Raw genomic sequence first — 144179 nt, forward strand, 5'->3', positions numbered from 1 at the left:
TTTGCGATAAACAAGCTTTGGAAGTCAAACAGCAAAAATGACAAAATACAATTCGAATCAAAATATGAAATAACAAATGAGTTAAGAACACAAATATATATATATATACACAAAGTGTGTTAAAAATTGAAAAATGAGAAAACTTGAAGAAAAACATACCAAGAGTAAGACTCTTTTTAAAGCGTGCCGCCTGAATTGACTATTAGAAGTGCGTGGGTGAGATTTTGAAACCCAGAAAAGAAGATGGAAATCCGTTGCCACTCAAGATATTTCAAAAATTCAGAATATGCTTCTAAAAAATCCTTAGCATTATTAAGTTTTTTTAATTCTTGAAAATTGTCCAAAAAATATATTTTTCAAAATTCTAATACTAATATTAGAATTGAAATTAGTCAGAAAATTGACTTTAAATTGAAATTCTTTCCTTTTGTCGAAAATACCGATAAAAGCTATGTTATTAGATAAGCAAATTTTAAGATCCAGGAAGTCCGTAGATAGGGGGTTGTGATTGGTTTTCTTGAGTGTCAAATCCGTAGGGTAAATTTCACCGCTAAGATCAAGAAAATTCTCAAAATTAAAAATAGTGAGATCATCGATATATCTAAAGACCATGATCTTATGTTTAGTGAAAATTTTAGTTTCATGGAAATGTAGAAAAATATTTGTAAAAGCACTAGAGAAGCAAGTGCCCATGGGTATACCTTTGATCTGATTAAATATATCGATGCCATTACGTAAGTAATTTTCGAAAATGCAAAACTTTACTAGATTATTCCAGGAGTTTTTTTCCAAGTTAATAATGTTTTGGTATTTCACAAATAAATTATCACAGACATTCATGATGGTTTTATGAGGAATATTAGTAAATAAGTTTTCAAAATCAAAAGTTTCAATTCTCTCAATTTTTGCAATTTTTTAAAAAAATGTATCACTTTTTGATTATTTTTTATAATATAAATGTGTCTTCATCCATCTCTATTTTAACAAGAATATTTTTTAGGATATTGAAAAAGGTTTTACCGCAATCACTATTATAGCAGTTGGTCCCACATGTGACAAATCGAAATTTAATAGGTTTTTTGTGAAAATTATTATGCTGAGAAATAGATAAGGGTAACGGGATATGAAATTATTTATTTTAAGTTTTTTGAGAAAAGCACAATTTCTGTTGTTTATTTCTTTGAAAGGTCTTTCTATTTTTGTGTAAGTACAGGTGTTGTTATATTCATTAAGCAGTAAGTTCTTGTAATATAACTTGCAAATAATAGCAAAGTTATTGGCTGCTTTATCAACCACTGTGATAACAAATTTATATATCTTGAATAGTTTAATTTCTTCAAATAACTTTTTAAAGTTGCCGAAAAATTTATTCTTGAATTCTGGCTGATAATGCGGTATACAAAGATTGTTCTTGATGTCATTAAAAATATTAAATTTCCATTCTTAAAAATCTTCAATTGGCCAAGAATATTTTCGTTGAAATCTGTTTTTGAAATTTTTCATTTGAAAGCGTTTATATATATATATATTATATATATATATATATATATATATAGAAGATCGAGATCATATAGACTCAATTTTATTCAAAATCCAATTTTAAAATTGAACAATTTTTATTCAATTTAATTGATGTCATGTTAGATGATTGATGTCAAGTGTTAGAAATATGTAAAATTTTGTACTGGCATACGATAGCATCACAATCAAATACACAGTTATGTTGTAAAAAGTATTAATAAATCAATAGATAAATGTAGTATTTTTATTAAAATTTCTACTTGGGAAAGTTTGTTACCATGTTAAGAGGTGGGAGACTCCTTAAATCTATCTCAAGTTTTTCGAGGAACAAGTTTCCTCTGAATTTTTTCGTCATTGATATTGACATCCGTCCTTCCACAGTCTAAAGAACACTTGTTACCATCCTTTTTACCCTGTTGCCATTGAAGACGCGTGTCTGTGTGTATGCGTACATGACAGATGAACATTCCGGGTGGTAGTTTGTTTAAAACAGCGAATTAAATTTTTCTTCCCTCGAGGATTAAAAATGTCAGCGAGAGATAACACAACAGTTGATGGGAGAACTTGGCCAAACACACACAAACACGAGAATTTTCGTAGGGTTGAAACAACGTGTCGGTGTCTTGCCTACACATACCTACCATACGCAACTCGCTTTCATCTCTTTAATTACTGAGACCTCTAAGGGGAAATGAGAGAGTGAGGAAGTATATCCGAAAATTTTCGCGGTATAACTCCTCTACGGCATTTATTCCCAGAGGCACAAAAGAGGCCATTCATTTTCAAGACGTGCTTCTACAACGTCTCCTACAACAATGACTGCACGAAAACACTGAAGGGATGGATACTCAACAACAGAGAAACACAAAAATAAAATAATAATCCTGAAATAATAATAAAAAAACCCCCGCTATCATAAATCAAACTCGTGGAACAAAATATGGGAACTATTTTTTTTCTTATTATTATTCTTTAAAAAAAATAAAGAAAAAGGATCATAATTATTTTCTTTTGAAAAATTGCTCTCTTCTCGAGGAATTTTTCATCTACTTCACATTTATACACAATACGATACGCAGAAATACACACACGCGTGTGTGTGAACATGTATACGCTTCTCTAAGATTTTTCTTCCAAATATTGACTTTGTGGAAAATCAAATTGATCTCAATACGATAAATATTATTTTTTTAAAAAAAATCTCACTATATTTCAACACGTGTTACGTTTTGGATGTCGGAAAAGAAATTTAGGACCTTGCCTGGAATGTATCGTAAATACCCAAATACGTGGCATTTTCGTGTGATAAAATATGTATTTGAAGAATTTATGTAGGATACTTAATATTTATGAAGGAACAGAAACGGGGAAAATGGTATTAAACGATATTATTGTATATTATTTATATTAAAGACTTTTTTCTTTAATACTCGACTTTGAAGATGCATAGTAAAAAATTCTCTGAAAGATTAATTCACATAAAAATTTTCTTTTTAAAAGATTTAAAATCATTAAAGTGAGAAGTTTTTTTGACTGAAATATGTACATGTATTTAATTTAAGTTATTTAAGAAAAATAAATTGCATAAACAAAAATTTACGTGTCCATTTTCATGTTTTCAAATATTAAGAAGAAAATATTAATAGTTATAAGATAATTATAAGAAATCTAAAAAAAATAATGAAAGTTATTTATATAAAATTCCGATTTCAGATGATTTATATGTGGATAAATATTAAGTATGCCGGAATAAGAAGTTTACATGCCCATGAATGAGCATTTTCAGTGCACCACATTCTTCAAATAAACACTCATTTGAGTAAATTAATAAATACAAATACAAATACAACGCCAAAACAGGTAAAATGCCCAACGAGTTGGATGAGAAAAAGATGCCCATAACAAAAATGGATCTCATATATTTCAAAAATATAGCAACCCAATTAAAAACACAATCACAAAAATTAGAAACAATATATACACATGATAAAATATTATACAATGCCCATGAAGAATACTTATGGTTGTCTTATTCTAAGTATGAATAGCTTCTCGATTTACCCCAACATGCTTTTATCATACTTCTTTTTAAACGTGCCAATTGTGTTACAATTGACTACCTCCGGGGTACTATTCCATTTATTAACAACCCTATTGGAGAAAAATTCCCTGCGACACCATAACCTCGTATTGTCCCATACCAATCGATATTGGTGTCAAAGAAAACTCCAAAACAATGACATGAAAGATATTGTCTGTTTTAAGTGTTTGTCCCGAAAGTTCAGAGTGCTTTTTTCATATGCATATATGAGAAACAGGCTCCGAACTTTCTGGACGCGAAACCTTAAAACATACGACATATATCTTTAACCCTTTAAGCCGCTTTTAAAATTTTCCTGACCCACGTTATAACTGCCATAGTGGAAATCATTGAACCTTCTATAAATTGTCACCTATTTTCAAGAAGGGCATTTTTTTTTACCAATTGAGAATGAGCTGATAAATGTTTTCCCTCCAACACAAAATAATGATTAAAAAAACAAACCAAGGAAGAGAAAAACCTATCGTTTTCTGTTGTTTATATTTTCACCTCGAAGAAAAAATTTTCTTTCTCTCCCCTCCCCCCCTTCTGTTATCGGATTTTAAACAAAAAGCTCACTCCACCACTCACTCCACGCCCACCCACTGGCGATTGATTGACAGGACAAATGGGGGGGGGGAGAAAAATATATTATCAGGAGAAGAAAACTTGACGAAAGTATTTGGGCTCGTCAATGATCAATGGCGAAATAAGAGGTTCTAAGAATCCGAGGTATTTCGGGATTGACAAAATAAAGTGGATCAAGTTAGACGAGATATCTCGGGATTTCCGCTGTAAGGATTAATATGTCCCCGTAACTACCGAACAAAAGTTCGCTTATATATCGTTGATTGATATAATCAAAGTTTCTCTGCTTAAAGCTGTCAACAGTTATAGCTACCCATTAGAACACAATGAAAATTTAGGAACGTGTCATTCAAGAAATGGGGAGAATTTTCAAACTCTCCTTTATATGTTGAAATCTCCGCATAGTATTTGGCGCGGAATCACCGTGTTCGTGAGATAGTTTTTCCAGCTAAACATGTTCTTATAAAGCAAAAGTTTTATCTTTAGTGGAGAAATAGGAATGGAAATGGGCCACTACTGAAGATGTTTAGATATACTACTACCACCATTAAACCATACGTGCACTCGTCTCAGCGGAACCTCTAACGAATTGGTTCATGTTATAATGTGCGTGTACATGTTATGAACCTGACGGGAAGTTTGTTTCTGTATAATGTTACGTGTAGTGCTATACTCTGCCATAAATTTTTCTATCTATGAGTGAAGTGAAATGACAAGTATTGCATCATTGCAGGCTTGATGCTCTCTGTGGCGAGACTTTTTAACTGGGAAATCGGCTCGCATTTGCGCCTCGAAGTTGGAAACCACAAAAAAAAAGACTTCAGTCGACCAGTTTAGATATACTGCTAAAAACCTTGAGCAGTTTGGCCACACATTTGTAAAAAATTGGCATGTGCACTATATTTTTGCGTGAAAATTACCGTCCAGTGGTTCGCGTAAGAATCAATTTATTTCACCCTTAATTCCTCCCCCATTCCTAAAAGTTTGGTAGCTTCCTGACAAATAATTACCGCTGTAGACAACCGAGAAAACGCCAACTTTAATTACACTATGTGATTGTGACGAAAAAAAAAACCTTTTTCCTGGGTAAAAATTGTTATTTCTGTGTTTTCTTCGCTCGGACAGTGATGAAAGTAATTATTAATCTCAAATTTTGCTTTCTTGTGGTAAGGGAACCAATATTTGAGAATTTACCATTTAACATTGACTGACTAGAATACTAATATTGTATTAGGAAAAAGAACTTTTCGCATAATAAAAACATAAAACATAACGTAAGTAATCATTTAAAATTTTTTTCTTTCTTTCTAATTGAGCACAATTCAGGTCTATTGCCATCTATGGGCAATTTACTACCTACCGATTTGTTCCGGAAGTGTAAGTGTGTGTATGTACTTAACAGTCTGAGTGCGTATCTATTGTTGTGTCTGATTTTTCAGTGCTGCCATCTGTATTTCAGAAGTGAAGTGCAATGATTGAATATTTGTACTGTTTGAAAGCCTGTTGCTCTCTGTGGCGAAAAGGTTTAACGGGGAGATCGGCTCGTATTAGCACCTCGAAGTTGGATTACACAGAAAACCAACTTCAGCGCACCACAACTGTGGCGACGGTGGGGCCCCCAAACCGGGACAACGTGATGCGAGTCCGTCACTATGACCATTCGATCACCACAGCGGCTCATTTTAAAAACTGCAAAGTTATTTGCAGTTTCTGGGAAAAAATACCATTTTCTGTAAAATGTTTTCGTGATGCTTCCTTAAAACTAACATGATCCCGTTTTCCAGGCATTTCCCTCAAAAATAGCATAACTGCACTCTCCAGAGTTCAAAGCATAAAATTGTTATTTTTCTGCCGTTTTTAGTCACAAGTCACATGGAAAATGCGGCTAGTTATCCACGAACAACAATCGTGAAACAAAGTGCTATAGACAGACACCCTGTATTCAACCGAAGATTAAATAAATATTGTAGAAATTAAAGAAATTTCTAATGAATAATTTCAAAAATTTCAAAATTTTGGGTAGTGGTTTGAGAGTAAGGGGTGTAGTTCTTTCAGATTCTTCTATGCACGTGCTGCCTAGTTGTTTTGTTTTTGTGTCATATATAGTGGTTTTGAGATGTATCTTCAGAACTGTTCGTATATGCTGAAAAGATAGGGAGAAGCGAACTTTAATATAATATTTTCACGCGATATAAATTGCAAACTGGAAAAAAGGAGGCATGGATACATAGTTGCAAATGATGAGCAAATTACGGAAATAAATTAGAAATGCATAGCACGTATCTTAACAGGAAACGAAGTAGAAGAAAAAGTATATACTTTAGTAACAACGACGTGGCAACACTTCATTAGGAGAGGCATCAAAAGCGGCTGCGTGACTTCATAACATTGTCAAGACTTGTTTTTTTTATGCGAAATGTTTTTTTGTAGCGTTTTTTACTGATTATCCTTCTTTCTTCTTGAGAACGATCTCCATCTCTATGAAATTTTGTAATAACAATTTTTATTGAATCGGATACAAAAATCAAATTAAATTCAATTTCATTTTCTCATTGAGACGTTGTATTAAAAAAAAAATCATCCTCACATTACATTTGTTCTTTTTCATCGTATTGACCAATACCGAGTGATGTCAAAGTCAATAAAGATAATTATGAAAAATCCATATTTCACGGAATAATGAATTTACAGCTAGAATAGGTATGTAGACAAGAAGGCGAAATTTTTGGTTCATTACGGGAGAAAAGTGATGTACGGTCACAGACTCGGTTATAACGACATTGAAGATCCCGCGAAAATTTTTCGTTGTAATCGAAACGTCGTTACATCCGAGAGGTTGACGTTTACGAGTTTTTTTTTACCAAAAATTATAATCAGAGGCAATCAAATATTTCGGAAGTGAAGATTTTGTTATGATCGGTGTGACCATATTTGATGAAGAAAAGTGCGGGAAATTGGAACTTCACCTGTATTTCCTATTCTATCCTATGAGGCTTTTCGAATCGACGTCATAATCATTATCAGCATCACTTCTGAGGGACATACACAGGATGATCCCCACACAGAGATCAATGTAAAACTGCCGATTTTAGCGTAGAAATGCGGAAATTTATTGGGGGTTTTTCGCCACATCAATAATTTTAAAAATTGAACTGAATCTTTGGTTTTCGAAATGTTGAGCTCGCTTAGACATACGAAGCCTAGAAAACTAAGTATAAAATAATGAGCCAGACCCACTTTTGAGGTGGATATCCATGCAATAACATTAATTTCAGCTTTTTATTTATATCTTTTCAAGTGCGGAAATGAAAATTAATGTGTCCGTATTGTCTTATATTATCCAATTGCATCAATCCATATTGTTTAGGATGTTTTGAATTAATTATGGGTCCCATATAAATTACATTGAAGAAATTCCGCAGCTTTAATTAAGCATTTTTTGAAGCAAGAACAGGCAGAACAATGACTCGAAGTTAAAAAAAAATCTAAATTTCTAGCTCCCATTAAAAAGAAGAAAAAACGATTAATTTCTATGTTTCTTTAATTTAGATTTGTTTCTTTCATGAATCGCACAGGAAGTCGCCATATTGGTTACCTTTGTATGCCCCTAAAAAAAAAAGAAGAAATATCACGTGATCCAAAAAGCCTCATACATACGTGGTGAAACGTAGTAGGTAGCGAGGGATGCAAATGACTTAGGATATTTTATTCCATAGATACAAAGGTGTATGAACCCAAGAACCAGGTGGTAGTCAGTTTTTTGAGAAAATGTCTTTTGAGAAGGGAATTTCCATACTTATGTTACTCGTATATATCATTAAATAAGAGTTTCCTAACTTTTATAGTGTTCCGGAAAATGTCTCACAAGTTCTTGAAATGATCAGGTGAAAAAAATTTTCAGGACGTCACATATTTTATACACCGAAAACAGCCATTTACAATTATTCACAATCCTCCCATTAAGGATAAAGTCTGAACAACACCGACTCCTCTCTCTATTCCTCGCATCATTTTTAAAGACACATCGAATTTTCAGAAATTCTACCGTAGAACCAGTCTGGCGGCGCCAACGTATGGAGGTCAAAGAAGACCTCGATCTTTTCACACGATTCGAATTTTTTTCTTTACACTTTCGGTTTGGCAACAGATTACTATCCCGAGAGGTTCTCCATAATTGTCGCTACCGATATTTTTCGTAACACTGCCCCTCCTTTAAATTTGTTCGCTCCGACAATTCAGTCCTCAAGTCAGTGGGTCACACTTCGTCACTCATCGTGGTAGGGCGCCAGTCTGTTCAGATGGACCACCTTGCATTTTGACGATGGTGTCTTTTGAACCCGAACCACAGCATCGTTCAATGTCTTCACTACTCTGTAGGGTCCTTCCCATGAAGTCTCGAGTTTCGGGCAAAGTCCTTTCCGGTGTTTCGGGTTCCAGAGCCAGATGAGGTCTCCTTCCTCGAAGTCGCGAGACTCGAGCGGTCGTAGCGGTTCTTCATCTTCTCGGAGCCTATGTTGATCCAGTCTTTGGCGATTCGACGAACTCGTCCCATAAGAACCTGCGATAGAGAGAATTCAGCGCTCTCGTGGAAGGTTTTCGGTAACGGTCCCAAGACGTCCCTGGCGATTCCCTCGAACGGCGTTCCAACGTTGTGGTGTTGAAGACGGGCCCGGGTGAGCTTCGGAGGATTTTTGAGAGCTGCCATCGCAATTCGTGCACCACTCTTGCACATCGGACTTGGATTTGTCTCAACAGAATCCTTCACGGACCTTCTGGACAGTCCTAATGCTGCCGAAATGTCGGGATTCCGTGCATTCAAAGAAGAAGAAACAAGTGTAATTCTTTTAACACTTCTTTCACACGACACCTTGGAAGGACGAATTGCCACCGGAAAGTCTCATTAAAAACAGCTTGTGTGCATGATGAAACAGCATAAATAGCATTACATCAATGTAACTGAATAAAAATTCATTCAATAAAGGAAACTGTTCAGTTCATGAAATGAAGCAAAAGGTTTAGATTTTATTCACTCAATCTTATTTAAAATTAAATTTTAAAACTTAAATTAAAAATTTCAAAACTTTTATGCATATATCTCTATTAAAAAAATACATAATTTTAATACATCTCTATTCACCAAGGACGAGAAGGGGTTAGGATACGTCACATCACGTAACGTGAGATGATTCTACTTTCGTCAGATATAGTGGTCAAAGAACCAGTTTTATGACAGCGGATCAAATCTTCCCCTTTTGGCGACAAATTGTCCTTTTGGCATCCTATAAGATTGTCAGAACGACAATGAGGACCGGGTGGAAACTACTCCGAGACAAGAAACCAATATGTAACTGGCCATCAAATGTTTTTTCTTCCCGTAAGCAGATTCTCTTTCTGATGAGCGTTTCGAAGCACAATCTGGTTTGTGGAGAACCTACAGGGTGGCCATAAAATAATCTTGCTGATGCACAAGCTCCTGGCGGTCACAAAGATAAACGAATGCGAATGAAATTCGAAATACAGGTCTGTCAGAGTATACCCTCGAGAAGGAAAAGAGAAACAAAACCTTAGTTCGTGGTTATGGTCACATCAATGGAATTTAAAAAATTCAAATAGCAACATCCACTTTTATGCATTACAATGATCGGCGCTTCGAAAACCATAAACAACATTGGAACGACACCGGTACCACCAAGAACTCTGGCGCTAGGCGCACACACAGAAACGTGAAAGCAAACAACGCAGATTACATTTCTGCTGCTGGAAGTTCCCTCTCCTAGGGGTTAGCGCACCAACCTCGTTGGTGAGATTTTCCTATGTCTGCGAAATGTGCGGGCGTCTATGGTGCTACAAGTATCATTCCAAATATCGTTCATGGTTTTCACTGCGCCAAGCATTTAGCAATGCATACTAGTGAGTGCAGGCGTTTGAAGTTTTCAAAGTTTTGTTATGACCGTAAATTCGAGAGCTAAAATTTGTATTTCTCGTGAATGAAATATCTCTCCGAAATAAATTTATATTGAATTTAATTTGTATTGGTCGATTTTTGCGGCCGCTAGGGGCTCGTGTATCGGCAAAGTTATTTTATGACCACCCTGTATACTTCCACACAACCGAATGATTGATGAAATTTCTGATAGCCAACTGAAAACACGAGGCTTCATCTTGAATGGGAAAAAAAAATAAAAGTTGATAAATTTGTTTTAAATATTAATTGAAAATTTCAAAACATCAGAGTTTCCCTTTAGAGTTGATAGAGAGAGAGAGTACGTATGTGCACACACATGTACGTAGTAGAAAATAAATTCAATATCATAGTTGGCTGAAGGCTGAAATTTAAATTATCTTATGAATAAAAGCGCCACAACTGTCGTGATAAGTTTCACTCAATGTTGAGGCGTAATGATCTGAGAGAGATCGGTATTATATATCCCACGAAGGTGGTTAAAGCGTTAGGAAAAAATATAGGAAGAGAGAATATCGGTTCCCCCTTGCACACAAAGCACCGATGCCAAGAGCACGAACGGTGCTCGTTTCGCGAGATTTAAGTATTAGCGCCATAAGGTCATTTTGTGTGGCAGTGCCGTGACGTGTTCTCCATTATAAATGCCCTCAAGGGGCGAGAGCCTTTTCTAGCGCAGCTCATATTCCGGTGAAGGCCTATCACCGGTTAATGACTACGGTGTTCGTGTGTGTGTGTGTGCTCCTCTTCAACAACACGCATATCCTTCTGGTCAGCATCTTCGAAGAGCATTTCGCATTCAACTTGGAAATGTATGCTGGCCCTTCCATCTTGGGAGAACCATCCCGTTAACGGACCGCATAATGATGGCACATCTAGAGCTATCTCCGAACTTACGGAAAATTTTATTAATGACAGCGCAGGTGTCGGTGGTTTCGCCCGTTAATGTTCGGTTCGTTTCTGCCATTGATGACTCCATCAGTGGTAAAGTGTTGAGCAGTCGGAACCATGCTTTTTAGGTGAAAGTTTCTGTTCTTCAAAATACAGTCGATGCCACTTAATTTGATCACATTGAGACTCAGGGGTTTTCGATTACAATAACCGATTGATTACTATATCTGAAATAAATCCCGGTCATCTTACCTGAGGCCGGAAAATGGGATGACTCCGTTTTTTTCTCTACATAACTCGTTGCAAAATGTTCATTGTGTTGTTCCGTTTTTATCTCCCCTTTAAGCTAAAATCCTGAATTTTTTTTGTTCAGTCACTGTGAAGAGTTAGAATATAACTGTCTGATGTGCATACTAATAATTCCGATACTTTTTACAATGCTCGGTACGTTCCATAGATCTCGAGAAAGTCTTTCAGGTGAAAACTGTGAATTTGGACAACTGAAAGAAGCGACCACAAAACTGAAGGAAAGGGCATTTTTTCCTCTAAAAATCATACATTCCCTTCACTAGGACGGCAATCGCAAATGCAGCTTCACAGTATATGGACCATAATGAATACTACGGAAATATTTATCAAAAAGGAGAGGAGAGAACACTTTCTAGCTTCAACAGGGCCGCGATAGTCCAGGTCGATAACATAGTCGCACCCTCTGTTTCTTTCTCTTATATGCAGTTATATATGGTAGAAAGACACATTATGTATGTGGGCGGAGTCACAGAACAAAACTATAAAAAAAAATTAAGAGGGAAATTATCATTCGTTTATATGATCACAAAGAAACTTCAAAAGAAGTAAAAAAAACAGGGAGAGCTGGAATGAATTTCTTCCACTTGCATTTGAACGAGATATCTCGTCCGTGAACGTTGAGGGGTTAATTGATTCAAGAAAACTATCTCAAGCCGAAAGTTTCAGTTAATAGAAGGAAGTTGAGTAATAGGACTAATTCAGAGACTCCACGAACAAATTCCACGTGAAAAAAAATACAGTAGACAAAAATGAAAAATACAGGGTGTCCCATAAATTCGTAAATAATTTAAAAATTCATGAAAAATTGAAGGAATCGGTACACATGAATGCGGTTTTCGAAAAATTATCCTCGTGAAAGGGGGTATTTTTGTACAGAAAAAAAATTAGTTCAGATTTTTGTCGATAGAGGGCTCAGCACTGAAAAAAGTAACTGAAACTATTAAAATCACAGTCATATAAAAATGCGGGCTGTACGATTAACACCTCATTTTTTAATTGTCATTGTTGTTGTGGACATTGGTGGATAAGCACTGTTGATGGAGTTGTTTCACCTCAGCCACGAATTGTCTGCTGAAGGTTTACGAGCGTTGCGGAAACAGACGAGATCGAAGGACTATGATTTGCATATTTCTATTGGTTTGCTTTCATTCAGAGCCCTCTATCGACAAAAAATTCAATTACATTTTTTTTCTGAACTAAATTCCCTGTCGTGAGGAAAAACATTTTCGAAAACGCATTCAAATATACTAATCAAATAAATTTATTCCTTCAATTTTTCACGAATATTTTAACTATTTATGAATTTCTGGGACACCCTGTATCTTTAAAAAACATTTCCCCTCCACCATCGTTCCTGTTGTGACCTTTGATTTTGTTTCTGTATTAATTCAATTTATTTTTTTTCGATATAGATTTTCAATTGTTAAGGTTATTGAGAGTCAGAAAAGATTGTTTTAATAAATTCGAAAAATGTAGAGAATATCAGTAATAGCTGATTTTAACTCTTAGTAATAGCGGGATTTTTTTTTAAATTGATGAATTGATTTAAATGAAATTGACTTTATTTAATGAAAATCAATGAACTAATTTTTTTAAACAAAATCAACGCGTAACTTGTTTCACTCGATATCAATGAGTACAGATATCATCTCAATGCGTGAATAATTTTTGGACTCAACAACAATGAGTAAATTTTTAAACTCGATTTGTATATTTCTGAGCTCAATAAAAACCAGAAGTAAATTTTTGACTGTTTAAAAATAATAAGTAATTTTTATAAATTCAATATCAATGAGTACATTTTTAATTTCGATATGAATGTGTAATTCTTTTTAACTGAATATCAATAAGTAAATTTTTCAACTGAATATCAATAAGTAACTTTTTCAACTGAATAAATAAATTTTTTGAACTCGAAGAGGGAATTTTTTGCTAAATAACAATGAGAATAAAAATTTTTGAGCTCAATAATAATGAGTAAAGTTTTTGAATTCAATATCATCAAGTGAAGCTTCAAATGCAATGAATAATGTTTTTAACTCAATGAGTAAATGTTTTGACTTCATATGAATAAGTAAAATTTTGGATCCCATATCGCAATGCGTGAAATTCCAACTTAACGAGTAAATTGTTCACCTAAATGAGTGAATTTCTCACTTCAATATTAGTCAGTAAATTTTGAACCCACCAATGATGAGAAGAAATTTTTGAACTCAATAATAAAGACAAGGACATTTTTGAAATCAAAATCAATGTCTGAGTTCAACCGAATTATATATTTTCAAACATCGGTGATCAGAAGTTTATTTTCCCGTTCACTTATTCCTTATAAAATATTCCATAAATATAATCGAATAGGAAAATATGGTGTAAATATGAACATATTTCCGCGAAATCTCAATAATACCATATAAACTGAATTTTTTCTCATCGGAAAACGCTATGTTACGAATATAATGCTGAATTTCATTCTCGTCCATGGCGAGATGCGATAAATTTAATTAATTTCTATCACAAATTTTCCATTTCTATCCATCCGAGCGAATAATTTGTATCCGACCTTTTTAATTAATGAAAATTAAATAAAATGTTATATTACTACAACTCGGCTCGAAAATTAGAGACAATCAGCTTGAGATTTTTTTTGTGGGCCAATTATTTGAGCGCTACTAATTGAATAAGTTCATTGAATTATGCTCAATTCAAACTGAGAGAAAATCAACACGGAAAATTGAGATGAATTCTGAAGCAAATCTTTTTCTCTTGATATTTTTCTCGTCAATGCAAAATATACAGTCAACAGCGAAAGTGAAAACGCGAAAGTATTGATTTGTGTACTTTTAATGGATTAATTGGCGAGTAAACAACACGATTATATATATTTTTTGTTTAGTTTGATGATATTGATATAAGATTTCAATTTCGACTTGAGTGCTCTTGATGTTCGAATGAGCCAGAAGAAGATGGTAACTATGGAAGAAGATAGAGGATTGCGGCAAAAATGAAGACATTTTAAGGCCCGTATGTAGGGCCATATTCACCGACATGGTTTAAACTGTAGTAACAATTTTTGGATAAGAGATCAACATAGATTGTTTAAAAACCTGAATTTAACCAAACCGTGTCGATCTCTTATCAAAAAATTGTGGCGATAGGTTTAACCAGTGGTTCTCAACCGGTACTCCGCGGAGTGTTTGGGGCTCCTTGTGCACTCTCCAGGGGCTCCGCGGCCGCTCGAGGAAAAAAAAAAACAATAACATTTAGAAAAATAGTTACAAATATTTGTAAATAGTGAAAATAAATCAGTAACTTGGATGAATAATTTAAAAATTGGTCTACGGGGCTCCGACATAGAATTTTTTTACTTGAATGGGCTCCGTGCGCGAGTCAAAAAGGTTGAGAACCGCTAGTTTAAACCATTGTCGGTGAATACCGCCCAAAATCTCACACCTTTCTAATGACTGGTTTCACCTGTAGGCTACTTTAAAACAGGGTCTTTTAACTATGGACGCCCTGTATATCATATATATTTTATTGTATTATTTATGACATTATTATTGTATTGTATTACTGATTGAACACCGTTTTTATTAGTCATTTTTATGTGAATGAATAATTGTGGAACGAATTATCCGAATTTTTTTTATTTCCTATGTGAAAGTTTGATTCGAATAACGTACTATTCGGATAACGAGTACGTTGGTGGAACGAATTAAGTTCGTTAACTTAAGTTCCACTGTGCGAATTTGTTTTTGGTATATTATGTGTTTTTTCCGCAACTGTAATTTGGATTTCCTGTAGTTGTGTACACTCAAATAAACAATCAGACAAGCCGTGAATTATAAATTGCCATAAGAGGGATTGAAGGATAAATTATTAGAGAAAAAAGGTCAAAACCAAAATTCTCAAAAAAGAAAAATTAATATCTTAATTCTTAAAAAAGTGCAAAAAAGATGGTCGTTGTCAGAATTAAATAAATTCACTCAGCAGAAGAGAGAAATAAATGTGCAAACAGAAAATGATTTTCGATTGTCTGTTTCCGTTATTGAGTTACCATTAGTCGCCAGAAAGCCCTTGAAGTTGCTCTTCATCATCACGTGGGAAGATTCGACTTTTCCAAATAGTTCTAGTGGAAAAAGAACAGAAGAATAAGAGAAGCAAATTGATCTCAACCACCAAGTCATTAATCATTCAGGAAATGACTTTAACACCTCCATCAGCTTCGATGCGTAACACGAGTTTCGGTTCGTGGGCGACGCCTTTTAACACGTGCAAACTCCATTTCTCACTATCCGACAATTACAATGTCGCCGCCACCGCCAAGCAATACATATTGCGATATTATTCGAGCGTGTCTCTACATGCCTACTTCGTGTCATCCTCAGCACAAAAAAAAAAGACTTTCAACATATACATGAATTATATGCATGATCTTTTCGCACGATTGTGAGAGCGGTCTTATGAGCAATATTCTAAATGAAAAATGATAATAACGCACTCTTTACTTAATCCATCAAATATGCACTTTTTTCGCTATTTTAAATACGAATTTTCACGCTGAACGGATTACATGCAGAATATACATATATGCAGTAAAACTTCCGGACGACGGCCATGAATGGGACAGTGAAAATCTGGCCGATATTCGGAAGTGGCCGTTATTGGGAATGGCCGTTTTATTTCTGAACAAAAAACAAAAAACTAAAATTTGCGATCTATATAACATGTAAAATGCTAATCCATTCTGTAATTAATTGCGATAATTATAAAATTTATTATATTATAAAGTATGATTATACTGACACTATTATAATAATTGATATTAATCGACAGTCGCAATTAGAGAGAATAGGGCATGTCTGGTGCTTCTGACACCGCACCAGAGGGGGCGCAAATTTCATCCTTCAAACTCTCCTTCTCAACATTACAAAAGGACGCCAAAATGCGTGCTTGCCTCGGCTGAACAAACATCGAGTTGCGGCCCTGTTAATCAATCTACAGAGCAAATTGGTATCCTAAAATTTAAAATTTAGGCTTGCAGTGCAGAAGTCGAACATAACACAAACGCCTTGACGAGAAAAACTGATATGGACAAAGAAAGAAGTTGTGCCGGCAATCGGCGATCCCTGAATAGTATGCCTATAATAATATTTATTCCCACCCACGTTCAACTACACCATGCATGCCCAACCAATGACACACACGCACGCACACGCACACGCACACACACACACCACATCCGTGACCCGCAACACTTACAGATCACTTGAGTGACCTGGGGTGCTGCTCCAAATCATTTAAAAGGAATCAGTGGCACATGTACAGATTACTCGATCCCCATTGCATTTAAAGATCGCTTAAGTGGCCCACGGCCCAACTATATATCATCTATGTGGTTCTTTTTCCGTCTCCACTGCCATCAGTGCCCATTTAGCATACCCAGTAAAAGAAAGCTTACACAACCCCACCGGATAGAGTTCGGATTGGTGGAGAAACTGCCTTGAAAATCAGCTTGAAAATGATTTTTCTCATAGCGATATGCGCATCCCCCCCCGACTCCATGTCCAGAATGGCCGTTGTTCGGAGGGGGCCGTTACAGAAGGTTTTTTATTTACTGTACATCATATCCATATTTCAGCACATTATATATATCGATTATTGCCATATAGTTCTTTTTAGCCTATTCTGTTTAGTGTCTCATACTTCAATACTTTCACAAAGAAAAGGGACACACTTCCATACAAATAATAATAATAATAAAATAAAAATGAAATATTGTGATTTTTCTTAAATCATAAAGTCACGTGTATATTTTGGCTCTTTCTGAATATAAGACAATATTGATTAAAACTATAAAAATATACGTATCTTTGGCTTTTTTTGATAATATTTTTCAAAACAAAAATTCTCTTGACATTTCAAAGCATAATTTTTTTCCCCATTCTGTCGAATATATTAAAAGAAAACAATTTATCGTTTAGCATATTATCCAAATTTTGCTGCGGTCACGCATTGATAAATTACATGGAAATAGGCTTTCATTGATAGATCGATTGCACTGTCAATTAATCGATCTCGTGCAGTGATTTATAATAATTTGGAATTGAATGGACTGCAATGACACTAGAAAAGCCAAAGGCCATCCTTCGTGTTGGAAAAGTGTGTCGAAAAAGCGTGAGTATGTGCGGATAAAGTGACTCTTCTAAATGTTTGAAAAAAATTACTTTTTTCTGTTTTGTGAACGTATTTATCTAAATATGTAGTTTATCGCGTACCAAAATGTTGTAAATACAGTCGAACCCGACTAAAATGAATATCATTACTATTTCTGGTTCAGGATGTGCAGATTAAAATTTCGGGGTCCGGTGGAAATGTCAGAAATAATTTAAAGTTAAGGAGAAATTATAAATAAATTGGAGAAATAATTTGAGATTCGACAAAAAAATAAATTTGAAAAAGAACGTATAAAGATGAGAAAAAATGAAAAAATGAGGAGAAATAACACTTAGAGATCTTAATAAAATAAATAAACGGGAGAGAAAAATTTAAGGTCTGGAAAAAATAAATAAATTGGAGAAATGTTTTGCGGACCGGTAAGGCTTGAATGGGCGGGATAAGTCACAGATGTGGCGATCGTGATTCACGAGTTACATATAATATAAAAGAACTGCTGACGACTGAGGCAGAAATAAACACAAATGTTGTACGGTATAACATGATAGATATTAGACAGTATAAAACTTTTAATAAATCTAAAAATATGTAGTGGCTACACGAATCGTCCGAAATGCGCTTCAAGACCGACAGTAAATTCTCAAGAACCGGCACCGGCCCGTGGTCCAGCGATTGAAGAACACCGCTATAGACCATTCGTAGCACCCTTTCCAGAACTATTGTTGTCACTCCAGGAACTTCGGATTTTATCACATTTGTTAATGTCCCAGGACTGCACAAAGCCATTATTGTGTATATACATACATCAATACAATACATACAAGGTGGCTACATTAATGTGATCTAACTGTGCATTATACTATATGCAACTTCGAAACCAGTTTGAATACTTAACCAGCAAGAACGTATAGAGATATACGGCTTATAACAATCATAATCTCGAACATATAGTACTTAAATATTGATACATCTTATCAGTTCTATAATTATGAATCGTAACACTCGAACATTATCGCGTGAGAATATTTTAGTTAGAGCGTGCGTATATATTATTGCAAACAATATTGTACATTATTACCCGCTATTACTTCACGTGAATCCATTTACCATTTCGATCCGAAGCTAGAAAAATATACACACAGTTCCGATTTCTTTTAAACTCCTGTAATCTAGGTATTTTTTATGCTGTGTATACATCGGTGGAATGGCAATAATAATAATAATAATAAAAAATAGAAGTTGGTGTGGGGGACGGGGACGGTGAGAAAGAGTGATATCGATCGAGAATTCCAGGTGATTATGAGGCCCTTGCACAGATGATAAGCATACTAATCATCGGAAATCATCTTCTTGCATGTAAGCACGGTCTCCATCCAGTCCGAACGTGTTACAATAATTTTAGCTGTTGGAACCCGATGATCATCATGATAACGAATGGTAATTGCACTTCTAATAGGAACAATAACCATTTTCCGAGAGCTGGAAAATCATTTCCATTTCCCGTGAGTTCCGACTCGCTCTCTGTTGACTGAGATTTTGTACAGAGACATCGTCGATATACTTACTTATTCCCGCTGCCATTTGCTGCTACTGCGTTTGCAGTTAATTCCGCTGCCATCTGACGCATCTCCGATATCTGACTGTCTGATGCCTTTTCTCAATAGAGGTGATTCGTCTCGCATAAAAGAGGGGGGGGGGGACAAATAAGTACCGGGACTCGTAAAAGACTGACAAGGGGCTGGATTATTTCCCCGTGTGTGCTAAGGGTTAGATCGATTTCTACGTATCACTTTTATTTGGTTTACGGAAATATCTCCTCCGACATTTTGCTCCTGACACGTTTCATCCCCACTACATTTCGCTCCCGGAAATATTACCCCCCTGGAAATTTCGCTCCTGGAAATTTCACTCCTGACAGTTCACCCCGGCCATTTCGCCCGAGTTGACCGTATGAGGGACCAAGTGAGTGTCTGAGTGACCAGGTATGTGACTGTCTGAGTGACCAGGTATGTGACTGTCTGAGTGACCAGGTATGTGACTGTCTGAGTGACCAAGTGAGTGTCTAAGTGATCAAGTGAATGTGTGCGTGACATTATGAGACCGTATGAGAGGCCAAGTGAGAGTGGTCACTCATACGTTCACAAACTTGATCACCCATACTATCACTAACTTGTTCACTGATGCTGTCACTCACTCACTTAATCTTTCATACAGCCAATTACTCACTCATACATACGGTTGATCACACAATTACTTCATCACTTACTCACTCACTTTCTCATATGGTCAGTTTCTTACTCAAACGGTTACTTTTTCACTCAAACGGTTACTTTTTCACTCAAACGGTTACTTTTTCACTCAAACGGTCACTTTTTCACTCAAACGGTCACTTTTTCACTCATATAGTAACTTTCTCACTCATACAGTCACTCACCCACTTATAGAAGTCACTCATACGGTCCCGCCTAATAACTCGGTCACTCACACAGTCACTCACTCACTCATATGATCACTTACTCACTCATACGGTCCCTCACCCGCTTATATGGTCACCCGTCTAATTACTTGGTCACTCATATGGTCAGGGTAGGCACAATGTCAGGTGCGAAATTTCCGGATCCCCCTGATCTTACAGAAAATACAGTCGACGTTGGCTAATTCTAAGTCTAAAGTGACTCTCTGGAAAAAAAAATGGAATTATACAAAATATTAGCTAATATCTAATTAGCTAATTAATCTATCCTGGATTAACCGAAATCCGTGGTCATAGAATGACAACAATATTTCTATGAGCAGGTATTTTAATTGTTTAGTAACTTTTTTGGCTTATTATGTTTAGGTAGCTGCATTTAGTCCTACGACACACAACCATTATCTTATGGGCGTTTTTTCTAGCACTATTTCTTTTTAGTTTCTCATTTTTCCAGGCCAACTTGTTGGGCGATTTGCTTTTTGTGGTTCTAATTTTGTATTTGTATCTGTAAAAATGACTACAAATTGCAACTTAATCATCTAAGTTCACATAGGATCATAATTAACTATTACAATTTTATCATTAGTTACTAAATAGTTTTAATAATTTATAATTATAATGTATATATACAGGGTACATAGCAAACAGGGTATGACATTTTACTGATGAACCATTGATTCTATGGTCATACTTCCAATTACATAGAATTTCCATACGTGTAGTACTCAGTTATGTCATTCGTGTTTTAAGGGATTATTGGATTATTAAAAGAAAAAATTGACTTTTTATACAGTCCCCGTGTGCCCCAAAACCAGATTAGAATGTTTGCTACCCTGTCTCTCCTGATACCAAAAAAATCAATGTTTCTCAGCGCAATATTCACTGAAATATTAAAATTTTAAAAGAATGGACATTTTTGGGGAAAAAACAGCTTTAAATGCGAAAAAACCATTTCACCCTCATTTAATGCTGTTTTTTCCCAAACTTCCTCCTTTTTTGGAATTTGAATATATCAGCGAATATTGCACTTAGAAACATGGAATTTTTTTTTGTTGGCATCAGGAGAAACATAGAAACCAATCTCTTGTGTTTTGAGGCACATGGGAACTGAACAAAAGAGTTAATTTTTTATTTTAATAATTCAATAACCCCTTGAAAACATGAATGATATATCTGAGTACTACACGTTATTTGGAAATTTTTTCTAATTGGAAGTATGCCTCTGGGATCACCGGTTCGCCAGTAAAATGTCATACCCCCTCATTTGCTAGACACCATGTATGTACATAATTGATCTTAGCTGCTACTTTATTTTACTGTTATGTAATCAGCGTTTCTGCAGAATTTCTTGACGATATTCAAAGCCCTGATTTATGGAAGCAGTTCACGATTATCAGTTACGAAACTGTCGCTAAAAGTTTCCTTATCATTCTTATACTATCAAGAAAATATACTTTCACTAACGCAATTACGATCTGAACTTTCCGATATTTCCATACACTTAATGACGACAAAAAGATTCAGATTTTGAATGTTGCACCTTGTTTCTATAGATTGGAAAGCATAATCGGTATTAAGTGATGCACAGTCTTGATGCACTCTAGCAGAACAATGTTAAAATGGGTACTAAATTACCAAAAAAAGACAAAGAGTATAGACAAACAACATTTTCAAACTTTTATTTGTCTCGACCAAGTTGTTAAACAAGAAGTTTTTGGAAAACAGCAAAAAGTCTGACTTCTCTCTCTCTCTCTCTTGTAAAATTTTTCCGAACTAAATTTGCTCGTACAAAAATCATGATTTTTTCCCTCAACTTCGGATTATCCAAAAAAAAAAAAAAAAATCGGAAAAGTTAGAATTAAACAAGGAATTTAAATATTGAATTAGATGTAAAACACAAAGGGAGTTCGTAAACAGTTCGAATTATCCGAAATTCGAATTAACCAAGTTCTACGCCGATCTATTGGCGCTTTAAGCAGTCGACCGTGAGTGGGGTTTCCGAGCGGGGATTTTCGACGATTTCCCGTTGTCGTATTCCCGAAAATCTGATCGGGAAATCGGGAAAATCCATTTTCGAACCTAATTACCCCATAATGTGAAATTAAAAAAAAATACTTGCAGTTATTTTGTCTGAAAATTTTGGAATTTTCTCCCCCAGACCCTATTTCTCGACTATCTCATCTTTTTTGTTTCTTTCCTAACTTGTTTAGTTTTTTCTTTTGCTCTACCAAGAACGCGAGACTTATTCTACAGAATTTCAGTTTGAATGGGACGAGGCAGCCGTAAAGTGTAGGATATAACAGGCCCGTAAGACAACCCTAGTCCTATAAGGGGTAACTGCCGTAATAAAATACTCCACTCCTTTTTCTGTACTTGTGAATGTATCTCACGAAATGGAAACCTTTCTCGATCTCGGGGCTCGCTTCGAAAGGGGGAAGGAGCGAGTTTAACATTTTCTTCCTGTGGTGGACAATCACAGTGTCCATAAATGGCCCATGTAAGAGAAAGGGCGGTCGATAACTATCAGTATTTCAGCGTCGTTCAGTATCGACCCCCCCCCCTTCCTTTGGAATATCTCTCATCTCTTCCAATTAAAAAGAAATAACGCATAATGGAGGTGCGGAAGCACTAAAAAATGCTTTTGAATTCATAAGAACAAGTCGAAGTCACGCTATCGACATTATGCTTCTTAAAACATAAAATATAAATGTAAATATTAAGCATATAACTTGATGCAAGAGAAAAAAATTGTCAGTTTCTTCAAGTTATGTATAAGAACTCTTCCAACCATAGTTATTCAAGATTGAAAGCACAGTGTTTTACGTAAGTCCTTTCTTATTGTTTTCGATTTTATGTGCAAATGTAAAGGCATAAAAGCTAACATTTAAAGCATCTAAGAATAAAACTAAGAATTTAGCAAATACAGTTTAGAATTTAGCAAATACAGTTTAGAATTTAGCACTATAATTTAGCAGATTAATTTTTCTGTTTGCAAAAAGTGAATGACTTTATCATGAAAGAAGAAAAAAAAAGAAAAAGACAATCAAAAATCACTGCATTTTTTGACAGAAAATGATCTTGTATATATTTTCTTTTTGTTTATACGAGTATCATATGAGGTGTTCAGAGCTAAAGTGGATAAGTCCAGTAAATTCTGATTTAAAACTGAATTGCCACCTTAATTCAGTTTTTGAATTTTCAAATTATGACCCATATTTAAGTTAGTCTTCATATTACAACAATAAAAAGAAAATTATCCTCTAAATCACTTCAGGATTCAACTAGTGTTAATAAACTTCAACCTTGATTATCTCAAAACTATAATTTATGGACTTGATCCACTTTAGCTCTGAACGTCTCATATATGCGTCTGTTTCCCCTAGGGTACTACACTACGTATACCTAGTTGATTTATTAATATTTCTCAATGTAATTAAGCTAGAAAATAATTTTTTTTCCCGAATTCCTTCATCCCCAGTAGTTTGACATGTTTTACTAATACGGTATTCGTAAATAGTTCTCTTATGTAATAAGTATTTTATTTTCTCTTTCTGAAATCGGATTTTCCGATAAGCCGAACTAACAATAATTCGATGTTTTTTGCCCCTGCTGCATATTCGACTTACCGAGATTTGACTGTATTTTACGAAAGGTGAACTTAGTTCAATTTTTAGAAAAAAGAGTGAACGCAGTGATACGAAGTCCGGTTGTATCAAATAAAATTAGATATTACGAATAAAATAATTACATATAACTCCATTTTCATTTACCATCGTTTTAATCCAGCATTCACCACACTGCTTAAAATTTACATAATCAACGCGAGGTGGCAAGTAGTGAGAGAGGGAGGAGTCAGTAATTAACTTACCGCCGCCAGGCAGAGGGGTCCGCACTCTTTACTGTTTCTTGTCACTCTGTCTGTGTTACTGCTTCTTCCTGAAGGTCTCATTCTATGTCGCCAAACACCTTGTGCGCCAACCGACACCCTCTTGTGCGCCAAACAGCGTAGTATTCCCACATTATCACTTGCGGTTACGGTTAAATTGAGCAGGGAAATTATCACAAATTATTTCTACTTATCAAGAGCTATTAAAGGCATATTGAATTGAACTGCCCATAGAATTAGCACTTGGAGCTTTAAACAATAGAGAAGAAATAGTGTTGTAAGAAATAGAATATCCAAGTTCATATCTTGCGATGAAGAAGAAAATAAGTAATTTGGAGGAAAATAAAATTAGGATAGAGACTAAAGGTATATATAAAACTTAGGTAATGTATTTCTCGCATTGAAGTGATTGAGCAACTGGAGAAATTTCTCGGTTGTCTCATTACAACTTCACTGTAAATTGATATTCCCTGAATTACTATGCTTTCCCTCCACCAGTCACTCGCAAAAGAGAAGAGAATGGAACTTCAAACATAGAGAATAAAAACTTTCTTTCTCTTAAAACACCATTTTCTAGAAAATAAACATATTGAGCAATCATTCTGATCTAAAGACCCGTTTTAGGGGACGGTGTAAGATTGAAGGCTTTCGCGACTGGTGTCACGGACGATACCAATTGAGATGGTGCTTATGGAAGCCATGGAGATCCACAAATATCATATCGATTTCAACTGAAAAAAATACAAAACCAAAAGCAAAAATTCGCACCAAAAAGCAAAATAAACTCAATTATCTTCTATTTGAATTTCTCTTGTCGAATCTCTTGCTTAACCCACCCGATTACGAGCCTGTTGCGATCTAAACTTATCCTCTCCATAAATACCAACATTGAGATGTATCACCGCGAAATATGTTCGCCGGAATGTGAGTGGAACACCTGAAAGTTCGAATTCAAGTGAATTCCGACTTCCCGCCTCAGAACTATATACTGAAATATCGAAACGGATTGTGGGAGCGGAGGAAGTGTTACAGGAGATGCAATTGTGAGGTACTTATGCCAGCTTTTACATTTATCAGGCCCACCTTACTATGAACACTCATAGCCGGTTGGAAAACACTCAGAGACGATTCGCTAAGTACTTATTTGCCTTGCTTAAACGATCGTTCACATTGTAAACGTCTGCAGATTTTGGGTGAACATTATTTGGAATGGCGACGTCTCGTTATTGACTTGAGCACCATGTAGAAAATAATTCATGGTCTCACATAAACTTCATATTTTCTCTGAGACATTGAAACTCACAAACTCTTTCACTAGAAGCGGTCCATTGTGTATACGCATACCTCTTTTGCAAGAAAAAACTGCCTGACTTATGTCGACCTGGTAGAGTTTGGAATAACCTACCGTCAGACTTGGTCATGTCCTCTGCATGTTATGTGTCGTGCTTTTGGCGGTAAGTATTTTTAATCTTTCTACATTTGGCAAATAACCTTTCCTGACAAGGTATCCGTCCTGATTATTGTTCTATGTATATATTGTAATTATTTACAGATTTTTTTCCGTTTATATAGTACTAAGATTTTTGTCATCGTTCTTTCCCGCTTACGCTTTGGCCGTGCAAGCATTTTTTGTGTCGTGAATATGTGTTTTTGTGTCGCGTTGTATGTGTTTACATTTTGAGTATGGATATCTGTGTCACGATATGAGTGTAACATTATGAGTTACCTTTCGTGATTTAATTATATAAAATAAAATAAAAATAAATTATTGAGATATAACCAGGGTGTACCGCAATGATCTCATATCCATTGAGAAACAACATTACAGAGGCATAAGTTTATAGTAGTGGCATCTTAGATGTTTAGGAAATGTTGACATCTGTCTTCCAGTTCTTCAGAGAAAATTGAAGGCAGATGGCAGTACTACACATAGCAAGAATCACACAGTAACGAACTTTACGTTAGGTCCTTAACGCGTACACGCACATTCCAACATATGCCAATTCGTTATAAATTCCGCAGAGGAATGTGAACGACGTGCATGTGTAGTTTAGTGGCAGTAGTTCTTCAGAGATGAATCGGGGAGTGAGAAATGCAAACAATGAAAAATGTAAGAACATAAAAAGCACGAAATTTTCCCACTCATTGCACTAAAAGGGGGGGGGGAGAAACAAGAAACCTGAACTAGGCAACTCTTCGATTTGGCACATGATTCCGCAGTCTGAGGCGTTTCAACCAATTAAGGCACGTTGCCACCATCAACAACAACCCAAACTCTTCCATCCGTCCACCAAACTTTCCTCCCACAAGTCCGAAAACAACAACAACAACAACAATAACTAAACTTATTGCTCCTCGAAATTTTGAACAACTTCAACATCGATCGTATTATTATCAAAAATATTACTTTCGATTCCTTATAGCTTATGATATAACTATAAAGGAAAAAAAAAAAAGACATCTTTACTCATTCCTATAACGATTTTGTTTGTTATGAGACTGGAAAAGTATTTTCCATAGTCAAAGTCTCAATCATCGCAACCGCTCGCTCGCTCACGAGTGCTCTTACATATTTGGAGCAAAAATAAAATCAATAATAAATAAAACAACATAAAATTGTACGTACGCCGAAAATATCCCCTTCCTCTTCCCAAAAATCAGCATCAAAGCACTTTTTCGACTAAAATTCAGTGGAACGAACGGTTTTTCTCGGTGCCGGTACTTAAGATAACGTCGCTGAGGGACGTTTCCTAACATTTCCAACAACCGGGAGATCTTATACACGGGGACTTTGAGAGAATGCACTAAGGAAAATCGAAAAAGGGGGAGAGAGAAAAGTTTTATCTGGAAATTTTAAATTTTTGTAGAAAGAGAGAGAGTGAATGTGTGTGTCTGTGTCGGCATCATAACGCATTTTATAAGGCAATATCTAGCCGTGACAACGCTAGTACCCGAAGAGAAAAGAGAGAGACTGACTCTCTCTCTGAGAGGTGTAAGAAGAGGAGAAAAGATGCGGATGAAATTTTTCTCAGAGATTTTCGTGACTAGATGTATCTTTCATAACGCGAACAAACTTTTTTTTCTTTTCTTGTTGTTGCTGAAGCTCCCTCTTGGTTCGCTATTTTTCGATAAAGTTTGATATATTCAGGAAGCAGGCAGAAGCTGATAACGATGAAACATTCCTTGACGAAGTTGATCGATCTCTATAAATATATAGGCATGAAAACGCAAAGCAAAAGAAATAAGAAGAAATGTGTGTATAAAAATCGATGGTTGAGATGACGTTACCTAGGCCACAGAAACAGATTATATGAACCAACGTTATCGTGAAAAATGCCGCGTCTCATAGAATTCATCATAATGGTTTGGGTCTGATTTTTTTCCCAATAGAGAGGATCCGAAACATCTCCGCTGGTGACAACCGATCGCGAGTGTGAGTATTTTAAAAAGGGTATTGTCTCAACAATGTAAAAATACATACCGTAATGATTTTTGTCTCTACACCTAAAGATTTAAAGCGGGACATTTGTTATGTAAGAAATGAATAATCAATAATTCGTGTTGGATTTTAACTTTTATTGTACAATTTTATAATTATACTTTTTTTATGATTGTAGTTAACCACGTTGGCAAGATAATTAGTTCTTCGCGGACAAATGCTCTGTGTCTTTTTTTCATGCATGGTGGTACCTTGACTATCGAAGTTGATTCATTCCAAAATTATGTTCGTTAGCCGAAACGTGATTTCCCATAAGTTTCTACGTAAAACCGTTTAATTCGTTCTGGATGCCAACAAAAATTTTAAGATAAGTTTTATAAAACAGTAAGAACATTATACTTACGAGTGGAATAGAATTATTATTCCGGATGCAACCAGGATCACCGATCTCGTTGTTCTTATTGACGAGCGGCTTAGGTTTTCTGAACACTGTTCAGCGGTGGTCAAAAAAGCGAGAGAATGCTCGGTCTCATTTTTAAAAAGGTCTCTTCACGTTCTTCTTAAGTCATTCTACCAATTTTCGTAGGTTTAGTTCACCCTGGACTGGAGCATGTCGTAAGGTTTTGGAGACCTTACCTACGGAGGGACATAGACCTGGTCGAGGAGGTTGCAGAGAAGACCTACATGCGAGGGCTCTTGATGGCACTCGGGGCTTAAGCTATGAAGAGAGACTTGATTTTTTCGGGAATGTTCATACAGCATTAGAAGAACGCAGGTTTAGGAGGTGACATGATTAAAGTGTTTAAATTTTTCACTGGGATGGGTAGGATGGACCATGAGTTATTAATACATTGTCAATCAACTGCTTCAATGCTGTGAGGGCTATGGGTCCGAATACTTCCATCACCGATTTGTAAACACAAGTTTTCTTGTTACTGATGGAAAAGTCTATCTACTGGAATGATTAGACTGATCAATTCGATGATAAAAGCCTTGTCCCGTGAAATAAAAACTCGTCTGAATTTTTTTTAAAAACAATCATGTTTTCTATAGTGCACTTACTCATTTCATATGAAATGGCCCAGAAGCTGTCTGGAAGAAAAATATACGTTTCCCGTTTGACACTTTGCGGTCAGAACGTAATTATAATAGGTCGCGAATGACACTAATTTCGAAAAACTCGCAAGAAATTTTGTCGTGTTTGCGCGCATTAACAGAATCGAATCTGTATTCGAGCCTGAAAAATCGTGACAAAAATCTTCGTTATCCGAATTGGTAATAGTTATCCGAATTGGTAATAGTTATCCGAATTGGTAATAGTTATCCGAATTGGTAATAGTTATCCGAATTGGTAATAGTTATCCGAATTGGTAATAGTTATCCGAATTGGTAATAGTTATCCGAATTGGTAATAGTTATCCGAATTGGTAATAATTATCCGAGGCAGAGAAAATACCCGAAAAAAAATTCTTCGTTAGCAGAAAAATTCGTTAGTCGAGGTATCACTGCATATTACTGAGCGAAGAAGCAAACGTTTATGACTCCATCCCAATTTTATGAAATATACAGGGTGTTTCATAAATTCGTAAATAGTTAAAAATCCACAAAAAATAGAAAGGATTGATGTATTTGAATACGGTTTGCGAAAAATTATTGTCACAAAAAGGGATTTTTTTGGAACAGAAAAAAAATTAGTTGACCTTTTTGTCGACAGAGGGTCAGGGAAACCAGTCCGGCAGGAGTGATTGGACCTGAATATTTCTTCAATGTCATATGTGTCTGAAACGTTCGTAAAGCTTCCGCGGTGATTTGTGGCTGATGTAAAACAACTTGACGAATGGTGATTCATCCACCAATGTCAACATCAACCGCAACCAATTTTCACCAATTATAAGCGCATTTTTACCGTTAAGGAATGAAGTCCGTCATTTCGTAGACTTATATCTTGGTTAATTCACGAAGGAAAAATGGTTAGTTAAAGTGTGTAATATGAACTAATAAATCCACACTTTAACTAGTTATTCCAGATAATAACTGAACTATACACATCAACGGTAACGTACATATGAAATTGCAAATAACAGAGAAAAGAAAATCTACTGGAAAAACAGGAATAAAATATTAGCATAAAAATTCATGTTCACCTACGTATGCAATTTAATGCAATAATATTAAATGAACAACAAAAATTTTATACCACGATTATTAAACAAATTAGTTAGGTTCTCTGGCGTTAATAATTATGATTCTAAATTCCCAAGAAAAGATGTGCATGGAGATTATTCAAATAAAAATTTTGTAAGTAAATTAAATATTTAAGGTGCGAAAAATGCAGAATAAAGTGATTAAAATGGAGATTTATTTCGTTTTAGTCTTACTGTAGTATAGTATGACGTGTAAATTGCATTTCAGACTTGCATAGATTTAGTTTGAAATGGCAATTTCTTTTATGAAATATTTTCAAACATTTATGTACCTGCGAATGTCCCAAAGGAAGTGTTTTTAGCTGTCTGAAAAGTGCAAATGCATGTGTATTTTATTCAGAATGAGACGAATAAAGGACTTCTGTGCGACGAAAAGTGGGAAAAGATTGCAAAAGTATGCCCCACCCGCAACATGTTACACCTAAAAGTTTTAAAACTGATTAGAGACATTTATTCCTGATGAAACAAAATTTTCTGATGTTGCGATTCAGTTACACATTCAAAAAAAAGAAACATTTGCTTCCCATGAAAGTTTTGAATCCTGAACCGGGACTACACTATAAACGTTTTGTAAAAGTTTTTTTTTGTAAAACTGGTTTTCATTCATTCAAAATCATGGAAAATACCAGAACGAAATACAACGTTGTAGAATTAAGAATAGAATCAGCAGCTAATTCCAGATAAAATTAATTCCCTGACGTTTCTTCAAAATAAAATCCAACTGCCGAAAGTTTATTCACAGCTGAATTTACTCGAGTTTTCACAGTACATATTTATAAAGCACTAAACATACAACAAAACAACAAAATCCATCCTTTCTACCAATAACTAAAAGACAAGGTTTATATGTTTGATATTCAAAGTTTCCTGCAAAACATCGAGACAATATAACGTAAAGAGGGAAAAAAAGATGGTCTTTTTTTATTGTTAAACATTCGCATATTTTATTCGAATGATATGGGAATCAATTTGCCGTCTCGTATCCAGTTGCCTGTTTTTGAGAATTTTGCTGGCGGTCAATGGCAAATCTATGCATACAAAATGCCCTCATCCTTTCGCAGTAACAAAAATAAATTTGATAAAAACTTGAGCTAACTGCAAAAAAAGGGATTTTTTTTTCTTTATTCCTCAGTACATTCTTTTGCTGTTTTTCTTCTCCCGTGGAATAAATTAGATTTCCGTAAAAGGAAAATGTCTACAAATAAAGAAGAAAATTCAAACAATGACGTGCGTTAGAAGGAAATTTTCGGATAAACTACAGGCCATATGATTATACTGAAAAAGAATTTTAAAACGGGTAAAGTCTGATGTAGAACCTTCATTATACCGTTTTTTTTATGCCTATAGTTTTGTAAAGAAGAGAAGAATGGTTTCGATAGTTTCTCTGTTATATATATAAAGCTCGCGGAGTCATTGCTTTATGTGTAATGCAGAACAAAAATTTGTGGTGCAGAATAAATAGAAAGATTTGGTTTCAAACTGTGATTTCAAAACTATAAAAAATAAAAGTTTAAAGGATTTGAAAGACCGTTTTTTCCATTTCGGAATCGCACATGGGAATCGTGTCTCTTGGCATTAACCTTTAGCAGGCTACGCTGGAATATATTCGAGCGGCATTATTAAGGTGCAATTAAGAGGAGATGATGGCTAAAGTAACCAAAAACAAAGGTCCAGTCACATTCTCGTCAAATTGTAGCTTGAGTTGGGGGATAATTCTGGTAGAAAGGAAAAAACCAGTACTGCCAAAATTGATAATTGCACATTCGTCATATTCATTTTATCTTTTAAACTCAGTCGCGGTTATAAGAAAAGAGAATTTGATCTATTTGTTTGATAGTTTGATGTAATTTTTGTTATTCATTCAATACTGAATGAACAACAAAAATTACATCAAACAAATAGATCAAACTCTCTTTTCTTATAACCATGACTAAATTTATAAGATAAGATGAATACGCTCTTTTCATACGGTGCCATTTTTTTTCGCCATACCATTTTTTTTGCATTATTTATGGTTGTCACTCATTTTTAAATTATTACAAGTGAATTTCGCGCGTTTCATATTTTTCCTCTATTACTTTACTATTTGTACTAGCATATATAGTCGAATTCGGTTATAACATACCCCCTAGGTGATACGAGAAGTGTATGTTATATAAGCGAGGTCTTGAAATTAGCTTACATAGCAATATCATATATGCATAAAACTCATCATTGAGATTGTCGCGGACAAAATAAGCTTATGCAGCACATAACTGAAATGTAACATAGCATGAATATAATTTTTGATTGATATCTGAAGAGTTTTGAAAATCTATTAGAAAACAAGATGCAACAACATGCAGATCATAAGCCACTGATGTTTAATTTTATTTTGAATGGCGGAACGAGAGGATCTCCGCTGACTATAAGCTCAGCTGATAGCCTCTTGATCATATCTATGCCGATTCGTAAACATTAGTGTGCAAAGCAAATGACTTATATACATTTTATATTCACACACGTCACCAAACATTTGAATTAGCATAGCTTTCCAACAGTGGATTTGGAACAATTGTTCTTTTATCTCCGCCTTCTATAAAGCGATCACTCACTAACCAAAAACAGTAAAAACTCAATAATTATAAAAGCATAGACGCGCGATGCAGTTCGCACGGAAAGACAGGATTTTATTAAATGTCAAAAAGTTTATTGTCATAATAGTTACATTTATTACCGACAGCTAGCGCTAAAGTTTAAAAAAAATGATAAGTGTCATCTGTTGATCAGAAATGTAACTATTTTGGAAATGTAATTTCCCGTTTATTGAAGAAATTTACATCTTTTTGTGGGAAAACTTCAAGAGATATCACCCGAATACAACGAATGTTATACAAAAAAAGTCTGCTTTTGACTATATTTTTCTAGTTTTTTTTTGCAGTACGTTATATCTGAATTATTCTCTTGGTTAAGACAATTCTTTTGGTATGTTATATCCACAGTGTATGTTATAACAGAGGTAAAAATACTGTATATAGACATGAATGGGAAAAATTTCAAGGACTACGCAACCGTATGTTATATCCGGAGCATGTTATAAGTGTACTCGACTGAACAGAGAGCTTATTTTTCGGGCTTACAAGTGCCAGCTAAGCTCCGAAACGTTTTGTATTTGATAAAAAATAATTATCTTATTAATTTTATTAATTTTATTCTAAAATGAGCATCTTATCTTTAAAAATATATAAGATCCATCAAATGAAACCCCTACGCGTAGATTTCTCGCGACCGATGTAATGGTATATCTAGCGGTTTGACAGATTTAAACAGAGCAATCTATAAGGAAGCTAGAACACTATTCTGTTCTCTAGAAAAGGTAACGATAGGCGTTTAGACAAACACTCAATTGCTTCAGAAGGAAGTGAATACCCTCCTTGAAAAAGGTCTTGAGTTAGCTCAATTCAGTAAGCATTGGGAAAGCTGCACAGAGCCATCGAAAATATGCGAACCACAATGATTTTGTTTGGGGTGGATTTTGTTATCCTACAATGACTTTTTCTAACGAACACAAGCATATTCTAGCTTAATTAAAAATTGCATTGCTCAATTCCGCCACATCATCGGATGTACAGTTTCGTTCGTCTTAATAAACTTACTTGTACGAATTTCATTTGATCGACCCTTATATATCGGATAATTCAACGATGATATCTGAATGCATCGATAGTCTTTTAGTAGAATGCACCTATTCTTCCATGAAGATCGAAATCCTTTTTATATAAGTCTTCGCCAATATATATACGGTATATGCCTACAATTCAAGATGAAACTGTAGCAGCTGCGGAACTCTTCGACTTTTCGGCACATATCACCGGTGTGCTAGAAGAAGAATAATAACAAAAAAAAAGGGTTCCGAAAGTAAGGAATTTCTATACAGGCAGTCTTTTATCCTTTCATGATTCTTAGAAAAGATACAAAATAAAAGCAAAAAGAAGCATCATCTAAACAAGAAGAATCACAGCGGAGTTCCTCAATTCTTTTGGGAGACTCCGACAAGAAATAAGAACGAAGGTGAGAATGGAAAACGAAAAGATGAAAAGATAAGACAAAAAAGAAATAAATAGAAATAAAAGAGGAAAAAAAAAGATTAATTCCTTAGAGATTTCAAGGAAAAGAGAATTGACGCAGTTGACACCTGAACGTGAGGTTTTTCTCGTGGGAACTTTAGCAGGTTTCAACGCGATTTTATTCAAAGAGACGGAAAAAACTTTCTCTCTTATAACGTTTTCTTGTCTTAAAAGAACACGAGTCCCGCGTCTTTCAAAGATCAGACGAAAGACGAAAGCCGAGATAATTAGAGACAGAGGAAAGAGAATCCAGAGAGGGAAACTTAACATTACATCTCTTTCTCTTCTATATACACTGTATCTTTTCTATTTTCTCTCGGTATAAAAGACGACTTCATCTCAGATTATCTCCGAGAGAGAGATAAGAAAGCGCGCTTGTTGCTCAATGCTCCTGGAAAATTGAATTGGCACAATCTCCGCAATAGTTGGATTGATAGATAGATAGATGGATAGATGTAGCTGAAACCGTAAAAAGAAAAGCGGGGATTTCTCACATGAGACACAAATCGTTAAGCATTTGTCTCCCCCGAATTTCACTCCATCGCTTTTCTTAGGCATTACTTAGGATAGGCTTCTATATTCAATTATTGTGTATAGAATGAGTATACATGATAGCGAGATTTTTCCATAGAATAATTACGCTGTGATCTTGCATCATTTTTGTATTACTAATTGAATTCTCAGTTAGAGCACAAAAGAAATGTAACCTTTAGTAATTAATAGGAACGTAAGTATTACAATGTATGCAAAACTCTTTGTATGAGTTCGTAGTGTATATATATACATACATCTTAGCTTTTGTGTAATTAATTATAAATGTTATATGCTCATACTCTTCGTCAACCTACTGATATAATTGCGATAATCCAATTCTTGCCAAACACACTACAATAGGGGGGTGTGCAACTTTTGCTGGCTCTCCAAGGGGTTTCCTTCGGCCCGCGAAAGCTGTTCTGGTAGAAAACCGTCAAAACACACAACACGATAAAGGCCTAGACTGACCATATTGCCTTCGTTAAAATACAGGGAAGTAGGATCCAAACGGGATATCACTAATTATCAGAAAAAGATTGTTAAATACAAGTAAAATTGGAATTACAGTTAAAGGAAAATTGGAATTACAGTCAAAGGAAAATTGGAATTACAGTCAAAGGAAAATTGGAATTACAGTCAAAGGAAAATTGGAATTACAGTCAAAGGAAAATTGGAATTACAGTCAAATACAAGTAAAGTTGCCTATTACAAACAAAAACAAGTTCTCGGCGGTAAGTAAAGTTGAGAATTACAACCAAAAAATCGTCGAAGGCACGTAAATTTGTCATATATAGCTAAAATTGCTGAAAAATTGTGATGACGAGAAATAAAGGGCTTCAACAATTCGCAGTGGGTAAAATACAATTCTCCGAAAGAACGTGCGTTTGACAAATATGGGAGATGAATATATTTATATGACTATAATATATTAGATGTGACATGTAATTATAATGAAATGATTATAATTATTAATTATTTCTATTAAACTAAGATTTATTTCTATTAAACCTTGCATAATAACCTTAAACTGAGATAATTGGAAAATTGTGTATTCAAGTTCAAAGACCGTCGTCTGTTTGAGTTAGTCCTCAACGTTTCCCCAACACTATTGGTTGGCATCTTCAGGAGAACTGGTAAAACTGGAACATAAAAGTCAACATTTGACTTTTTGTTGTGACAAAAGTTGACTTTGTGTTTCCGTTTTACCAATTCTCCTGAAGATGCCAACTAAAAGTTTTGGAGAAACGTTGAGGATTAACTCAAACGAACGACGCCTTCGAACCCGAATAGACAGTTTTCATCAAATGATGGCAGCGAATAACCTTATCAACGTGATTAGAAAGTGAATTTATTAGAAATTTACATTAAAAAACATGAAAAATAAACATGAAAAGAAAAACATGATAAATTGATGTTCAATTTTTGTGAACGTTAGAAATATATTTTATAAGTACCCAGTCTCATATATAAAAAAACTGTGTGATTTGGTTGTGAAATGTAAGAGCCGTCAAAAATGGGTTAACATAGACAAATATAAACATAAAGGCCACAACAGGCAAAGTGCCCAACAAGGTGGCTGAAAAAAGAGGCCCATAAAACATGAGAAACATGTTGAACAACAGTTACCTCAATGTTTGGTGAAGTACACATTCACCTTTTGTGTTTTGCTGTTAAACTTCATAAGTGAATACCGTCTTTAATATTTGTTGTGCGGCAGATATATATGAAACTTGGTTTATTTTACATATTTCAGAAACGATAACTTTTGAAGGCAGAGGCTCCACTTCCCCGTTTTGCCAGTCGGCGTATGTTATTCCGAAAGGAAGCCAATATGGCTGTTGGAGCCAACAATACTTCACAATGTCCTTCCAGTAAGATACGGAGATACGGGATAATTTTCGCTTCTTCAGATGTTTTTTGAAGGAAGAAGACAAATGAGAGGAAGAAGAAAAATGATTTAAAAACATTTGTCTTCTGAAATGAGGGCGGGTGCTCCAGTACTTCTCAGTATCGCCCGAGTGGCGTTGTGGTAAGATGCTCGTCTGCCACCGTGAAGGTTGGTTCCAGGTTCAAACTCGTATCGAACTTGGGGCTACCACCGATATAGATGTCACCTTCATTTCCCTCCCAACTCAACTGGTTGGAAATTGCCGTTCGGCGATATATGAGCGGAGTTGGTGTGCAGGAAAGTACTTCTCGGCGTAATTTCTCGAGGTGTCATTAGTGCTTGACAATTGTTTTTTAATTTAGTACGATGCAGAAGGTGTAATGCCTTACGGGGATGACTTCTCGACTGTTGACAGTGACTCCGTGTTTCAAGGATTCCAATCATCTCCACGGCGATCTTCGGTCATCAAACAAGATGGTTGATATGATCTTCTCGGCTTTCAGTACAGCTTCGAGTTTCGACCCTGGTTTTGTGTGTGATTATTTGAGAAGTTATAATTAAAAATTAATTTACATTTCTCTCTCACTTGACACACATTATCTTCCCAAGCAGATGGTTTCTATACATCAAGGGGTTCTGTAACTTTTCCACCCGTGGCACCCCATGCCATAATCAACGCTTAGCCGCGACTCCCCAGAGCTGTTTCAAAAAAGTCTATTCGGAAAACCGCAGAGCGTCGGCAACCCTGACAAAGGTTGGTGGCGCACAGTTTGAGAACCCTTGCTATACATCATACATGCTCACCTGATAAAACGCGGGTCAAATGTGGACCTCTGAGGCATCTGATGGGGCCCGTGACATAAATGTATAACTTAATGTTATAAAAATGAACTGAACGGTACATAAACGAATCACTTAAATGACCCGGCAGTGGTGCAGTTCCGCATCACTGGAGTGGACCGCGGTACATTCAAACATCACTTGAGTAACATGCGGAACAGTACCAGAACACTTAAGATCGGTTAAGTGAGCCGTGGTGCATTTCCAGGTCAACTAAGTGACCTTTGATGCTATTCCAGATCACTTGAGTGATCTGCGCTGCAGTTCCATAACACTCAAGTGGTCCGCAGCACATTTCCGAATTACTTGAATTTACTTCATTTCTTTCTGAATTCAATCCAATCACCGCGGCACGTTTACGGATCACTTAAGAGACTCGTGGCACAGTTCTAGATCGCTCAAAAACGTACCTTTCTTTGTTTCTTTCAAACCAAGCACATTTCCAGTCGATTTCCATGGGATTATTGAATTTACTACCAAATCAGTTGTGCCGCAAGTGTGATGTGCGTACCTAACAGTCTAGGTGCGTATATAGTGTTGTGTTTGATTTTTCGGTGCTGCTATCTACATTTCAGAAGGAAGTGGGTGGTACCGTTGTAGGCCTGTTGCTCTCTGTGATTGATGGGGATAATCTCTCTGACATTTAATGGGAAGAACTGAAACGCACTTCGGTACATTTCCAGATCACACACACACATGACCTACTGCGAACACTTCATTTAGGGGTCATTCAAGTATTACGTCAGCATCGAGAGGGGGGAAGGGAGTTTCGGATTTGCTGACTTTTGATGACAAGGGGGGTTTTGAAGGTTGCTTACGTCATCAACCACCCCTTTTTGAAGATATGAAATATTCTAAGCTGCTGGCGAAATTTTGCTGACGGGGAGTCGGTGTTTTGCTGACTTTTGCTGACAAGGGGGGGGAGGGGGGTAAAAAAATGGCTGAAAATCTGCTTACGCAATACCTTAATGGGCCCCTTACCAGCAGGAATATTTGCAGATCACTTGAGTGGCTCACGGCACAATCTCAGAGCGCTTAAGCCGCCCGCTGCATATTTTCAGCCCACTTAAATGACTGTCGCCTCAATTACAGATCATTTAAGTGACCGATAATGCTGTTGCAGATCACTGAACATATTTCAGACCCACACACGCAGACATTGAATGACCAGCTAGATGTTTTCAAACCAATGCAGTGGAGGTTGATCGCAGCTGTGGTGTCCGAGTGGTCATAGTGACAGACTCGAATTGCGAGGTCCCGGATTCCAACCCCACTGTCGCTGCAGTGGTGGTCGGCTGAAGTTGGTTTTCTGTGGTTCCCAAATTCGAGGTGCCAATACAATCTCCCCATTAAAAAGTCTCACCGCAGAGAGCAACAGGCCTAAACGGGCTAACACGTGTGCTTCGATTTTTCACACCTTCTTGACTCTTCTGCCCCTATCATACTCTTTTTTCCGCGGCGGTGACCTATCTGTTAGAAATTCTTCGGAATACGGACTGGTTCGCCGTTTCGGTTAGTTAGTAAGTAAGCAACAGGCCTACAACGGTAAAATCATCAAAAAAACATTACACTTTACTCATAGTTCAAAAAATACGTGGTAGATGGCAGCACTTTAACAATCATTGCACAGAAACAAGCTTCACCATAGGTTCACAACACGGACACGCACATTCCAATATGTACCAATTTGTTGGAAGTTCCGCAGAGGGATGTGGATGAGTCACGTGTGTGGTTTAGTAGTGGAGGTTGAAAGCACCCTTCCTATATATTATGTATTCAGAAAAATAATAATTTCATGTAAGCGATACAGAAAAACTGATACAGGATTTTTCATCCCTTTTTAAGGATTCTGCGGGAAACAAAAATGATTTTAAATTTTAGCCATCGGAACAAACAACTTTCTTTGTCTACTGAAATCGAACCAATGGCGTTGTTTCGACGGAATATTGGAATATCCAAGAAAACACATACCGTCTGTATCTGTTTTATTCATGCACATATATATCCGCATATTTCATTCTGAATGATACATCGGAATGAATTCGACATATTCCACTTCATCTCCTCTCTCTCTCTCTTCATGTGGTCCCTCTCTCTTTTAACTTTTCCTACCTTAAAAGATCCTTAGCCTCAGGTCACGAGGAAATCCATGCATACGGAATGTTCTGCCAAACAACAAACTTGATAAGATCGAACCACAACAAACACACACACGGAGACACACACACAAACGAGAAGTAGAATACTGTACACACACAAATGCTAGTCTCTCGCTTTACCAACACTTTCCATTCCTCCCTTATAATAAATTAGATTTCTAGGCCGCTGTTCACAAATTGCGTCACAAACACGAACGTGCCTTCCGAACTTTCCAGATAAACTACGGGATTAGGTCCTTGCTACAAGTTTCGAACGGGTGGGGGGAGTAAAGTACTTGGGGAGAGTATTTTCTCCTTGCAACAGAAAGTGACGTTCAAGTGAATGGTGATGGCGTCTATGCAAATAGCACTGTTTGATGATTTTGTATTCTTCACAATTAAGTTGAAGAAGTGAATTGTACGGAAGCGATTTCATCTGGAATAGTTGAATGATCATTAGATATACTTGCTAAAGATTCAATATTTCGCAGAATGCTTTGTTTGTGGTAAAACATTACTGGAAAACAAAAGATGCATCTAAGCAAAGTATTTAATGTAGAATATAAAGATAATTAATATAATTATATAATTAGATTTTCACACAAAGAGTTCATTTACCGTTTGTTCATCGTGACATATATAGTCCTCAAAGTTCTTTTAAAACTTACATCGGCAGTGATGAGATATCTCACCTAACTTTATGCCTTCATTTCGGCAATGCCGAGGTATGTCGCGTCATTAAAACAGTCTTATTCCGACAATTCCGAGTACAGATACCACTGTAGGTTTTCTTCTCCTGATATAACATATTTTCCGTCTCCCAAGCAGTGGCCGGAGTCAGCTTTTGTTCAAATCTGGACAACACTTCCACGTCTGACACACACACACGCGCACAAACAAACAAACAAACAAACAAACGAACGAACGAGAAGTAGGACATACTACACACACACGCTAGTATATCTCTTTTTACCAACACTTTCTTTTCTCCTCCCATTCCCCGATATATTAATTTAGATTTCTAGGCTGCTGCTCACAAATTGCGCTGCAAACACGAACGTGCTTCCCGAACTTTCCACATAAGCTATGGGTTTAAGTTCTTGGTGAAACTTTTGAACGGGCGGGAGAGTAAAGTACTGCTGAATCTAATGCTAAGTGGTGACAGTAGCGCAATTGACTCCGTATGAATGAGACGTAGTTGTAGATAAATTATCTTTAATTATGATGCTATATAGAAGATATTATTTACATGGTACATATATTAAGAGAGATAAAGACGACGTTGGTGCATCTCGTGTGAGAGCTGGAGCTGAACTGATGTTCTCACACACATGGCCCTTCGGACCCTCCGAAGGGGCATCCGGTCACGTGATCATCTCGTGTTTCAGTACAGAATGTACTGAGATTCTTTCACGTGACCAGAGCGTGCTTGTTAAGAAAGAGAGCCAATGTGCAAAGTATAATAATAATAATAATAATAATAATACATATAAGAATATATATTGAGGCTCTACAGTACCTTGAGAATATTTTCCCTGTGCAACAAAATTGACGCTCAAGAGAATAGTGGTGATGTGTCCATGCAAATAGCACTGTTTTTGTGATGACCGTGTATATATACTTCACAAATAAGTTGAATAAGTGAATGCTCGGAAGCAATTTCATTGGTGATATTTGGATGATCATGAAACATACTTATTAAAGATTCAATACTTAACTGGGGGCATTGCTTGTGGTGCAAAAAAATATAAGGAAAAGAAGTATTCAAGCAATCGGGATTTGAAAGTAGCTCATAAGGTATTGATTAATGAGATCTTCAACATTTTCGATTGTGAGCAGCTCAGTGTAGAAAATAGAGTAATCCATATTTCTCATTTCTTCTAACTCTTTAGGAGATAGAAAATTTTCCTCCCTGTCACCAGGCCCGTTGTTTAAACTTTCTCCCGTTCTCCTCTCCGGGACGGGGGAGGGGGTGGGTGGCAAAGAACATGTACTCAATATGTGTATATACAGTAGATCCCGCTTATAACGCTTTTCAAAGAAAATTTTGAACCCCCCCCCAGCATAAATGGGGGGGGGGGGGTAAAAAGCGTTGGGAGAGACAGGGCAACAAATTTCTCATTCTTTTTTTAACACGGGGTGTCCGTTAATGTTTTTGTTTTAATAACTATACTACCCCTTACAACATTAATGATGCATCTGAGTTCCACACGTTATTTGGATACTTTTTCTAATTATAAGTATGCCTGTAGGATCAACAATTCGACAGTACTTTGCAGTGCGTGATGTTAGCTATGCATCCTGTGTGTATAAAAGTATATGAAACTTCAGGAAACACCATTATATAACCTAATGATCAATAAATACAACCTTCAAATTTATATTTATTCATCAAAACTCACCGATATGGCTTCATGTCTGAGAAAAGGATTAATTTTATTGAAACCTAGAATTTTATCCATGATACCTTGGAATCATGAATGAATGATACATAATTTGTATTTATTTTTCATGGTTTTGAAATTCATATAACAATAAAAAAAAAAAAATCCAAAAAACAAGAAAAGGCTTAACAATTTCTGGGATAGAAAATCTCTTGTAAACCCATCATTAACCAGACTTGAGCCTCGAGTTCACAACTTCGATAAAAGTGTATTTTATTATCTTAAAGGTTAGGGGCCAATTTAATCCTCATCGCGACAAAGAGGCAATTAAATTAGCATTACTTGAGTATAGAAAACCTTTCCACTATGCTGTTAATTGGAATGGTTTTAATGCCCGGCTTGAGTAAAAGCAATGCTCCTGACATTATTATATTATTTCTTTTCCTTTCTTTTTTTTTTGCGCGAATGTCGTCTAGTTAAATGCAATTTAAAAAAAAAAAACCTGAAAATTTTAGATTTGATAATTAGGCAGAATAAGAGGAAAGAGATTACAACGCTAAGTTTCGAGTTACAAGGAAAGAAAAGATTAAAGAAGAATTCAATTCTTAAAATACATTTGATAGTTTAATTTTTTCTGCCTCCATTGTATTAATTAGATTCAATTCTAATGAGATGCTTTATTTTCCCCCAAGATCTAAAATTTTATCCTTTAATTTCTTTTCCTTATCTAGTATTTCAGGACATGAAGTTAATGATACGTTTGTTTAGTAATTAGAAGCTATGTTTTAATGAACATAATGCTACTAGTTAATGAAATTAGTAACATCGGCTTATATGAGTACTTCGTATTGATGTATATTGAAATTCCGTTTGATTCATAATTTAAGATTATGTATTTTTCTTAATTTAATTACAAGGAAGCTCTAATTTTAATAAAGAAATTGTCTTCTTTTTTTTCAGACAGATTTTTGTTTTGTGTGCGATATAATCGGAAATGTTTTCTGAGATAAAACTTCAATTGAAAAATTAATTTTATTTTACTGAAAAAACGATATACACACTGTATTTTTCAACACTTTGATGCGATAAAAATTCATTTTTGTTAATGGATCGATGTGGAAAAAAAATTATTGAACGTTGCGCTTCTAAAGAACTTGGTTTAGTTTTCCAAGCTAAAACTGATCAATTTTTTTATACGTAAAAGTGATTGTTTTACTAATTAAAAGTGATTGCTTTCACTAATTAAAAGTGATTGCTTTCACTAATTAAAAGTGGTTGTTTTTACTAATTAAATGTTTTACTAATTAAATGTTTTACTAATTAAATGTTTTACTAATTAAATGTTTTACTAATTAAATGTTTTACTAATTAAAAGTGATTGTTTTTACTAATTAAAAGTGATAATTTCCTTCAATAAAATTAGTTTTTTCAAATAAAAAATTATACTTTTTTTAAGCTGAAATATATTTTCTAAACTGAAGTAATTAATGAGCATAATTCAACTACTTAATATTAGTAGCATCGGCTTATATGAACACTTCGTACCGGTGTATACTGAAATTCCATTTGATTCATAATTTAATATCATGTATATTTTCTCAATTTAATTACAGGAAATATATAATTTTTTTGATGAAGGAATTGTTTTTTCAGATGCATTTGTGTTTTGCGTGCGTAATAAGCGGAGGTGTTGTTTGAGATTAAACTTTAATTGAAAAATTAATTTATTGCTATTGGCTGGAATTATATACGACTCTTTATATTTTATTGAAAAAGAAGAAACACTTTAATGCGATAATATTTTATTTCTGCGAGTGAATATATATGAAAGAAAATAAATTACAAAATTACCGATCATTGCACTAAAATATGATACTTCTAGAAGATTTTTTAAAAAGAAAAATTTCTTTGCAGTGTCAGTTTATTTTTTTTTCATTCACTGTACGTAAAAAAAATTGAAAAATTTAGTTCCAAAATTGATTTTAAAGAATTTGGTTTGAATACGTTTTCAAGCTGAAAATGATAATTATTTATTTAAATCTGAAAGTGGTTGAAAATTTTTTAAAATCTAAAGGGGGGTGATTGGAGCTCTAAATGACTAGTTCTTTCCCAAATGAGTTTATTGATGTATATATAGTCGCACTATGATATAACAAACTTGCATCTAATGTCAGCAAATCGTGATTTGCTGATTTAAATTTCATTGTATCGAAAAATTTGATAAATGGAAGTCCTTTATATTAGGGTAAGATGGTAAAATTCTCTAAATGAGGAATCATTATATCGGGGTATGATCGTAAAATTTGTTTTATGGAAGTTCTTTATATGGAGGCCCGATTTCAGAAATCATCAAACAGGAGTTATTTCGGGGATCTACGGAAAAATTCGTTAAATCAGTGTACATTGCATCCGAATTAGAGCCATGGCTCACAGGTACGGTCAACTAAACAGTACATTTTATTATGGCAATGGGATCAATTTATCATATTTACCAATACGAACTTGGTACGATTTACCATATCTACCAACGATGTTTGGGTAATACGCATAATAGCCGGTAAAAATGTGATAATGTTTTGGTTATTTATTATTATTAACAACACTTGAGTGTTACGCATAATCGTCCTAAACATTTATAACTTTAGGAAAATTTATCACACTTATCAAGATGGTTGACGGATAATGCATAATAACCAGATTTATCATATTTCTGTGACACATACATCCGACTATATCTGCATAGGTATGCATTTTACAAACATTGTGATCAGAACTGCACGTAGAAAAAAAAAAGAAACAAGCTCTGAGTTTTTATTATAATTTAATTTATTAGCGATATTTATTCCTTTGAGAAATAACGTCGAACACACTGCCGCAATCTCTGTGCAAATGCAACAGTTCAGTATTTTGTGATACAAATCCGATCTGTCTTCGTAAATATGTAATTCATATTACACAGAAGTACACCGAAGTAATATACATAATCACAAGTAAGTAAAAAAAAATTGTATTTTGAAATAAATGAATAAAGATATACATAGAGAAATCAGCGGAAAACTCAAAATATTTATAATATTTATGGTTGCCATGAATATGAAGTTATATATGAATAATTTATCACTTGTAAATTTTTTTTTTAGCAATTCATGTTGGGTTCGACATCTTATTTTGGCAACACTCTAGTGGAGAAAAAAAATGGGCTGCCATTTTTTTTCGAAGTTTTCCCTTATATCCTTGTATTTTTCGTTGGAAATATGAATATTAAATTTGTGTTAGAAGATCAAAAATATTTTTTCGAGAGTTACTTCCATTGATTTATGCGCCGCGTTATTACACGGTACTTGGAATCGTATTAATTTTGTTCATTTTGTGATGAGTTCCGAACTGTTTGATTTTATAAACCAAAGTAGAGTTTTACACATGCGTTGCATCAATTTGGTTAACTGTAGTTACTCTTAAGTAACAACTTTGAAAATAAAAATTCAGTCGGTCTATATAGAAATTACAGAATAGAATTGAATAATTAGAATGGCTATTTCAAAGCTCCCGCTAAAGAAAAGTGTGTTCTCCCCATGACTCCCGTGCGTATTTGTTTCAACCTTATTTTATACAGGGTGTTGCCTTGAACTGGCGACAAACTTAGGCAACAACAGAGGAACAAAAATTGCCTTACACGTAAGGGCTCAGCTTCATTCTGACCACGACGTTTGACTTGAGCAGAGGTCTTTTTCCGCTTAGCAACCGAGCGTTAAGTTTTGGTATCAAACCCAAGTGGGATCCCCGGTCAGCGTGGATAGTGCTAAAAATATATTTATCCTCTGAAAACGGCACCCATAGCGTGTCCGAATTTCGTAATTTTTTTTTTTTTTGGTTTACTTGCCTTTTTTTTCGTTGGATTGTGATGACACATATATTAGGAAAATAATTATTTACTCTTGTACAGGGCGTTGTCGTGAAGTGGCGACAAACTCAGAGGGAAGATATTAGGCATCAAGAGGAAGAAAAATTGCCATAGAACATGATATCGCAAACCATGTTCAGAAGATGAAAATCGTAAAAATACTTAGGAAGGAGGTGACATCGAGTGGGACAAAAAGGCCAATAATAAATAGAAAAAAAAATATTTATTTGACAGCACATGATTACAATACAGCCTGTGGTGTACAAAGTAAAGAACAATAATAAGTACAAAAAATTAAAACAAATAAGCAAAACAACCATTTACTTGATAACATGATTACAATACAGCCTGTGTAGCACAGTTCAGTGTCAGAAAGTAGACGAAGAGAAATGATTACAGGAGTTGTTGACACCACAGACTGTGTTGTTATCATGCTATCAAAGGAATGTTTTTCTATTGATCATTGGCCTTTTTCTCCCACTCGACGTCATACCCTTTATAAGTATTTTTACGATTTCCACCTTCTGAACGTGAATCTTCGCTTGTGGTTTGCGATACCATGTTCTATGGCAATTTTTGTTCCTCTTGATGCCTAATATCACCCCTCTGAGTTTGTCGCCACTTCACGGCGACGCCCTGTACAAGAGTAAATAATTATTTTCCTGATATGATCACACACCAGGAGCAACGAAAAAAAAAAAGAAAATACAAAATTCCTAATGCATTTGGACACGCATTATTGGATAAATATGCTTTTAGCACTATCCACGTTGACCAGGAATCCCACTTGGGTTTGACACCAAATCTCCGGTTGCTCAGCGGAAAAAGACGTCTGCTCAAGTCAAACGTTGTGGTCAGAATACAGCTGATCCCCTGTGTGTAAGTCTAATGTGACACTTTCTTATTAGTTGCTTGCAAGATTGAGCAAGATTGGTCTATTCGAATTTTCTATGAAGGTATTTATATTCGTGCCTAAACATACATTAGTAAACACCATCAATCGCAATTCACCGATTGCAGCGCCATGACGTAGGATAATTACGAGCGGGAATTGGAAGAAAATTAAAATAGACCAGTTTAATAGAAACTCAATTTCGCAAGCAACCAATCAGAACAATGCATTAGACGCACGCATCCGCTCAGCTTCATTCTGACCACACGTTTGACTTGAGCAGGCGTCCTATTTTCCGCTGAGCAACCGGGAGTTAAAATTTGGTATCCAACCCGAATGTGATCCCTGGTCAGCGTGGACACAGTCAGTGGTTATGGTATATTTATCTTCTGAAGACGGCACCCATATTGTGTTGAAATGCGTTAGGATTTTCGTATTTTTCTGTGCATTTACCTTTTTTCGTTGCTTTTGTTTTGTAATAATTTTAATTTATCCATTGAAGCTAATAGCTGACCTCGGAGAGAGCAGAGCCTTTCCAATGTGATCAAATTCACCGTCACAAAGTCATGAAGATTGTTACTGAATCTCTCAAATTAATGAAATTTTTAATTTTTCAAAATATTGAATCTTGAAATTTAGAAGTAGACAATCTACTGGGATTTTTTCTGTCTTATTATTCATTACTTAAGGAAAACTTGATGATTCAATGCCTTTTGTCAATATTTTTTTACAATGAATATTTTCATTGTCTTAGGTATCCTCTGATGGAGCGCATCCTAACACCTCTTAGTCAAATTTTTATATCTTATGTCTGATATAAGCTATCAGAATACTAACGTTTATTCAAGATAGAGAGGTACGAAACTTTCAGGACTGAGAATATTATTTCGAGATCTCGATGACACTGATCTGCGAATAATTCCAAGAATTTCTATATGCTTTTTCAACTGTTTTCGACGTCTTTTAAAATCCTCTGAAGCTCTTCGCTACAGAAACACTTCGGTTAGAGACAGCCCTGATGTGTTAAGGTTATAGTTGGAACGATGGATGTTATGCTCAAGTAAACGCAGGTTGTGCACATAATTCAAGTTCCTTTATTTTCAGATGTCTACAGCTGTAACTACTCATTAATTTTTTTTTAAAACACGATTTTAATGGAAAAATCAGTTTTTCCTCTTTACTTGTTTACGCGTTTCGACTCTTCAATGGAGAGAGCCGTCTTCAGAACCTCGTGGTCATTTGATGAGGTACTCAGAAACCACACCGAAGTAAAACCGTTTTGAAGGTTCATAGACCTTGGCCGAAACAGGAGTTTAACACTTTGCAACAGTTGGAGTCCCGATTCGCATTCAGAGACCACTCAAGCTCAGCTAATACAAAGGCAAATTCTCCAGACGCCCAAAAGTAAACATCACTCCTCTCTTCAATTGTTTTACTTGTGTGTGGTTTCTGCCCACGAGGTTCTGAAGATGGCTCTCTCTCCACTGAAGAGACGAATCCAGAAAAATATTTGTCTTAAAACGTGTTAAAAAAAATTCTGTGAATTATAAAACCAGGCAAAGTTTCTGATTTTTGGATAATATTCATTAGCAAATTATGAGAGTAATTTTAATAATTTAATTCACTAATGTATTCAAATCAAAAATATATGCATCGTGTTTTGATACAGAATCACCACATGTTCGTGGAAGAGTTTCACCAGCAAAGCGCGGTCTTATTAACCCCTTAACAATCAGGGACGAGATATCTCGTCCTAACGTAAATGGAAAAAATCCATTACAGCTCTCCTGTAATTTTACTTTTTTTTTGTATCAACGCGGAGCCTTTATGTAACCTTGTGCACGGATGTTGTCTTCCCCCCCCCCCGTTCTTTTTATACTTCTTTTTCATGATTTTCAACAACATATAATGTAATCTCCTTATGTATATATGTGAAAGAGGACGAGAACACAGGTGAGAAAGAGAGGTTGAGAGTTAATGAGAAATCTACTGCAGTCATCTATTTCTAACATGCGAACAAAGAAATAATTTTTTTTATATTTATCACCGATACTTCACATATAGATCGTCCAAATTTGTTGCCATAAACTTGTAAATGACGGAGTTGATTCACAACATTACTCTGCTGTGAAGAAATAGCAACAGTTCTGCTGGAGATGTTTAGATACCCAAGAATGTGAATAAGATACAAAAGAATGTGAATAAGATACAAAAGAATGTGAATAAGATACAAAAGCATGTGAATAAGATACAAAAGAATGTGAATAAGATACAAAAGCATGTGAATAAGATACAAAAGAATGTGAATAAGATACAAAAGAATGTGAATAAGATACCCAAGATGCTAGAAGCTTGAGCAGTTTGGCCACGCGTTGGCAAAAACATTAGCAACAGCTGCACAAGGGAAAAACCCTTCTGGTGCTAAATTTCGGAACTGGTTTTTTTTTTTTGTCAAATTTCATTCATATACCTTCATTAAGACATTCCTAAAATTTTTTAGCCTTCTGATGAATAGTGACGGCTGTAGACAGCTCAGAAATGACCAACTTTAATTGCCGCAACTTGTAAAACAAAACTTATAGAACTTCATAATTCATGCACTTCCCTGTTCATGATTCTTGCTCATCTAGATCAGTTTTCAATCAAAAATCCTCATTGTGCGATTATTCACGGTACTCCTCAGTTTTACATGCTCACAATTCTGGTAATAATGCCATAATTATACATTGATGAAGATCATCGATGATAAGGTAACCCATTAATTAATGTTGATGAATGTTGTTAATGATTCACATTAATCCTAACCTGTTGGTTTTCGTTCTTTAACCATAACTCATTTGAGTTTAGCACTTTTTCTTAATCTAGTCCAATAAGGCTAGAATGTTCGCATCGGTTTTCGAGTTTTTCTGTATCGTATTATTTATGAATACCAGGGAATAATCCAATAATAAATGTTTTTATGTGGAACCCATTTTCATTTAAGCAGTTTGCCTTTCTCATTATAACGTAATGAGATTATTATTTTATTTTTCCTCTCAATATTTAATAAAAATTATTAAAAATTAATCTTTTTGAATTCTTAAGTTAATTCCACCACAGCAATTTTAGCTATAATTAGCGTTAAAAATTGCATTTTTGACTTCTACAGTATTGGCAATCGACATTTTCCGCATTTCTCTCGATGAAAGATGGTTATCCCAATAACGAAAGTCTAATTTTCCATTTCAGCCCATAACGCACGCTACCAATATCAATCGCAATAATTGAGTAATTTTTCACCCAATTAGAACTAAATTATCAACTCTGCGTAACGGATCACCTTTCCCATCGTCGCGGACCATAGATTGAGAAACGTTGGTCTAGTGAAATTCGAAATTTTTGACATTTTCTCTTCAGTATAGACGGAAAAACTGAGTAATCTCTTTATGTATCTGAAGACGACTTATGAGAGCCAAATGAGATTATAGAGACACCAACGAAAGTCTGAAAGTTAAAATTTCACTAGGTTCACGGTTCTTCAGTCGAAAAACTATCTTTTCTCTCTCTCTCTCACCATGAAAACCTGAATTATTCTGGTCGACGTATATTCTCTCTCAGTTTCAGATACGAAGTTTATCAGTTATTAAGTATTGTTATGATACAGCCATGCAGAAATCTGATACAAAATATTCACATCGAAAACCACACCGAATATAGTCAGTGTGCAGAATGTGATTTCAGAACAAATTTCAGTTCGGAAAAGTGAGAAAAAATGAATCATTCAGGAATAAATAGTGATGAAGCCTCGGGTGCAAAAATACTTTCTCATGATAAATCCATTACCGGCATAAAGTCTTTTTTTTTAAATCATTCCTTAGCACTAAAAATTGGACACACTTTCTGTTTTTTCTTAAATATGTTTCCGCACACGATTATAACACGTAGTATCATTACTGCGTTGTTTTCTTCACGCCACTTGTTGGTGACGCCTTTGGGCCTCTCTTCAGCTGGAAACATTGCTTTATTTGGTTTCTTTTCAAGTGTTCATCACCTCCATATACGAGTCATTATGAAATGAAACGACAAAAGTCCGTAAAACGTTGCTGAATGGCATTTGTGATCTGAAACCAGATAAGTCAAAAGAAAAAAATTAATAAACGTGACGTGAGAGAGCAAATATGATTTCGACTGATTTTAAGCATAGAATAAAGATATACAGTATAGACAACGTAGATATACCCAATATATATCGTTATACAATGGCTATTTCCTGAACCGATGGTTTTACAGACAACTTTCAATTAGAAAAAAAATGTTTCAAATCATGTTACCTATCATCTTAAATGCCATCCAAATGTAAAAAAGAGAAAAGAAAAAGTTACAAAATTTGAATTTTCATACGGTCTCCCGTCCTCTAACTTCCAGTTACAAAGTTGTTGTCGTGTATTTCCTTGGGGCCAACAAAACATTTCCATGTTTCTAAATGCAGTGCACGCTAAGATATTTGAATTCAAAAAATCAGAGAAAAAACGAAAAAAAAAAAAGCATAATTAATCAGCAACGCTTCCTTCCCTCATTTATGCTGGACGATGAAGTCTCTAACTAATGCTCATTAGGTATTAGCTGGCATGCCACTTCTCCACATATTTGTGGAATATGAGGCAAACAAAGGAGCTCTCTTCAAGAATGGAAGAGGTATTTATCTCCAGAATGGGTTATTATGGGCCATCGACAAATACAATCAAAAATCACGGGTTGGTCTTCTCATCCATCTGAGTACCCAAATGCCTATCAAATATCCACTATAGAGTCTTCAGCGGATTCAGATGAGCATACAGTATATACAGATGGACTCATTATTCTTCCTCCTTTTTTCTCCGATTTTTTTGAAATAAAATATCTCAGCAAATATTGCATTTAGAAACAGAAAAAAATTTGTTGGGCTCACTGGAGACAGGACAACAACTTTGTAATTGGAAGTTAGAGGACAAAAATGTAAATTTTGTAACTTTTTAATTAATATTTTTTCACTTGAACGATATTTAAGGTGATGGGCGACATCATTTGAAACATTTTTTTCTTATTGAAAGTTGTCTCTACATACATCGGTGCAGGAAATAGCCATTCGACAACGATAAGAGTGGACACCCTGCATATATGGTGCGAATGACAGCTATATGCGTTTAGGAACGATATGAAGTTCCCTCTTCAGCAGCTAAAAAAGGAAAAAAGAAAAAAAAAGGATAAAAAAAAATAATCTCATATAGCGGAGTGTTGATCGTTTGTCAAGACGCCAAGTCAGAATTGGTTTTTGATTTGACGACTTTTTTGATTTTCACTTTGTTGTGAAGAAGTGCCATTCCCGCCAGCAAACCCTCGCCAAGAGGCAGGTTTGGTGCAAAGAAAACCTGTTCTTGAGCAACAAGAACAAGCGAGGAAAAACTAACCTTTCCCCCTTCTTCTGGTTTGATGAAGGTTTCTCGTGAGGTAGTCGCTGCAGTCTATATAATGTTGGGTGTCCTTAAACGTAATTGAGCCCCCTTTTATTCAGAATGTACGAATTATTTTTCATATCCGATTTTATCCTGTAATTCGATATTTCGACCATTTAAAGCAACTCCTTCTGTAGGTAATTATTATTCAGTTTTTAATGAATTTGTGTTAATTTGTATCTCCTTATACGATCACTGCCCTCCCTTCCTAATTGGAAGGCTAAAAAAATTCCACAACAATAACTTTTTTCTTCGACAACTTGATGACTTTGGATTTTAACTTGGGGTCTTGAGGAGCGAGCATCCTCCGCTATGCCAGGAAGGTTATATGGTTATTTTTGGGGATTTTTTTTCGCCTTTTGCTACTGAAGAAGAACTTCAGACAGTTCCGAAACGCGTATATAATTGTCATTCTCACCATATTTTTGGTGTGTCTACGTTGTCTACACATCTCTATTCGTTCAGGGTTGTGGGGGGGGGGGGGACAAGCTCGATTACGGAATTATAGCTTGATTATTAATGATAATAAATGATAATAAATAATAACAAATAATAAAAATTCAAATAATTAAATTAAAATAAATAACAAATAACATTTATAATAGTTTGTTTTGAGGGTCAAGGTCATCCCGTCAAAGGGTTCAATATCAACGAATATGGCACCGTGGCTTATTAAGTGATTATAAGAATATTGGTCATTAGGGTCTCAACAGGTATTACTCATCAGTGTATTCTGATATCCTGACAGGTTATCGGCACATCGCCAACATGTCAATGACAAGTTTAATGGAAGAACGCATTTTTTGGCGAAAAAACGCAGGCTCATGTTCCAGTTAAAACGTAAGTACCCTTTATTCTTGCTTCCAAAAAGGTCATCTATTTTTTTTTTTTCAAGCATTTTTTTTAAAAGCAGGAAACGTGTTTTTTTCTTGGTGACACGTACCTGAAGCAGCATCTGGTGACACATGGTATAGCTCGGAGCTCTGCTGGTTTCCACCGAAAACTGTTTTGACTGAGCTGAGCTCTATTATCTTTGAGAGTGTCGAAGTACATTTGAGTCTCATCTCTTCGAGGATAAAGTGATCGGGTTTTACGAGAAACCGAAGACCCAACCTCGAAGAATACCTTCCATCCGCGTAACTGATTGTCTTGTAGTGTCTGACAAGGAATTCCGGTTTCACCTAAAACAGCAGGAGAAAAAACAAAAACATGTCATGTTTTATATCGAATCATTAGTAGATCAATCGATCGATCATCATATCGAACGTGTAGACATAAGTAGAGAAACCATTGATCTCCAAGGTATACTGTCTGTATGTGCTATAAGTAGAGATGCTAATATTTTGGAAAGCAAAACTGATCTCTGCATCCACAGGGACTCCACGCCCTTTCAAATACAAATACAACACCACTACAGGTAAAATGCCCAACGTGGTGCCAAACAGGATTGCAGAATGGACAAAGGAATGGAGCATGACGTTTAGCGTTGATAAGTGCATGGTCGCTCATTTTGGTTCGAACAACCCACGGTTCTCTTACGAGTTGAATGGTGTCACAATCCCGGATACAACAAGGGTCACCGATTTGGGAATTCTCATTGACGAGCGACTTAAGTTTTCTGAACATTGTTCAGCGGTGGTCAAAAAATCGAATAGAATGCTTGGTCTCATTTTCAAAAAAGGTCTCTTCGCGTTCTCCTAAAGTCATTCTTCCGCTTTTTCGAGGCTGAGTTCGCCCTGGACTGGAGTATGCTGTAAGGTTTTGGAGACCATACCTACAGAGGGACATAGACTTGGTTGAAGGGGTACGCGTGTCCTTATTGGCACACGGGGCTTGAGTTATGAAGGGAGACTTCATTTTTTGAATATGCTTACATTGGATGAACGCAGGTATCGAGGAGATATGATCGAAGTGTTCAAAATTTTCAATGGGATAGATAGGATGGACCATGGACTTTTAGTACACCGCCAATCGACTGCTTTTACAAGGGGACACCAGTATGGATTGGTGAGGGACAATGCAAGGTTTTGGTGTCGCAGGGAATTTTTCTCTAATAGGGTTGTTAATAAATGGAATAGCTTACCCTCGGAGGTAGTAAATTGTAACACAATTGACACGTTTAAAAAGAAATACGATAAACATGTTGATGTAAATCGAGAAGCTATCCATACTTAGAATCAGACAACCATAAGTATCCTTTATGGGCATTATATAATATTTTATCACGTGTATATATTGTTTATATCTTTTATTAATTGCATTTTTAATTGAGTTGCTGTATTTTTGAAATATATGACATTCATATTTTTATGGGCATCTTTTTCTCAGCCACCTCGATGGACATTTGCCTGTTGTGTCGTTGTATTTGTATTTGTCCCTTACCAATCGATACTGGTGTCCCCTTGTAAAAGCAGTCGGTTGACGGTGTGCTAATAATTTATGGTCCATCCTATCCATCCCGCGCGTTGACAATTTTGAACACTTCGATCATATCTCTCCGACACCTGCGTTCATCCAATGTGAACATATTAAAAAAGAAAGAAGTCTCTCTTCATAACTCAAGATCTACACAACTTTGAGGAGAATCCTTTATCGGACGGTCGCCCAGAGAATTTTGGTATATGGTGCGACTACATGGGGCTTTAGACTGAATAAGGAACATGCAAAAAGGCTGGATTTCATTCAACGCGGATGTCTTCTTTATATCTTAAAGGCCTATTCAACATCTCTAACTAATGCTCTTCAAGTGGTGGTGGCTGACGTGCTACTTCTCCACATATTTGTGGAATATCAGGCAAACAAAGGAGCTCACTTCAAGAATGGAAGGGTTATTTATCTCCAGAATGGGCTATTGTGGGCCATCGACAAATACAACGAAAAATCACGGGATGGTCTCCCCATCCATCTGAGTACACAAATGCCCATCAAATATGGACTATAGTCTTCAGCGGATTCGGATGAGCATACAGTATATACAGATAGATCTAAGACTGAAGATGAAGTAGCAGCTGCGTTTATCATTCTCAAAAGTGAAATGATATTATATAAATGGTATTGTAGACTAAATGACAATAACTCTATATTCCAGGTAGAATTATTTGTAATATATATATGGCCATTAAGAAAGCAGAGGAAATACAGGAAATTTGCTCCGTATTCTCAGACTCATCGATTCACGCAATTAAAGATGAATTATCTACATATCTCCTCGCACATTAGATCAACTTTATGTTCTAACCCCCTGATCAATTTATCATGGGTAAACGCACGTAAAGATACCCGTGGCAATGAACTTGCTGATCAATTGGCAAAAGCAGCAACTAGGAAAGAGACACCAGACTTTTCAGTACTTTTCCCAAAAATATTCCATTTCCAACATATTTGGCAAGGTTCCATCGACAAACTGACAGATGCAAATGCGGAGAAGAAGGCACTCCCGTTCATTATGCCAATTCCATATTCGTGAAATGTCTGAAAATACTCAGGCCTGCAAAGTCATTGTCATCAAGAACACAAATCTTCACGTTAAAATTAAAAGATTAGTTAGTTTTATCCAAAAACATCAAGGTAAAATTATCATTCCTAGCTACAGGGGGACTTAGATTACTGACGAAGAGAATTTTCAGTCGGACTCGGACTCTGATTTCGAACTACAAGTCTATATTGCATGGAATCTATAGCTAGATCTATTATATTGTACGGAAACGTATGATTCATTTCTTATATAATACTGTATTGTGAATAATATTATTTTTGTATTATCATTATTTCCATATCTATATCACCAGAAATTTTTGTATGTTATAATCATCCATATATATTTTATTGATATCTTGATATACTATCCCGTGAATTATAATTACATATCTGGTATCATGCATGTTTCATATATATTCATCTTGTTTTGTCTAGTTTTTGTCTGTGAACCAATGGAATTTCAAATATCGAACTGAGTTGCATACAGGATTGAACTTTGATTTCCATGGACTACAGGAAACCCATTATGGAAATTGGAATATGTATATATACATTGATGTTATCGCGCAGTCCCCCATTCAGAAATGTATTGTTTGGCAAAGTCCGTTTATACTTGATTGTTGTTAATTCCCACTCCTAACCCCCCCCCCCCCCAGTAAACTTTCCCCCGACTTGTTATCGGTCGTAGGCCCTCGGCTGTACTTCCACTACGATTCCAGGACGAAATAACTGGATTCTAGACTCCCAAAAGAAGAAAACAACACTTTATTTAATTTATTGTCCAACACCACCAACGGAACCGTCCTGTCTCTTCGGTACAAACTTTCACACTCTCTCTTTTACGAATGTCTCAAATCGTTCTCGTTTCTCTCTCTCGCGACTCCTCTTTCTCCTCGGCCTTTTTCTAACCTCTTTTCTCCTGAACCTTACACCCCCTCCCCCCCAACATTTTTTATTCTATGCAGTGCTGTGCTCTCTTTTCTTATCTTTATAAGTAGACGACACAACAGTTCGATGTGGAAAGGTTCTAGAATAGGATTAAACTGGTCACTTGACCAGTTTTTAGGGATTTAGATGATAACGGTTCAGTATGTGCCACTGGATGAGGAGCGGACGTTTGGTTCTCTTCTGTTGAGCCTATGGATGGGGAGTGCCGGATGGTGGCATCTTGGGCCACCGGGGTATTTTTGTTGGTCCTTTCCGCGTGTCGGAGGTCCGGTGGCACAATGCCATCCTGCGTTTATCCCGTGGTCTTGGTGGCTGGAGAGGCTTTCCTTTTTCCAGCATCGCCCAGCCGTGAGGTGATCTACTTATATCCCGCAAGGGACAGAACGTGGGACATGCTTGGTGTTTGCATAGCTTAAGCCCGGCACACACAGCTGGACTTACAGATTACTGCCGAAGAGAATTTTCCATTGGACTAGGACTCTGATTTTGAGTCCGAGGTATAAATTAGATGAGAAACCCTTGTGAATCTCTGAGGCTCTATCTTGCTGGTCTCTCTTGCTGGGAGTACAGCTAGATCTTTATATTTCACAGAAACGTGGACGATGCAACAGCTCGATGTGGAGAGATTCTAGAATAGGATTAGACCGGAGGTCCGGTGCCACGATGCCGGCCGGCGTTCGGCCCGTGGTCTTGGTGGCTGTTCTGGGATAACCCAGAAACAAAAGGTAGGCAAATACATATTGTACTGCCAAAAGTAAGCTTTAAAGCAGCAGGTTGGTCGAGAGAGACCACAATTTTCTTCTCTCATCATGGACCCTTCCCTAATTATTTAGAAAGATTTAAAAAATCCAATAATTCCAATTGCAAGTGTGGGGACACAGGTACTCCCATTAATTATGCTACTAGATGTCCCTACTCACAAGAATTTCATATTGTTACGCCTAGAAGTGAACTTATAAAAGAATGGTATAGAAGAATTCTTAAAGTTCCAAATTGGCTTTTTAAAATTACCAATTTAATTCACTTTTTAGAAGCTAATCTTGAAAAAGTACATGATAAACAGCCTCCAGTAATCTCAAGGAACTTGGATAATATTGGACCTTCTGATAGAGTTCTCAGATCCATGGTGAGGGAGAGAATTAGGGCTCCGAACATTGACCCACGATATGATTCTGATTTTGAAGAATGTATATCAAATAATAGTGTAGACTTGGATTCAGAATACTACCCGAGTGAGTAGTAATAAAATATCCAAGTTTTTGTACATATTCATTTTTATTATTGTTGTCACTGTTATTATTTTTATTATTTTTGCTCTGTAACTGTAAAAAGATTTGTTGTAATTAACTTACTTTTGTTTTAAAAGAGGCTATAATGCCCAAAAAAAGAGGATTGCCCAAAAAAGAGTTTGTCTACATTTTAGACATAAAAACCACAAAAGAGGCAATAGCCCAATAAAAGAGGCAATCCCAAGGTAGAAGTGATTTGGTAATAAATAATATTTAAAGGAGGAGGAGAAGAAGAAGAAGAAGAAGAAGAAGAAGAAAAAAAAAAAATTTCATCTTATTTGATATAATAATGGAAACCCGCTGGTGCCTGGCGCTGGGAGGCCCACCAGCCTGAGAACTTCCTTTGTTGCTCCTGGAGGATTCCCGCTGGTGCCTGGCGCTTGGTGGCCCATCAGCGTGAGAATTTCTATATCTTTCTGGGCGATACCCGCTGGTGCCTGGCACTAGGTAGCCCACCAGCGTGAGAATTTCTTTGGCTCTCAAGGAATACCCGCTGGTGCCTGGCGCTAAGGCCCACCATCGTGAGAATTAAAGCTTTCTAAGTTCTCTGTTGTACATTTTTGATTTTGAATATTTGCTATGCTACTGTTAAGACAATGTTCCACCGAGGACTGTTGTCGCGAGACATTGATCTAAAGCATGGATAAGTTAATATATATATATATGTATTTTTTTTTGGATATGGGGATCGGGTTGCGCTATGGCGGCCGCAGCGTTGTCGGTGCGAGAGGCGGGAGCGTTGTGAGAGATTGGGAGGGACGTCTGGCTCTCGGAAAGGCTGTGATGTTGAGGCTCATTTTTCCGCTATAGCTCACCCAATTGGGTAAAGGGCAGCAAATCACTTCATTGTGGTAGGCCAGAGCTATAGTCGGTTTCAGATAAAGATAAAGGTCTTGGTGGCTGGCGGGGCTTTCCTTTTTCCAGCATGACTCAGCGCTAAGGTGATCCCGCAAGGGACAGAGCCCTGCCATGTTTGGTATTTGCATAACTCAAGCTTCGTGTGCCAATAAGAACACGCGTGGCTCTTCTCTCAGCCCCCTTAAACCAAGTCTATGTCTCTCTGTAGGTATGGTCTCCAAAACCTTACAGCAGACTCCAGTCCAGGACGAACTAAGCCTCGGAAAAGCAAAAGAATGACTTTAGGACACCGTGAAGAACCTTTTTGAAAATGAGACCGATTATTCTATTCGATTTCTTAATTACTACTACTACTAGTTAACCGTATATACACCTCGCACACATTCCTCTTTGGAATTTTTTAACCACCACTGAACAATGTTCAATGACAATTCCCAAATCGGTCAACCTAGTTGCATCCGGTATACTACAACCACTACACCACACATTCCATATTCCTCTGCGGCATTTCTAACGAATTGGTTCATGTTGGGATGTGCATGTCTGTGTTATGAACATAACGTGAAGTTTGTTTCTGTGTAATGCTTGTTATAATGCTGCCATCTATCACATATTTTTGAACTATGAGTGAAGTGTAATGTCCCGGGATAGTGACAGAATATCAATATAATTACAGAATTACCAAAATAAGTAATTAAAGAATCATTTGAAGGGATTTTGGATCGAAATTAATCAGAATTAATGAAATTGATTATTATTTGGTCAGGAAGTTTTCAGAATTTGTGAAAAAAATTTATTTCTGAATTGATGATGAACAAAATAAATAATTTCAGAATAAAAATAAAAACCTCCAATTATTTTTGTCCCTCTTCAACTCGCGACACCGACTCTATTAAGATGCACTATAAATTAGATGAGGAAACCCTTGTGAATCTGGGGCTCTATCTTACAGTTATAAATACCTCAGTATCAGTTGGTGGTCCGCGGACTTCGTGGACAGTTTCAGTTTGTCCCACGATGTTTGGAAGGTTGAAGAACCCCTGCCATAAACAAAATCTCCCCACTATAAACAAGAATGCATGCGTATACAATTTCCACGCGGGCAAAATCCTTCGAACCGGGCGATTTCAGAGCCAATCAACTCTCACTAAACAATTTGGATCTCTCAGAGTAGAATAAATTGCACAAAGAGAGAGAGAGAGAGATGACGATTTGCGCTGGTTGGGTCGTCAGCAGCAGTAGCAGGTGAACGCCCAAAGGCAAGGAATACTTAACAGAGATTGCCGAGCCTTTATCGCAGATAAATCACAGTTAATTAACTTGATTGACACGATAGATTTGCCGCTGACTCTTCGGCGGGGTTACACTTTGTAACACTCGGCCTCGAGCTGAAACACTACTACTCGCAGCGACGAACACGCAATTACACACACAACACACATACATATATATTCAAGGTGAAGAGGGAGAGGAATGTTGGACACGTGACCCGTCCGTCGCCCGAGGTGACTGCTGCTTGACGACAATAATTATGCGATAAAACGGAGGAAGCGTTAAGTGAATAATAATAGTAGTTAGAGCGGGCTTGAGGTTCTCTGTATTTCAGAAGCGTCATACAACGACAGGCTCATCTCACTGGAGATATATATGTATCCGAACGAATATATCTTTTGCGTTATCTGTTCCGATCCAAAGGTGAAAGTATTCCTTTCAAAAAAGAAATGTTATATTATTAAATACCTTCAATCTCACCAACTCATTCTTCGTTCACAAAAAATGACTATATATGCCTTTTATGAATTTCAATTTAAAATCGAATAATCAATATGAAGAGCTGCATTATGATAAATCCAATGCATAGTATAATTCCGACACATCACTCACAGTAATTCATGAACAAACACGATCCTAAAACTGACAAATAATTAATAGCTTAGGTTCCAGGAGATCGGTATCCCGACATAAGAGCAACCTGGAACCTCGATACCACCGAATTCCCAACAGCTAAGAATCCCGACATTACCGAATTCAGGACAGCTTAGAATACCGACATTATCGAATTTCTAACACGTCAGAATACCGATATTATCAAATTCCAAACTTGTGAGAATCCCGACATTATCGCATTAAAAACACCTTACAATCTTGACGTTCTCAACAGCTCAGAATCCTGAAATTTTGGGGCAAACATGAAAACTAGTGACTGGTGTTTTATGGAACAGGAAATTTACACCTGTGTGAAGAATAAAAACTAACAATTTCTTGCATCAAACCAAAAGTATTTCGTTTCGATGCTTCACACCGGTTTTGAATCAACAACAAATTTCACTTTTAGAATTACGAAAGATAGTTTTGTTTTTAGTATATCGATAGGTAGCAGCAGCAAGTACCGGTGCAACTGTTTTAAGCATTTCAGACCCTGGTGCCAAAAATATGTGGGTTACTTTTTCCTCACAGTAGAATTTTTTTCTTTTGAGCTCAGGGAGTTAATCCCTGACTTACAGGATTGCGTAAGTTTTGACTTAGAAATATGGCGAACATGAACTTTGGGGGATTTCATCAGACGGCATCACTTGAAGTAGAAATGTCAGGAGGTTTTTAAGATGACTTCCTGGAGAAAGTGCCTCAGCAAAAAGGGTGAAATATTACATAAAATTTAGCGATAAAATTCTGGAAAAACGTGTACGTGAAGATGAATATAACCTGCATAATCTTGGCTATAAAATTTGAACGAAGTGAAATATTTCTTCAGAAAAAAAAGAAATGAAAATTAAAACACAAATTGAGAAATATTTGTGTTGTTAATGCTAAACTATAGTTGTTAAACTATAAAAAATGCAAAAACATTTTGAAAATTTGGAAAAAAAATGAAGGCATAGGTCTTTCAGGGTTAACTCATTTGCATCATAAGCTCATATATGCGCGGAATTTTCCTGGCCATTATCACCAAAGCGCATACATGCGCGCTAGTTTTTTATGCATAAGAACAAAACACTAGAGCAGTGGTTCTCAACCGGGGCGATATGACCTCCTAGTGGTACTGGGATACTTCAAGAGGGCCACAGAAGAAAATGGAGAAAGTGGCTATGACAGGTGGTTTGGAGGGCTGCAGAGAACTGAGAAGAAATATTAAAGTGTGAAGAAATAAAGCTTTTATGTTAGTGGCCATACACTTACAGAATCCAACAAAACCACCCGTAAAACCAGTGCCGTCTTAGGGCATGGACCCACCCGGGCCTCGCCGCCTACATTTTGCAGCAGGTTCCCTAGGATAAGGTTTTTCGCAGGCCCGCGGCTACATTTTTCACTGACCCCTCCGCTATATTAAATTTATAGTGGGAAAACCAAAAAAAAAGAAAAAAGATGAAAACCATATCAGGCCCCGGGCTGCAGCTCTGTCAGTCCCACTCTCGTGAGGGGTCATGTCAGGTTGTCTCATGTCCATAAGTGACCCAACCTTATGATATTTTGTATAGTACAAAAAATTTTGAAAATAAGTTGGGAATGTGTAGGCTGTTTATTTCCAGCTAAGTATGGGGCTACCATAGCATCACTTTGCACAAGGCGTCCATGATGTTGAGACGGCCCTGAATAGAACTCGGACTAGCGGGCAGCGCTAGTCCATGTACTCCATGGCATAGCAATTAGATAAAATTTCACACGATAAAGGCTGTTTCATATCCTTGCGGTTTGAGTTTGAGTTTACATTCACGTTTATTCAGAGACCATTTTGTGATCGGAAGAATATGGTGCTTTTGACCTCAGACATGTTTTTTGACTACGGGTAGATACGATGCCGTGCCCCAAAATTATGGCCTGTCCCACTAATCTGTAGATAATGTTAATATCCCACGGATAATTGGAACATGTGTCTGTCGCGAAAAGGGAAAACATGACCATTGATTCAAGATGGGTAGCATAGCTATGATGTTTCGGAACATAGATCAAAGATTTTGCATTCACATAAAATGTTTATTTTAGCAATAAACGGCACGATACAAATAGTAGGGAAGGCGAAATACAAAACAGTTAGCGGTAAGTTGCTTGCTGCCGCATCAGCCTCATGGCCAAAGAAACTATACAGTTCATTTGCCTCACAGGGGCTAAATTCTAGGCCAGTGGTCTGGAGGCCAATCTTATTTGCAAAATTTCCGTTCAGTATACATTCACTGAAAAAATCAATTCAATACGTATAAAGGATTTTTCTTCTAGATGAGGGTCGTAAACGCTGGGTAAGACAGGGGAGCCACGAGAAAAAAATATGGTCCAAAGGGGGCCACGGGCAATGAAAGGTTAAGAAACACTGCACTAGATTACTATCATACTGTATATAAAACTATTAAATTTAATTTTGAAATTATTTTCATTGTATATCTTCATTGAACTAAATAAAATTATAAATTCTTTGTGTACTGCATTTTGTTTTTCGCTTTTTTTCATTTTGGAATATTTCTAACTTTACACAATGAAAAAAGTTTGGTGATATGGGTCAATTTTCCCCTTTTTCGAATGATGCAAATTGGTTAATAGCACTGGAACCATTGTAGTCATCCGAAAAATGAAACATAAAAACATAGTAACCGCCATCATATACCTCACGAAATTTACAGCATAAAATTAAAAATTCCGTGTCATTTTCATATATTGTTCATTTCGATGCTTCACACCGGTTTAAATCAAAAACTAATTTCAAAAGTCAAAGCTCAACGATTTCTATCGCATGTTAATTAATAATAATAGTCATAATATCAAGTCAGATGGTTTGGAAATTTTCCTCTCATTATTTTCGCCGGTTCACAAATTATTTCTCACATTTACACGATTCCTCGAAACTGTTGACATAAATATAACCGGTATTGAAGAACTATGCTACAATACATGCTTAAAATGCATTCACGTGACTTACCTCTTCATCGTTAATGTACCAGGTAAGCTCTGCTGGATGCGCTGATCTTGCCGACGTGCAGTTGACGTCTACGATGTCTCCCGCGTCGTAGGTGGATTTTCCTCCGGATATTGTGGGCCCTTCTTGTCCCGGAGCAACTTGAGCTACTGCAGGAAGAATTTAGCTACATTCAGTGCGAGGTACCTTGGATTTTATATTAATTGGAAAATGTCGTATTTTCGGTTATACAAACTGAATAGGAAAATAACAACGAACTTCTCGAATCGTTTTTTTTTTAGTTCGAAACAGAACGGAAAACGATGCTCACGTTTCTGGAATTCAATGCCGGATGTACCATCACCAACTAAGAGCTCTTCGCTGCTTTTCGAGTACACTTGCGACAATGATGCCGTGCACTGAATACTCAGGAAACCCTGCCATAAATGGCTCGGATCCACAACAAATCGCAGTCTTGACTCAGCGCTCATAACGCTATCCTCGTATTTGTGATGAACGTGATCCGTCACGTATGATCGAGGAGCCTGGTTAGAAATAATTATGCAAGCATACATATTTAAATCAAAATATACAAAATGGGCCAAAATTTTAAAAATTGATTAAAAAGGAGGAAATTCTGATAAAGAATTGCCCCATACCCATTGGCTGCTTCCTATCCTGGTTTTTTTTCATCGATCAGACGTCACTTTGAACAGGAAACTGATTTTAAAGATCCAAGATAGATGGCGAGGCCGCCATTCATTATAGGTGCCTTATTCAGAACAAGATCTCGATGCGCTACCTCTGAATATTCCCAGATCACTTGACGGACCCATTGCATATTCACAGATCACTTAAGTGGCCTGCGATGTAGTTGCACATCATTTATGTGGCCTGTGATGCAGGTGCAGATCAGTTAAGTGGTTCACGGCACACTACAGATCACTTAAGTTACCTGCGGTGCAGTTTCAAAGCATTTAAGCGGCTCACGATGCAGTTCCACATCACTTAAATTATCCGCTGCGCATTTCCAGATCACGTCACTTAAGTGAACTCTCCTAAAGGATTGAGCAAAGTTTCCTCTACTTCTTACGCAGGCTGCATGATCGTCAGTAGCACCAGTTATCGAATAGAGGGACATCTGCCCCATTTCCATAACCCGGATATGACTATGTTTCATGTTTCCGTCGAAAATAATGAAGAAGGACGGAATAGATATATAGAAATATTTTTTTTTGGACAATTTGATAGCAACCAGGGATGGGCAATTCTATTGCCCGACATGCCTGGGGCACGTACAAATTCGACGGGACATGCATTTTTAATGCTCGATGCGGGCACATAAAGTTTTTAAATTAATTTTTTTTTTCAAATTTTCTCATCGACGATAATGCAAGTGTTCCTGCGCACATGCGTGAAATCCCATAGAAATGCTCTCTTTGGCAGCCATGACACATATGTGTTTATGGGCCCTCACACACCGCAACTGGTCCCACAATGGAATCATATACTGAAGCAGAGCTGTTCTGGAAAACGGGAAACCTCACTTCCAGGGAAATAGTATATCCTAATGCTATTATTGATAGAAGAAAGGAAAGACTTCTTAGTTTTTGCATAAAACGTGAAGATATATTTTTCAAGGAAATTATGCATCATATGGCCCTGTCCTACAGTATATGATTTGTCCGAAAGGGAGAAAAAAAATTTTGAATGCTCTAAAATGGTAGAAAATATATTTATGCGCATTTTTCTGCCTCACAAAAATCGGAAAATATATCCATCACGAAAATATGAGACTTCTACTGCCACCTATCAAACAGAAACTAAATTATATGTTTTTATTTTTTAAGTGAAGTCAGTTTGTTTCAAACCAGTATGCAGCATGAAAACGAACAAAATGTGTTACAATAGCATTTAAATCAGGCCACTACATTGGTCCGCTCGTTAAGTGCAGCAGAGTTGCCAAGATGCAACGTTACCGCCGAAATAGGCTCCATTCAGGTCAGGTCAGGTCAGGTCAAAATAGCATGTATTATTTTTTTATGCTGCATATTGCATATTAATGTAAAAAATCAAAATACCAGTTGCTATATTTTTTTGCTTGCTGCCAAATTAATTTTCAGAACATAGTAACCGGTGCTTTGGCGCATGAAATAATCACCAGTATGTAGCATAAAAAAGAAAAAGATATGTATAGTTTCATGCCACATGTTTTCCATTTCCATTCTGCCCATTCGTTCAAAACCAACAACTATTTTCAAGAATTATAATGAGAAGTTTTTGTTTTTATTCAATAGGTGGAAGCAGCGCTCTCAACGCGGTTTCTCGTGTTTATAATAACAGTATAAATACAAAAAGGTTATAAATACAGAAGGTTGGACCAGGATTACACCATAATATTTTGCTCAAAGTTTGTTATTTTATAAAACTTGAAAAATGTGACCAGTAAGCGTATCGTTTACATTCGATGGAATATAATAATAAGCTTATTCAAGGTATGCAGAAGACTGGATGTTGTGAAGATATTTATTATTTGAGATGTTAATTTTTTAAGGAAGGAAAAAACTCATCTCTGCCTCTACCGGGAGGCAGAGATGCCCTTTTCCTTTTTTTTTCCTTCCTTAAAAAATTAATATCTCAAATAATAAATATCTTCACAACATCCAATCTTCTGCATATCTTGTATTTACAAGTGGAGAGCGGCATTCATGTCAATAAGCTTATTGGTTGTTTTTCTGAAGTTTTGTAAAATACATTTTATCAAACTTTTATAGTGTAACTCTGGCCTCAGGAAATTTTTAGGCATATGAAATATTCATTTGAGTATCTATTATTTTAAGTTACATGCCTGGTTAGGCATGCAAATTTTCGGAGATTTGCCCAATCCTCATATCTACTAGGAGTGGTTTTTAGAGGTCATCGATATTAGGGATCAGCGCTTTTTAGGGGAAATCGATATTAGAAGATCAGTTGTTTTGGACGGTCATAGAAATCATACTAAGATACAATAAAGTTTTCTACCGATATTACTTAATGCACAAGCAAAAATAGAAGCGTTTAAATTGCACCAAATATACGGCTCTTCCTACATTGGAAATTATGCGGCAAAGAGAAAGCGTGTGGATCTTTTATCTGTTCAGCATCAGCTTCGATTAAGTCAATGCTCATTCGGAAGAAAAGTATTTGCGAACGAACAATCACAAAAAAAAAAAGAAATCGGCGTTATATACGAAAACATCACGTGACTCACATTACGTCCATTAATAAACCATTTCAGCTTAGCGGGTGGCTTAGAAGGACCGTAGAAACACGTGACATTAATCTCGTCTCCTATGGGATATTTGCGCATCACTCCTTCAATTACTGGGTCTGAATCCGGCATCACTACACGAAAAGAAGAGATAATAAGAAAATATATAATGCATCTCTCCGCGACAAAACACTATCTGTTTCTATGAATATTTATTCGCATAATAAAACGAGATATAAGCGGTGATACATATCCCTTCGCAGAATAAGAAAATATGATGAAATTGCATTTACATAATTGGAATCAAATACACATGTAGAGACTTCTCTATATTAATTGATTATCCGTGAACATACCACGTCCTTTAATTGCAAAACTTTGCTAGGAAAAATGCCTTTCACATACTGATATGCAGTTCGATTCTCCTCGCGGAAATACTCTTCGCTAATATTTTGTCGGTGATATTGGAAATCTCTTCAAGTTCAGATTCATCTCATGAATGGAACCAGATCTTCTGACCTAACTAATCGTGGCTTGGGTATATTCTATGTACATGTGTGTCTCAATGAAAGTGGTGGACAAAATATCATACCGTAGTCCTCTGTTTTTAATTGATCGTATCTTAGTTTATAATGATTGAACAATTATATCCTTCTGGACCTGTTGCTGTCTGTGGCGAGACTTCTTTACAGGGATATCAGCCAGCATTTGCGCCCCGAAGTTGAGAACCACAGAAAACCAACCAACTTCAGCCGACAACCACTGTGGAGAAGGTGGGGTTCGAACCCGGAGTCAGTCGATGCTGCATTTCATTCATAGTTAGAAAAAACTAATCGCAGATGGCGAAAAACTACGCACAACAAGCATTATACAGAAACAAACTTCACGTCCCGTTTGAAACACGTACAAAATGTACCAATTAGTTAGAAGTTCCGTTTACGTGGACGAGGTATATATATGGTTCAGTAGTAGTATATACAGGGTGGATGATACCGGCCGCCCAATAATTATACACGTGATTCATTGTGAAAAAACTGATATGGAAAAGTGTTTTCTGTTTTAGGATCGGATGAATATTAATTAAGGGAGTTGTAATGTTTGATATTGCGTGACATGCCTGTCTTTTAACGGCCAGTTACGCGCCAAACACACAACGAAAAAAAAAAATTCCACGCAGCGGGTTTCTGCTAATTCAAAATGAACTGAAAATATATTCAATTTTATTCGAAGCGAAGTTCAGTTATTTTCTTTCACGATTGGCGCTTTTTCCTTTTCGTGTAGAGTGATGTTGTTATTACGTGTTACCTTTGCCTCCTCATATTGGAAAATTTCTGACTAGATTTGTAAAGTGTTAGCCAAAAGAAATCTATTGGAAGTTCCCCGTCCCCCCACAAAACAAAATAAACACTTATTTTGCCAAAATTCGGTAATTTTATTCCCGTCACTGTTAAATAAAATTTTTTGAGGGCAAGGGGAAAAAACTGCTTTTTTAACAGCTTTAGCTTTCTTGATTACACTCAGGGTTTTAGCATTAGCTTAGAAACGCCAAGTCATTCGTTCGGTGCACGTTCAGTGAATTTGGCAGGGTTTGAAAGTGGCACCATAAATTTTAATGCGTTATAACTCCGTAATTATTGGTCAAATCAAAAAACTGAAAACACTTTTCCAAATCCGTTTCGCAAGAAATCATGTATGTAATTGGGCAACCGATAGTATCCCCCCTGTATAACCACTGCATAAGCACAAAATAACTTAGCCAGTTCAGAGTATCCCGCAGCATAAATAGATTTTCTAAATCGATACCAAAACTTTTTACACATACAAAATGTACACGCATTATCAAAAGGAATCACTCCATGGCATTGCAATTAGATAAAATTTCACACGATAAAGGCTGTTTCATATCCCTGCGGTTTGAGTTTGCATTCATGTTTATCCAGAGACCATTTTGTGATCGAAAGAATATGGTGCTTTTGACCTCAGACATGTTTTTTGACTACGGCTAGATACGATGCCGTGCCCCAAAATTATGGCCTGTCCCACTAATCTGTAGATAATGTTAATATCCCACGGATAATTGGAACATGTGTCTGTCGCGAAAAGGGAAAACATGACCATTGATTCAAGATGGGTAGCATAGCTATGATGTTTCGGAACATAGATCAAAGATTTTGCATTCACATAAAATGTTTATTTTAGCAATAAACGGCACGATACAAACAGTAGGGAAGGTGAAATACAAAACAGCCAGCGGTAAGTTGCTTGCTGCCGCATCAGCCTCATGGCCAAAGAATCTACCACTGGATTACACAGGTCATTTGCCTCACAGGGGCTAAAGCCTGCTTTTTACAAAAATAGCTATAGGGTCTCCACAAGTCTGTATTTTTTACAGAATTACTTTTATGACACAACCTGGTGTTTTTCGAACATTTCTTTTGAAAAAAAACCTAGTCTATTTTCCTATATTAAATATTTTGTATATCACACCTATATGTCATTATATTACTAGTCTATTTTCCTTCCTATTGGAACTTCCAATCAATTTTAGTTCAACCTGTATGAGGAAGATTAGTATTAGAGGCAAGGAAGGTAAGAGTACCTATGTAATTTTTAGCTGTTGGCAGCAGGGCAAGTAAAAGTGACTGTGACCACATTAACACGTTATGTTTTGAAGTGTCTCAAGAATCCAACATTATTGTTAACAACCTTCGATGCCACCAGGTAAAATGCGATTTTGTCATGCTATTATCCAATTTTTCTATAGGTTGAAGATTAAATTTTCCTTTTCTATAGAGGGATTCTATAGGAGATTAATGAAATTTTTCAAGTTATCTGAAGAACATTCTCGGCCAGTGATGACTCTAGAATACAAGTTTATCACACAGTGTTACTATCTATGAGCAATTCTCAAAAGAGAGAGAGCAATACATCAGCGGTTAAGATTACGCACACAACTGTATAGTGAGTTTTCTTTCTTTTTAAAAGAAAGGATATTGGGAGAGGAAGAAAGCAATGGCTGGCCGAGGCCTTTCGAAGTTAGAAAGTCTGATAAATACAGAAAAATTTATAATCTTTATTATCTTAATGAAACCAATACATTTGCTTCACCCGTACATGATATACGGGCACCACAAATATTTTGCAATAAAAATTGAATGAATTTAAAATAAGTGCGAAAAGGTTAAAAACATTGATAACAACGTTATCAGGCTTGTAATATTGATTTTCTTCACACGTATCAAAAAATAAAACCAACATTACCATTCGAATTCCGCATCGTGGACTATAGCTATGTTCAATTAATTAAATAATTAATATTGACGATTTATCACATTTACCAATACGGGCTTGAACGTAATCTTAGTTAAACATGATAAATTCTCGGTTTATGACCGAAAATGAATTAGTTAGAGTTTGCCTTACTAGCAACTATCGAGAGTGTCCTCTAACTGGGAGTGAGATAGATTAAAGCCCCATTCCAAGGGACCGGGATCAGAAAAGTGTTCGTTAGGGGAAGTTCCACTGTAGTGAATTTTTGATAATAAAAGTAAAACTTTTACCCTGTAAGCGGCAATAAGAAATCACTAACCCCCTCAAATTGATATATATTTTTTAATGAAGTAGGCCTTTTTTCGATTTTGAGCAGGATTTGAAAAGTAAAGGTATAGGAGAAGTTTTCCATTGAGAAATAAACCATTTTCACAAACTCTCTGGGCTTGTCAATGATGAAGAGGCTTTTATGGGAGCGACATATCTCGCCATTGCCGCTTAAAGGGTGAAGAGTCTACAAAATTTCACAGAACATAGTTTTATTATGCAAAAAGAGCTTAGTTATTAACTTTAGTAACTTTTCATTATCCAAAAACACAGTTTATTAAATTAGGAGTAAAGATACGAAAAAATAAGCAAAAAAATAATGAATAAGTAACAAATTCTTTAACCCTTTGCGGTCCTTAAGTTTTTCGGTACTCTGTTGATATTTAACCAGTTCGTGATTTAAGCGGCCCCGGGATGCTAGTTTTTGCGTTTTTTGAATAGCTTATGCGCTTTGCTAACAAGTTAAGCTTACATGGTCTGCATGCAATAGTAAGGGGCCATTATAACAATGAAGCACCGTTTCATCATGATTTTTATTCCACCTCGACACAAGACTGCAAAGGGTTAAAAAAGGGCAAATGTGTGCTCTTTTCTGCCCCATCGGTTAAGAGTGTGCAAGACTGTTTGCCAAGAATACGCACCCAAAACATTTAACATTAGTCCAAAACAGATGACCTCATAACTTAAGCATTCTATTCCTCAAGCTACCAAACTCCTTGCAAATTCTAAATTTAATTCTATCTTCATCATAGGATTGTTCATAGGCTGGAACAAATTCCACATTTAATGTAATATTCATCATAGGATTGTCCAGAGCCTGGGCAGATGGAAAAGCGGCTTTCGATAGAGTTTTGAACTTTATTTGCCTGTGACGTTGGAGCTTGTAAATACTTCCTAAAAATCATTTCTCAATGGAAAAAGTTTTCCTATACCCTTAATTTTCACGTGCTGAAAATCGGAAAAAGCCTACTTCGTTAAAAAAGATGTGGCATTTTAAAGAGGGGTTAGTGATTTCTTATGGCCACTTACAGGGTAAAAGTTTTACTTTTATTATCAAAATTCCACTGCAGTTAAACCTCTTCCAATGGACAGTTTTCTGATCTTGGTCCCGTGGAATGGGGCTTTAATCTATCTCACTTCCAGTTAGCGGACACTATCGATAATTGCCATGAATGAATGAACGCCAGAACTTTGCCACTGGACTTATCCCGTTGCCGAGATTTTTTCCAGCCCAGCTTCGCGGCAGAGTCTCGAACACTTTATTGTCTCGATGGTTGACAGTAAGGCAAACTCTAATTAATTTTCGGTCATTTAGAATACAGAATTTATCATGTTCAATCAAGATTATGTTCAAGCCCATATTGGTAAATATGATTAATCGCCAATTAATTATTTAATTAATTGAACGTAACTATGGTCCACGATGCGGAATTCGAATGGTAATGTTGGTTTTGTTTTTCGATACGTGTGAAGAAAGCCAATATTACAAGCCTGATAACATTGTTATGAATGTTTTTAACCTTTTCACACTTATTTTAATTTCATTCAATTTTTATTGCAAAATATTTGTGGTGCACGTATATCATGTACGGGTGAAACAAATGTATTGGTTTCATTAAAATAATAAAGATTATAAATTTTTCTATAATTATCAGACTTTCTAACTTTATTTGAGAATTATTCATATTGTCCGGTAAAAGTGATAAATGTAGTGGAATTTAATGAAACTTTCTTTATCGAGACGATTAGTGTTATGCATAACATGGTGTATCACTTTATACACAGTAACATATAAATTCTAGCATTAAAATGCATAGGAACCAATTTTAACCGAAGCTAAACATCGTATAAATTTGAAAGTCGTATAAACGAGGTGTCTTTTGTATATCGTATCTCCCCCTTAGCGGACAAAATTGTCCTTCCTATGGGTGTCTGTCATGAAGAGGTTCTATGCTGCAGATGCGTACTCTTACCCTCCCCCAATAAAGGAACGCATATTTTACACAGATTGCAATCCGAAGAATATGTAAAAAGAAGAGGGAGATATACTCAAAACATTCGATATCAAATACCAACCATACACTCTAAGCTCTTTTTCTGCTCTGACGGTTCTAAAGGATGGAGCATCTGTGGATACCTCGCAGGCATAACTACCTTCCGTATCCAGATCCGTCGACTTCAAATACACGTGCGTAGCGTTCGAGCGCCAAATCTGGAAAAAAAAAGATAAACCATCAAAACAAGTTTGAGACTTTGTTTTTGATTGCTGTCATGAAATACCATCCGAAAATCACATCAAAATACCAAAAGCATTTTTAAATCCGAATCACGTTATCAATACTCACATCTAGGTAGACACCTTTTAGATTTAAAGCCTGTGACGGCGGATGGTCACTCGGTAAGTATCGATAAAACTCGTAATTGTCTTTGTACCACTTAACGGAGTACAACTCATCTTCTTGCAAATCGTAGCCGCAATCCAACCAGACCGAATCACCCCGAAGTACTGAACCAGGAACACCCAAATAATCGAAACGCACAGAAAGACAACCTGGAAGAAATGGAATCAATGCCACAAGTAAAAAATATTAATATTCACATGGAGTACGAAATACAGGGTGTGTAGTAGTGATATCCAAGAGAGTGTTTTCTCAGATTTTATTTAGCCGTATTATCTGACATACGACCAGAAAACTTTACACTTACATTTTAAACTTACAAAATTATTTTTTGTCATTCCTCGGGTGTTAGATTTGTGTCCTTTGAGTGATCTTACATAATATTTTGTATTAGCGGATATCAGAAGCCACTAAGAGTACGTTACTTATATTTAGTTACTTATATATTTAACTTAAGTTCTCAGTTGTCCGGAGGATCTTGTTGAACATGTTTCGGTGGGAGACTAGTTTACTTATATTCATCATCGTGTCCTAAGTTTTCTCTGTAACTTTTCTTGGGGTACAGTTGATAAGGGAAGAATGGTTCTTTTTTTTTTTTCGAAGAACCAGCTTTGACCTTTTTGCAGATCGGTACTTCAATGGGAACAGTTTAAGGCAAAACTATCCTCGGTTTTGCATGACGCCATACCGTTTGTTCGTGAAAAGCGCATTTGATGGTCGCACCTCCTCTGGTTCTCGGAACAAGTGCGTAATCTTGATCTCGAAAAGAAAAAAAAAGCATTTACAAAGTATAAAAGTGGAACAGGTGACCAGTCATCATTTACTGAAAAAAGGGCTTTCAAGAAAGGGTAAGGAATACTAAAAAGTAAGTTGAACCAAGGTTGACAGATGTTATTGGAGCTGAAACAAACTCATTTTCCACGTATGTCAATAAGATACCGGCCTCTCTCTAACTTATCGGCTCCCTCGCGATAGAAGAATCTAGGATAAAGAGCAACTTGCGCATGTGTGGTGCTTACAATAAATTTTCCGCATCGATGTTTTATAGGGAAGATAATATTTAAAGTGCAAGTGTATCATGGGGTGATAAAGTCCTCAACGATATCCAAGTGGAAGGTGTAGAAGTCCTAAAACTTATAAAAAATGTATGTGCGAGCAGAGCACCAGCACCAGATGATATTTATACAAGGGTCCTCGGGGAATGTGCTAATGAATTGTTGCGTCCAGTTGCACAGATTTACGGAAGTAGTGTTGCCGAGGGTATATTGGGATAAATCGGGAAGTTGTCCATGCTTAGATAAGACAACCATAATATTTTTATGGGCAGTGTACTATATAGCATTAGTTTATTAGACACACAAATCACATAACCCTACATAGGAAAAATGACCAGGTTGGTAAGGGTTTAATTGAGATGGCCGCGTTTACCTTGATTGCGAAATGCGGAAAAAATATCTGATGTTCCAGTGAAATTCCAGTCAGGCGAGTCTGGACTTGGATCTGTCTTCAGCTGCGATGCTAATATAGTCTTCAGATGCGATAAGTCTTCAGCTTACTCACAAAATCTCGTATTTGATCAATTTAATTAGTTTTCTTCATTTCGAATTCCCCTCTTGCACATAAACTTCTTTTTTATTATTTTTTTAAATACTTTTTCGCACATCATATTTAATTTCAAATGTCATACATTGTTACATTTCTCAATGAAACGACAAGAATTCAATTTAAAAAATAGAGGTTTCGGATCATCTTTTGCATTGGAATAATCATGAAAATAAAAATTATATTTTGCAACCCCCACACTTTTCTTATGGACGTTCAAAGAATTTCGTTACATTTATTTAAGCCAACTTTTTAGAGATGCACCCGGTTTGATGAGAAAGATTATTTAAAAAAAGCGTATTTTCACACACCAGGGCTGGACGAATCTCCAAAACAATACATGTCTGGTCGGGCATGTAACTTAAAATAATAGATACCCGAATCACAATACTTTACATGCAGGGAAAATATTATCACTGGATTTACCAACTTAAGAAAATGTTATAAACAAATCCATTTATTTGTATAAAAAATATCGAAATATATAATTTAAATAAACGAAATTTTGAACTAAATACAAAAACATAATGTGTTCGCGAATTAAAAATCTAAATTATTCATACCGCTAATAACAATTATCCGCTCTGTTGGCGTCGGAAAAAAAGTCACCAAGTTACAATTCATCCCGGTTATAGAATCATAGCCGATTTATGGTACGGGACCGGACATGGGCAGGCGCCGGAACTATGATAAAGTGGTCAGATCATGCGACTGAGAAACTGAGACAAACCCTAATAAAAAAACCGAGACATCATAAAAAAAGAAATCGGAGGGCATTATAGTCTCGAATTGCGAGACAATGTATAAAATTACCCAACGGCACCAAAAGCCTGGGCTTGTATGGCTTAGTTCAATGTTCCTCATAACTTTTTTTCATCATAGACCACGAAAATTAAGTGAATGTTTTCGTGAACTGGCATAAGTGGCAAAAAAAATTCAAGAAGGTGAAAAGAAATTGGAGGAGAATTTCCAACTTTCTGACTTAATATATTTCGTATTTTTATACTTGACTATTATAAGTACGAGAAACCGCGCAAACAAGGACTTTGCAGAATACAAATAAAAAAAATGTAATGTAAAACTTTAATTTTTTTTATGCTTCTCATAGGTGTAAATTTCATACGACAAAATACCGGTTACTATATTCACAAAATGAATTTAGTGGCAATCATAAAAAAACATATTAACTGATATTTTGGAGCATAAAATTTACACTGCTATGCAGCATAAAGGAAAACAATATATATTATAGTATATTTTGTTCGTTTTCACTTTACATACCAGTTTGAAACTAACAACTAACTTCACTTAAAAATTACACAAGATAGTTTACTTTTTTATAGGTGGCAGCAGATTAACCATATTTTTGTAATGTGGATATTTTTGTCTGATATTTTTGTGTAGAAAATAAGTGCTGCATTACTAGTTCTACAGTTTTTATCCTTTTCGGACATTTTATATACTATATAATACGGCTTTATATACTGTATGAATTACTAGATTTTTTTTTTTTTAGTCTTAAGTGCAAACTACGAAGTCTTCTCTTCTGACATGATCATTACAGTCTCTGGAAGTAAGGTTTTCAGTTTTCCAAAAAGCAGCTCGTCGCAGTATATAATTTCGTTTTGAGTCCAGTTGTAGTATATGATTCCATTTTGAGTCCAGTTGCAGTATATGATTACATTTTGAGTCCGGTTGCAATATATGATTCCATTTTTTGTTCAGTTGCAGTATATGAGGGCCCATGACCGGGCCTCTAAATATTAATAACCCGAAAATATATCAAAATACGTTGACTACACATTTGCATCATGGCTGCCAAAGGAAACATTTCTGTGGAATTTCACGCATGTGTTGTGTAGGAGCGCTTGCATCATCAAACACTTGCATTTAAAAAAAAAACCGAAAGTAATCAGTAACACAACACACGCTTTACAGGCAGACGTTTCATTCACTACTGCCGTGAAGATGACGATGTTCACCTCAGGAGTAGACAAAACTCAGCAACGACATATCGATCCTGAAAGATCTAATAGGTAGTTTCTTTCATCTTCTCTGGCCGTGGAACATTATAGATATATCCCTGTGAGCTGTTTTTAAAATTTCACTGATCCGCATTATGGTTTCCACAGTGGAAATCACTAAACTCACTCTTCTGGAAAATGTCACGTATTTTGTCCGAGAAGAACACTTTTTGCCCGACTTTGTGCAGGAGATGAGTACTTTCTCCCTCCTCCAACACCGAGAACAATAATAAAAAGAACCAAGACAGAGAAATACTCTTCCTTTTTCTATTATTTATACTGTAGGCCACCCTTCTTCTGTTATTGAACTTTGAACAAAAGCTGACTCCCACTATCATGCGATCTGACATGTTGGGGGGGGGGGAATAGAAAACACATGTTCGCGAACAAACCTACTTCAGGGACATCTTTAGGCTTTATCATTGTCGAAACAAGAGGGTCTCGAAGAGGCAAGGTATCTCGTAATTGCCGAAATATGAGCATCAAGTTAGACGAGATATCTTGTAATTGCTGAAGTAAAAGGCATAAAGTTATACTAAATGTTAAACCGTTGTTACAGAAACGGTTCAAGTGAGACGAGATATCACGTAATTGCCGAAATAGAAGGCATCTCGTTAGGTGAGATACCGTTGTTGTCGAAATAAAACGCATCAATTTAGGTGACATATTTCATATTTGCCGAACTAAAAGGCATCAAGATAGGCAAGATATCTCGCAAATGCCGAAATGAAAATCATCAAGTTAGGCGAAATATCACGTACATGCCAAAATTAAAGAATCAAATTAGGTGAATTAACTCGTAATTGCCAAAATAAAAAAAAACCATCTAGTTAGGTGAGCTATCTTGTAATTGCCGAAATAAAAGGCAGCAAGCTAGACGAGATATTTCGTCATTGCAGCTCTAAGGATTGACGATAATTTAATAAATATTCGCAAAACAGCGATTCGCACGGAAAACAAGACATTTAGATCGAGTTTCTTTTTCTTTATGAATGTTGAATTAAACTTCTGTGACGCACGATGTGTTTTACGCGGATATTCATTCCGTCATGAATATTTCATGAGTTTCATGGCGTACCAGCGATTTTAAGCGCAAGTAGGATATGAATATATATATCAATAAAGAAAGAATGCGAGAGATTTGTGCTCGGCGTATTTGTGACTGTCGTTTGCATCGCCACAAGAGAATCCAAATGAAATATGCGAACGAGGGTCTGCAGCTGAAGCTGAATATTGAATTAGAAAGCGTCCATCTCTCTCTCTCGGAGAAGAATATGTATATATAGCCTCAGAGTGAAAGTCATGAAATTTGAAGACGCTGTTTTGTGGTCTCGTGAAAGACGAGAGAAATATCTCGAATAAAAAATGTATTGCAAAAATTCGCATTTTTCCGACTCGATTCATTCATTCTATCTTATATTTACTTCGAGGCCACAAAACTCTCGAAAAATAACTCTTATCCCTGAGACTTTATGAGTAGCTCGTGCATATATTTTATAAAGAATAAAAAATACACGCACTTTATCCATCGGAATATCATATGACATACGGGATTAAATCACTTCACTTGAAACATGGAACTCTCATTCTATTCGTAGATCATTTGGAAAATAAATTGCCGAGGTTGCAAATGCGCGTTTTAGCGGCTTCAAGACCAATGGAAGTAAATTCAATTCAATTCTAGGAAATAGCAGAAAAAGTTCTATAACGTGACACCATTTTCATCAGAATATCCGGAATTAATTGCGAGAGACAAGCGCAGAAAGATGGACAATATTCAAAATCAAATTGTCGCCAAAATTTTTAACGGACAATCCTGCAAATATCCTACCCGAGTGGTCATATTTACCAAACATTTATCCAATTCACCAGCTTTCGAAGGAGCCTAGAAAAAACCATGTCGGTGTTCTAGTTCAGAAGAAATTTAGCCTTTTGTTTGCAACACATCACTGAAATCGACGTACATCGAAGTAGAATCTCGAAATTTTCAATAATAGATATTGGCTACAGTTTAACTTTTCACAGAAAATCCAAGGTGACGCTACATATCCATCCACAAGATATCTTGATTAAATGGTGAGATACATGCGCTGAGATATTATAGAAGTGTATAATCGAATAATTGTCGCCAATATCTACTAAAAGAAGGTGTTTGCGAAATTGGTGATCGAAAATGTTGGCGAAAATTCGATTTTGAACTTGGTCAATCTCTCAGTGCTTGTGTAGCTCGCCTGTAAATCCGGATATTATGATGAAAATGAGATGTCACCGTAAAGAATTTATTCTGTTCTTTCCAAATATGTGCTTAGTTTGCTTGAAGTATTTCAGAAATTTCACAAATTTGGTTTCTTTTCGAATTGACACTTTTTTTTCATAATCGCTTTATCCACCATAACTCGAAAACGGTTCGAAATACGACAGGGTTAGTAGGGTGTTTTATGCTCCACTTGGGTTCGTCTATCACTCCCTTTTGTTTGGCAGAACAGGTCACGTTCACCCTGTGTAATTCTCTATAAGTTTATTTGGCATTACATTATAGATTATTCTTCACTATTATTTCACTCATCATTATTTGGTTATTTTTCCATTATATTATATAGCTCTTCCCGACAAGATATTACGCTTGAGAATTAATTTCGTATTTTGTATTTTTCTATTTCATACGTTTCCTTCTACGTCACTGATTTATGCATGGCGCTCTAGAATCTAAAAGCTCAGTTGAAGAAAAGGGAATTAAATTCAGGAGAGCGCGTCGGAAATGCTTTAGATTCGTGGGCGCTGGCGCTCAGCTGGAGCTTCATGCAAAAATATCAGATATTTTAATAAATTCTATTGTGCTCACCATGTTTCCACTTTTGGTGAATCTTTGCATAAGGAAGGAAAAAATTCATTTCATTGAAAGAAGGAGCGAGGAAAAAACCACTGGAAGGGTTTGACTTATAAATTGTAAATGGGTATTTTTTAGTTTTTTTTGTTGTCTTTAATCCTTTGCTTGCGCGAATAGTCGAAATTATGCCTTATGCATTGTAGAGAAAAAAAACCTCTTCCTCTCCCTTGTATCACGAATCATCGAAAGCAACTGAACAGGCTTATAGCGTTTATCATCTATAGACGACGGTAGCAGTCTAAGGGTTAACTAGCGTGAAAAGATTCAGGAAAACAGGTTTGCTAGCTGTAGTTTCCAAACTCTAGCGAATGTTAATTTTTGTGTAGACGCTATATATCTTTCTCGAATGGAAGTCTCATAAAACAAAGATGGGGAAGAGGCAATTTTTAACATCTGGTGATACCACTTCAGGTTCTATCGTAGCTTTTCAGTGGAAACTTGAAATGCCGTAATGTACTTGACGAGAATCCCAGCCGTATTAAGAAACCCACACACCACACAAGGCTTATATCCCGGATGGGACAGAGCCTGGATCGTGTCAGGTCTGACAGCCGTATTAAGAAGTCGTTGTACGGTAGTGTCTGTATTGTGATGGATTCACGTCGCAAATATCTGGGTTCAAAAGCTGATGCGATCAAATGGTGGCTGTCTGAAGTTTGTTTACTGTCGTATTTTACAGCTTTGAAAACCAAATGCACACAGGTCGATACATGTATACGATACAAGTGGAGTTCCTCAAGGAAGTGTCCTTGGCCCCATACTTTTTTCACTTTTTATCGACAAACTCGATCAGGGTATCGATGGAATTACTAGCAAATTCGCAGATGATGTGAAGCTAATGGGGGTAATCGGGAATCAAAGCGATAGGGAGTTGCTTCAGATCAAATTAAACTGGATTGCAGCATGGGCAAATGAATGGAGCATGACGTTTAGCGTTGATAAGTGCATGGTCGCTCATTTTGGTTCGAACAACCCGAGTTGAATGGTGTCACTATCCCGGATGCAACTAGAGTCTCCGATTTGGGAATTCTCATTGACGAGCGACTTAAGTTTTCTGAACATTGTTCAGCGGTTGTCAAAAAAGCGAATAGAATGCTTGGTCTCATTTTCAAAAAGGTCTCTTCGCGTTCTCCTAAAGTCATTCTTCCGCTTTTTCGAGGCTTAGTTCGTCCTGGACTGGAGTATGCGGTAAGGTTTTGGAGACCATACCTACAGAGGGACATAGACTTGATTGAAGGGGTGCAGAGAAGAGCTACGCGTGTCCTTATTGGCACACAGGGCTTGAGTTATGAAGAGAGACTTCATTTTTTGAATATGTTTACATTGGATGAACGCAGGTGTCGAGGAGATATGATCGAAGTGTTCAAAATTTTCAATGGGATGGATAGGATGGACCATGAACTTTTAGTACACCGCCAATCAACTGCTTTTACAAGGGGACACCAGTATCGATTGGTGAGGGACAATGCAAGGTTATGGTGTCGCAGGGAATTTTTCTCTAATAGGGTTGTTAATAAATGGAATAGCTTACCCCCGGAGGTAGTAAATTGTAACACAATTGACACGTTTAAAAAGAAATACGATAAACATGTTGGGGTAAATCGAGAAGCAATCCATTCTTAGAATAAGACAACCATAAGTATTCTTTATGGGCATTGTATAATATTTTATCATGTGTATATATTGTTTATAATTTGTGTTAATTGCATTTTTAATGGGGTTGCTGTATTTTTGAAACATATGACATCCATATTTTTATGGGCATCTTTTTATCAGCCACCTCGTTGGGCATTTTGCCTGTTGTGGCGTTGTATTTGTATTTGTAGTATTTGTATAAAGCTGACCAGAGGGCAAACGGCAAAGCCACAACATTAAAATCACAACAAAAATATTCGCTCTATCCAGGGCTATATAGTAAAGATTGTCTCTTCTCTTTGAAGTTGATCTTGTCACCTTGACTCAATGGACATGATCTCGGATCAGGTGCGTCAAGTCACTGCTCTAGTACTTTTCAACTACCTGAATCTACCTGAACATCTTTGCCATTCCAGGAGATTGTACTACTACGTTCAAAAAGTTACGAGACTTACTTCATTGCGGAAGGATGACTGCAGATAGAAACTGTTTATTTGGTGTTTCCTTCGAAGTTACTACCCTATGCAATTATGCATTTTTGCCATTGTTCATACAAAGAATGTAAATGACGATTGGAAGCTTTTTATTTGTCACATTCTCCAGTGCCTTCGTCGCTGCACTTCTTCGGAACCTGAGAATTGTTGCCCCTTAAGCAGATTCTTTATCCGAGTAAAAAAGGAAAAAGTCACATGCGGCAAGATCGGGGGGAATAAGAAATACCGGAATGTGATGTTTTGACAGGCAATCTGACACCAGAATGGACCTACGAGTCCTTAAACGTCTGCGTGATTCATTGAGACGCAAGTGACCAGATCTCTGGAAGACCGAGTGTGATGACACCATCACGACAATGCGCCGGTTCACAAGTCCCTTCTGGTGTCTGATTACCTGTCAAACATCACATTCCGATACTTTCACAGTCAGCTTATTCCTTTAATCTTGCCTCATGTGACTTTTCCCCTTTTACTCGGATGAAGAATCTGCTTGAGCAACAACGATTCTCAGGTTCCGAAGAAGTGCAGCGACGAAGACACTGGAGGGCGTGACATAAAAAGGCTTGCAATCATCATTTACATCTTTGTATGAACAATGGCAAAAATGTATAGTCACAGGTTAGTTACTTCGAAAGATAAATCAAATAAACAGGTTCTATCTGTTTCATTCTTCCGTAATAAAATAAGTCTCAGAACTGTTTTTGAACGTTCGAATGTAGATCATTCAAACTTATATGTCTGATCTTAGTAGTATGTTTCATCTGTAAAGAAGACACCTATCATCAAACTTTATTATTAAGGTCTTGTAACCAATGGCTCTTACATGGGTGGGCTCCAGCCCAGGCATTCGGGACGATTCTTATTTTTATTTTCGGTTTTTAACAAAACACTACAATAGGGCCCGTAAAAAATCAGATTAGGAGCCCCCAAAGATCCTAGTTTAGTATGTAGAGGGCCTTGTTCGGAGCGGCAGTGAAAACGTATTTTAGAGCAAAAAGCAACTTGCCCGGAAAGGCTGTGCTTCTGTTGGGCATCCATCCCGTTCGGAAGATGATTCGGAGAAAGAATTTAATAAATTGAATTTATTTGAACTTTATGAAAATAAAGTTTCCTCTTTCGCGTGTTACATCTCTTTTGCAACTTATGAACCAACAGGTCATATCAAAACTTAAGAAAATGTATATAAAATACACATATATCTAAAGATGTTTCGATGCCACGCACCAATCTCGCTTTAAGGGAATTATGGAAGGATCGTTTTATACATAATATCCTTCGTGAAATTTCAGTAATTTCCATGGTATGGGACAAAGTTGTCGGTTAAGACAATGCCGTTTGTAAACAACTATAGCCAGACTGTTGCTAGCTAAGAACTGCTTTTTCCAGTGTTCAAGATGCCACTGAAGAACTTGCTGCTGAACATACTGACATTGTAGGTAGGATAATCAGTTTTCTTAGGCAAGGCATTACAATTGGATGTAATTAAAAGGAAGTAGAATGAACTTGAAGAGGCTGAAAAAACCTGACAATAAAAGATCCGAAAGTGGGAAAAATAAACTAGAGATAAAAAAAAGCGAGAAAGAAGATGAAGACTGTTCATCCTACGAGAGAAGAAAGCAGCAAAAAAAGCCAAAAGGTGACATAATAAAAAAATTTTACACTATACATACAGTGTCTTACGATCAACTGACGATTTTCAAAATGTTGTAGCAAGAAAACGGTGACAAGACATTAAAGTCATGCTTGTGGAATATGAATGTGCAAAGTCAGGAATTTCATCTGCTGTGTCATTCATGTTGCAAGGAGTTGTACAGTTGTCAAAATTAAAAAAAACAAACAAAAAAAACCTTTTTATATGGACACTCTGTGCCCAAAAGTCAGTTAAAAACTTGTTGCCCTGTCTCTCCTGATACCAAAAGAAAATCCACGTTTCAAAATGCAATATTCGCAGAATAATCTGAATTCAAAATTTGTAGAAAAGTTGCGAAAGACGCGTTGTCCATTAATTTTTGTTCTTTCTCAAGGTTTCCCGAGTTTTTGAATTCAAATATCTCAACGAAAATTACACTTTGAAACGTGGAATTTTTTTTTCACTTACGTACTATTTCACCAACTCCGGCCATATCGCTATATTGTAATTTAAAGCCATTAGAGAGTCGGGTTGAAAATGAAGCCGCAATCTATCTGTGGTCGCCTCAAGCTCGTTAGAGATAATCTCTTGTTATGTATATTCTTTCACCGGGATCGAACCTGGGTTCTAACGATTCGATTCCCGGTGGAGACCAGATTGGGAATAATGTTTGGTTTGGTGGTGGAGACCAGGTGACTTTTCTTTCCGAGTTTACTTCGGCGTAATATCCAGAAAACATCAATTTCCTTTAATAATAACAAAAGTTTCATGTATCGCATTGTTTCACTTTATCCAATCGATGGCATCCAAAACGTCGATCATTTCAGCCGATTCCGTGATAGACCTGACTTCGTCCATATTACGGATGAGATGCTTAGCCGACAGTACTGGACTTTGAATGATTTTATAATGCAGAGAGAGATCCAACGGCTGACATTTCGAGTTTGTGTGTTTCGGGGAACGAAAATTATATCAATTCTCAAGAGGAATATTTGTGTAATACGAGATTTACTGTTGCCCATACATTTTTTAACACAACACCCCCCCCCCCCCCCAATTCACATATATTAAAATTTGTGCTGTCATCTATTGAGCATGATTAGAACTAAAATCGCAACTATTAGTGTCTGTACAGCGGTCCAATGGATGAAAATAGTGCCTGTGACCGCATCTAAGGGTGACCATTAAGGAGGGGTTCGAACTACGTTATATAAGTAGGCTTTTTGCTGGGGAATTTTTATTTGGCCGTAAAACGCGGGGGCGGTGGGGGGGGGGGTTTACTGAAATAATAGCCGTAGGGTGAAGAACGAATATAATCACTAAGTGCGTAAGTCCGTCTTATCATCAAAGAGGTAATTTATTATCATTTCACACATTCGAACAGGTGGCTGTGTCGGAATTGTTCATCGGTTCATTGAGGCGCCTATAATTGGAATAATTTTGGTAAAATTTTGCATCTTTGATAACCACTTGTATAATTGCATCGATGCTTTTAAATAAATTAAGGCTACACACCCATGAGTTCATGCTTTTCCAGTGCTTTTGCGAATATTTTGTGAAACAAACTCGCTAAACATCAAGTTATGGGTTTCAGATACATCGATGACCTCATTACCTTTAACTGCGAATATTTCCTTTAACTAAGTGGTCCCTACGGACTGGACACCTAAGAGAACCAATCATGGACCCGCTGCTGATTTCCTTCACTTAAATATTTGTCTGTATAATTGTCTTGTAAATATCGGAATTTTTGACAAAACAAAGCTATTTAAATTTAAAGTTAACTTTCTATCCAATTTTAATTCTAATATTAGTATTGGAATTTAAAAAAAAAAAAATTGTGGTAAATGTTCAAGAATTAAAAAAACATACAATAGAAATGATTTTCTTAAATCCTTTTTTGATTTTACCAATATATCGAGTGAAAATGGTATTCCCTTCTCCTTCATGGGGTTCAAACTTCACCCACGTTTTTCGACCTAATCATCCTGAATGCCTCACGCTTTTGTGACTTCCATACATACAAAATTAATTTCAGGTAGGATCATTTGATCATTTTTATCGCACCACGGTCATTTTCTGCACACGAAGGCTAATTAGACACAAGGACCTACAAATTATTGCCGATTCCGAACGGCAGGCGTGTTCTTTTGGTGCACTAACCCCTCGATGGGTGACTCCCTGCGGTAGGAATTTTTTCTGCGGTCACGTTGCCGTTTCTGTTGTACCTCAGTGGCAGGAAAGTTTTCCGACAATGACGAACCGGGTATCGAACTCGCGACACCTGTAAACATCCTTTGGTACTTCAGGCGAGTATCTTATCGACCTCGGCTACCGCGCCCTTCAGATAGGGTATTTAATGTCTTATTCTTTTAACTTTTAATGAAACACATTTCATATGGTCAAAATATTGTGTAACTGATGTATTTTACGTGGTTTTTCTAGTGGTTTTCCGAGTTTTTTTTTGTGTATTTCTCAATTTTTCTATTTTTAATTTTTTCATGTTTTTGGACTTGTTTTGCGAAAAAAGAAGGTCGAGGGAACGGATTGTAAAATAGTGCCCATTTCGGCTTACATTTATTAGAATTTTTTTTCCTTTTGGGACAATGAGGGGAGGGGGCCCCAACCCTAAGAAAGACCTCCTTATTGTTCATCTCTGTTCTAATTTGACACTTGTAAATATACGTATATAAATTATACTTATCTCACATAATTGCCATGTTCAACTTTTTTCCGTGAGCTTTATTTCAATTTACTGCGAGTTCCAGGAGTTCTTCATTTTCCATTCATTTTTATTTTTCAGACATTTCAGCAACAATTGGTGATTTTTCCAACTTGTGGCAATGTATAAAAAAACAATTGAAAATATACCGTATTTTGCCATACACATCAGATCAGTTTCCCGCATTTTCTTCAATGAAAATGGTTCCCAGTCGTGAAGAATGTTTTTTTCAATGAAGTACATTTTAGTTTACTGCTAATTACTACAATCCTTGATTTCCCCACTCTTCAGCAATTTTACCAATAAATCAGCAAATTTGTCTTCAATTTCTTCCATATTTAGAATTGCGATTCAAAAAATTTTCCCCGATTAGATATAGTATGAAAGCCTAATTTTTATTTCAACCCATAATAAAACTACTAATATTAATAAAAACATTTTTGATTTAGTCAGAATTAAAATTCTCACTTCTGCTTGTGGATCACCTGTACCATCGTCGTGTACCCCATTGGATATTCATAGAGGATGTAACCATAGAGGAAATTCTCACTGTTTTACTGAAAGGGAGATGAGCTGTGTTGTATGAAACGTAATATTCCATGTATGGGTATGTCAAAAGTTATTTTAAAACCTTAAAAATATTAATTGCACAAATTTTTGACAAATGATGATAAAAAATTATGGCGTGCACGGATGAGATTAGAGGGACAGGGCCACTGTGTGGTCCATCGTTATGTTAGCCATAGTTCAGGCACACTGATACTACATAGGTGCTTCTAGTATAATGATGGGCATGCACGAATGTTCTTGACTCAAAAAAATGGAAGACCACCCCGTACCCATGTTTGAGACATCAATATACGGATGGGTGCGGGCGGAATGGATGAAATTGAACTGGTATTAATCGCTTGTGTGTATGTGTGTTAGGATGAAACGGGGAAGGATGAATCGGGGCATTACTTTGTGGTCATAGACGGACTCTCATCGCGAGGACGCGGATTGGAACTCTGTCGGTGGCGCAGCTGGTGGTCGGTTGAGGTTGGTTTTCTGCGGTTCCCAACTTCGAGGCACGAATGCGAGCCTTAAAAAAAGCATTAAAATGTCTCGCCGCAGAAAACAACAATCATACAACGGTACAAATGTCCAATTGAACATCATACATAGTTTGAAAAATAGATGGCAACACTAAAAATTCCCACCCAACACTAGACACACGCTCAAAGTGTTAGGTGCACATGCGCACTTCCGGCACAACTCATCCGGTAGTAAATTGTCCCATGGCGATAGACTGCAGTTATGTTCGGTTTGAAAGAAAAAGAATGAAGAAGGAAGAAGGAAGAGATATATAGGAAATTTTCTTATTGAATTAACCCTTTGAGTGGTTTTAAAATTTTCTTGATCCGCATTATAACTGCCACATTGGAAAGCCCTAAACCTTTTAGAAATTGCCACCTATTTTCAAGATTTTTTTTTGATTGCGCGAGCTGATAAACGCTGCTGCCCCCCCCCCCCAACAATTTTAGAACCCGAGATATGTGGGGTTAATTATTATCAATTACTACATTGTATTATAGTATTTATTAATCGTCTCTTAGTGGTTTTCAGAACTTTCCTAAAAACAGTCGGTGGGGGCCCCGTTCAAAAGCTCCAAAGGTGATATTTTGTCAGCGGGCCATGCGTTGAGGATCCCTGCTTTAAGTGGTGCTTAAAGGCACATTATCAAGTCTTGAATAACATTATAATGCTATAGGAAACAACGAGGTTTTCCAAAAAGTGATTTGGTAAGCGGTGTGACGCATTATCCGGGGGACTTGCTGACGAGATTTCACTGTGTTATGCACCGAAATGCCGCTGTATATTTTCTGAAACGAAAGTGAGAAACTGGCATCTGAGTGAATATTTTTATATCTCTAATCATGGCTCTTTAAAGTATTACATAGCAGTGCACTCTAATTCTAAACATTGTGAGTCTGCATGTAATGAGGAAGAATCTTCTTTATTATTGTAATATTAGAACCTTCGTGAACATTTTTTTTTCTAGTTGTGAATCTGCTTCTCATTTTTCTCATTTTATATATATTTGGCTTTTTCTGATTTCCGGGAACTGCTTTTGATCGCGTTTGATTATCGTCCAGTAATTTTGATGGGCTCCCTCTCGAAAATTAAGAAAATTATTATCAAAAGAAAATGAGTGAAGTGGATAGGTGAGAATAACGTATTATTGGAAAGCCACCATCGGTTCAGGGAGGGAAAAGTCATGTGTGACTAACCACCACCAAACCAACCGTGACCCATGCTCTGTCCCCCTGGGGAATATAAGCTGGTCCGTCTCAGGAGAATTACATCTTCTACGATCACGTGACTAAGGCTTCGAGAAATGGCAAAAACGTCGATGTTGTTTATCCTGATTTCCGAAAGGCATTTGATCAGGTCCAACATAGTAAACTCTTCTCTTGAAATGTTCACAAAAGACTAGGAATAATGCATTTTGCCGAATTGGATGGAATCGTTTTTAAGAAATAGGTCACAACTGGTTATGGTAAACGGGGAATTCTGATTGGACAGGCGTCACAAGTGGAGTTACTCAAGGAAGTATCCTGGGCGCATATTTCTTTCACTTTTTGTCGATAAATTCGATCAGGGTGTCGATGGGATTGTTAGCTAATTCGCAGATGACGTGAAGGTAATGGGGGGTAGTCGGGAATCAAAGCAATATGGAGATTCTCCAGACGAACTTGAATATGCTTGCAGTATGGGCTAATGAATTTAGCATGACGTTTAGTGTTGAAAACTACACGGTCTCTCATTGTGATTCGAACAACCCACGGTTCGCTTACGCGTTGAATGGTGTCCTTATCTTGGATGCAACTAGGGCGACCGATTTGGGAATTCTCATTGACGAGCGGCTTAGGTTTTCTGAACATTGTTCAGCGGTGGTAAAAAAACGAATAGAATGCTCGGTTTCATTCTCAAAAAGGTCTCTTCGCGTTCGCCGAAAGTGATTCTTCCGCTTTTACGGGGCTGAGTTCGTCCTGGACTGGAGTATACCGTAAGGTTTTGGAGACCACACCTACTGAGGGACATATACTTGATTATGGAGGTGCAGAGGAAAACCTACGTGTACTCTTGTTGACACATAAGGCTTGAGCTATGAAGGAAGACTTGATTTGTTGAATATGTTTACATTGGAAAAACGCAGGTGTCGGGGGATATGATCGAAGAGTTTAGTAATTTTAACGGGTTGGATAGAAGATGAAGCATGGGTTAAGAATATGCCGTCAGTCGGCTGCTTCAACAAGGGGACGACGTACCGTATAGTAAAGGACGATTCCAATTTGTGGTGTTGCAGGGAGTTTTTCTCTAATAGGGTTGTCAATAAATGGAATTGTTTACCTCCAGGGGTCGTGAATTCTAACACTATTGACACGTTTAAAAAAAAGTACAGTAAACATAGTGGGGTAAGAAAACATATTATTTTTTTATGGACAATGAATTATATATTATTAATTAATATTTTTCATGATATATACTTTTATATTGAGTACATTGGGTATTTTTGGTTGTTTATTCGACATCCATATTTTTTACGAGCATCTTTTGTTTAGCCACCTCGTTGGACAATTTTCCTGTTGTGGCTTTTGTATCTGTAACACATTATTTCACTAATGGAATATCGGAACATCACGCAACACCCTTTCATCAATAAAGATGAAACAAACAATCATGTCGGTGGGTTAACACGAAGAGAAAAATGTGTACGTCTCAGGAAGTACTTGGATATGTGTAAGGGATTTTCTCATAAGCAACGTCACTGAAAAGTTATAAAGCCTGCAATGTACTGATACAGCATATTTCTTCAGTCAGCAGCAGCACGAAATTGCTTTCAAGCTGTCACGAGTCATTTCTTAGGCTCAACGGGACAGAAACACGTTTCTTTGGCAAAACACACTCAATAAATCTCGCAGCCGCCACCGTACCTAAATTTTTCTGCATGCGTAAGAGAGTTACGACGGAACAACTCCATATCTTATTTCTACCTGATATCAATACGTACTGGGTGTTTCGCGAAGATTGTCGAAAAAGAATAGAACTCATACTGTTCATCTGAAAATATATATATGTTACGGTGAATGTGATAAATCGGTTATATATATCATGCATAATTGCTAAACTTCTCGGTAATTTTGATCAATTTATCACTTTTAACGGTGATTATACATAACACCAAAACTTCGTTAGTAAATTTGATAAATGCAGAAAAAATAATGCGTGAAGTTAATTTGATAAAATAATACGTAATACCGGGGTATAATCGTGAAATTTGTTAAATAAGAGATCATTATATCGGGTGCAATTGTAGAATTCGCAAAATATGGGGTTAATTATATCGGGTCTGACTGTAGAATTAGTTAAATAGGAGTTTGTTGTATAAAGTAAAAGTCCTTTATAATGAGTATGTCTTATAACGAGAATCACGATGCAACGAGTGATTTCCAGGTGATTGTCAAAGAGCTAACGTCACGAAAACAAAACCATTCGCTTGTATGGAGAAGTCCATTAATACGACAATTTTTCTCACGATTGTGAGCTGTCGTTATTACGGACTTTTACTGTATATAGTCGCGATTGTAGACGGACAAAAACTTAGCTATACTGGGATAAAAGAGTTTGTTATATTGGGGTTTGGTTACATAACTACAGAAATTTGTAAAAATTCGTTGAATCAAAGAATTGTTTGAATGAGAGTTCGCTATATCGGGATGTGGTCGTAAAATTTGTTGAACAGGAGCTCGTTATGTATCAAGGTCCGGTTTCAGAATTCACTAAATTGGTTTTTTTGGGAATGTTCTGAAAAATTCGTTAAATCAGAGTTCATTATATCCAGTTCAGACTTTGGCTCCACGAGAACAGTCATCTAAATAATAAATCTTATCACGGCAATGGAGCCGATTTATTATACACGACAATGTATTATGCGTAATAACCGGTAAATGTGATGAATTTTGTACGGTTTGTCATGTTCACCAACGACGTTTGGATATAATGCAAAATCGCCAGTAGATGTAATTGCCGCTGTGGTTGTCGAGTGGTCATAGTGGGCCCGGGTTCGAACGCCACAGTGGTGGTCGACTGAAGTTGGTTTCTTGTTGTTCTCAACATCGAGGCGCGAATCTGAGCCGATCTCCCATTCGAAAAGTCTCGCCACAGAGAGCAACAGGTCTACAACGGTACAATCTTCACTCCGTATACTTCCACCATAGTTAGAAAACGTGATGACAGATGGCAGCACACTACACGTAGCAAGCATTGTACAGAAATGAACTTTACGTCAAGTTCACAACATGGACACGCACATTCCAACATGGACACGCACATTCCAACATGGACACGCACATTCCAACATGCACCAATTCGTTAGAAGTTCCGCAGAGGAATATGGACGAGGGAGGTGCATGTGCGGTTTAGTAGTTGTAGATGGGATAAACTTAAGAAAATCTATTAAACTTACCAAAATGGTCGGTGATTATGTAAAATAACCGAATTTATCTCATTTACCGTAATACCAGAGAAATAATGAGCTGACTGGAAAAATCCAGCAGCGATGACAGCACTTCTATAAGTAATCATTTGGAGAAAAAATTTAATTACGCACTCAGTAGACAAAATGTTTAAATAATTTATATTGAAAGTTAAATTAATTCCCAAGATCGTGGGATTAATTCCACGTACGATCAAGAAGTAGAAAACAATGTCAGTCAGTAACTTTGTGCTTCTTTTTGCAAGAAAATTTAACACGGATCGTGTTTGAACTAAAATTTACCGAAACTTCGTGGATTGAAATTCGTGATGTTTAACAATTTCGCGATTTTTTGAATTTTTTTAAAATTTTGATGCGAACTCACAGCGTGACAAAAATCCGAAATTTTAATCGCAGGTATCCGGTAAATTTTAATAGACGCATCAAGGAGCGTAAATTGTGTTATAATAAGATATTAAAAAACATTACCTTTTTTTTCCATTTTGGGCCGTATAATATTTAATTCTTATATTGTTATACTATTTTAATATATGGTTATATATATATATAATACAAACACACACTATTTATATATTCCCTAAAAATCATATCACAAATTATATACAATTATATCACTGTGTTAGACGAATTACTTACTCATAGCTGAAAATTGTTTATCTTTCGATATCAACAGCGTAGAATTTCTGTTCTTTCGTGCAAAAGACACCTTGTTTATGCAGTCGAATGGCGTTTTAACGAATACCGTTACAGCGAAAATCCCGTTCTAACGAACACTTTTCTAATCCCTCCGGAAAAGTTTACGTAGGAACAATAAAAAAAAAAGCCGGAATTGCTATATAACGAAATTTCATTATAACGAAGGGATTTCTCCGACCACTTGGAGTTCGTTATAACGGGATTCGACTGTACTACAGCAATGAATGAATGAACGCCAGAACTTTGCCACTGGGCTTATCCCGTTGCCGAGATCTCTTCCAGCCCAGCTTCGTGACTGTACTACAGCAGCCAGCTTCAACCTGTCGCTCGCGAGCACGAAATTGGATACGAGCATGCTCGTGCCTGATCAACGCTTCAATTAAACAATCTGTAAAAACTGCATTCGGAGGATTACAATTATGCAGATTTCAGATCTACGTATGCCAAGGTTATTGTAAGGGGGTGCTGTTCGTCTCATGGCGGATATAGGCAGCTCACGAGAGTAGAGAAAGGTTGAAGACCCCTGAACTGCATCATATATACGTACAAGTGCAACGCAAAGCTACCTGGAATATTTAGACATTCATTAAATGCAAAAATCACTTTTTCTTTTTATGTAGCGTCAGACTTTTAATTGAATATTTTTTTTGTTGTTGCAAAAAAGGAGTAATTCTATTACACGCAATTCCAATATAATTCATGATAAAATTCATAGAACTGCATAGTATTCTACATATTCACTATTTCTTCAGCAGCTTTTTAACGTAAACCTCATATTCTTTCTCATCACATCAGTTTGAATAGTTCAGGGATGGCCAATCCATTTCGAATCAGTTTCACAATCAAGATTATTTTCGATCCAAGTGCCACTCCACGAATTTTAACACGTAGATCATATGTATCTTTTTACGGGACACGAACATTCCCTCTGTTCCTACGAAATATTGTTTGGTTGCTCCTTTATTTTCGGAAAAAAAATTCAGCTTTTTACTGTTTCGAGTTCCAAATTGTTTTTATTTTAAAACGGCGTAAATACCGGAAACTGAGGACTCAGGGTTCTTGCCCCCTCCCGAATAAACTTTCCCCCCCAAAGAATTCACCCAGAAAAAAACCCCCAAAGAATTCACGGATACACAATGTAATTGTGTTATACAATGCACGTGCTCCCTGCGGACTATCCTTAATCTTAAACTTATGCGACGTCCTTCATCTATACCCCAAAGATGGGAACTAAACAGAAACGCATCAAATAGAAAGTCATCATAAAATTATTATTTTAAAAGGGCCTACATTACTAAATATAGGTTTTTCAGCCGGAACAGAATTGTTTAAAAGTGCAGGTAATTTCTTTGATTGAGTGTTCGCGTGCCATTCTTGATATTACGACATGCCACTTGTGGCTGCGGGTTTACCACCGCTTGAAATAGGCTAAACTCTTACTTTTGGAAACTGATCGGTGTGAATGATTGTCCATATATATTCGTCATGCCACGAACAACTGGAATATTGTTTATTGATTCTTGAACAACGTCGGTGATATTCTACGAGCTGCCGCAACGTCACGAGAATGGGCACAGGTGGCGTGAGTTAAACACTTAAATGCAAGCTTTGGATACCCGCAAAGGCTCCTTTAAACCTTTTCTGGCCGCAGAAATTAACTTAAACGTTCATTTCTGCAGCCAGTTTGAAGATAAAAATTCGGAATCGCCTTTGCACATCAGGCGAGATCATATTCTTCCCATTTTATTCTTTGACATTCTTGGTAGATGCCTCAATTTACAACGGAAAGGCTTCGTTTGTTGCTGAGCACGTGCACCTGAATTTGTAAAACGTTTTGTTAGCATTTTTTATTTTGTCTTGAAGTTTGCTACTCGAATTTTTTTCCTCACTATAGTTCGAATCACAAAGGAGGCAGTTATATGTATTTTGAAAATAATATAACTTCAACACATTCAATTTTTGTGCGATTTTTGAGGTTTTGCATGTCTTTAATAAAGCTCTGCATGAGAAGTACAGTTGTGGAAATAGGTTTTTGTCAAATGATTTTTTCCGGCTTCCATAACGTGTCATCAACCATGAAAAAAATTATCAGCTCGATAAAAAAATCGTGCGTTTAACAGGTGAAACTGAACGCGGAAAGTTTGAGGATCACGCGTCTTCCGAATCATAAGGACGCGAAATAAAAAACCAAACTATATCAAAATTAATTAAATTACTTATATTGGCATAAATAATTCAATGAAACTTATTTATGACTTCAAATAATTTATTACCAACTTGTAAATAAATTTATAAATTATTGCTATTTATTGTTGTTCAATATATATATTAATTGAATATTTATTTATATTTTCATTTGCCGTAGATTGTAATTGCCGTGATATTGTAATCAGTCGGAGAGACTCTTGCCCCATTTGTAATGTGCAATATATTCAAAACCCTGATACACGTTTTAAGATCATTACAGAAAAAAAAAATACCCCAACAGTGTATTCAAAAAAGCGTCAATCACAAATTTTTCGTCTTTAAAAGAAGTGCAAAAAAACCTTTTTCACTTCTTTGACCGGTAATCAGTTAATACCAGATTAGTGGTAATTTATATATCCAATACAGTAGAGAATCTATTATCCGAATACCGATCAACCGAAACATCGGTTAACCGAAAGCGTTCTAGTTGGAAAATTCATTTTGCTCGCCATGTAGAAATTCCGCTAGTGCTTTTAGTCAAGCAAAATAAAATTTGGGGCTTCTTTTTCTAAACTGTAGGCCTACTTTAATGGCTATTTTGTACTTGTCAAACTAGGCTAGCCAGTTCTCAGTGTTATTTGTAAGACCCGTGTGATGTAAAATATACACAGTTTTGTGTTTAATATCACTGTTTTTTTGTTTCATATTGATACTGGTACAATTTTTTCCGCAAATGATCGGGTATCCGAAAAATCAGTTATCCGAACATTCCCAGCCCCTAATTGTTTCGGATAATCGATGATATAGTGTATTTAAAAATTTTTAAACGGTGTATCACATCTTGGATAAGAAAATTTGATCCGATTTTTTATGAGATATTGTTCTATGCGGAAATTTTGGTTTTCTTTATAATTACAAATTACATATTTTAATACATGCTGAAATTCTCAATGAGTTTTTTTTTTAATTTTGTTTATTTCTTTGTTGAGCACATTGGATTTCATGACTTTAGTTTCATATTTAAAACGACATATCTGTGTATTAATTATACTGACATAACTTTGCCAAAGGGATAAAGTTAAATTGAATTGAAAATTTTATGGCGAGACAAATTTGAAATATGAATGAAAATGCACGAAGAAACGAAACCAAATGAATGGATGTGAAATGAGTTCACCGTCGATTAACTTTGGAAATTATATGAATTGTAAATATAACTGCAAACATGTACATCGAATAGGGTATTCTATAACAGTTCGCTAATGACGAGAGCTTTAATTTTACAGTTTTATCGTAAAAATCTCCCTCGATCAGCTAAAATAAATTAAGCTACATACGGCTTAAACTAGAAAAGTCAACTTGCTAAAACAACAAAGATTCTGTGGAGTAAAATCTATTTAAATCATAAGAAAATCATCCAAAGTATGAAATTTAAATACTTGCGAGTATTTCGGTATTTATGAAGTTAGCACAATGTGTAATTGATTATAAATTTATCTCAAAATCAAATTACTGTATATAACAGCGGGATGTATAAATACTAATTTTAATTTTAAAATGGTTCAACCTCACGCCATGAGATTTTATTTCAAGCAGAATAATCATGTGGAGAAAAATACTGTTAAAACGATAAACTTTTCTACTCACCCCTCAATACTGTCAGTATCATTATAAAGTAGTATAAACTGTGTAACATTTTTTCCCTCCGATAATAAGTCAGCTCAAAAATAATTTGAAGCAGCAGCGATGATAACAACAAAAATATTCCATGGAATTGTTAGACAACACTCATCGGAGGTTGTTGCACACAAAACAGCGTTGAGTTAGGAGTCGCCCGCTCAAGTTGGCTTTCCAACATCGCGCGCGCCGATAAACTGTTATCTGACTTGAAAAAGCGCGCAAGACACTGCCATTATAGAGTTTAGCCACCCGAGGGCGCTGCATTCCGAGTACACACCTCTTCTTTTCTTACCAAAAATAAAAACATTTTGATACCTTTTTATTTCGAAAAGTTGCGAATATTTTTTAGAAGTTCATGGATCGGCTTAATGAAGCTCTCTATTTTTCCAGAAACGTTATGATTCCCAATTTAATGAAATCATTAGCTTGAATATATTTTAAAGGAGAGATATTTAGTTATAGTGCCAGTCGATTTTATTAATTTACCCGTGAATATATAATAAATGCAACTGTTAATCAAGTCAATGCCTTTGAAATTTAATATTAAAGTGTTTTAATCTGCAGGTTGTCCCGAAATTCGTAAATAGTATGAACATTCATGAAAATTGAAGGAATCGGCATATTTCAGTGCGGTTTGAGAAAAGGTTATTCTCACACGAAGAGAGATTCGTTTTGACACAGGAAAAAAAAGTAGTTCACATACAGTAAATACAGGGCACTGCACGGAAGCAAATCACTGGAAATATGCAAAGCATAGTCATATAAAGTGCAGGGTTTGCGATTTACAGCTCCTTTCTGAAATGTTCTGTTACTGGCGCTATTTAGGATTTTCATTGTTATGTTAACATTGGTTGACAAAGCACTATTGGTGAAGTTGTTTTCACGAACCACCTCAGTCACACGATTCACCAGCTTAATCTTATGGACGTTTCAGACGCAGAAAAGTTTGAAGAAAGATTTTAAATTGAAACTCTGTGATTTGCTTTCGAGCAGTGTCCTCTATCGACGAAAATTTGAACTAAATTTTTCCTGCACCAAAAAAAAAAAAAAAAAAAAAACCCCCTTTCGTGAGAATATTTTTTCGCAACCGCATTCAAATATACATTTTTTTTCATTTTTTATGATTATTTTAACTACATATTTATGAATTTATGGGACACCCTGTGTGCTATTTAATCCGCAACAGAGGTTTCCAAACAGTGGTCCGCACCCACTTGGGGAAACAAAAAGTTTCTTAGAGAAGCGTGGGACCCTATGAACTATCAAAAGCACTCAATGAGCAACTTATTATAAGTGTTTCTTCAGTAATAAAGAGAGAATACAGTGTTTGAAACACTCAGGGAAAAGTTTTGAAGCATATCGGAGGGTTTTGTATAATAATTTACCATCCCCTTGAGCACTTGTTAGCTAAATTTATTCGAGAGTTCATTAAAATTTGTTTGGAATTCTATATTTTCAATATTAATAAATTACTTTAAATGAAGTCAGTGAAGAATTGAAATGTAAAAATATGCGATTCAATTTTTTTCTAATATTTAAACTCGCAAAACAGGTTTATTACACGTTGTGTTCACGTAAAATAAATTGACATTTCAGTGATGAAAAATTTTACATACTAATCATTCGATTTGAAGTGTGATATTTCAATTTGCTCAGTTACCTCCTCCCCACTTCCACTCCTCAGAAAATTTCCGAAGGAGTTTCTATCATACATTACGAAGTCAGGATTGAGAAGCAGCTAACCCATACTCCTATAGGGCTTGCAGAACCAGGACCCTGACTGGTCCGACGGGATTAAGCAGCATAAATGTGAACAAATTATGTTGTTTTGCTGAAAAATCATTTCGGGATAATGGCGATTACGAGGGTTTTAACAGTTGGCTGATGCGAAGATGAATTTGGGAAAGGGAGAAAATTTTTGGTGGGAACCGAACCCACATCCTCTCACTTGCCGGGTGAGCAAAGGCAGTTGAATATTCCTTCTTACCTAAATTCATCTTCGCATCAACCAGCTGTCAAAAACCTTCATATGCATAGTGGAGAGTGACACCATACTTAGATAATGGCAATTAAAATGAAATTTCCTGAGGCCATTTTTTAAGCAACTGCGTCGTCACACAGTTATTCGGCAATTTCGGAAATTTTCGAGCTCTGACAAACATTTTAAAGGATTCTGTTTAATATCTGAAGGGGGGTGGGGCACAGAATTAATGATAATTTTCCATCTGCTCTCACTCAAGTGATTATCCTGTGCATCATTCTGCTGAGCAGCGTCCATAAGGAAAAGGCTATGGAGATAGGGTGATTTTTTGTGTGTGTCAAAACCCGTCTATTTTCTGAAAAATAATGAGCGCGTTTGCCTAAGTTCTATTTCTTCTGTGACAGGGGTATTGAACGCATGACCCGTGGGACAAATGTGGCCCTTGGAGCTTTTTCCTTGGCCGCTGATAATATCGGGGAATAGCTACTTTTCATTGAAATGAGATTAAATTAAAAAAATCGTTAAAGCAGCCAGCTGACTACTCAGGATTGTACAATTTGCACATGCTTTTAATACGTTGGAACCGCAGTCTTAACGGATTCGGGGGGAGGGGAGGGGAGGGGGTGCTCGAGGCTGAAAAATTTTGGAAATTTGCAATTTTATACATATTTCAGGAGGAAAAATTCAGCATCCGAAAATCCTACACAATCACAAAACTCCCGAACAACACCTTAATGAAAGAAACAATTTTAGAAGTATTTTCAAAACATTTCTGATATGATTATTGAAAGAAATAAGAATCATCGAAGGAAATGATTTCATTGCAAAAAATATATATATATATTGAAAAAAAATAATTTCATAATTCTTAGAGATAATTTCAGACTTTATCAGAAGAACAATTTCATAATTCGTGAAAGTAATTTTAGAATTACGTAATAAAAGAAGAAAATAAAAAATGAAATAATTCCAAAATTATTAAAAAATCATATTTAATGATAGAAATACTTTCAGACGAAAACGAATTCAATAATTTGGGGGGGGGGGGTGTCCTTATTTAACTCGGAGGCCATTGATTCATTCGTTAAGACATTCCTGCATATCAATCTACCGCATGACGCTTCTAAATTCCCCATTATGATTGGGACAGTGACCAGCGAGCTTCATGGGAAATTTTAATTCTTTCTCGCAGTGTCTGAAAGGTTGAGGAATCCTGTTCTAGGGAAATCCTGCAAGAGACATGGCCACATTGTTTTGAGAGGCCTTCAAAGAAAACCTTTCGAGTCTTTTTGCTAAATGAATCGGAGGGTATTCATGTACATCGAACAAGCTCCAACACACGAACAGAATACTTACTGTTCCTTTCCAGAAAAAAAAAAAACCACATTACTTCAGTAACCTCTCCTATACGAGAAACACGGCGTAGAACAATCGAATTATATATTATATATATGTTACGGTAAATGCGATAAATGCGGTTATTATGTATGCTTATTACAAATTACAAATACCACGCCACAACAGGCAAACTGCCCAACGAGGCGGCCGACTTAAGAACATCATGGATCCCCGCGCCATTTTTTGGAGGCCCTACCTACTACTGCTACACCACACATGCACCCCCCCCCCCCGCGGAACCCCCCAACGAACCCCCAACGAATCTGTACATGTGGGAATGTGCATGTACGTGTAGTGCAACCTGACGTAAAGTTTGTTTCTGTGTAATGCTTGTTATGTGTAGTGCTGTCATCTGCCCCCAGTTTTTCTAACTGTGAGTGAAGTGTTATGGTTGAATGATTTACCGTTGTAGGACTGTTGCTCTCTGTGGCGAGACTTTTTAACGGGGAGATCGGCTCGCATTTGCGCCTTGAAGTTGGGAACCACAGAAAACCAACTTCAGCCGACCACCACTGTGGGGTTCGAACCCGGATCCTCGCATCACGAGTCCGGCACTATAACCACTCGACCACCACAGCGGCTTATCAAGGATTTTGGTAAATATGGTAAATTTTTCCCTAAATTTATCACTTTTATCGGTGATTATGTATAGTACCTAAGCATCGCGTCGCTGGTAAACATGATAAATCGTACTATATGATATACTATATACATGTGTTGTATCGTTATATCGGGGTACGATCGTAAAATTTGTTACCATTATATCAGGGTGATACATACTATGTAATCATACATACTAGACTCATTTGTTATTTTTTTCAAATTCATCAATTACACTTGAGTATTTATTACGCATAACCATAGATAAAGGCGATAAATTTCAAGTGTTTATCAAATTTACCAATTTACCAATGACACTTGGTTATTAAGCATAATCGCCAGTAAAATTTATCAATTTATCAAACTTACCAAGACGATTGGTGAATATGCATAATAACCGGTTACTATGTGTAATTACCGATTTTTCATATTTACCGCAACATATACATACATTTATTTCCAAGTTTTTACACATATTTTTGATTATATATGCTATCTTATCTCAGTATAAAAGTTTATATATCTCTAATACTCAGTTTATTACAAATTTTCAAAAACATCATTAAAAATATGTTGTGAGCATACAATGACATCAATGTAGTTGAATAAAAATCAATTCAAAATATACGAATGAAAGTGTCCAGTTCATAAAATGGAGCAAAAGTGGAGATTTCATTGATTCAAACTTTATTTAAAACTAAAATTGCAAATTTCAAAAGATTTTAAATTAAAAATTTAATTTTTAATGAGATGGAGTCAATGAAATCTGAAATTTTTTGTTTCATTTTATGTGTGAACAGAACAGTTTCACTTTATATATATATTTTTTTAATTAATTTTTATTCAATTACATTGTGTCATGATATTTTTTATATCTCAGCATAGGAGATAGCACATACAATCCAGAACACGTGTAAAAAATTTGAAACGAACCAATGGTTAATTAGTATGTTTAATGACATTTCTATTAGAGCAAAGTTTTTCACCATATTAAAAGGTATGAGACCCCCTCAAGGCAGCCCAGAGGGATGACGATGACGCTAAGTCTGATTTTTTCGAAAGGAATCTGAAATTTCACTGATATCAGATTAACACACTTTTACAGGATGGCATTAAAACGGATGTTCCCGGAAAATGGAATTAGCATTCTCCGTACAACAACTCATAATGAAGAATGCAAAGCAAAAAAAGAAGTAAGGAAAAACAATCAGCTTATATTTTTATTGTCGTTAATCAGCATAATCATTTTTGCGTGGCATCCACACAAAATATGAGAGAAAAGCCGAATTTATTACTCGCAGAAGGGAAAGGCATGTTTGTGAAACTGATTAAAAATGCAAATCTCTATGTCGGGATGTCACATTGCGACGGAGCCGAACCGAATTAATTTGCTGTTGGCCAAGTTTCGTGCATGCAAAAATGTAAATATCTTTGTTCTTTCAATTTTTCGGGATTATCTTTTACCTCATGAATTTTGATGCGCCTTTTCCCGGAGAGTTAAAACTATATTTGCTTCCCGATAAAAATGTGTATTAAATTAAGTAAAAATTGTTTAATTTGGTTCGGAACATATTCCTACGACAACAATTTTCTTTTTAACCATTTTAATGAAAAAATATTGAGAAAATATTCGAAGGAAGAAACGGTTTCGTAATTATTAGTGGGGAGAATTTTTGAATGGATATCTGAATTTCAATAAAGATAAATATATATTTTTTCCTATGTATATATTCATTGGATAAAGCACAGATTAATTTCAAGTTTTGACATGCTCATTAGCATGAATCGAAATGAAAAGATTTATTAATTTTTAAGGAATTTTTGAATGGATATGAAATTTATAGGGGGTAGGAATTTTGTATTTTTTAAAACTTAATTTTAGTTATTGGAGTTAATAAAATTTGAATCAACCTTGAGTTTTTTGTGTTTTACGTTATAATTAAAGGAACAAAAACATATTTCTTCCATTTTTCGTGGAAATTGCACGACATTTAATGTCGAAATGCGTCTTGTAGAACGCTATCCTAACGCTAACTCCTATTATATAAACTAAAATCTCTCGTTTCACATTTTATATTTTTAAACGTTCCCCCCGATTCAAGTATATGCAATATTTAGGGCAGCAAAATCAGAATTATATAGAACTAAATTTTTATTTACAGACAGACAGAATTAAATTTTTCTCGTCGCTGTCCAGCCCAAAGGGGCTGCCTGGCGACTTACAGACTGCTCTTGCTAGCTATGAAGAGGGTTATAGACAAGTTTGTGCGTGTTTATGTGAAGTGCTTGTAAGTTAATAGAATTGAAAAAAAACACAAACACGTACAGTCCGATAAATGCTACCATCAGAACAGTAAAATACACAAAGATCAGCCAAACTTCATCAAAATGTTATTCTATGCAATAGAGTTGATCAGACAAATCAATAGTAGTAAAAAAAAAATATTATGCGATAAATATACAAGTATTATAATAGACACAAAAATGAAATCACTTATGTACAATTCACCAAAATGCTACATAATGCATTAATGAGAAAATAATAATAAAAAATAAATCTAACATACAAAAGAAGTAATAGAAAACAAGTGTGTTAGCCGAAATTATACAAATTGGTGCAGTGCAAGATCAGTAATGTACGTTTAACCACAATCTTACTCTATGCAATAGAGTTCACGATAATTTCGATAGCAAGATAAAAGTACAAAAATCTTATGATAGATAGACAAAGATTATAAAGCTCAGTAATTCAGACCCTAACGCACCGACCATGGCACATGCAGCACGTTTTTAGGCCTGAGAAATTTTAGTGTTTGACGTGGGTTGTAATCGACCAGCTCTCTCAGATGCTCGTATTCTGAGTTCCTCATCCTTTCAAAGTGATCCTCTGAGATTTGTTGCATGTAGCTGAGGATGGTTGGAATCTTCAGGTCTTTTGTGGCTTTTGTGGGCTCACAAGCTTGCTTAGCCCCTAAATGTTTTGTAACTGAGTTTAAAAATCTTAAATAAAGGAAATTTGAATTTGAATTTTCTAATGTCAGCTCCTCTGATGTACTTTGGGGCGCGCACAAGGGTTCTCAGTATTTTATTCTGTTGACTTTGCAGACGCTGCATGTTGGTTTTTGAAACATGAGCCCATACTGGGGCGGCGTAGGTCATGATAGGTCTAATGATTGATTTAAACAATATGACTTTGTTTTTAAGAGTTAGCCTTGCACTTGGAAATGTAATGCGTGACATCATTCCCATGATTTGGGTAGCCTTAGTTCTTACGTGATTTATTTGAGGAACGAAGGATAGTGATTGGTGTAGAATACATCACAAATATTTCACTTCCTTCACAGGTCTTATGGCTTATCTGCCCAGGTAGATTGGTGCTCTAGTGAATTTAGTTCTTCTTGTAAGCCAGATGACTGACACTTGGCATTAAGCTCGACAGCATTATCCTCACACCAGTCTTCAACCTCCTCCAGAGTCACCTGAAGATTTTCTCTGCATTTATCAGAATTTCTGTTGTTGGTGATAATAATTGCATCATCCGCAAAGAGTCCCAGTATGCCCATTTGGGGGGGGGGGGGGTAGAAGTCATTGATGAAGATGGAGAAGAGCTGAGGCCCAAGAACTCATCCTTGGGGAACCGGGTCTCTTTATGTAAAATGGAAAGAAAAGTCGATTTAAAAATATACTCTAAAGATAAAGTGATATAAAGATTTATCGCAGAAGCTACTGCCATCTAACTTCTAAATCACAAGTATAAAACGTAAATTGAGTAAATAAGGGGGTCTTTAACGTATATTCCGCGGATCACATGTGTCCCTCAGAGCTTTTCACCGTGACCCGCCGACCATTTTTAGACAATCGCTAAAAACATTAAAAGACGATCAAATTAAAAATGATAATTTCACTGATCCCTCATACCATTGAGAGTTATATTGCGGTAATATTGAAATAAATAGTCTCAAGGTTTATTGTAAGAAATGATTTCAAGACTTTTTGGAAGAAATAATTTTAAAGATTTATTCAAAGAAACAATTTAGAGATTATTGTATGAAATAATTTGGAAACTTAATGTATGAAATAATTTAAAGATTTATTGAAATAAGTAATTTGAAGGTTTAAAACTGTATGAACTATTGTATGAAATAATTCCAAAATTTATTGTATGAATAATTTGAAGATTTATTTAAGAAATGGAAATAATTTCAAAATAGGAATAATTTTAGAATTAATGAAATGGATAATTTTAGAATTAATGAAATGGATAATTTTAGAATTAATGAAATGGATAATTTTAGAATTATCGAAATAAATAATTACAAAATCATTTAAAGTGATTTCAGATTAAAAGAGGTAATTAATCAGAAACTTTTTCGGTGGAAAAAAATGATTTCGGAACTAAAAATAAAAATGTATAATTAATCAAAGAAATAATTTCAGAATAAATAAAAGTCTTCAATTATTTTTTTCTCTGTTCGATTCGGCACTTTATTGGCCATCTATGTATTAAGATATCACAATACATTAGATGAGAAGTCCTTCAAATTAGGGGATCCTTCTTATAATTATAAATACCTCAGTGCGAGTTGGGAGCACGCTTGCTTCATGGAAAGTTCCAATTTGGCCCGCGATGTTTGGAAGGGTGAACACCCCCGGAACAAATATTTTTCTGAGGAACACTTTCTAACATTGTGGGTCTGCTCTACTCACTGTTTCCAGTCTACTTCCCGGCTCACGTTCGGACCCTCAAAATTCAAAGACAATAGGAGAAATATTTCATTTCACTGCAGTAACTGCGTAAAAAACTTAAAAGTGACTTACTATAGTTTTAAGTCCGAAAAGAGATGACTGTTCACTACTATCATTCTGACTGTGTGTCAGAATGATAGTTTTTGTTGAAGCTAACCGAGGAAGTATGTTAAGTGCAGGGCCGTCCTTATCAGACGCGGGGCTCGGTGCGAAATTGAAATAGCAGGGCATGCGTTGTCCTAACAATTTCGGGGGGGGGGGGGAAGGACTCCGTTAGCCCCGATTTCATATATTCTCCTGGGGGAAGGGAATCGGGTTACAAAATTTCATACATTATTACAGAATTTACAGAGACTCTGAAATGTAGGTCCTATCCATACAAGAATAAACATTTTTAAATAAATGTAAATTTACACAAAAAGTAATGAAAATTTCGAACTTAAAAATTAATGGCTGAAGGAAATAATTCCAAAACGAAGAAAAATTCGGTCGTAATAAAAGAAATTATCTAATTATCTTAAAATTTGGAATGGATGAATAAAAATAAGAAAAACTATTGTAAGAAATAATTATAGCACCAACGATAATTCAGAATTTATGAAACAAATAATATTCGAGGATAAATGAAATTTTTTTTTCCTGAATTAATGAAAAAAAAAGTAATACCATATAGTTGAATATCAGACACCTTGTTTGCCACAAAAATCTCTATGGGTGGCTTTGCGTAAGTGTACAGGAAGCTAAGTATTCACAAGAGGTTCTTTACCTTTCTTTCTTTCTTTCAAACTGAGCACAACTCCGGTCTATCGCCATGTGCAATTTACCGAGTGAGTTGTGTCGGAAGTGTGAGTGTGTATACCTAACAGTCCGAGTGCATTATAGTGTTGTAGCTGATTTTTCAGTGCCACCATTTATATTTCAGAGGTGTAGTATAATGATTGAATATTTTTGTACCGTTATGGGCTTGTTGATCTCTGTGACGAGACATTTTAACTTCATAAGGCCATATAACATTCATAACGTGCTGCCATCTACCTGTTGAAAGCTTAACTGACAATGAATGTTCTTAATGTGTGCAATTTAAAAGTTGTAGTCTTTATCGCTGTGGTGAGATTTTGAGACGAGATTTTTTTGCGCGTTTGCATCCGAATTGAAATAGCGACAGAAGACACCTTTCACTGATAGAAACGACTAGATAGAGCCTACTGTTCAGACCTGCTTCCGAGTGATTTTTAATCTGATTACGGGGTCTCGAATCCAGAATTTTTGAACCAAAGTATGGTAGGCCGATAATTTACTACACACCACAACACGTTTCGGCTAGTCAATTTAAAATATTCGTTAGAAAATGAAGTGCAACCATCTTCGCTCAAAGTGCACCAGACAGCTTTTCAAGGCAAATATAGCTGCATTCGTCAGTTTAAATGACCTGTTATAGCGCAGGCCACTCACTGAAAGAAAGCATGTGGTCGTGCGATCGAAAGGGGAAGCGTGATAGTAATGATTAGAGCCAGGAAGTTTAGGCACTAAAAATATATTTTTCATATTGAATCATCACTAAAAAATGACCCTAAAAAATCTTGGTCTTTCTGCACTATCAAAAATAGAAATGTTCCTTTAAATATGAAATGTAATAATAATTTTTTGTCGACTACTTCTGATACTGAAACTGCATTTGAGAATTTTTTCAAGTCTATCTACATCACCAGTGCTACAAATGATATCTATATCTCCGATACGGCTTTTCCTAATTCTTCTAATGTTACCATTGATAATGTTTCTGTGGATGATATTGTTCATAGTATAAAGAAACTTAAAGGCTCTTCTCCAGGTATGGATGGTGTTCCTTCTTATATAGTTAAAGCTTGTGATATAATTTTAGTTTTTCCGTTGCTAATTATTTTCAATTTATCAATTAGTACCAAAATTTTTCCTGCCGAGTGGAAGAGAGCAAAAGTTGTTCCCATCTTCAAAAAAGGTGACAAATCTTGTATCGAGAACTATAGACCTGGTGTTATTTTATCTCCGGTCGCTAAAATCTTCGAATCGATACTACACAAAAAAATTTCAATCAGATCAAGTCCTGTATTTCCGCGAATCAACATGGTTTTGTCAATGGTCTGTCACTAATCCCCTGAGTCTTAATGCCTGTATTATCGACGCCATACATAAAAAACGACAACTTGATGTAATATATACTGATTTTTCAAAAGCTTTTGATCATATCGATCATGGAATTCTTATCAGCAAAATTAGTAAAATCGGTTTTAACTCTGACTTAGTGAATTGGTTCATTTCCTACTTATCCAACAGAATGTTGTATGTTTCCTATAAATCCAATTTAAGCCAAGGTTTTGTTGCTAGTTCTGGTGTCCCTCAGGGATCTGTGCTAGGCCCGTTGTTATTTATCATTTTTATCAATGATCTATCCGCACTTTTAAAAAATTGTCTACTCTTTGCTGATGATTTGAAGATTTTTAAAAGTACTGATTGTATTGATGTATGTTATAGCCTTCAAAACGAGCTGTCTTTACTTCACGAATGGTGTTTACTTAATAGACTTAATCTCAATATTGATAAATGTTTTGTTCTTTCATTCACTCACAAAAAGAATCCAATCTTTTTTACGTATAACATTAATAATAGCCAATTGCTTAGAAGAACCTCTGCGACCGATTTGGGAGTTATTTATAGTACCAATTTTAACTTTGCTGATCACATTAAAAATCTTTGCTCTGTGTCATATGAAAAACTTGGTTTGCTTAAAAGAATGTCGAGAGATTTCAAGGATAGTAATACGTTAATATCCCTTTTTAATACGCTTATAAGATCTAAACTTGAATATGCTTCAATTATCTGGAACCCATTTCACGCTTGCCATATTATGAGTCTTGAAATTATTCAAAACAATTTTCTAAGGTATTTTTTATTTCAAAAAATATGGTCCTTATAACAATATTCTATCTGCCACTCATCTACGAAACAGTTTCAATGTCAATAGCTTACAAAAACGCAGAGAGTACTTGCTCGTTATTTTTTTCAAGAAACTGTTGACTAACCAAATTGATTGCATACCCATTCTTAACGAAATCTGTTTCAATATTAAGTGTCACAATACAAGATCTAATTGTTTATTTGCCATCAAATCATATAATACTAATATTAATAATTTCTGTGCTATAAACAGATTTTCCGAATTTTATAATGCGCTTCCTCAACATCTGGATATTTTTCATTCGTCTGTTACCGACTTTAGAAGATTTTTGCTGTGATTGCGTTGTATATATCTTTGTATAGAATTTTTGTATTTTGCGTAATTCTTTGTTACTTTTTATTTGTCTTTTGTGCACTTTATCATGTCGCTTTTTCTATTCTGTGCAAATTTTTATTTTTACTGCAAGCTGTAATTGGGTTTAAACCTGTAGCTTTGTTTTAGAAATAAATAAATAAAAATAAATAAATAAATATCTAAGTTTGCATATTATGGCCTATGAAACGCACCAATAAACTTAAAACTATGTAAAAATGGTCATTTATGGCAGAAAAAAAAAGGAATAATAAATAATTTAAAAAAAAAGGCATTTTTTTTCAGAAAAACTTGAAAGTAGGCCAAAACATATAGGAACTTATGGGCATTTTGCCTGAACTTCCAGCCTCTAGTAATGATTATGGCAGAGGAAGAGATAGTGGTGATGATGAAACGATTACGATTATTAGACGGTGGTGGTTGTATCGATGGTGGAGTAGCAGAGAAGGGCAAGTTCAAGTATCGAACCCAATTATTTCTCCAGCACTCCATATTCATATTTCTCCAATACTTAAACTTGCCTTTCTCTGCCACTCAATGATCGATACGCTCCGTCTCATAATCGTAATCGTTTCATCGTGATCACATTATCTCTTCTTCTGCCATCATTACAACTATCACGTGTCCGGTTTCGAACCAACCACGTGTTCTTATTTCAGTGGGCGGCCGGCGCTGTAACAGGCTATTTCCACTAACGAATGAGCTAGCTATATTAGCCTTGAAATAGCTATCAGGTGTTTACTTTTTGTGTTTTGAGCAAATAACATTGGATTTCATCTTTCTACACTGCGCTCAAAAGATATTTCCATTATGTCCGGTAGAAATTGTTCTCCCAGAAATTCAAAACCCACAGATGATATCCATAAATAAATAATTTTCCGCATTAGAAATATATTTTTCAATTCTACATCAATTTAGCAACTGCATTAGTAAATATTTTATATGCAATTTTAGAAGAGATTTGAAAGAAATGTTTTGGAATTAGAATAAGATTTTTTTCTTGGTATTACATATACACACACACGCGCAATGATATGAATTATTAAATATTCTTTTAGTTTTGCAAAATAAAGTTTCAACACAAAAAATATCTCAAGCTGGGATAATTTACATTGAAGAAATTCATTTATATACGTGGAATATCTTATGATTATTGGGATATGAACTGGATGTTTATTAACGATTCTTGGGAAGGGTTTCCGCTGAGCGAGATGATTTTTAGAGCGCACGGTGTTAATCTTAATGCATTTCTCTCTGATAATAATAATAATATAAATAATAATAAAAATGTACTTTCTATGAGAAAAATTTCTCTTAAATAATGAAATATCTTATTTATGTCATCGCATGACGGAATCCCTAATGCGCAAATCCATCCGGAATCCCCTGGAGATGAAACTGGCCATTTTCTGCCACTCTCTTACAGTATATGTTAATTAATATAAACAAAGCGAAAAGAAAAATATTATTTTGCACTTTAAAGCATCCAGTGGAGCATTTAAATGTTTTCAAGGAAAAATATCGTCTCGATCGTAAAATTTATGAGTAAATTCCCAAAAGAATATTTTTTCTCTTATATTCAGCACATTTAGTTTGAATGAGATGAAGTAATTTTTGGAGTATTACTTAAAAAATAATTTAGAATTCGGATTTATATTTATGATTTTGAAATGCACGAAATTTATATTTGCATGTCATTGGTGATTTTTACTATATTCATGCCATATTTAATGATAAAATAAAATGATTTCTCTTTGAATGTAGAATGTAAATTGGATACTAATATTAAGAGCCATTTCTCACACTTTATTAATTTGAAAATGAACTTAGAGACTAAACAATGTTGCCAATATGCTTGAAGAAAGCGCACGTGTCGGTTTTAAACGTGCATACATGAGCCTTAAAGCGAACTGTTATATTCCTAGATATGCAATCTATAACACATGTACGCTACTGCTATAGAGAAAATTTATCGCGTGTTTCCATATTACCTTTTTTAGAAGTGTCAAATAATTTCTTGCAATTATATATTTAATTTAAAACATATATGAAAGCTGGAATGATGAATATTACATTTGCCACTTTTAAATTTTTTGGACATATTTTTGTGTATGAATATTGTACTGACAGCCTATTTTCGACGTAAATTTGTTTCAGGCACATGCGAGACATTTTACATATGCAACTAACCTTTCGGACACTCTGAGCGTGTAGAATTTCTGAGTATCATGAGAACATCTTAATACACAATACAAATGCCACAGCAGACAAAATGTCCAACGAGGTGGATGAAAAAAGATTCCCATAAAAATATGGATGTCGATTATATATCTAAACTAGTGGTTCTTGACCGTTTTTCCTTCTCGCACCCCAGTGCAGTGCGAATTACTTTCTTGAACTGCCTTGGATAATGCGTTCATATTAGAAAATTGTTTTTTTTTCTCTGTTACTAATTATACTTATCCATTAATCAATTATTGAATTCTTCTACTTATTATTTAATGCCCTTTTTGGCTAATATTGATGTTTTTTAAAATTATTCATAAATGAAATTTAAAAAGTTACTTTTTTAACACTTTTTTGAGATTTGGAAAAAAATTCATTGAATAGTTCTTCAATAATTGATCCCAGCCGCAACAATTATAAATCAGTGTTTCTTTGATACTTGACTAAATTTTTTGACGCTTTTCCTGAGCCATGTTCAAGGCAGTATCAAAATCTAAGCGCCGCATGCTAATAACACAGGTGGCAATGTAATAAAACTGCGAAATAGTTTAGGAAATCATATGTTTTCTCAACGTAAATGATCGTTAATCGAAAAAGAAACTTTTACTACGCAAATTTTGCGTGACATTCTTCTGCAAGCGAAAGCCAAGTGATGATGTGTTGAAATATTGGGGTGTGATTCATATCTTCTTAAGAACTAAAAAATTTAATTTTTATCATCATTTCAATTCTCCCGAATAATCAGTTAACATATTGCAATTTTTTTCCCACCTCGCATCCCCCAAAAATGCACTCTCACACCCCACCCCCAATTAAGAACCACTCATCTAAAGTATATCTCAAGTTTGTGCAATAAGAGCAAAGAAAAACCAATAATTATGATAAAATATAAATATACTACCGATTAAAAAAAATTATGGTTGTCTCCTCTAAGTATGGATAGCTTCTTAATTTATCCCAATATGTTTATCGTATTTCTTTTTAAACGTGTCAATTGTGTTAGAATTCACGACCCTCGGATGTAAGCTATTCCATTTATTAACATCCCTATCAGAGAAAAACTCCGTGGGACGCCACAACCTAGAATTGTCCCTTACCAACCAAAACTGGTGTCTCTTAGAAGACGTAGTTGATTGACGGTGTATAAATAACTCATGGTCCATCCTATCCAGCCCGTTGAAAATTTTGAACACTTCGATCATATCTCCCGTCACCTGCGTTCATCCAATGTAAACACATTCAAAAAATGATGTCTCTCTTCATTATTCAAGCCCCGTGTGCCAACAAGAACATGCGTGGCTCTTCTCTGTAACCCCCTCTAAAAAATCAATGTCCCTCTGTAAGTATGGTCTCCAAAACCTAACGGCCATGCTCACATCCAGGACGACCTAAAGTGGAAGGATGATTTTGAGAGAATGCGAAGAGAACTTTTTGAGAATGAAACCAAGCATTTTGTACGCTTTTCTTTTCTGTATACGATTTTTGCCAATATCTTGTAAGCATCATGGTTAAGTTTAAACACCTAATTTTTTTAATTTTTTTGAATGTTTGAGAGAAGAGAGAGAGATATCTTTACATTCTTACCTCGCGGGAGATTATTGGCCTTTATAAGCGATTTTCCAACAATTTTAACTTGTATTCCACGTATTTTATGTCTTCGTTTGCTTTTCACGTCAATGAAATCGGACGCATATGAATACATAAAAAGATTGAGTATAATCTGTACATTTAGAGAAAATTTCGTATAGCTAACAATTTCATTCACTCATATCTGCTAAAGAATTTATTTAGTTTAGAAAATTCGTAAATGGAACCAATCAGTTTCATTAAGTACATTCAGCAGTTTGTTGCACCGGCCTAGTTACGGCATTGTCATTCCCTATCAATGAAAATGCAGAAAATTTCGAGCCTAAATACGGGATGTCACACTAATCGTAGCCAAAAAAAATGCAATTCACGACAAATTTGCTTAATTATTACTAAACTGGGTGTAGGAGAAGAAAATAGAGGGCTGCTCCAAACCACAGCAAACAAAAATGTATTTGACGAAAAAACGTTCAAATGACTATATGACCGTATTTCATTCAGAAAAATACTGGATACCGCAGAACTGAGATCTTAAATACGAGACGTCACCAATTCCAAGGTTTTTAACAGCTGGCTGATGCGAAGCTATATTTTGGAAAGAGAGAAAATTCAACTGCCTCTGCGAGGAATCGAACCCACGTCCTTTCACTTTCTGGGTGAACGCACTAGACTACAGAGGCGACGAATACCTCAATCTTTCCTTGGAGCTCATGTGCACTGAACGGGACCGTACATGGACGGTCGGACCTAACTCAGGTCAAAGCTCACAATTACTGGCAATGCCACCAGATGGCGACTTAAGTGAAAGGACGTGGGTTCGATTCCCCGCAGGGGCAGTTGAATTTTCCCTCTTTCCAAAATATATCTTCACATCAGCCAGCTGTTAAAAACCTTCGTATGGGTAGCGGAGAGTGATATCATCCTCGGATACGTCACCAATTGTCATCAAAAACGTTGTCATAAAAACCGGAAATAGACGGAATAAGACAAGAAATACCATAAAACGGGAAAATTCACAATTGTAATTAAAAGCACTGAAAAATCGAGGGGAAAAAAATGTGGAACCTGACAAATGTGTAACATCTATCTTTGTATTTATGGCTATAATTATCATAATGATTTACGAAAACGTTAATACGATTAAATACTCGACGTTTGGGTTTACACAAAATTCAAAACGAACACGGCTATACGCGTTTCAGAACTATATGAAGTTCCTTCATCAGTAGCAGAAACAAAGAAGAAAAAGAAATATTGATTTACAATATGAGCTGATATGAAAGAACGAACTTCAGTTCGGTTATGGATATTTCTTAGCTGTACAAAATTCTCTCTGAACGTTTAGTGTTAATTTTCTTATGTATTTCTTAATTCTTTTTGTACTTATATACGTCATCTTTTCATTGACGTGAAAATAAAAGAATAAAGATACATTCGATACAAATTAAAGTTGTCTGGAAATCACTTTAAAAAATATTGTAGTTTTTTTTTAACACAATTTTTATTTGAACACATGGATATTGCAAAAATCAATTACAACAATTGAAAAATTTTCACTCAATTAAAATTGAATTATCATGTCTGCCTGCGGACTACCAATGTGGACCATAGGTTGAGAAACGCTGTGCTAAACAATTATCTTAGTGCCCATTTAGAAAATTCGTAAATGAAACCAGTCATTACTATTCAGTCTATTCTGTAGTTTACTTAGAAATTGCAGTGAAAACGAAAAAAAAAAAAATATTGAAAATCAGTGCTGCATTTTACGAAAAATTACGCACGTATTTTATTTTTAAGAAATGTTTGACAGCGAAAAGGAAAATCATGATTAATAAAACTGTCTCAAATTATGTAATGTTCAAGAGATCAGAGTATTTCCAAGTTTTCGCAAGGAATAAAGCCGTGAAACAACATTCATCCAATCGCCTCCATCTTCTAAAGCGCGAGAGAGTGTTCCCTCTCTTTCCATTTTCTTAATAGAGTTATCCAAGAAATACAGAGTGGATTGAAAATAAGAAAAAAAGAGCGAAAGAGAAGCAGAGAAGATTTTTCAAAGTCAGTGACTGGTTGAGTATAAAGTTCTCCGGCGATGTCCAGACGATGTTTTGCCGCTAATTGGTTCACGGAGAAGTTTTGGAAACCTTCAGAGACAGCGCAGAAAAGTCAAAAAGGAGCATCAGCAAGGCGTCACTTAATTGATTGCACAAGTGAAAATGAGGACAGTCAAGAGGTCATTAGAGAAAGCTCCTCGTTCGAAATTAGAGCGATTTGGAGCCTCCAACTAAACGCATTAGCAGACAGTAGGACAATAAAGCCATCAGCAAGAAACTCATCATGCTCCTCTGATCTTTCACGTTGCCGTTCGTGTTGCATACATCATAATGGCTGCACACCATGCACTAATAAGTCTTGCAAAATGAGCTACGTATAATCTTATGACTGCTTTAACATATAAGAGAATCTCCCCCCGGTAATAATATGCATATTTTCTCGTGTCATAATTATCTCGGGTATTGCTCGTTCGAAAGTTATCTCATAAAGTATTCGTTGGTTGATAAGGAATTCAAGGTCTAAATTGGCGTCATAACACTATAATAACTTAACTGCATTTTATTTTTGTCAGTGTTGAAAAAAATATCTATTTTCAACTGTTATAAATCCATTATTTAATTGCCAATGATTTTTCGATGTTATTTACTTTAGTGAGAAACTAAAAGGATTTTACTTTATTTTATTTCCTCAAGAAAATTCAGAAAATCAAGTTTTTACACAAAATTTTTCACGGAAAATGTCAAAAGGAATGAAGATTTTATTATGAATTCTAAAACCAAAGTTAAATATGAAAATTATCAAAAAAGGAAAAACGACGTACATTTAGCTGTAGTATATATATGTGTTACGGGAAGTGTGATATGTTTTTAATACATAAAAACCGGTTATAATGCATACTTACCGATCGTTTTGATAAATTTGATACATTTATCAATATCACCGGTGAATATGCATAATACCCAAGCGTCGTTGGTAAATTCATAAATTATTGAAATCTATCGCTCTTATGCGTGATTATGCATAATGCCATAGCGTAATTGGTGAATTTATAAATATGAAAAAATTCCGAATGGGTGTGGTATGTGTGCGGTGAATATAGTTGGTTATAGTTGTTATATGAATACAGATATAACGATAACAAATTTTAAGATTATACCCCGATATAATGATACTACACATGTATGAATTGCCATACGTAGTATATCATATAGTACAATCTATTATGTTTATCAACGACGCAATGCTTGAGTATTATGGATAACCGACGGTAAAAGTGATTAATTTCAATTTAAATTTTATTGTCATTATTATTATTATTACATAACACATAAATCAAACAAAACAAAAATCCATGAAGGCATCCTATAGAATCCATACTGGTGGACACACCCATTTCATAAGGGTACAGTCATTTTCAATATTTGAATCAAATATGTAATTTATATGTATAAAATTACATCCATTAAAATGAAAAACTAACGAAAAAAAAAAAAGAATTATAAACACAGAAACAAAAAAAGGGGGAGACGGGGAAGAAAACAGAGTAATATCTATAAACATAATAGGTTGTTATATAAGTCATGATTTGCACAAATACTGATATTTATAGGCGAATCTGGTGTATGCAATGAAATTAGTGAGTAATCATGATTAGCAAAATAAAAGAAAAAGGGAAAAAGGAAAAATAATATAAAATAATAAAAATAACATTTTATTATGGGCAACAAATTTAGGGAAATTTTTCAAAACTATCAAAATGCTTGGTAATTATGCATAATAACCACATTTATCATACTTACCGTAACATATATATCGCTGTAAAGTCGGAACTGAATAAATCATAAGAATTAAAAATTTTATATCACTCAAATTTGGAAAATGTTAATGACATTTGCTCGTCTCTTTATAGCATCAAAATGCATTCGCTCCTTAACTTGTAAATGTGTAGCTTCGCATATTTGTAAAAGGTTTTTTAAATGTTAATTTTTTACAGTTAGTTTGAAGGTAAAAATTCAGAATCACCTTTGTACAAAAGGCGGTCATATTTTTCCCCATTTTATAATATGAAGTTGCCGGTACATGTCCCAATTAATGGCAGCCACTCTTTGTTTGTTGCAGAGCATGTATGACCGAGCTATCACTAATTTGTTTAAAAGTTTTGTTTGCTAAATGTCATTTCTTTTAAGCTTGAAGTTTTTAATCAGACTTTTTTCGTAACATAGTTTGAATCACAAAGGAGGTAGTTGTATTTTTGGTAACTAATATTCCTCGAATACATTTATTTTATGTGTGATTTTTGGGGCTTTGCACGTCTTCAATAAGGCCCTTTAAAAGCAATACAATTCGAAATAGATTTTTTTAAACGATTTCGGCATTCAATAAGTGTCGTTAACTATGAAAAAAATTGAGCATTGAAGAGTTAATTCTTATGAATTTAAATGTTACATTATTTCAGTTACAACAAAATCGTGGATCAACACCGTGGCTCAAAACGACGAATCGATTCACCAGAAGATGGAAATGATGATAATTTGCAGTTGTACTTGCAGCTAAAGAAGCACAGTGATTTTTAAGTTCGTTCATTCAAAGGAACCGAATATGTCTCTCTTGAGAAGGATAAGAAAATAGAAACTTGTTTTACTCCTTAACAATCATAGGCAAAAAAGGAACACGCTTTTAATTGAATTTTTTATAATATTGAGATTTAAAATTTCTATACCATTATTTTGAAATCTGCGAGCCACATCTGACCCGCGGTTCGTAGTTTCCTCATCAATATGATGGATGATGAGTAGATGGATGATGACGGCGAAGAACATACTGATCAACTTGGAAAATCTCATTCAGAAAAATTGAGCCTCCGCATAGGACGATGGCTTTGTTGTGAATTTTTCCAGATTATAATGCAAGTAAGAAAAGCGGAAGAAGGTCAGGAACACAAAGAGAAATGGTTGAGAGCGTAGGAAAGGAATGTCAAGTAGAAAAAGAGTTAATTTAAGATCGAGAAGCTCCGACTAAAACTTGCAGCTAAAGAAGCACAGTTATGTATCGGTGAACGAATTGGTGCAAATGCGAAAGTGAAAAGCGATCTACTTTGTTTCAATCCCAAATTAGACGAGAAGGGTTTATTTCCTCGAGTCAGTTTGAAAGGCAAGCAAAGTTTCGAACTATTACCAGGCGATTCATAGGAAACAGACATATTTAGAAGGAGTATCACTTAATGATGTAGCGAGAGTCATTGCCAGAAAACGGGATGAAAAAACCATCGAATATACTCATTCTAACAAAGTTATTTTCAAGAGGTCCAAACTGACTGCAGAAAAATTCGGAGAACTGTTGTCTCGTTATCGGAAGAGTATCGAGAATACTTGGAAAGACTTCTATTTCGAGATTCGAGAATAATTCGAAGGTTAGATTCATGATTTACGATTCACCGACTTCAGGAAACTTAAAGATTTAATCTTAAAGCCCAGTAAAAGAAGAGAATGAAATATGAATGAACGGAAAACTTTTTAGGAAAATGAGATCAGTTGTTTTTAGCTCTTGATTTAGTGAATGAGCTTGACACTTGGAACTAAGCAAAATTATTTAATTAAGCAAGTATTAACATATTTGAAATCAAGTTTCTAGACTGAATGTCCACCTTTCAATTATTATGAATGTGGAAAAAAGGCTGAAATAAAATAAAATGTGTGACACGTCATCGCACCAATAAAGATTCAGTTAATTCGAATCATGCAAAAACATATGCCAGCTTTACCCAAAAGGTCAGTTTCGACAGAGGCTCACATTGATCTCTTCTGAACTAAAACAACATCGTGTGCAGACGGTTGATCTACTAACTCTACTTTAAGTGAGTAAATGTTTAATTTGGAAGATACAGTGTGCATGGAAGAACTTCAAACACAGACATCTCAAACATTCTTGAAGACATTACTTCAACTCTCGACAGACGGCGGTAGAGCGGACCAAATTTTTGTTTCAGCGCTATCTATTGGTGACGAATTTAACTGTATTTTGGAAATGAAATTTCTCGTTATTGCAAAAATTCACGTCTTTTTTGCGAGAAAACGTCAAGATATCACTCGCAATAGATTTTGCCAAAACTAACCCAGATTCTGGCTTCAGTTTACATCTTTTTGTTTGCAGTATGTTATATCCGAATTACTTTCTAGGTTGGAGAGTGTTTTCGGTATGTTATAGCTTTTTCAGCATGGTCCGGGTCTTTGACCACTTGTTTATATCTCTTCATTGACACAGAACTACGGGCCATGTTCTCGTTAGGAGGCGTTATGTTATAGCCACATTATAGATAGATAGATAGAACCGCTCACAACCCCGGACTGATGCAAAGCACCTTACTTCCGTTCCCTCAAAAGAGGCAGAGTTGTGTCGGAGAAATTAGCAAAGATTTATAGTGGTGGCTCCCCTTGCCCCGTGCCCGCAAGTTTCGAATTACTCGCGTCGTTCTCCCCAGGAAGACAGCCATCAACCAATGCAACATACAAGCCATTTGACAAAAATGGGTAACTGAATCCAATAACTAGGGAGAAAAATTGCACGTGCGCCCAGTGGCACATAAGGGCCGGAGACCGCAGCCTGGGATTCCGAAAGAAACGTGGAAAAGACTTGTGGGCAAGAAAGAAGAGGAAGAAGCTGGCAAGTTGAAGTGGGAGAGCTTTGAGAATGATCAAAATACACAATACACAACGTATACAAATTACATATATACAGCGCCTCGACTGTGACGGGAAACGGAGAAACAAAGCCTCCGTCCACAGTGCTGAGCAGTTTTGCCTGTCCTATTGCAGAATATGCAATACACACACACACACAGAATTCACACAAAGCCTGCACTGCAACGGGAATAATCAAACAGAGCCTCCGTTGACAGTGCTGGGCATTCACATTTGAATTACATGCATATATTATTTACTTTACAAAAATTTCCCTTTTTTATACTATTGGGAAAACTTTACTCTATGAAGGTACAAGTAGTATTGGGTACAAATATCACCATGAGCTCATACAAATATATATTCATGGTTACAAATTACTATCATACTATAAAAGTGCGGCGGGAACAATCAAACACAGCCCCTGTTCACAGTGCTGGGTGGCAGCGATCACATTTGAATTACCCACACATATTTACATAATATACGCTAATTACATAATATATTTATATAATATACGCTAATTACATAATATATTTATATAATATACGCTAATTACATAATATATTTATATAATATACGCTAATTACAAAATATAAATTCCCATTTTTATAATAATTGTTGATACACATAAACATTACTATGTACGTCACATATTCACAACAAATGTCATAATGAGTTCATACAAATATTCAAGGTTACTAAACCACCATCATACTATGAAATTGTATATACAAAAACATTCATAAATTATACAGGGTGTATTACTAAAATATTATGGTTTAGGAGCCTAAGTGTGCCCCTCTATGTTGAATCTGCATCTGTTTCAGATTCTACTTCCGAATCACTAGTGGATTGTTCACTGCTTTCAGTTATTATCAAAATAGTTTCTTTATGATTTATCAGATAGCCCAAGACTTGTTGTAGTTTCCTCGTTGCAGATCTTTGTAAAATAATTTTCCGTTTCCACAAGATCTCTCGTCCGTTCGGTGGCGCCTGTAAATGGTATCCCTTTGTGTACTCACACTGTGTCACATAGTGTATCACGCTTCCCGGATGGCCGCATCTACACGTACTGGTCTGGCTGATTTTGAACCTTTGCATGTATTCACCGAATGGACCGTGTTCTGTGAGGAACATTACTATTTCTCTCGGCATGACTTCTTTCATTTTACCCACTTTTGGTATTACGTCGAAGACTTTTCTTCCAGTTGTGCATATTTGCCAATGGTGTTGCCATTTCTCTGACGCTTCTTGCAAGAGCAGATTTTTAATGTACGATGCCGGTAATTTCATTAGATGGTTTCATGTTGATGTTTTGTAGCCTCTTTTGCGAATTTATCCGCCATTTCATTCCCCTCAATGCCTACATGAGCTTTCACCCATCGTATTGTAATCTTCCTGTGGTCCATTAGTGTTTTTCTAATGTCATGCACTAAGCTATAAGGGGATTCTACGTCTCGTATTGCCTGTATACATGACATGCTGTCTGTCTTTATAGTTGATTTTTCTGCACAATTTTTTGCATAACTGACCGCCATCCAGATTGCGTGTAACTCTGCTTGAAATACAGTGTTGTTATTTAGCAATCGGCAGTTCCATTTGTCTGTTACTTCACCCATGTATATACTGATGTAGGCGGCCCCTACGCCATCCACGGTCTTTGAACCGTCTGTGAAAATAATTCGATTTGTTGATTTTTCTACATCTGTGGTCAAGACCTGTGTTGGCAAAATATCTTTCACCGGGTGATACGTCCATGGTGGATGTTTATGCTCTACATCTGTAGGAAGATATGTTACATTGTTTATTTTAATCTCACGCTTTAGCCTTAAATTTGCTTTCTGTACTTCGTTGTCCAAAAGTACATGTAGTGGGGGATTGTTAGTTAATACTTGTAAAGCACTTTTTGGTGTTGTGGAAAAGGCTCCAGTGATGAATAGCAGGAATTTTCTTTGAAGAGAGTCTACTTTTGTTCTTAGTTGTTGTTTGGGATCACCGAACCATGCGATAACACCATATGCTATAATGCGGATGGCGACAACTTTATAAAGCGTATTTCTAATTTTGGTGTTAATGCCCCATGCAGGACCAGCCATTCTTTTAAAATTTTGTAAACATTTCTGTGTTTTCGTGATCAGATAATTCACATGTTTGAACCATGTCAGGTTTCTATCAAACATTATTCCTAAATATCTGATGTTCATATTGTGTCTTATTGGATTGTTTCGCAGTCTAATGGTTGGTCTTCCCTTTTTGTGAGAAATCCATAAGTAATTGGATTTGGAGAATTCGATTTCTAATTTATTTTTTGTGAGCCATGTATTCAATAATACCATTGCTGTTTTTGCGTGCTCGGTGACCTTGCGGATTGTTGAATCACCAATTACCATAGCAATATCATCCGCATACACTTGAATCTTTATATTTTCTGGCCAGTTTTTCGTAAGTAAATCATTTATGACAAGGTTCCACAGCATAGGCCCACTACAGGAACCTTGAGGGCACCCTTTTGTTTGAATTATAGTGGCCTCACCTTCATCCGTAAAAAGGGATATCTGTCTTTCTCTGATTGCATCAATCATTGTTCTTCTCACATTGTCCGGCATTGAGATGTTGAAAAGTTGCCTTACTATTGTTTTATGTGAAATGTTATTGAAAGCTCCCTTAATATCTATTGATATTAGGGCAACATCTTGTTTTTGGCTCTTAAATGTTTGTATGCTGTCATGAATCTTTGATAGTGCTGTCTCCGTCGAGAATCCTTTTCTGAATCCATGTTGTTTATCGCTGATCCACTTCGTTTTCTCGATGTAGTAGTTGATTCTTTGTGTCAGCAACTTTTCGAGAATTTTGCAGATTGTGTTTAGAAGAATTATTGGACGGTATGAACTGATATTATTCGGATCTTTTCCTGGTTTTAGAAAAAGTATCAGTTGCCCTTTCTTGAATGCTGTAGGGAAAATATTGAAGCTGGGGCATTTATTGAAGAGAGTCAGGAAAAAGAACTTGTGGAAAGCATGTATACTTTTAATCAATGCGTTTGTTATTCCATCAGGACCTGGAGCCTTTTTCACATTTAATTTATCAATTATTCTATTAATTTCTTGAATTGAGAAACGTGGATCGTTTCTGGTATCAGTATTCTGCTTATTTCTTGACTGCATTACAGTATTTTCATTTTCCCCATTATTTTTGGGGAAAATTTCTTCTAAAATGTTTTGGGCAGCTTGCAAAGATGTTGTTGCAAAGATGATCAGGATTTACGAGGAATGTTTGGGGAAGAAATGAGCTTGTATTTGTGACGGTCTTGTATGCTTTTCCAAAAGGCTCCGTCGCTTTTTCACAAAATCTCATCCAGCCTTCTTTTTTTGCCCTGTTGATTTTCTTTTTGTATAATGCAATTTCTTTTCGATATAATTGCTTTAACCTTATTTGATTGCCCGGATCCTTTTCTCTTTCACACCTCCTCTTTAGTGCTCGCAGACGTTTCCTTTCTAACGTTAGTTCATCATTCCACCATGCGAGGTTTTGAATTGGTGAAGGTTTCACTTTTGGAAATGTCTGCTCACACATGTTAGTAATATAGGTCATTAGTTCCTGGCATATTTGTTGGAGGGTTTTGTTGTCTTGACATTTCCTCAAATTGTATTGTATTGTTTCAATTACGCTTTTTGTTTTCAAGATGAAAACCTTTAGCTTCCTCGCTGTTATTTTATATCGTCTCTGTGGCTTTTGGCAAATAGTCACATTCGTTTGTATATAAATGTATTTATGTCCGCTGAGAGTCACTTTCTTGTCCACTTTCCAAGATGTATTCAGTAGTGTTGCATGCGAGTTCGTAATAGTCACATCCGGCCATCCTTTCCCATAATCCGTCTCGAAGGTGGGAGGAGAATTACTATGGTTGAGAAAATATAAATTGTTCCTATTACAATAATCAATGAGCTTATTTCCTCTAGTACCTGTTCTATGGTCTCCCCAGAGCGGATGATGACTATTGAGGTCGCCGCACAACAATAAGTTCGCTTGTGTGGACAGTTTCAATAGTTGGTCCATTTCTTTAAGAACATTCTCAACACAATCTTTTGGTGAAGAGTACGCACTAGCTAATATTAGATCATGTTGAGGCTGTGAGATTCTAATCGATGTGATATTGTTGCTCGTATGATATGTCATAGGGTGAATGTCTGGATTGAGCACCAGGATTGCCGCTTTCCCATTTCTGGACATCCATCTTTTCCATCTTTTCGGAAATCCGCGCAGTGGCTTCCCTGATAATCCTGGCTCCTGCAAGGCAATTATGTCAATCTTATCCTTGATTGCTGTATCTACAAGCAAGTTTATTGCCGCTCTAGTTCGATCTACATTTATTTGTAGTATTTTGAGATTGCCCATTGGAGATGGTGTCGTTGAAGAGCATTGAATTTGCTCTTGCCGACATAATCTTGGGTGTTTTTCCCGTCTGCTATTTTGACCTGTTATCCGGGAGTTGGCTATTGCGTCCTTGATGTTATCTTGAGGCATTGTATATCAAAAATGTAATATTAAAATAGTTATATATACTAAGCTACCTGACTTATATGTGTAGGAAAACGATGTGTTATCTTGTTATCAATTTTTCAAGTGTAACTTCAACTTGAAATTGTTCGCAACTGCCGAACTTATCACCTTTGCAGCCGACGAGTCTGTACATATCAAAGTGATTTGACCTCTATGTTCATCTATTCTAGCACTAGCAATGAGCTTCTGTAGATTGCTGTATTTTAACTGTTCTTCTAAGTCATTCATAACTTGCTTGATGTCCTTTTGGTCAATAGCGTTTAATGTCAGTTTAGATTCATTGATATCGGCATACTTATACACGGTATTACAAGCTCTTGAGGTTAGATTTCTCTGGTTAGCACAAGAGATTCCTGCATATGTAGTACGACTGCTTCGAATTTCACTATGATTCTAGAAAACCAAGCCGGATCCAAATCTGAATGCCGAAGAGGCCTCTCTCTTATAATTCTGTTCCTCGGATTCATAGACAATATCACCCAAGAGGTTTGGGTTTTTCTGATACATTGCTGTTGTTTTATTATTGAAAGTACGTCCAAAGTTCTTGTTATTTGAAGTTTTAACCCCTGCATATGTTTGCGGTTGAGGTCGGTGCTGTTTAAAATCATCGGTCCCTGGGCACACAACATATATGTACTGCCGGAGGCTTCGGTTGTTGAGTATAAATCTTTGGATGTTTTTACAGTCTTCTTTAGTGTAACAATCAACTGCCGTACCATTTCTAATATGTCTGATGTTGTGAATTTTTTTCTCAAATTTTTTGATAATAATTTGGTGGTTACTGTTACTTTTATGTGGTTGAGCCAATCTGTTCTTGTATAACAGCACTGAATAGATTTCCCGATTCTTGTTTTTCCTCTGCTTTGTTGGAGCTTTACTACGATTGAAAAATAATCATTACCTTTCCAATTCGCGAATTACAATTTATATTTTATTCATTAAAATTGAAAATACTTCGACACCGTGAATATTACTCGATACAATTTACATGAAACATTGGACACTCTCACTCCACCAAATTAAACACAAAATAATTATTTATATAATTTGAATCACTCACCGTCATCTCGGGCAAGGTTTTCCTGCGTCCCCTACATTGAGGGATCTCGACCCGGGGTTAGGAGGAGAGAGAAAGAGTAACTTCACGACTCTTCAAGCGCGACATGTTGGTCGTCCAACCTTCAGCAATACCTCTCTCTGTCTAGCTAAAGCCTCGTGTGTTCCCAAACCAAGTTGGTGAAGACCACTGCTATTGGTCAAAGGCAATCGCCTGATTTCTGTGAGGGGTTTCATTGGCCCAGAGGCACAATGTCTGTCTGCAGAGTTGTGATGATGTTATGTAATACATACTTATTCGGTGCTCAAGTGCGTCTTAGAAATACCTGGTGAGGGAAAGGAGAGCACACGTGTTGCATCCCATGTATGTATGATGTGTGGTTTCTCAATGTGAAGGCGAGAGGGTGAGAGAGTGTGTGTAAGATGCAATCGTAACATATTACCTACGGGAAGGGGGGAAAAATTTTACGAAGTAAAATTTTTCAATATGAGACAGGTGAGAGACCCTTACATATGGCACGAGAGAAAAGGTGAGAGTGAATCGCATACAAGACAACCATAATGTAACACTGTAAACATAATGTGTACAACAAAACGAACCAAAACAACAAAGAAAAACATATGTATGTGCGTGTATATGTATGCACGTTACCACTGAGCATCAGAATACATGTCAGGAAGAAAAACAAAATATATGGCAATAGTATCATAAGTTGTGCAATACATAATCATTTTTGTGCCAGCAAAGTCAAGTATGATACTGTATGGATCAAACAATGCTGTTTGGTTAGCATGTGTGTAATACACAATCAACAGTGTTATACGAAATAAAATATATAAAGAAAAATTTAAGACAAACTTGTCCTTCGTAGTTGTCAATGAAGATATAATCAATTAGAAATGTCCATCTATGTACATATCCTCTGCTCCAAAGGAAAAAACAATTTGACATTTTCTTCTTTTTTTTTTTTTTACAAAGAATGAATCACAATTCAACATCACAACTATATATCAACAACTTCAACAAAAAAAAATCAATACCACGATAACAAACTTCAGCATCTGGCGCCAAGAATCTAAACTTCCAGCCTAAAAGAAATAAGCTTCACAATATGACATCAACATTAAAACTAGAACTACTTTTACATGAAAACCCAAAAAAAACATGTCACCTTCAACCAGGAGCAGTATGCACAAACACATATCATCAATGATATAACTTCAATGCTGACAAAGAACGAGGATTCACTGGAAAGAAAAACTAGGAAAAAAAATCAAGAACGTGCACACACATACAGCAATATCGGAGACAAACACACACCAATACTTAAATATATATATAAACATAGTTAAGGTGTAGATGACGAGTGAATGACCCAAAAGGTGAGTGAGAGTGCCTGTAACAACTTAACGATATATCAAAAAGGCTTTAAGCATTTCACAAATTGAAAAATAAAATTCAAAAAAGATCACACACAAAAAAAACAGAATATATATAGACATGACAAGTCGACTCGATGCACGACATACAAGCCAAGAACTTGAAGTAGATACAGTCACTAGACTGGGTCAGTTCTTGTTGGTACACAAGGAACAGTTCTTGTCAGTGGACACATAAGTAACGAGTGCCACAGTGGTTATGCAAATTTAGCACAAGAATAATAAGATACAACACAATAAGAATAATAAGATGTAAGTGAGCTTCCTCAAGTGAGTGAGTGGAAAAAAAATTATGTGGGACATCAGCAGCCCGACCTGCAGTCTTATTCTCGTCTAACAACTGGAGGACCCCACCCTACAATTGAGAGACTAAGCGAACGAACTAGCCCGTGACGGTATGCTAGCAAGACCTTCGGTGGTTTCCGGTAGCGAGAGGTCCACTGGGGCCTAAACAAGTGACAGCTCCTCACAAAGGTAACTCCAGGCACAAAGAACAAGATGTGAATATATGTACATAGAAAAGAGAAGAAAAAAAAAACAACAGAACAACACACAACTAAGGTAACCTAGTATATCATTACCAACACAATCCTCAAGAAATGACTAAGGTTGATACCTATCTGGAGGACGAACAAATGACCTCAAATTATACCTAGTGGAGGTACGAGGGACTTGGGGTGTAGAGTACACTAATGAAGGACACAAATATGGGAATAACGATGTCATATCACCCATGTCAGCATGGTCTGGATAACTAGGCTTTGACGAAGGTGTATTGTCAACAATAGACGTGTCAGTGAGTGCATGTGTATGGTCCTTATGCGAGTTGTCCATGTCACGAGGGTGAAATTTAGTTAGACGGTCTATGTGGACCGTTTGAATGTCCTTGTCATTGTTGACATGTTGTATTCGAAAACTTACAGGTGACAATTTACCAATGACTTTGTAAGGGCCATGATTTAACTTTGTGAATTTCTTACTAAGGTGAGGTTTGACAACTGGCACATACAGATAGACAATATCATGTAGACGAATGTGTTTGTCCGTTGCCACTTTTTTTCGTGTATTTTCTTGTTTTACAGCTGCTAATTCAAGATTTCGGGACACGACACTGAATGATTTTGTTAGAGTACGAGTCAACTTTTGAACAAATTCATGGTACGAGTTTGAGGATTCCGATGACAAATCAGGTGTGAGTAAGTGTACAGGAACCTGAAGTTCTCTGCCATATTGCAGAAATGCTGGCGTGTAACCAGTCGAAGAGTGTAATGAAGAACGATGAGCTAACAAGGCCCATGGTAAATGAGTGTCCCAATCAGTGTGTGTTTCATTGACAAGATGACTGAGGGAATGAATTAACGTGGCATTTAATCTTTCCAAGACACCATCACCCTGAGGATGATATGCATGTGTGGTGATTTTCTGTATACCAAGCTTTTTATACAGATCAGTCATAAGTTGAGATAGGAAATTTGACCCTCTATCTGTGAGTACTTGAGATGGAATACCATGTGTAGAAATGTACTTAGTTAAGACATGTGCAATCATGTCAGCTCTAATATGTGGTACAGCATAAGCTTCAGGCCATCGTGTGAAATAATCTGACAATACTACGATGTATGAATTACCAAAAGATGTTGTAGGTAATGGTCCTACGCAGTCCATAGCTACACGCTCACCTGGGCGAGTTGTCAACGGAACTCTTAAGAATGGTGACTTGTCCTGTGGTCTATGACCACGTTTTTCCATACAGGACACACATGAAGAGACAAATTGTTTAGTTAGTTTAGTGATATTAGGAAACCAATATTTCTGTCGAAGACGAGTAAGTGTTCGTAAATTCCCCGCATGTGTAGATGATGAGACATCATGTGACAATGACAAGGCTTCTGGAATGTATAATGTGGGAAGTACTGTTCTCATATTAGATGGTTTAGCTTTAGAGGTAACACACAAGATGTGATTTTGGCAAAAAAAATTCATGTCCTTGTATCGTTTTGGCAAATGTTTGTTATTTGTTATGCAATCCTTGACATGTTGACAGAATTTGTCATTGTCTTGTGCCAACTTCAAATCATCCAACGAGTGGTTGGGAACAAGTTCTAATTGTACGAAAGATACAGGCAAGACATGACGTGATAAATAATCAGCCGTAATGTTGTGTCGGCCAGGTTTATGTTGAACTTGGAAAGTGTAATTCTGAAGTAACATGACCCATCTGGCAATACGACTGTGTGGGTCCTTGAGTTTCAATACATTTGACAGACTAGCCTGATCACAATACACAGTGAAGGTGGTACCATAAAGATAAGTTTTAAAGTGTGACACAGCAAAAACAATTGCAAGTAATTCACGTTCAACCGTTGAGTAATTTAGTTCAGCACCTTTGAGTTTGCGCGAGGCGAAGGCCACAGGATGCCTTACACCATTGTCATCGTCTTGTGCTACAACAGCACCGAGAGCTAGGGAAGAAGCATCTGTATACAAAAACCAAGGACGGTCAAATTGCGGAAGTTTAAGACAAGGCTCTGAAACAATAGCATTGACAAGTGTGTCAAATGCAAGTTGTGCATCCTGGGACCATGTAAAAGGCTGTGTTGGTTTTGTCAAGTGAATCAACGGTAAAGCAATTTGTGTATAGTTAGGAATAAATTTTCTATAGAACCCAGTTAAGCCGAGAAAAGATCTTGTTTGTTTTTTGTTTACTGGCACTTTTGACTGTTTGACTGCATTTATTTTGTTTGTGTCTGGAGTGACTTCACCATTTGAAATACGAAAACCCAAGTATTTAATTTCTCTTGTCAAAAATGTGCATTTTGAGGGTTTCAATTTAAGATTGTGAGTTCTTAAACGGTCAAAAACAATTTTCAATTTCTCTAAATTTTCAGACACAGTAGTACTAGGCACAATAATATCATCGATATATGTTCCGATTTGCAAAGGACGCAAACCTGAGAGAACTATTTCCATGAGTCTCTGAAAAGAATTGGGAGCATTTCTCATACCAAAGGGAACTCTATTCCACTGGAACAGTCCATAGTCAGTAACAAAAGCAGTTTTGTGTGAATCTGAGGGGTGTATTTTCATTTGAAAGAAACCAGAATTTAGGTCAAGAGACGAAAAAAAAATGGACCCAGAGAGTGTGTCAAGGATCTCATTCATGTTTGGCAATGGGTAGCTGTCTGGAACAGTCTTGGCGTTGAGCTTTCTCATGTCACAGCAAAGGCGATGAGTACCATCTTGCTTTTTGACGAAGAGTACTGGTGCAGCATATGGAGAATCTGATGGTTCAATGATGTTAGCGTCCAAGAGGTCATTCAGCTGACTATGCAACTCAGTCTTGAGCTTATGGGGCATTTTGTATGCTCGTTGCCGAACAGGAATATCATCTTGGAGATGCACATGATGCCGGAGGGTGTCACAGCCAGATAAGTCCTTGAGAGAAATGGCAAACACATCACGATATTCATGTAGGAGATCCTCAAGAGCCTGGCGATGTTCATCAGGGACCGCTGTCAAGTTGAAACGAGAAGTTGACTCGTCAAGCTCAGGAAAGTCGTCAGGAAAATCAGGTATCTCATGCTCGTTGAACTCTATATTCTCAACTTTGGCCAAGGCAGTGTCGAAAGGTATGGATGCAGATTCAGCGGAAGCGTTAAGAACCTTTAGCAAATACGTGTTGCCATCATCATGGGCATGAAGAACATTTGCAACAACAAAAACTTGATTCGTATATTTCATACCTTCAAAGAGTAGATGAGGAGACTTGAGTGGTTGCGCCACCGAGATAGGAATAAAAAGTTCAGTATGAGGAGGAATAACAATATCTCTCTTGGTGCGAGCGACAGAGGTTTTGACAGATGACACTGGATGAGGAATGGTCAATGACAGTCCATCTTTACTGAATTTGAATGTAGCAACCTGTGCACTCAGGAAGTCCACACCAAGGATAGCCTCATAGTATGGGCAAGCACTGTGTGGAATGACAAAAAATGTGTGGGAGAAATGACGATCTTTCATGTCGAAACGAAGAGAGATTTTGTGTCGAATCACGATTGGTTCACCAGTGACACCAGTCATTCGCACTGCTGGAGTGACAGCTTGATATTTACGAGTCAGTTTGGACTTTTGACACCACTCGTCTGTAACTAGTGACATAGCAGCACCTGTGTCTACGAGACATGGCAGGGTCAGTTCATGGATTTGAACATTGACAATCGGAAGTTCAGGAGTTGAGGAAGGACTCTCAGCAGCGACCATGTTGAAGCTGACACGCTTTGGACGAGTAGACGGCGAGTTTTCTCGTTGACGACCAGACTGAGAATTTTCTTGCTGACGACTAGACTGAGAATTTGACTCCGACTCTCTGGTATTTCCAGGAGAAAAAGAACGAAATGAGAAATTTCGACGCCAATTAGAATTGTTATTTCGAGTGTTGAAAGAATTTTGAGATGATCGTGGAAAATTACTCTGAGAACGAAAAGAATATGAATGATTTTGTTTACGACATACCTTGTATGAGTGACCAGGAATTCCACAATTAAAACAGACAAGGCGACGTGAGGTCTGAGGAGAACGAGCGTGCCTCATTTGTGGTTCAGGAGATTTTTGTGTTACTTGCAGTTTTTGCAATTGTTCCTCGAGAGAAGAAATTCTGTTCAGAAGTGCGGGAACAAGTGAATCTGAAAGCGAAGGTGCCTGTGATGGCATAATGTTTTCCTTAGAGGAAGAAGAAACCCATGCAGGTTTGGAACTAGCCTGCTCGATACGGTAGGCTAAGTCAACTGCCTCTCGAAAGGTTGCTGGATTGTGAGCAGCGATAAGTGGTTCCATGTGAGATAGTATGCCAGCCTTAAATCTGGCCAAAAGAAGTGTGTCACGATAATTTGTTATGGCCACCGGTTCATTCGGTGTGACCTGAATAGCACGTCGAGCTAGTGACTCAAGACGATCAGCAAAATCTCTGACTTTCTCAGAATCTGATTGTGTTGTTGTTGTCAATTGAGACAACACTATCTCAGGTCTGTCAGGTGAAGAAAATCTGTCTATTATATGAGCACGAAATTGTTCATAGGTCATAGGGTCTATCAAGTGAGAGCTTGACTGAATGTGAGCAAGTACAGCTCCAGAATATTTCTGTAATGCAATTTCTTTCTTAGTATGAGCATCCCAATTCGCCAAGGCTGATGCACGATCAATTCTTGAAAAAAAATCAGTCACTGTCAATCCTGAATTTGTTCCATCAAATACGGGTATGGAATTGTAAGTGCCTACTATGATCGGAAACATGTTAAACTGCTGGACATTCTGAGCTTGGGCTTCCTCGTGAGCCATGATATAGTGTGAAAAGAAAGAAAAAAAAATTTAGCCGACTCTCAATAAACACGTAAGGGGCAAATATGTGTAAAAAAAATATAAAAAAAAGAAAAATTGTGTAAGGTATCTCGCCTGGAGAAGTGTACAGGCGGCAGCCTTTACCGTTTTAAGAACGATAGAGGGGGCGAGAAAGAGGAGGATCACACGTCAAATATTTTTAGTGGTTAAGACCACTACAAGAATAAAATATAGTCCTCTCAAATCCAAAATGTACCTCAATGTTTGTGAATTGTGCAAGTCTGTGTGAAATTATCCCTATGTGTACATAAAAAAAAAAAATCTGACTGGGAAACTAATCGGCTAAACAGTGATCACGAAACAACACAACCAAAACGAAACACGAATAAAATTTTCCACCGGAGACATGACATGAGTTGCGAGGGGGGAGACAACGAGGAAGGAAAAAAAAAACGAGTTTTCCCTCACACATATAGACTCATCCGAAAAGGAAATAGAAATGGCGCTCAGGTTTAAGTCTTGACAATTTAACTCAATCACGATACTGAAATCACATCGTCGACAATAATCGGAATTCAACATGAGAGAAACACAAATTATACGTTCAAAATATGACTCAAATCACACTCAATAAAAGGAAATATTTTAACAAACGATAGAAACACAATCACATTAGGTTTTTTTTTTTTTTTTTAATTATGAGAACTATGGAAAAATACGCTAACACAACTACGTTACAACGATTGAAAAATAATAATTACGACAGTTCAGTATAGTTACGCCAAGTTACCACAGATTCGCCGGTCGACGGCACCACTATATGTTGGGGAGGTTGATTCGCCGGTACCACTCTATGTTGAAGAGGTACGCCGGACGCGGCCGGAGATTTTAACGAACTAGTTCCGTAGCACGACATATTATATATTACTAGGCATTTAAACAGGACATTGCGAAAATGATAATAATAACCCTTTCAATTAGCGAATTACAATTTATATTTTATTCATTAAAATTGAAAATACTTCGACACCGTGAATATTACTCGATACAATTTACATGAAACATTGGACACTCTCACTCCACCAAATTAAACACAAAATAATTATTTATATAATTTGAATCACTCACCGTCATCTCGGGCAAGGTTTTCCTGCGTCCCCTACATTGAGGGATCTCGACCCGGGGTTAGGAGGAGAGAGAAAGAGTAACTTCACGACTCTTCAAGCGCGACATGTTGGTCGTCCAACCTTCAGCAATACCTCTCTCTGTCTAGCTAAAGCCTCGTGTGTTCCCAAACCAAGTTGGTGAAGACCACTGCTATTGGTCAAAGGCAATCGCCTGATTTCTGTGAGGGGTTTCATTGGCCCAGAGGCACAATGTCTGTCTGCAGAGTTGTGATGATGTTATGTAATACATACTTATTCGGTGCTCAAGTGCGTCTTAGAAATACCTGGTGAGGGAAAGGAGAGCACACGTGTTGCATCCCATGTATGTATGATGTGTGGTTTCTCAATGTGAAGGCGAGAGGGTGAGAGAGTGTGTGTAAGATGCAATCGTAACAGCTTCTTCCTGTAGCTGACTTCTTGGTAAGGATTTTCCGTATTGGAAGAGATCTCGTCAAGTATGACATATGAAGATGAACTGTCATTCAATTCATCTACGTGATTTGATATTACAGAGTCCTTTTGTTGAGGAGGGGAAGGTATCGGAATTGATATCTGTGTGATTTTTTCAGAATTAGTCACAATGGGCAAATTCTTCTCTGCCGATTTTCTCGCAGTTCCATGTTATTTTTCAAGGCATTGCCCTTGTGGTGATGGGGAGTCTGTTTGTGTCAAACTACTGAGTTCTTGTTTTATAGTCACCTCAATCCATTCCACAATAGAATCTATCATATAGTTGGTTTTTTCCAGTGACGCTGCAGGGAGGTTGTAATTATTGCTTAACCACTGTTCAAGTCTTGCCCGAGTTCCAATTCCAGAGATGTAGGTGTTGACAGCTTTAATACTAGTTGCAGTGTTAATTGATGTGGTTGCAGATGGAGATAATGTAACTTTCTCTGATTGTGGCAGATCATGCGATACTTCTGGAATGTTGGCGTTGACTCCAGCCTCTCTGTGAGTTTCTTTGGCGACATCTCTTTGTAGTTTTGGAGGTTGTTGTGGTGCTCTGTTGCGCATCTCACCCATATTGCTAATCTGCTGTTGGAGAAGTTTCTCGATCTGTGGTTGAGCTGAGAGACGGTCTTGGTGCGACTGAGTAAAAAAATGTGGTGTAGTCGAAGTGAGCGTTTGTTCCTGAGGAGAAGATATTTCTGTTTGGCAGAAGTTGTCCCTAGTAGATTTGAGGATGTTGTCTGCCCAGATATTGATTGCATCAATTATTTTATTGCTTCTTTTGCGTTGTTTAGCGGGAATGCAGAACCCTACATTTCCTCTGGCTTTATCACTTGTATAGGAGTTAAAAATTTCCCGAAGCTCCTCCAGGAGTACGTGTACATTTGGTTGGAGTGTCTTATGTGCTGAAAAATCACTTGAGATTGAAGTAGTGGTGCCCATCGTTTTTTGTGCATATACTTGTTGATCGTTGAGTTTGGATATGACTTCAGATGATGCTTGTTGAGAAGGTAAGGTTACAGAATTATTTTTACTCAAATTATCACTGGATTGCATTTCTGTTATCAAAATGGGCTTGAGGAGATCCTCAGAACCTCCTTGACCCCTAGATATGGCAAGGTTCTTGTCTTTTTCTTTAAGTCTTGATGAACTTCGTCTGACAGGTTTTTCAGCTGAGTTGGGTGTTTCTAACCGACGAGAAGTTTTTTTGGTATTCTTGATCTGAGAGCAAAGTTTGTCTTCATATTGAGTTTGTTTTTTTACCCCTATCTCAAGGTTCTCTTTTTTTCCCTTGGAGATTTTTAAACTTTCTGTTTCTTGGGAAATGTTCATATTGGCAGCACTGTTCTCCTCACTCCTTTTCTTAACTTGATTCTTGACGTTTTGTTTACCAGAACTTTTCTCTTTTTTTCCACTCTTATAACTTTTGGAATTTTTATGTGAAGTGAGGTTCTGTATTTCTGCTGACTTCTCTTGTAACAGAAAGTGGCTTTTATCAAGTTTCTCTTTCTTGAAGTCTAAAAAGTCAAGCATTGTCTGAAGTTCCTTGTCGTTCCCGGTGTAATCAATTCCTTCTGGTATAGAATCCATATAACTGCCTTCATCCCATGATTCAACTGATGAGTCCATTATTTTCGAAGGAAAGTGATTGGGTTGTTGGACCGTCGATGTATTTAGTGAGAGAGAAGTTCCTTTCGAGTGAGATTCAGGGTCACATGATATGTCAGTATTTAGTTTACCAAGCTGTTTGCGCCGACAAGAAGGTGGTGTGTTTGAAACACCCAACTGACTTTGGGAATCATTGTAATTGAGATCATCAGCAGAGAGGAGTGTCTTTGATTCACTGCCCTGTTCCTGTTCCCCGGAATTACTCGCCATTTCTTCTACAGAGGAAGTCTGTAGATCATGTAGAGTGTTATTATTCAATACCATTGAGGGTTCAGTTTTCGTTTCCGTTGTTTCAAGATCTATGTTTTGTGTCTTTTCTGTCAATGGGATTTTCACTGCTACTTGACTTGTAAATGTAATCGGTTCATTAGAGGCATCAGTCGCTCGAAAGACTCTCCTCTGACATTCTGAATCTTCTATGCTGAACTTGAGCTAGTCTTGCTTTTCTAGTTGTTCATTATGCACAAATGAAGATGTTTTCTGTATGTTGAAAATACCCATTTTATGTTTCCGTTTTATCAGCTCTGCTTTATTCGAAATTGATGTTTGTGAGTTGCAGGAATTCAGTTTGTAGACCACGTCTGACGTTGACGACGAAGATGAGAGGGAGCCAATCGATGAGTTTGACGACGAGATTGAGACATCTGAGTTTTCCGATGTTACTAAACGGGAGCTAATATTGAAGGTTTCATTGAAAGACCTGGCCAAATTTTTAAAGACTTGTTGAATTTTGGAGGCTTTCTTGTTGATTGGATGATCTCTCTGGTCTTTTTTCTTTTTATCCCGTTCATTGTGCTCGCTTCTCTCAAGATCTAGTATTGGATTTGACGTGTTCATGTCCGTATGGAATGGGTGATCTATACAGTCTGGTTGATTTGAAGTTCCCACAAGGGTATCTTTTTTGTCCATGTTTGAATCAAAAGCTGGGATCCCTACAGGTGTCTTATTTGACTTATCCATAGTCAGTACAAAACTATTAACGGCACTACCAATTATGAAGAATATTAGCACATGAGAAACGTATGCGTGACCTGACTGAATGGTCACCAAATCAAATCCGTTCACAAAAATTAAAGTAAAATGTTCAAAAATGTAAATTCAGTACAAAACTATTAACACCATGAGAAACATATAAATATAATAAACATAATAATGAACTTATAATACCAATTATGAAGAATATTAACACATGAGACACGTATGCGTGACCTGACTAAATGGTCACAAAATCAATCCGTTCACAAAAACTATAGTAAAATGTTCAAAAATGAAAATTCAGTCCAAAACTATTAACACCATTACCAATTATAACGAATAACCACATATGAGAAACACGTATGCGACCCGACTGAATGGTCGCCAAATGAAAATCGTTCACAAAAAATTATAGTAAAATGATCAGAAATGAAAATTCAGCACAAAACTATTAACACCACTACGAATTATGAACACCAATGCATGAGAAACATGTGTGACCCGATTGAATGGTCACCAAATGAAATTCGTTCACAAAATATTATAGTATAATGTTCGTCAAAAAACTTTTACCATGGCAAAAGAAAATCAGTTAAAGAAACAATTCAGGACTTCAAACACCAAACATGACAAAATGCAGTGGAAAGTCCAAAAACCATTTACATGTATAATAAAACTTGTCACCTGGTTCGAAAATGGCGAGTCATACACACAACATTGGATTCTTTTTACAAAATCATATCTCACCAATTATAAGAGTTATGGCAACGATTAACAGGTTGAATTATAGCAAATGTTCCGATTAATGATCTCTGCTATCACGTTTCGAAAATCACTCACCCCTATCATGTCCAGACTGTCCTTAAATGTAGTTCACCTTCACCGCTTGAAAACCACTGAAGTTTATATCCGGAGTTTGTAATCATACCATTCACTTTGAACTACTTGGAATGTTTGAATGATCATCATACCGTTTTGAAGCTGACATTCCCGCCGACAAATCAAACGAAAAATTTACACCGATTGTCACTGAAAATTTCTAGTCATTGATAGCGGAAGATGGTAACCGTCGCCCGTTGATCGCGACTGCACCGATATAGCACGTGTGGCATTAACAATATCCAAATTTTTTCCTACATCACACCACCACACAACTCCACATATGTGAACCCCCCCTCCTACACTAAATAAACAATAATTACGCATTTACTGCCTGCCATAACCTAATATTCACGTTTTAAAACAAAATTTTTAACGGAGCACGAAAATAAACAAACTGCCTCCATTGTGACTTGACTGGACCTCTCTAGCCACATTATATGTTTTTAACGGGATGTGCAATAACAGGGTAAAAATACGTGGAACAGAATGGGCAAAAAATCAAACCACAAAACCATATGTTATGTCCGTAGTGTATGTTATAGGGATACCAGATTCGCAAACTGACAAGGGAGGTCGTCTGCGAGCGCATACTTTGAAACGCCACTTTCCCAATTTTCACAATAGATGGCGCTACTGTACTAATGACAAACATCAACGCTACAATAACTTTTCCAGCAGAATCACTAAAAAAGAAAAAAAAGAAACAGGAACAAAAATAACAATCCACCTCCCTTCCCCTGATAAATTGTTTCCAAAGGAGGACAAAAAGGTGGAATTTCCGAAACGTAGGATGACACCAAAAAGGGGAACATGACCTCCTAAAAGAAGACGTCTGGTAACCCTAGTATGTTATATCCAGGGTATGTTATGACTTTTCTCTACTGTACTATTAGTAGATTTTTATCATGGCAAGAAAACAACGAAAAAACACGCATCCAGACGAACAACGACGTAATCGAAATTTTTCAGGTTTTTCTTCCTTCAATCGTAAAATGTAGAAAGATCAGTTTCTTATGCGAGTTATTTCATTTGATGAATTTTTCTGGGTGTATTGCTTCGTGGGAAAAGACTTTTCTCACGCATATTTTCGAAACATATTCACTAGGAACAACGCAAATGCCACCTTTTGTCGGAGTTCACGATTTTAAACTGCAGAATTTCATCTGAAGCAAGTCATTAGAATTCATATTACACTGATCTAAGAAAGAATACAACTAATAACTTTTCTTGAAAGTCGGAAACCTAGATATGCTAATTTCTGTAGGCCTCTCTGTTCACACATATGTCACGAACAATGGAGACATCGTATTCAACGGTAGATAATAATTCGCAATTCAACGAAAGGTACTTTTGAAATTCAGAAAGATGAACACGATAGATGATCTAGAAACTCCTAGTGCACACATGATATCTACCTATCTGGAATGGAAATTGCATAAATAATGGAAATAATTTCTACGTAGTGAGTTGGTTGTTCGCACATAGACGGAGAAACGGGACCGCGATGGATGATTGACGAACATTCCTAAATAGATTTCTGACGAGATATTACTCAAGAAGAATATTGGTAATAACACTTTCTTAGGTAAGTTAAGAATTTCTCACCCAATCCTCTCAAAGAACGGTAACTCATCATCTTATACGGGTGAGATATTTCCTAAAAATTTCATTATTAATCATTTTTATAGAGAGATGTCTGTAACTTCACAATTTTATATCCCTTTATTTTGACTGAAGATGAAGATTTTGCTAAAAAATTGCGTGCGTTTATCTGCATTCGTGATGACGCTAGTTGTAAGATCAACGGGGAGGATCAATTCAACGGTTTTCGAGTACTGGCAATGCAGTAGAAACTCTCCATAGCGGACACCCATGGGGACAAAAAAAATTTGTCCGCTAACTGGGTGTGTCCGCTAATGGGGAGGTATGATATACAGTGGAACCTCATTTATACGGCGTTTGAATTTAGTCGCAATTGGCTCCTCCTATACATTTTAATGTTAAAATGTGTATATGTTACTGTGTAAAAGTCATACATAGGTGGTTATGCATAATCACCAATCGTCTCGATAAAAAAAGTTTGATTAAATTTTACTGCATTTATCATTTTCACCGGTGTTTATGCATACTGCCCAGATAAAAATGAAAAATTTAATAAGTATATAACAAAATTAATTGTAACCGTTCTTCCATTCATTAAACCAATATGCGCACCGCACGTATTTTGCAATAAGATTCGAATTAAACTAAAACAAGCGCAAAGAATATAAAATAATAAAAACCATTATCAGTCTTGTAATAATGGCTCTCTTCATACATAACAGCATGCGCAAACAAAAGCAACATTGCCATTTGAAATCAGTATTCAACTACTCAAATAATTAACTGACGGATAACCATATTTGCCGGTACAAGTTTGGCATTGTACATAATCACCGTTGAATGCGACCAATTCTCGATTTATCAACACAAATCAATAAACTAGTTTGGAGAAAAGTCTGCTTCTACTGTTCGCTAACAGGGAATGAAATACATTAAAACTCTATTCCACGTGACTGGGGATCAGAAAAGTATCCGTTAACGGGGAGTGTCCGTTGGGCAGATTCCACTGTGGTGTTAAAATCGTGCAACGTTACAATTAATTAAAATATTTATTTATAAAAATAAAAATGTAAACTTTTTATACAGTCCCCGCGTGACCCAAAATTCAATTAGAAAGTTGTTGCCCTGTTTTTCCTGATGCCAAAAAAAAAAATAAAAAAAATCCACGTTTTTAAGTGCAATATTCACTGAGATATTTGAATTCGAAAAATGGAGTAAAGTTGGGGGAAAAAAAGCTCTGAATGCGATAAAACTATTTTATCCGCATTTAACTCGGTACTTTCCCAAATTTTTTCGTTTTTCGAATTCGAATATTGCACTTAAAAACGTGGATTTTTTATTGGCATCAGGAGAGAAAGGGCAAAAAATTTCTAACTGGGTTTTGGAGCACGCAGGGAAGGAATAAATACCTATTTTTTTCATTTTAATAACTATACAACGCCTACGAATGGCATATGTGAGTAATACACGTTATTTGGGAACTTTTTCTAATTGAAAGTATACCTCTAGGATCTCAACGGTTCTCCAGTAAAATGGCATACCCCCTGTTTTTCTATGCACCCAGTATACATACAAAATAATGAGTCCTGAAATCACATTGACTGATTCATGATCACCGAGCCGAAACCGCTGAAGACATAAACATGAATTTTGGACAGTAGTTTTTGATTTGATGATGTAAAGACTCACTAAGAAACGGTTTTTCGAAATTTCACCCCTAAAGGGAATCATATGGGAATTCAAAATGAGAAATCAGGTCACGCCGAAACCGCTGATGCTATAAATATGAAATTTGGTCAGTATTTTTATTTTCGTAATGTAAAGACGCACCACTATCACCGCTGAGCCGCAACCACTGAGACAAGTATATCTAAATATGAAATTTGGCCAGTAGTTCTATTTTGTAGTGTAGACTCACTAAGAAATATTTTTTTTAGTTCATGAATGCCTTAATTTTTTCCCCTAAATGAAGTTGCGAGACTCGAAACATTAATTTACAAAAAAATTTTACTCATTTGATCACTTTTGTCATATATTTAATTTTTTTTGAATCACCTATTTTTAAGGAAGAAGAATTTTTTTTTAAATCTTCATGTTGTGTATATATATGGACATGGGCAAATCCAGAAGACATACAAGAAAATTTAAGTTTTTCATGAATTTTTCGGTCGATCAAAAGGGAAATAATAACAAGAAAAATGAAAATCAATGTAAATCTGAGTTTGACCGGTAAAACGTCAATCACCTCAAACAACGAACAAAACTAAAAGCATCGACAACTAATTCGTGGATTAAAGCAATTTGAAGATCTCAACAATGGACAACTTTGCTATGAGTGTTTAAAAACCGTAAAAAAAAACAAAAAACCTCAATTTCAATTTACGGCTACTCAGAAGTCTAAAAATATTCCTATGCAGTTACTATGAATGGAAACGAATCAAAGAGATGCAAGTGATCCTCCTTCTATCGTCATAGTTATCAATGGAAGAGGTAGACAGACATTTCCTCAATGTTTTGAGCTGTGATTCTGAGAATTTCTCTCGGAAAAACAGTGCAAAAGGGGGGAAAGTAAAATAAATATGATTATACGTACTCTTATACAGGGCGTCCCGAATTGTTTGCACAACACAGATGTCTCTGCAACTTTAAAAACAAAGTTTTAATTAGAAAAAGATTTCAGAACTTTTTTAAGTAACTTTCAGTTACTTGAAATATCAATTCTTTTGAGGGATCGTATACGTATAAAAAACAGAAAAATTATATTTTTATAGTCCCGTTTTTTTATAGCCCCTAAAAGTTTTAATTATTGAAGTGTAGATCCTGCCCTAAAAAGTCATTTGCAAAAAAAAAATCATATTTAAATGCAATATTTACCGCAAGATATTAAATACATAAAATAACTATGTTTTGGCAACTCATTCCTGTGTTGGCAAGTTCCGATGACTCTCAGAAGTTTCCGTTTTTAAAAACTGTATATAAATAGAACAATCTCACCAGTTTATTATTTCATCCACAACAAATAGCAATTAAATTTTTTGACTATCATTTTGACAATTAAAGAATTTTTACAATTTTGATTTTAATTGGCGTGTCTCGATTTTTGTGAACCACACCCTCAATCTTTGGCGACAAATGATGAAAACTTCAGGGTCAAATATCATTGTTAATATTGCATTTGAAAATATGCAATTTATCGTGACTTCCGAGAGTCGCATTTACATTTCAATAAATGGGAATTTTAGTGCATACAGGGTCTATTCAAAAAACTAATTTGTTTTTTAGTATATGACTCAAATTTGAGACATTTTGAGCAACCGCACGTCATTTGAAGAGTTTTTGTAATTAAATGTATGTTTCTAAAGTGAACGGTTGCAGAGATATTCTCTGTGTAAACAATTTGGGACAGCCACTAGAGTATTTATATTATAAAATCGGATTATATGACATCTTTGCATTTCGCCTACGTTGAAAATCGAGTTTCATCAACATTATTGTCTATGAAAACCTGCTGGAACTACTGCTTGTATATAATCGCTTCTATCGACGTTATAAGCGAATTTTCATCATAACTGAGGTCGTTATAACCCACTTTGACTGTATTCATAAAAGTCAGCGCAAAATGCGTGCAGAAGAATAAAAAAAGAGGAATATTTCTTCGATCGGAATAAAAGAAGCGTTTTTTTATTCTCGACGCAACGTATTCATTTCTTTAGAAAGGACGGGAGGAACTTCTTCTCAGGAAGTGTCATATATTGTCTACGAAGGTGTCAGCTGTCATCATTAATCACGCTCAAAAAAAGAGGACCGTTTTCAAAGGAAAATTTCCCTTGTTCCTTCGAACTTACACCAGAAAGGACATCACAGTGAATTATCTCCTCATGTCTGCATCCAACAAGAGAGTGTTCATAAACGAGCGCATTCAGAAAGGCGATATACATCGACAAAAAGTGTTGCCATTCACTTTTATCTCAAAATGTTATCTCAAAAATAAACCTTATAAATACTGTATGTTGAACAAGGTGACTCATTTAGTGATATGAAAAAAGTCAATAAAAACCTTCATTGGAATATAAAACACAATTAAAATGGACAAAAGTGACGGAACACAGTATACTGAGCAGTGTGGTCTTGAAAGAAGGGGGAGTGTACTCTGCGGGCAATGAGTTCTTAATAGGGTGACCATATATATATATATATATATAAACAGTATTTCCTGATTTTCTATTAATTTTGGCCACCCTGACCTTTTCATGGAAAAAGTTTGTTTTTTGCCATATCTTCAACGCAGATTATTTGAATCGCTATTCTTTACTAAAATTAAGGATTGAGATCAAAACTCATTAACTATATTTTGGTAATTTTGGCTATAAATATATATTTATCTCAGATATATTCATGTTTAATTGTTTTTTATGATGTAGAATTCATTTAAATCCACTGAAAATTGTATTAGTACAGTCAAACCTCATTAGTGCGACACCCGGCTGACGCGTCACTCCGCTTACCGGGTCACTTTTTGGAAATACAAGTTGTCCTCTACGGGGGGGGGGGGTTCTAATGTTATTAAACTCTTGATAATTTGTCATCCCACTCCTCCTAATGAGTCAATTTTGTGAAAGCACCCTTTCGAGAATTACCATTCAAATCGGAAGCTCTTTGTACAATATACACGACAAGTTTGCCGTTCACTCTAGCTGTGTCAAAAATATATTATACCTTGCATTCTTCAAGCAGAAGCCTCTGAAGCCATCTCCGTTCCCCCATCCATACCTTTTACTACAGGATTGTTAACAGAATCATCCTGTCAACGTTTGAGTGCTTCGGAATGGTTCAGCCGGAATTTTTTTCTTAGAGAGTTGCGGTTCTTGCGCAGCTTTTGCTGAAAAACCAGCTTCAATGGCAGAAATTCGATTTTTTTAGGGAAAAATGTTTAGTTTATAGGGAGAATTCTATATTTCTGGCTGCTTTTTGACGTTTAAAACAAATCTTGGATGGACGATTGTCGAGCATCTGTAACCCTGGTGTTCACTACGGAAAGAAAGGCGTGAAATTTATTTTTCTAGTGTTCACCAGACATATACAAAATAGTTTTCTGTGTTCGCTTTCATCCTACTGTCAAAATGTGTTCCAAACTGAAAAAAAAAGTTTGTCTCACTATTAAAGACAAAGCAACGTTAGTGGTTGAATATGGAAAATCGGGAATGACAAAAGTTGCATTCGTAAAGATGAAGGGTATACCCCGTACAAGTTTGAAGACTATCATGGCATCCAAGGAGTTGATTCTTTCGGCAGCGCACAAGGAGTTACAAAGCGAAAGAGATTTCGAGATTCGAACTTTGATGATATCGAATCCTGCCTGCTTGAATGGTTCAAGCAAGCTAGAGCGAACAATATTCCGGTTTCAGGAAATTTGCTCAAAGAAAAATCATTTCAAATTGCAATATGTTCATAAGAACATATTGAAAATGTTCACATCATCAACGGATGAGTAGAACGTTATAAGGAAAGACATGCACTATTTTTCAAAAACGTTGAAGGTGAGTCTGTATCTGCTGATCTGTCTGCCATAGATTGGAAAGAGACTGTTCTCAAAAATTTTCTAGGTCATCATGCTCTGCATGATGTGTTTAATTTAGATGAAACTGGTTTGTTTTTCCGCTTGTTGCCCTACAAGACGTTGGCACTTCGAACCGAAAAGTACTCAAGGCTTAAGACAAGCAAAGATAAAATAACAGTGCTGCTTGGTGCAAACATTACCGGAAACGAAAACCTGAAACCTGTTGTTATAGGTAAGAGCGCAAGACCCCAATATTCCGGCCAAGTTAAATCATTACCTTGAATTTATGAAGCTAACTCAGAAATATGAGAAAAAAACTCTGGAAAGCTTAGATAATAAGTTGCGTGCAACCAATAGTGGTCTTTATGATTAATAATTGTTGATCGAGTCAATTTATCTTCTTCCAAATGTCACTTCTGTGTTACAACTACTCGATCAAAGAGTCATCGAAAATTTCAATTCTTATTATAAAAATTTTTGCTGAAGGATTTCATCAGAGCAAAAAGTTTCATGTGAACATACTTGATGTCATGTTCTATGTGCACAAAAGCTGGAATAGTGTCACTGAAATTACTATAAGAAATCGCTTCCGTCATGCTGGTTTCTCTGGAAATTCTGTCAATGAAAGTGAAGGTGTCGACGATAACTTAGTCCCCCTTTTTTCCGTGTTGTTGCGAAATCGTGGGAAAGAAACGCCTGGTGCAGAAACGTATCTAAATGTTGCTTCAGATATGCGCTGAGAAGAACGTAACGGATACTGTAGCTGAACTTCACCTACGAAGTAGGTGCCTGCCTACGAAGAAGATGCTTTCCAAACAAGAGGCCATGAATTCGACCGATCTATTAAGATAATTTGTATCGGCTCTGGAAAGCACAACAGACGGAGACTTCCAATTTCTATCTCGAATCGCTTCTTCAACTTCCAATTCCATACAAACAAAACTCGAGAGTTTTTTTAAAGTGTAAAATGAATAAATAATTTTTTTCCAACATATATACTGTATAAAGATACATATTTTATTTTCTTTTATAATTTTCCACAAAAGTAAACTGCTATACAAAGGACAATACTTTGGTTTTCCATAAGCATTTCAAAAAATTTGTGAATTTTGACAAACCGGAAAAAAAGTAATATTTTTGTGTTACTCAAATGCGTAATTATGCAGCAAATAAAAATTAATTGATTAAGAAAAACCCGAGTACTCAATATTTATGATTGAACACGTTTGAATAACTAACATTTGTTTTTCCCAGCGTGAATGAATTCATAGGAAGACAGGAACAGGCACAGTTATAGCTTACTCTGTTTAATGAGTCACTCCGTTTACTAAGTCATGTTTTTACTCTCCCAAGAGTGACGCATTAACGAGAGGTTTGACTATACTTCATTTCTCAGAAATGACGATTCTTCAGTTATTCCGAGTAGAATTGTCAACTTT

General features: G+C 36.1%; 1 protein-coding gene across 1 annotated transcript; it reads right to left on the minus strand.

Annotated features, from left to right (window-relative positions):
* Positions 1 to 48664: 48664 nt before the first annotated feature.
* LOC149070449 (uncharacterized) lies at positions 48665 to 95642 on the minus strand. The gene is made up of 8 exons (XM_089249782.1): positions 95442 to 95642; positions 72325 to 72530; positions 72056 to 72191; positions 66383 to 66516; positions 63464 to 63677; positions 63157 to 63302; positions 52622 to 52859; positions 48665 to 50307 (listed from the first exon to the last, which is right to left on the minus strand). The coding sequence occupies exons 1-8, from the start codon at positions 95488 to 95490 to the stop codon at positions 50234 to 50236; spliced, it is 1197 nt and encodes a 398-aa protein (XP_089105908.1). The 5' UTR covers positions 95491 to 95642; the 3' UTR covers positions 48665 to 50233.
* Positions 95643 to 144179: the final 48537 nt, after the last annotated feature.

Source organism: Pholcus phalangioides, unplaced genomic scaffold, assembly GCF_987345545.1.
Source record: "Pholcus phalangioides strain wild (caught in Gottingen) unplaced genomic scaffold, Ppha-v1.0 ptg000022l_1, whole genome shotgun sequence".
Taxonomy (NCBI): domain Eukaryota; kingdom Metazoa; phylum Arthropoda; class Arachnida; order Araneae; family Pholcidae; genus Pholcus; species Pholcus phalangioides.

Excerpts from the sequence above, each read along its gene's own strand:
- LOC149070449 (XM_089249782.1), bottom strand. The coding sequence starts at position 95,490 with ATGTTACACAGTTTATACTACTTTATAATGATACTGACAGTATTGAGG. Across the intron at positions 66,517-72,055 it reads AAAAGAGCTTAGAGTGTATG|TGATGCCGGATTCAGACCCA; the intron begins GTTGGTATTTGA and ends CTTTTCGTGTAG. Across the intron at positions 52,860-63,156 it reads GGTACATTAACGATGAAGAG|GTGAAACCGGAATTCCTTGT; the intron begins GTAAGTCACGTG and ends CTGCTGTTTTAG.